The sequence below is a fragment of the Rhinopithecus roxellana genome, chromosome 2, assembly GCF_007565055.1.
Source record: "Rhinopithecus roxellana isolate Shanxi Qingling chromosome 2, ASM756505v1, whole genome shotgun sequence".
Taxonomy (NCBI): Eukaryota; Metazoa; Chordata; class Mammalia; order Primates; family Cercopithecidae; genus Rhinopithecus; species Rhinopithecus roxellana.
In genome coordinates, this window is record NC_044550.1 from 173,604,806 (window position 1) to 173,748,984 (window position 144,179).

Here is a 144,179-nt window from a genome sequence, read left to right on the forward strand (position 1 = left end):
TTCTGTACTGGTTACATTGCTGTAACTCTTATTTCATTACCATTTACATATTCTCTTTGCCATCAGCAAGCACCTCAATAGGTTGTAGTTATTTATCTGGTAAGGGTCACCTCACCTTTATTTTTGAGGGATCTAGGCCATTAGTAGTCCTGCCCGAATTGAGTTGTTGTAGTATTATACTGAATTCAATCACAGGGCATGGCAATAATAAAGGATGCCTTAAGGATCTTCTATATTTCAGACATATTCTTCCTTATTTCCATTGTAGAGTACCAGGTCAATTTCTCTTTGGTAGTCAGGATCAATTATCCCAGCCAGCACTGTAATTTCCTTCTCTTCCTGTTGATCCAAAGGCACGAAGAGCCCAAAGTCACCGGGTGACAGTTTTAACTTCCTCATCAGTGGAATTTTTTTTGTGTCTCCTGCTAGAAGCATCCCTCTCTTTGGAACTAAGACTTACAAACAAGCAGAGCATAAGGTCATGGGAGCAGGAAGCAAGAATGTGCTAATGGGTCATCAGTCATAATAGTAAATAGAACCACTTGCGTTTCCACCACTTGAATTGTGGACTCATGAATTCTGGCTATGGAAGAAAGAGTACCATGTTTTGGATACCGATTCAAAGTATATGTAGACACCTGGAGAACTTTGCCATAGCTCTGCAAGGTACTGTCTCATAGCTGACACTGTAACTGAGTCTTCAAAAGGTCATTCTACTGTTCTGTCAAACTGGCAGCATCAGGATGGTTGGGGACATGATAAGGCCCATGAATTCCATGATCGTGGTCTCATTGCCACACTTTGTTTACTATGAAGTGATTTTCTTGGTGAGAGGCAGTGCTATGTAGAATGCTATGGCAGGGCATAAGGCATTCGGTAAGTTTATAGATGGTAGGTAGTGTTGGCAGAAACATTGTGTGCAGAAAAGGCAAATCAATATCCAGAGTAAGTAACTATTCCAGTAAGAACATAGCACTACCCCCATTCCATGATGGAAACAGTCCAATGTAATCATCCTGCCACCAGGTAGCTGGCTGATCACCCTGAGGAATGGTGCCATATTGAGAACTCAGTGTTGGTCTTTGCTGCTGGCACATTGGGCACTCAGCAGTGGCTATAAGTAGGTCAGCCTTGGAGAGGAAAGTTCGTGTTTCTGAGCCAATGCATAATCTACATCCCTGCTACAATGTCCACTTTGCTCATGAATACATTGGGCAATAAAAGTGGCTGGAAAAAAGAGGCTGACTGGTATCCACAGAACATGCCATCCTATCCACGTGATTATTAAAGTCCTCCTCTCCTGACATCTCTCTTTGGTTAGCATTAACATGGCACACAAATATCTTCATGATTTTCGCCCATTCAGAGATATTTATCCACATGCCTAATCCTCAAACTTCCTTGAACCAATTTTCCAATCACATTTCTTCCAAGTCCTTGACCATCCAGAGAAACCATTGACCACAGTCCATAAATTGGTATATATTTGCATGTATGGCTGTTTCTCCTTCCAAGCAAAGTGAACAACTAGATGCACTACTCTAGGTTTTGCCACCTGAGAGGATTTTCCTTCACCATTATCCTTCAGATATGTGCTAGAAAAAGGCTGTAGTGCTACAGCTGTCCACTGTATGTTGCCTGTATATTACGTGCAACCATCTATAAACCAGACCCAAGTTTATCAACTGACAGTGGAGTACTCCACATGAGGTCATAGGTGCAGGTTGTAGGAGACGTAGTAATATAATATAGTGGGGACCATGGGCATTTGGGGCACCTCTTCATGTAACTTGTGCATTTAGGGACCTCTTGGGCCTGATCACATATATACCACTTCTTGGTTTGATGATGGAATACTGCTGTGTACAGCCAACTTTATGGCTTGGTAGGACAGGTAACAGCCAGTTCATAAGGAGCAGCTCAGTTTGCAGAGGAACTTGGTGGGCAATGGTTAGGCTTTTAGCTCAGTAGCAGGCCAAAAACAGTTTCTCAAAAGGAAAGCAGTTATCTGCGGAGAGTGGCAGGGCTTTGGTATGAAATTCTGAGTATGCACTATGATTATCCTTTATGGTCCTGTCAAAGATTTTAAATAGAATCCCTATCTGTTATCGACACTTTAAACACCATTCAATCTGCTGAACCATATGACCCCAGTGGCAGAGCACCTATATGGCAGCCTAGACCTGTTGCAAAGCCTTCTCTTGTTAGCAGCTTTTTGTGTCATTCTGTTACTAGGCTGGGGTAGCAAACCAGAATAAGGAATGTATTGCCTCCTAAATCCAAAGAAACTCATTAAGCAGAGATTCTGAATTTAATGTTGTAGCTCAGGGATAGAGAAAGGGCTGTATCATTTTGGTTGGTTGGTTGGCTGGAACGTGGATCAAAAGGTGGCCCACAGTAATTTAACTTGAAATGCTAGAACTGCTTTCCTGTACCGCAGAAGAAGAGATTCCAAGACTTAGGGAGACTGGAATGTTAGATTGTATGTGTCATTTAAGATCTGCTCACTTACCCTGGGATGACCCAGAGGACACATCTTTCCTCCTAACTGTAAGAAACAAATTTATGAGGGGCGCCCCAACATCCTTGAAGAGCTTTGTGATCGCTTTTCTTTGTCTGCTGGAAAATACAGTGGGAACTGCTACCACTGGATAAGGAAACTTAAATGTAATGGGAGTAATTGAATCCTGGGGTGGCAGGGGCTGGCCAAGTGGCAGCACTCAGTCGCCCAAGATAAGATGGGTGTGGTTACCATGATGGAAAGCAGAGTCAAAGCGACAATCAGAATGTTGGATATAGGCAGTCTCATGGCATTGGCTAGTTGATGATAGAGTTCCTACAAGTTAAATGAATGGGAATGCTACTAATTCTTACTTGATCTATGTAAGTCAAAGAGTTCTAGATCAAGTGAACGACATTCTAACTCCAAATCATGGCCTTTTACCAGATGGCTGCGTTTTAGGGAAAAGGAAATAATCAGACCCTTTGGGGACTATTAGACCTTGATTCTAAACTGCTATTAATTCCAGAAGATACAAGCATGTCACTGTGGCTGACTAGTGAGAGTAGGGCTGCTGGAAGTCATAGGATTAATGGGTCCAGTGGGTCCCCAAATCTATCCTGTAGTTTTTTACCCAGTTCCAGAATGTATAATTAGAATAGGCATACTCAGCAACTAGCAAAATTCCCAAATTTGAGTAAGATACTCTTTTTAGTTAAAAGAACAAGACAGTTGTTTTTCTATCTAAAATGCAATATACGGTATTTTTTAAAGTTTTCAATTCTCAATTTTTAAATTAAATGTCCTAGAAGTTGTTTATATCACTTTTTGAAAGAAGAAACGTTATTTGCAATTTATCAATATTCTTGTCAGATTGACGTTTTATCATTTTAAATTTCATCTAATTAATGAAGGAGACCTCCAGAATTTTAATTGTGATACAGTGTAAAAGACATTTTATGGAGAAATAATTAAATAATTCTCTTTAAAATTATTTAATGGCACAGATTGACTGTCTTCACTGATAATTGTATATAGATTTGTTGATTCTCAATTTCTTAGGTATTTCCTGTCTTTTTGTTGGGTCTCAATTTTATCATTGCCATTTTGCAGTTCTGTAATTAGTTTTGCTGGTATTTTTCTTCAACTGAATAGTTAAATGTGATTTAAACTTTATGTGATTAAGTCTAATGGATTGCATTTCCTGCTGCCTTCATTTGATTGGCAGCATAAGAAAATGGAAGCAAACAGAGTTGATGTAAGATTTCAAACAATCATTTCATGTCCTGAAAAATCTTAAATATCCAAAATCTTCTTACATTCTCATTTCTGAGCAATAGTTCTGTCAAGAACTTAAAACTCACATCTAACTGTATTCATATTCTTTTAAAACCCAGTTAATCAGCAGCATAATTTATACTTATGCCTGGACAAAGCCTTATATGATTATTACTTTAAAGATAACTCTTTACTCACAATTAACCAGTGCATATAATGAATGTAGGGTTTTCTTGTTGTTGTTATCAGAACACACCTGGATACCTTACTAGCTCTAGTTTTGCAACATTACCACAAGTAACTAATTTTCTTCATACGAAGAAGGAGTCTCGCTTGAGGATCCATCTTTTAAGACTGAAATTCTGTGTCTCACATGTTCACACAATCAGGCATTCAGGGCTATAGCAGACAGAATATGTGGGTTTAGATGGAGCATTCTTAATGAAATGTGCAACATTCTTTGCAGCAGATTTGTTTGACTGTCAAAACCTCAATTACAGCAAGCCAGAACAGAATTTCCAAAAACTGGGGTGTATAAATTGAAATCTCTGCTGCCCAAGAAATATCAGTTGTCTAGTATTATGCTTGCATTTACATGGGAGATTGCCAGGATCATGCTGCAGTTTGCCTTGTAAAGGTAGAGCTCCCACTACTCTGATAAAAAACATAAAAATATTTGAAATGGCAGCTTTTACCTGAATTTCCTTTTTCATGGTTATACAATTTTATGTCACGTTTCTAAAGGGTAACCAAAAAAGTAGGCCTGACAGCTTGCACCAAGTGCAACCAGAGAGAAAAATCTTTGAACCTAGACTGTGCATTGAGTGCCATCTGAAACAGACCAGAATTTAGAAGACATGTGGAGTACCTTTAAATTGACTTTGACTCCATGCTGTCTCTTAGGCTGCTGATGAATCATGATTGGCCTCGATTTGGCCCTGATTGGAAAATTTATTGCACAGGTATCTATCAACATGGATACAGTTGTGTACTCTGCTGAACTCTCTTTTTCTTCTAGGAAACATTTCCTTCAGCAATTGAAGTGAACCTTTTTTGTCCAGACAAATTATCATTAACATCTTTTGAACCTCCAAAAGTAGTGGTGTGTTGTATTGTCTTACTCTTTTGGGAATTGGATGAGAGGAAGAGAAGAAAATGAAAAGTGTGAATTTTACTGTTTTTCTGCCCCATGCCCCATTCCTGCAGAGAAGAGAGCATGGACATTAAAATTAGCAGATGTTATGGAATGATAAGTAAAAAGCCTGGAGTTCTGGTGTCAAACAGTCTCAATTTGAACTGCCGCTCAGCCACTTATGATTTGTGTGATTTGGCAAGCTCCTTAACAACTCCAAAATTTTGTTTTCTCATCTTTTTTTTTTTTTGAGACGGAATTTAGATCTTATCACCCAGGTTGGAGTACAATGGCGGGATCTTGGCTCACTGCAACTTCCATCTCTGGGGTTCAAGTGATTCTCCTGCCTCAGCCTCTAGAGTAGCTGGGATTACAGGTGTGCGCCACCATACCCAGCTAATTTTTGTATTATTAGTAGAGACAGGGTTTTACCATGTTCACCAGACTGGTCTTGAACTCCTATTTTCAAGCAATACACCCGCCTCGGTCTCCCAAAGTGCTAGGATTAGATGCGTGAGCCACCGCTCCTGGCCTGTTTTCTCATCTTTTAAGTGAGTAAAATGTTAGGACTTCTTTTGAAGAGTTATGAGAAAGATTTAATGAGCCAATCCAGGTAAGCTGCTTAGCACAGTGCTCATCATGTCATAAACCCATGTGAGCAGTTATTTTTGCTGCTTGAATCCTAGTTCTAGCAATTATTAGCTGGTCGTATTACCTGAAGTATTTACTAAAGTATTTACCTAAAGTATTTACTCTCTTAAACTTGGTTCCTCGTCTTTAAAATTAAGATAATGATACCTGATCTGGAGAACTATTTTGAGAATTAAAACGGATATAAAGTGCCAAGTGTTTGACATTTAGGAGCTGATCAGTACAGTCGACCCTCCGTATTCAAGGGTTCCACAGAGCCTAGAGGTCTGGAGCATCCCAGGATTTTGGTATCCCGAGGAGGTTCCGGAACCAATTTCCTGTGAATACAGAGAGCCAGCTGAAAACACTAGTTTACTCCCCTCTTTGCTGCTGCTTGAGTAACAAAAAATAGCAAAACAACAGGCAACAACTATTATTAAATGTTTCCTAGTGTCCGTCACGATATATCCTAAAGACTGCCATCCACTGTTGTGTTTTTTAGTAAAGTGACACCACGAATCAATGGCGTGGATTCACAAATCTATTGAATTGCCCAGTTGCTATCGCTTTGTGCTAAGTAATTTGTTGTAGCTTCTGCTTTGGACTCATGTAGAATGGTTTCTGTTATATTATTTCTTATTTGCCTTTGTGAAGAAATCAGTTGTTTTCTCTTTGCTCTCTAGCTTCTGTTAGAAAAAGTAAGATGTAATACTTGACTGAGGTTATATGCCTTTTGGGAGTTTCTTAGGTGAACTTTCTACCTCTACACAGGGAATTATTTAGTAGACCTTGGAGAGTTTCAGAGAGAATGTCAATATTACGCTTCACTGTCTGCCACACAGCAGGAAAAAATGCGGTCCCCACACCAGGTGTCTAAGTACAATGTACAATGCAAAGGTTTCATTTTTTAGTGCTGCCTGGGTCTTGGCAGCTTTTCACATAGGAAAACTATTAAAAACTTACAGATAAGTCATTTCTTTCAAGATTTTCAAGTAATAGTTTTAGGAAAACATTACTTTTCCATTTCTTAGCAATAGTTCTGTCAAGGACTTTGAATTCAAGTTCAAATTTATATCAGTTTTTTTCAAAAAACCCAATTAACCAACAGCATTATGTGTTAAAAGAAGCACATCCTGATGATGGACTTATTTGTAGTCTCCATCCTTCTCTAGAACTCTGGGCTGCCTGTAAGGATGGAAAACAATGGATTGATTTGATGTATCTGGGCACTTAAAATAGAACTTTAATCAGAATGTCGAGAATTGCCATTAGAAAGGATGCTGTCATTTATTTGCTCATTTTCCAAGAGTGGAAAATCTACTGCAGTAATCTGAGTAAGTTTCAATGAAGTATGGAGAGGTACTGGATTTCATAACCTCCTTGTTGGGTCGAGGTACCAATTTGCCAGAACAATTTATTTTAAGATAACTTTATATTTGTGTTACATTGTTTTGACAAAAGAAGATAGAATTTTGGGTGACTAATTTTCCCAGTCTTGGCTCTCTTCATTTTTTAAATCTGGAGAAGCAAAATAAAGTGAATAGAATTTTGTAACCTGGATTATTAAGGTGTATGCTGAAGATTTTTTTTTTAATACAGTGTATCACTTGCTATTCTTATAAATTTGCTTCAAAATGGAGATTATTAATTGACTATAAAATGTGAGTTCTTTAAAAGGAAATATGATTAGTGGTTATAATATTCTGTTCAGAGTTGGTAAACCAGGTCTTTACCATTTTGTAAATTTAGCAAAATAGTTTAATCCGTCTGAGGTCCTGTAGGTTTTTCTTATAAATGAGATAATTTAAATAGATGGCTTATATGTCTCCTTAGATTCCAAATTTCTAAAAATATTTTTGTCTGTTTGAATGTATAACTTTATATCACTTAAAGATTTTAAACATGAATGAATAATGTGTCATAGCTTTGCAAATTGTGTTTTTATCTCTGCATCCTTTCTTTATCATGTTCATTGTGGCCTTGAGGTAGTCACTCACCTTCCCTAGGTTTGCACAGTCTAAATGTGAAAAGGAGAAATTTGCACAATATGATCTCTGAAGATCCTTCTAGTTCTAAGGTTTTCTGTTTCTAGTGTATCTTTATATTATATGAAATATAAAGTGTAAGTTTCTCAGTGTAGTAGAAGATACATGAAAGTTTAAAAAAGTCATGCCATCTACTCTAGAGAAAGTTTTTGACTTCTGTTGAATGAGATTTAGGGGTTTTAGGAAACCACTTAAATTAGGCATAAAATGGTAACTTCTATTGTCAAAGGTCAAGTGCAGTAATTCTTAAAATGTGATCATTAATGAGGTGTGGACCTCTGAGATTCTTTTAGCTGGTTCAACAAATGAATCTATTTTTGTAGTAACACTGAGATGATAGTTCTCTTTTCGTTTTCTTTTGCTAATAAATGCACAGTGAGCTTTTCTAGAAGCTCTATGACTATCATAGCAGACTAAATCCAGAAGCAGATATGAGAATGCAAGTATTTTCTAATAAGCCAAATATTAAAGGTATTTGCAAAAATGTAAAGCAATGCCAATCTTCACAATATTTTTTTATGTGGGAAAATTTACACATTTTTTCAAAAATGATATTTATGTTAACATGTACTAACTTTGTATCTTAAAATAAATAAATATGTTAATACTTTCTCAGTTTAAATTCCAATAAGGTAAATAGCGAGATAAAACCCACTTTAACAAAAGTTCTTAGGAATCTTTGATAATTTTTAAAAGTATCAGTAGGTCCGAAGACTAAAATGTTTGAGAAATGCTGACCTAGTGCATCAATAAAGTAGGATAACCTGTAGTATTAAATAGAGCCTGCCTTGTTGTTAACTTTCCACACAGAGATTTATTTCTCTCTCTTCTAATTGTCTAAGTGGATGTTCAGGTTAGCCATCTTCAATGCATGACTTTCACATTTGCCCTAGAAGATACTAACCTCCCAGCACCCTAGAAAAAGGAAACCAGTGCCAAGGAGCAAAAGTGGGGCATTTTTATTAGCGTGGCCCAGAAATCTCTTTCATTACATTCACTAACATCCCATGAACTAGAACTGGGTTTTATGGCCAAATCCAATGGAATTGAAAACTGGGAAATACAGCCCAACTATGTCCGAAAAGAAACAAAAGTAAAAATTGGGGAATTACCTAGCAGTCTCCACTATACCTCACTTTTAATGTAGGTTTGCTGTCTACTAGCTAGGTAAACATAGATGCCTTACATAGCTATTAACGTTTAGTTACCTTCTATGTAAATGGGTGCAATAAACTTCTAACTTTAGAATATTTTTGTGAGGGAGCTTGTACAAAAGTCCCTGAAGAGCATATAGGTATAAATTTGTCAAATAATTATGAAAAAGATTTTTTAAAAGGTCTGCGACCCAAAGAGTGTTAAATCAGTCTGCTGGAAGAATGTACCATTTAGAAATGGATATAAGACTTGTCATAAATATAACCTCAATATAAGATTATTTGTGTGTTATGTGCAATTACGCAAACTCTTTTGGGGCATCCAGAGGATGGAATAGTTTTTAATGCTTTCATGGAAGCATTTGAGTTGGAAAGTCTTGAAGAGTGTTCTCAAAATATTTAACCGATATTACTTTGTGCTGGACCTCAATCTCCTGCTCTGGATACCCTTCCTGTGGCACCTATATGAGTCTCATGTAATGGTGAATGTTCTTATCTGCTTCCCTCATAAGTTTGTAGCTCATATTAATTCGATTGGAATAGGGTTCCTACGTGGTTCTACTTTGTATGACTTGACTTAACATGAAATGTGACCCATTATAAGCCCTGGGACAGATATTTATTGAAAGGATTCTATTTACTTTCTTTTTTTTTTTTTTTTTTTTTTTTTTTTTTTTTTTTTTTTTGAGACGGAGTCTCGCTCTGTCGCCCGGGCTGGAGTGCAGTGGCGGGTTCTCAGCTCACTGCAACCTCCGCCTCCCGGGTTTACGCCATTCTCCTGCCTCAGCCTCCGAGTAGCTGGGACTACAGGCGCCCGCCACCTCGCCTGGCTAGTTTTTTTTTTTTTTTTGTATTTTTTAGGAGAGACGGGGTTTCACCGTGTTAGCCAGGATGGTCTCGATCTCCTGACCTCGTGATCCGCCCGTCTCGGCCTCCCAAAGTGCTGGGATTACAGGCTTGAGCCACCGCGCCCGGCCGAAAGGATTCTATTTACTTTCAATAAGAACAATTGCATGAAAGGCAAAGAGAAAGTTATTATAAAGATGGAAGTTGACCGGGAACAATGGCCCACGCCTGTAATCCCAGCAATTCGTGAGGCCAAGGCAAATCACTTGGGGTCAGGAGTTCGAGAACAGCCTGGCCAACATGGTGAAACCTGCAAAACAAAAAACAAATAAAAAATACAAAAATTAGGGCCGGGCGCGGTGGCTCAAGCCTGTAATCCCAGCACTTTGGGAGGCCGAGACGGACGGATCACGAGGTCAAGAGATCGAGACCATCCTGGCTAACACGGTGAAACCCCGACTCTACTAAAAAATACAAAAACCTAGCCGGGCGAGGTGTTGGGCGCCTGTAGTCCCAGCTACTCGGGAGGCTGAGGCAGGAGAATGGTGTAAACCAGGGAGGCGGAGCTTGCAGTGAGCTGAGATCCGGCCACTGCACTCCAGCCCCGGCGACAGAGCCAGACTCCATCTCAAAAAAAAAAAAAAAAAAAAAAAAAAAAAATACAAAAGTTAGCAAGGCATGGTGGCTCACACATGTAATCCCAGGTACTCAGGAGACTGAGGCAGGAGGATCCCTTGAACCCAGGAGGCAGAGGTTGCAGTGAGCTGAGATTACACCATTGACTCCAGCCCCTGGGCAACAAGAGAGAAATTCCGTTTCTGATAAAAGACCATTTGTGAAGTCAAAAGGGTGGAGTGGTAGAAAACTAAAGTGTAACAATAATGCTGAACATCAAAAAGCATGGAATCTATTATGTTAGAAGATCATCACTGTGAAAGTTGACATAAGCAACCAAAGATATAAAAAAGGGAAAAAAGGTAAAATTGTCCATGTCCTCAAAAAATTAAAAGTTGAGGGAGTTTCCTTGTGATAGGATAAAGATGTAGAAAGGCTGATAAAAGATGGGATAATTCTTAGTGGATGGGAACTTAGAGCAAGGGTGATGGAATAGTGGATTGAATGTGGCACCCAAATATTTGTTGAATGGATAGATGTTGGGTAGATGTGTAAATGATGGAACACCGAATCTCATTTTATTTCATAACCCTCAAGGAAAATGGTGTCAGAGGAAAATCAATTTTCCCTTAAGATGAACAGACTGGTAGAATGAAGACTCAAGAGTTAGAAACTTTGGAGGGGCTTATTCTAAATAAAGCATAGATGCCATTGAGCACAATTGGTCCAGAATATGGGCACATAAAGATAGAATTGAATTGAGGAAAGGCAGGCCCCACCCAGATTGAGGAGGTGTTTTGAGAGGACATAGCAGAGGGTTTTATACCATGGAGTTGCAGAAACTGTTAGAGATGCTCATATTAAGAGGATAGAAATACATTTTTTGTAGTGTTTATAGCATTAACTCCATCCACCTCCCGAATTGGAATATAGGTATAATGTCTAAATTTATATCTTCATTGCTAAGTTACTATTGATTTACCTCATATCTAAGGAGAAAATAATTTCTTTGCAAATTACCCATCCAATAGGTCATCTTTGGCTAATGTTGACATAACTACTCTACCATTTTTAGTAAAATTTTACTATTTGAATAAATGGAAAACTAGAAAATGTCAAGTCAAATAAAAGCATGGCTTATATTACTGTCTTTTTTCTCTTAAGTACATTTATTCAAACCACATATACTTATTGAGTATTTATTATGAAGCATATTTTATAGTAGGTTTTGGAGATAGGAAGATAAATATCACAAAATTCATGCCTTCAAGAATCTCATGTGTTGATAGGAGAAATAAACATGTAACAAATTAATATATAACGTGATGTGAGCAACAAGAGAAGAAATAATAAGATACAGAGGTAGTACATTTAATTTACCTTGCTGAATATAGTGAGGTAAGCATCACAGAGTAACACTCTGTAGAAAGTAGCCAGGTGAACTAGAGAGCGATGCCATTTCGGAAGGTGCAAGGGACGTGTGGAAAGACATGGGAATCGGAAGTCTCATATTGTGTTCGAGACACAACATGGAATTTGTTATTTCTGAAAAGTGGGTGTGAGGAGAGTAGCAAAAGATGTTACTCAATACAGTAGGCAAAAAACAGAAACATCTTTCGTGCTATGCCAAGGAGATTGGGCTCTTTCTTGCAGGTGTCTAGAGGCTAGTAAGGAAACAACTATTCATTGGATGAAAAGGGCATCACTGAAGGATTTTAAACAGGGAAGTTTCATGGCCATATCTGTTAGTGTGTTTGTTTCCAATCATCATGTCTGCAGCGAAGAGAAGTTTGAGAAAAGCACTAAGAAATTGATGGCAATAAGGCTAACATGTGATGCCTGGAAACTAAACCAACAGGGTCCAGGGAAAGAGAAAAAGCAGAATAAGTAATCAATATAATTTATGAAGACTTAGATAATATGAACATGAGTATGGTGATGATAGAGAAGAAAATTAGATTTTGAATTTTTTTTTTTTTTTTTTTTTTTTTTTTTTTTTTTTTAAGACAGAATATCCCTCTGTTGCCAGGCTGGAGTTCAGTGGTATGATCTCAGCTCACTGCAACCTCCACCTTCCAGGTTCAAGCGATACTCCTGTCTAAGCCTCCAGAGTAGCTAGGACGAGAGGCATGTGCCACCACGCCCAGCTAATTTTTGTATTTTTAGTAGAGATGGGGTTTCACCATGTTGGGCCAGGGTGGTCTTGATCTCTTGACCTTGTGATCCACCTGCCTTGGCCTTCCAAGTGCTGGGATTACAGGCGTGAGCCACCACCTGTAATATTCTGGGAGGCCAAAGCGAAAGGATCACTTGAGCCCAGGAGTTTGAGAACAGCCTGGGCAACATAGCTAGACCTCATCTCTACAAAAATTAAAAAAAAAAAAAAAAAGTTAGCCAGTTGTGGTGGTGCATGTCTGTGGTCTCAGCTACTTTAGAGGATTAGGTGGGAGGATCGCTTGAGACCAGGAGGTTGAGGCTACAGTGAGCCATGATTGCACCATTGCACTCCAGCCTGGATGATAGAGCAAGACCCTGTCTCAGAAGAAAAAAGAAAAGAAAAGAAAGGAAATATGTTTTTCTGACGTCAAGACATTACTAATTTTCATGTAGAAATTGGCCAAGAATAGAGCATACACCATGCTGAACTAAACAGGTATGCTGTTCTCTTGGTTTTCCAGTCAAAAAGAATCCAAATTCCCTATAGGTATCAAGTTGTTTCTGAATTTGAAGAATATTTTTTAAAAATTAGCTTCATGCTGGTGACATCATGCAGGTTTATATCTATTTACATGCAGTTCTAATATCTCATAAAGGGACACTGTAGCATTTTTCACACATTATGACATGATAGCAAATCCTTCAGCTACTGTTCTTTATTTAGGCTAAAAACACTAGCAGTGAATTGGACTCTAGCAGGGCATCAAATAAGGACATTTCACATGAAAGCACCTACAGCTGACAGCCTTCTGGTTGCTTTGAGAGTAGTTAGTATTATTGCTTCCTTAAAGAGCCATGAAACTAGGCAAGCTAATTCCCCCAGATAATTTTCTTGTACATTAGCTTCAGTGATGCAGTACAATCAGTTACATCTGATAAAGCTGATCATTGACTTATTATTCTTTTGGGGTGCTTAAACTCTCAAGTCTCATTGTGATAACTATTGACACAATACGTCTTCCTTTAAAATAGATTCTCTATTTCAGGACCAACCTTTTCTTTTGCACTGCTTTACAAACCTACCCTCCTGCTAAGTCCCAACCATCTGTCAGCCTACCTCTCGTGGCTTGCTAAGTTTTCTGACCTGTGACCCACACAACACCTTGGAGGGATGTGAAGAAAATGAAATTGTATTACCTCAGGTTAATGAGAACTCTACCTTTAAATGTATATACTTCTGTACTTCAATTTTCCACAAAACCACATATTCATGAAATTCTTATATAATTAAAAAGCTAATGTGCCATTTTAAATAAGATAATTTATGGGAAAGGTGCTATAAACTTGCAAGTGCTAATCAAATGTAAGTGGGTATAATTATTATGGTATTAAGTTCAATGGTGATTGGTTAAATATAGCAAAATTTCTGTTTACCTAAATATGTTTCACTTGTGTGACTCATTATTATTGGTGGGGAGATACTTGTTTTTTTTTTTTTTTCTAGTGCCATTAAAAGTCTAAAAGCATAGGATCACACTGAATAATAGCTATACACACACACACACACACACACACACACACATATATATATGGTTAGCATTAAAAAGGACATAAAATGTCAGAACTTTTCAAAGTGACATTTCTCTAAATGAAATGAAATGTTTTCGATGGGAATTTAAGTCAAGGATCTGCAGAGACCATCTTGCTCTCAGCCACTTTACTGTACTGCCACTAGTATTGAGTGCCTGGGATCATCACAGCTCATTTTTAATTTGTATATCAAGCATGTATCAAGTACCAGCATGTGCTAGGACTTATGCACCTTGAGGATAACAGCCAGGCCTTGCTTCTGAAGAGCCAGTTGTTTCGCACAAGAGATATAGCCAGGCAAAATGAAGGTTGCAACTCGGCAGGATTGAGGTATGCAAGGGGTATTGGGTAATCACAGAGAAGGAACACACCTACTCTAAGCTCATTAAATCATGTTTAATAGTCAGAATTTAGAATTTTGGAGGATGTAAAGAAGCAGGCTGAAAGGAAGTGAAATATCCATTGGGGAAATATCTTTTTCTAAAAAAGCACAAAAGAACCATGAATTCTATAATGAATTTGAAATGAAGTAAAGTAAGCAATACTTACAGAGGAATCCAGGCTCATGTAACTTATAACAAACCAATATATAGCATTATTATGTAAAATATATCTATTTTGGGTGGAAAAGCTCAGCCCAGGTCTGTTAGACAAGCATTACTGCATACATATTACCTCCCTTTGGATCTTTAAAAGTTGAGTAAATTCCATTCTTTGCATAATTTGGAAATCTTTTCCTCCCAAGAATCATTTACACTCAACTTTCATAATATAACCGCACCGTTCCTACATCATTCTCATGTTCTGAAAAAGTTTTATTAATGACCAACACATATTAGACTCAGTGACAATCCAAGCAAGCAAATTATCTGGTGCTTACAAGCTCAGGGGCAAAATTAAATCAGCTTTGGAGTGAAAAGATCAACATCCAGAAGGCCTTAAGTAAATTTCAGAAACCACAATTCTTTTTATATTACATTTTGGCAAGTTCTTTATGGAAAATTTCTCGAGAATCATTTTATTTTTCCCAGATAAAATCTTTTCTTCTTTTCCCCTTAGATTAATATTAAGGTAAAATACAGAAATAATTTCAAAAATTAAAAATAGTTGAGTGTAAATCAGGCAAATATCAGAAAATAATCAACAGCTGACATGTTAAGCAACAGTTATGTATTTAGCACTGCACTGATTATGTTTAAAGATGAATGAAAAATAAGTGAGGATTAACAGTTTTGTGTGTGTGTGAGCACGCATGTGCATGTGCATGGGAAAGACAGATTGGGGAAAAATGGAGTGGGAATGAAAGGAAAACTCAACCATAATTGAGTTGAGAGCTCAACCAGACCATAGCTTATAAACAAACTAAACCATAGTTTATAACCAAGAGCTAAACTGCCTAGTGTAGAATGCAGTGTAGAAATCTGAAAAGGTCTAGATTAATATGTGTGTGCCAAAGTAACTGGAAAAGTTTATTTAACATGGTGGAGATTTTGGAGTCTACACACAAATTTTGCAAAAGAATTTGTAATTTAGGCTAAACTTTTCAACAGTTCAATAGCAAAAGTTTTCTGAAGTCAAAAAGAAAATCTGAATTCAGCATTCAGTTATCAAACAACATTTAAGAGGCAATAGGGAAAGGGACTAAAAGTGACTAGGCCAGGGCTTTATATACCTAAATCCATTCTTAGTGGGATTTTAAAATAAACATAGATTGTAAGCAAGACAGTTGCACTACAGTGACTGGAACCTGAAAGAGTGTAGCCTGGGGAAAAGTAACATGGAACTCAGTTTTGGAAATGCACAGCAAAATAGGCAAGGTACAGCCAATCATGTGGAGAAACGATCTGTAGTTCAATGGGAAGAAAGAACCCGTATGATTCCCCTTATTTACATACTAGTTCCTTTAGGGATTGGACATCCTGGGGACTCAAGAAATTTGGGCAAAGAAGGATTATCTACACAGCTTGCTACCACCATTGGTGAAGGATTTGAGTGAGATTGGGTAGTTGCCACTGCCCCAAAGTGCTTAGTATTACTATCTTAGTCTGCTCGGGCTGCTGTAACAAAACACCATGGCCTGAATAGCTTAAACAACAGAAGTTTATTTTTCATAGTTCTAGAGTCTGAGAAGTCCAAGATCAATGTGCCAGCAAGGTAGGTTTCATTCTGAAGCCTCTTCTCTTGTCTTCTAGGTGGCTGCCATCTGGCTGTGTGCTCATATGACCTCTTCTTTGTGCACACTTAGGGGGTGGAAAAAAAAATCAAGCTCTCTGGTATCTGTTTGTATAAATGCACTAATCCCATCATGAGAACCTGACCTTCATGGCCTCATTTAACCTTAATTACTTCCCAAAGTCTTCATCTTCACATACCATCACATTGAGGATTAGGGCTTCAAACTGACTTTTGGAGGAACACAAACATTCATTCTGTAACAACTTCCTCCCTTAAGTGTTCATTCCTAGGAAGGAACTTTTCAAAGTAAGCCCCTGCTAGGATTGCCAAGTAAAATTCAGGACACTCAGTTTCATGTGAATATCAGTTAAATAGCAAGTAATGTTTTATTATAAATATGCCTCATGCAACATTTGTAACATACTAAAGAAGTATTGGCTGTTTATCTGAAATTAAAATTCAACTAGGAAGCTTGTATTTTTGTTTACTTGATCTAGCAAGCCTAGCCTCTCATTTGTGGGTCAAAGGCTTTTGCTGTCTAAACCAACCAAATATTCATTCCAAACCAAGAGAGACTAAGATGAATTGGCCCAGACAGCTATGAACACTCCAGCTTTATAAATTGGTATTTGAACAGTGTAATGATTTGCTGTGTCACACAGTCAGCAATTTTTCAGTTACAGGTATTGACTATTGCCATTATTTCCTCTAGCATTTAGTCATTGGAAAGCTTGAGAGCTTTGCTTTAAGTACACTTAACTGAAAGGCATGTCAAAATTACTTCTCTCTTATATAGAGTGACTTAAAATAAGGACAGACCTGGCTTTTGTCCAGGCCCTACTACTCTGACAAAGTCACTGATAGAGAATTCTGCACCTGGGGTAGCTCGCCAGCTTTCTGCAGTTTTCTGTGAGAAGGCTCTGAGTTAGGGAAAGAGTATTTGTAATCAGAGAACTGGGATTTAAATTCGACTTCCACTGATGTCCCTGACATGGACTTGACAGAATTACGAACCTCACCAAGCTTCAGTTTCCTCTACTCCCCAATCAGGATAACAACATACCCACTGCCCTCAATTTTACAAATGGGATAATTATAAATTGTAATATAAATAGTAATTATAGACATTCTCATATAACCTACCGTGTGCTAAGATCAGCAGATTTATTAACATATTTAACATTCAGCACACCCTATGGAGGTAAATACAATTGATATCTGTATTTTATAGATTCAAAGATAGAGGTAAATAATAAGTAGTATTGCAGGGATTGTTTAATGTATATTATTTTTTATCATCATCATCATTTTAGTGCTCAGCAAAGGAGAACCAACAAAGTCATGATCATTTATTTAAAAATGATTTAAATATTCAGTTTGTCCCTGAAAACCACTGTTGGTTTGCTGTGCTTCATAATTTGGAACCTCAAATCATTTAGGTTAAAAAAAAAAATACATGGAGCCATATCTAATATGAACATAGCTTAATTGCCACATTCTGTCAGTTACTTTGTCACAAAATTAGGTAACTTTGGAGCTAGCAGAAGGAGAACTCTAATCTCAGTACATTCAAGAATTTATGAGGGCATTGACCTGTTAGAGTCATTCAAAACCTGTAAGAGCATAAGTGGGGTAGAAGCTAAGTGAAATTCGACTTTATTGTTTCTCTTCACTTGTTGAAATATATTGCCTGTTTTCAGATTTTATACTTTACCTTTTTTATTTGACAAAGCTATTTATTATTGTCTGAGACTCCAGTAAAAAGATGAATATTATTTCTAAAGATTTTGGCACTGATATTTTAAGAGTCAAATTTTCTATCTACTAAAATATGAAATATGATAACTTTTTAGTCAGGCCAGATCTACTTTCAACTGACAACATTTAGCAAAATCCTATGTCAAATCATATATGGATAAATACATCAATATGAATCATATAATCATCCCATCCCAGGTTAAGAATCAGTGTTAAAGGTCATCTATTCCACACTCACTTATTTTTTTGAGTTGCAGTGACATTTTCACTTAGTGTATAAATATGTGACTGGTAATACAGTATTTTATTTCTTTAACTTAGAATCTGTAAATGGAAAAAAAATGATAGTTACACTTCTGGAATATATGCTATGAAAATGCATTATTAAAAAAGAACTTCTCTATTTCCACAAAAGCCCTATGAGCTAGTTATTACTCTTCTTATATATATTATGAAGCTGACTTCGAAGTTTAAGTCACTTGCCCAAATTCACTGTTGGTAAGTATTGCAGGCAGAATTTGAAGTTTCTTAGGTCTGTCTGATCTGAAGTCCTGTTCACTATTCATTGTAGTACATTGCCTCTTGGGGAGGGAAGGGAAGAAAGGGCTAATTGCTGCCTGGAGTGAGGGATCCAGGATACATGTTATTTCTGCACAGATTCTTGTGCATATATACAGTATATATATCACCATCACCCACCCTACTTTCACTGGGATGGAGCAGAAAGGAAGGTTATTATTCAAATTCCGCTCTTTCTCAATAAATACGTTGACTTGTTCTGAGCTGCTCCAACAAGAAAGAACTGTTGGTAACTACTAAGTTGGTATTTCTGGTGGTCTGAAAACTGTAGCTTCCTAAGGTTCTCTATAACTAATTGAAAAGAACTTTGAGAGTAGTAGGTGGCAGAAAGTAGTAAGTGGCAGAACTCCCAGGTAATGCTTATACAAAACTAAAAGCTAAAGTTTGAGAACCAACATAAGCTAAAAAAAAAAAAAAAAAAAGAAAAAAAAAAAAAAAGAAAAAAAAAAAAAAAAAAAACACCGTGAATGAGAGCGAGAGAGAGAAATTTTATTAGAGAAACCATTTCATTCAATATTTGTTGAGTTCTTACTGTTGGTAAAATACTGAGCTCTGCTTTGTAGGATAAAAACATGAATGCCAAGATGAATAAGGTGTTTTCCTGTCCTTAAAGGTGTAATCTCCTTTCATATAAAGCATATCTTATGTTTAGTAATTTTTCTAGCAAGTAGCATGATACCAATCACTAGCTGGTAAATTCATAATTGTTTAGTAATAAGATTTGACTCAGTGTGTGATACAATTCACCATCTATAAAGTGCTCAGAAATTACAGATCTGTTTTCCTACTACTAAAATGAAGACCCACACTGTCAAATTTAGAATGTTTATGATACTATGATTTCAAATTAAGCCGATGGAAAAAACTAATTGGAAATCATAGTACTGCACTGAACACAAGGACATTTGCTGCTAGTATTGTAGTTGGCTAAGCTCAGACATCTTTAATCTCATTTAAATGATGTCATAAGCTCTATCACATTGAATGTTAAATACTTATACAAAAATATAAATGACTGAATATTTTCACCTATTGTATTTGAAAGCTTCCCCAATTATTAAGTTCTGAGTGATGGCAGAAGAAATAAAAAAACAAGTCATATTCAGAAATTGATTTGATTTTGTGAAGTATGAACTGCCCTGACAATTCAGGTGTTACTTAGAAAGTTTCTGGTTGTAAAATTCAGGTCCCTCCTTCCTCCTTCCTTGAAAGAAATCATTTTCAAACTGCTTCTTAAAGTTGATGCCTCTTATTCAGGATTTTGCCGATTATTTTAAAATTATAAATATAGAGAATTATGTAGTTTTATAAACAGTTTTAATTAAATTTTAACTATTAAAATATGCCTTCCTTTATACGCAGAAGTCATGCTCCAGTGATACAAATAAACATGTTAAATTAACAGATATTATGAAGACATGTCTTGATTTTGTAAAAAGCTCTGCATAATGACTCAAAGGCATAATGCTTGCAAACAGCTGGAAAGCAAGGTTGTCTTGCCCTTTCTGTAATACTCTGGGGAATAAGAGATTTTGCAATGAAAGAAGAACACATATATTTAATAAATTTGTTTTTTAATTGGTGTGGAATTGCAGGATAGGCAGGCAAAAGGTTGAGAAACACATGGAAAAACTGATTATACCTATCAGCCAATTATGACCTCAATTAACACACTCATAAGGGCCCATTTTTTTCTTATCCCAGAGATCAAATGAGGAACACCTTGAGTAAAGTCATTAAAAGACTTTAGCAAGCAGTTTTTAATTATACATCATTTGTACATCTGTGAATAATTACCTGGTAGTTGCCACCTGGTGACCGTGATTGACAGAAAAGTACCAATGATTCCAGGCTAAAGATACATCTTTGATACGAGTAAAGGATACAATAACTTCACAGCATGAAGACAGTGACAGACAGCAAGGAGCTCTCCAACACTCACAGTTGAAAGGCAAAGTTCCCTGGCCTCCTAGTCTTCGAGGTGCCACTTGCCAATGGTAGCTCTGAAGTAGGGTGAGGATCCCTTTAGGTTCTTCTTCCTGTCTTTCACTGTTCTTACAGGGAGCTTATGCCTGCTTTGGTCATTCTTTTTCTTTGTGCTTCTTCAATAGATAAAGGCACTGGCTCCAACCTCAGAATGTTCCTGAGTATTAACAATGGGGAATCAAATATCAGTTTTTTAAATATAATGTACCTCTAGCAGACCAGCTTCAGACCTTGGTGCCCAAATGTGTTGGATTCTCAGAAAACTAGCTTAAGCCTCATTGTCTATTGTGAAAACCTCCTTTTGTCCTTTAGTCTATTAACAAAAAAAGAAGTGGCCGAACGTGGTGGCTCGTGCCTCTAATTCCAGCACTTTGGGAGGCTAAGGTGGGAGGATTACTTGAGCCCAGGAGTTCAAGAACAGCTGGGGAGCATGGTGATACCCTGTTTCTAAAAAAATTTCATCAGATGTGGTTGTGCACAGCTGTGGTCACAACTACTCAGGAGGCCGAGGCAGGACGATCCATCGCTTGAGCCTAGGAGGTTGAGGTTGCAGTGAGGCATGTTCACACCACATCACTCTAGCCTGGGTGACAGAGCAAGACCCTATCTCAGGAAAAAATAAGTAATAAGATGGCAAAATTATGACACATTTTTCTATGAACAGCACGCTCCAGGGTCGGAGGCAGCTGCATATTCAACTGGAGAGCTCTAGATAGCATTGTTTATTTAGGTGTGGCAGACTGAATCCCCTGGACCTGTGAATATATACTATTTGACTAGAATGATGCTTTGCCTTTTTAAATTAAATTTGAGTATCTTTGGTGGTAGCATTACTACGATTTGCAGCAATTCTCAAATCTCCCTATTTATTACTTTTTCCTTGGCTCACTTCATATCCATTGTAGGCAGTTGTCTGTGTTCTGGTTTAATGCTGTGAGTCTTAGTAAGAGTTTCTGTACGGAGCTTGAGAGAGCTGCATAAGAAGAAAAAAGTAGGAAGGTTGTTAGTTAAACCACTGGAGTCAACAGTGGTTTAAACAACAATCAGCAACCAGGCCCAGAGCTGGGGAAGCATCAGGAAGGTATGGAGTGGATTGGAGGTAGAGGTCAGAAGCCCGTGCTGAAAGACAGGGCATCAAAAGCAAAACTCGGGACTGGATGATTGAGCACGTGACCTTGGCTAAGTACATGGACAACAGCTGTAAAAACTAGAGCAAGAAAAGTAGGGGATTCTCTTTATATCCCCTCCTGAGTTGTAGAATGTGTAATAAGATAGTTTGGGCTTAGTTGGGACACTTAGCTAGGGCTGATTCTTCAGGCAAATCTTTGCAACTGTTTTTCATCAATGCTATTTTTTCTTTTTCATTTTCTATTTTTCTTTCTATTCAGTTAACAGGATTTGGGGACAGTTTTAGATAGAAGCATAAAACTCTAATAATATTTCTCTATGCCTACTGTATTTTTTTACTTATTTTATTTTTATTTTGAGACGGGCATCTTGCTCTATTACCCAGGCAGGAGTGATCTTGGGTCACTGCAACCTCTGCCTCCCAGTCTCAAGAGATCCTCCCATCTCAGCCTCCTGAGTAGCTGGGACTCCAGGCATGTACCATCATGCCCAGCTAATTTTTGCATTTTTTGTAGAGAGAGGGTTTTGCCACATGGCCCAAGCTGGTCTCACACTCCTGGACTCAAGTGATCTGCCCACCTTGGCCTTTCAAAGTGTTGAGATTATAGGTGTGAACCACCACGCCTGGTGACGATTCTTTCTTTACTTATGATTTCTACTCTTTTGATCTTCACTCTCCTTAACATTTTAAAGAAAAATCACTTTCCAGTTCCTAGTGCTGACTCCATTCATGGATTTCCAGAATTAATTATTAATGTGCTCAGTCATGCTGCCCCTTGGGCCCAAAATTTCTGGTGTATACTATCTACCCTTACTTCTTCCATAAAACATTGAGTGCAATGGTCTTTATATCACTTTATTTCATGAAGTAGGTATTGCTATGCCCATTTTACAGGAGACAAGATGGAATCTCACAGAACTGAAATAATAATCCCAAGGTAACACCCCTTCTAATTTGAAGTTTCATCCTCTGGCTGCAATTGTGATCTATTAAAGCACTTATTATTTTTAATATCTGAGTTCTTGCCTTCTGCATCTTCCATTAGACCATGAAACACTTAAAGACAGCAGCTAGGACTTACCCATTTTAGTATCCTTCATACCAGCTAAAGTACTGGTTCATAGCAGGTGCTTAGTTACTGAATAGATGATGAATGAAAAATTTATTAGTAAATTTATGGATTTGGTGAATACAATCAATAAAGGGAGGCTCACCTTGGGATCTATGCCTTATTTGGCTTATTTCAGGAACAGGTTACCTGGGGTTGTTACTTTTCTTCCATTCTCCAAAGGTGCTAATGATTTGAACAAATCCAGACAGAAGTAATGAGCAAAGCTGCAATTAGAATTTGGACTGTCTGATTGCATGTCTTCTGAAGTATGCATACAGATAACAACGAAGATATGATCAAAGCTTATGTAAATAATAAATAGTCATATTTCTTACTCTTGCTTTAACTCAGTGGTACCACCATGTTTAATATTTGCTTAATCAAGCACTAAGTTTTTTAAAAGCCACTTCTACACTCAAATATTTTAGTTGACAATCATTAGCAATTTCTCAAGATTTTTAAAATGTGGAGCGCATTTAGTTTTCTATTTTAATTTCTGACTTTGGAAATGAATAAGCATTAAATGTTGGACACACAGCATGTGAAAATAGTTGTGAACGAGGACTTAAGAAGAGAAGTCAGAGGCCTATGGACTGACTTCTATCTTTTATCTTAATTATCCAATCACTCCACAAACATGTATTGAGTCTCATTTATGGGGTGAGCAGTGCGTAGTTAGTATAGTTGGTGTTTACACATAGATAAAGGAAATGAGGTCCTGGGATCATCAAGTAACTCACTATTTGGTAGAGGAAACAAACAAGTGAACATAAGAGATAATATAGAAAATATATAAATATGGCCTGGTGCAGTGGCTCATGCCTGTAATCCCAGCACTTTGGGAGGCCGAGGCGGGCGGATCACGAGATCAGGAGATCGAGACCATCCTGGCTAACATGGTGAAACCCCATCTTTACTAAAAATACAAAAAAAAAAAAAAAGTATCTGGGCATGGTGGCAGGCGCCTGTAGTCCCAGCTACTACAGGGGGTGAGGCAGGAGAATGGCGTGAACCTAGGAGGCGGAGCCTGCAGTGAGCAGAAATCATGCCACTACACTCCAGCCTGGGCGACAGAGTGAGACTCTGTCAAAAACAAAAACAAAACCAAAAAACGAAAACCAAAAAACGACAGAGCGAGACTCTGTCAAAAAAAAAAAGGAAAAAAAAAAAAAGGAAGGAAGGAGGGAGGGAGGGAGGGAAGGAAGGAAGGAAGGAAGAAGGAAGGAAGGAAATATATAAATACAAATATAAAAAGAGAGAGAGGCCAGAAAAAGAAGGAGAAAGAGAGAATGCAAAAACCAAGAGCAAAGAATAATCTACTCTCCAACTAGTGAGGTAGCTCTTGATGTGCAAAGTCACTTGATTACTTTCTCATTTTGTTTACCTGCTAGATCAATGGTTCCTAAATTTTCATTATTTTGGGTACCACCTTCCTATTTTTTTGACATACCTAAGTACCAATTTTATATACTTGATTTCTTTAAATGGACTTTAAATCAATTGACTTATTTTTTAAAGGGAGTATTGTCCCAAACAGTAGTATCTATGAAATCACAGGCTTGAAGAGCTGTGTCTTTCTTTTTGCTACCATTATACTGAATTTAGTTAAAATATCTACCCAAACTAGGAGGATTAAAAATTACCTTTGAGTATTTAGAGTACCACAGCAAACTGAATCGATGCCCATGTAAAACAAATGTATTCCTATTAAAGTCTGTTTTTGAATAGTGTGTTACTACCTTCAGCATCATATGTACCATCAGTAGTATACAACCTATTACAATTTGGAAAATTCTGGACAGCATGTTGCTTCTAAAGTCCTTTCTGTCACTTGTATGTTAGCTTCTGTAAAAGTTTTTGTTTTTTTAAAATAATTTTCTCAATACCTGTCAGGTAATTCAAACTCACAGAGGCCTGAAAGAACAAGTAACCTTTTTGAGTCCCTGTAGGATTTTGCTAATTTCAAAGACAGAGTTTAAAACAAATGGTCAGAAGTTAAAGCGAGATTTCCTCTTCTTGCGTGGGGGTGTTTGAAACAGCCCAGATCCATAAAAAGGAAGAGATCAGTTTCTGAACATGTTTATTTAGACAATAGAGGGTGGAATAAAACATTCTCTAATCCTAACTTCACAGAAGCTTTTCTCTTGATTGAAAACTGGTGCTTGTCATAAATATAAATATTGGATTAAGGAGGAATGGGAAACATTAAAGTAAAAAGCAGGAAAATCATTGTGAGCACTGGAGCAGAATAATTATTCTGTAATTTGTTTATGACTCATTTATGATTTATTACTTAAAATTACCAAAAGGCATTATGGTAGCATGTGGTTTAGGAATAAAGCTATAGCACATTAGGGAAATTAAAGGAAAGCATGTGTCTTCTAATTAAAAATGCAGCAATGATTGACATATTTATAATCACATGTTGGTGTTTTTCCTCTTTGACATAATGTTTAAATTCATTTTGATTGCCATATTCTTTTCTGAAACAATGACCCACTTCTCTGTGATTCTCATAGCAGAGGGGCTACAGGAGGACAGTGTGCTTTGTAAAACTTTGTTTAATATTGAATTTTACTTTCTTACTATTTATTGATATTTACATTTTAAAAATCACTCTGTTTTGTAATGTAAAACCATGGTAAAAGGAGGCACAATACACAACCTTTTAATTTTTTATCAAATGACAGTTTTAGTAAAAATACTTATAAACTCGAAGGTAACTATCAAGGCGGCTACATTTGCCTTACTAATGTGTGTATTCACTTAAATGTACTTAACTCTAGTAAGGGACCTCCCACATCGCCCTTGGCCAAAGAATATTTTTAAGAACTTGTGTCACTTTGTACCTTCATGGATTCATTTAAATAAATATTTCGGGGAACTATCATGGAGTGAATTTTGTTCTCTAAAAAGATATGTTGAAGTCCTGACAGTACTTCAAGATGTAATCTTATTTATAAATGAGATCATTAATTAATTAGCTAATTCATTAATTAGATGTAACATGTATTAAGATGAGGCCATACTGAAGCAGGGTGGGCTGTTAATTTCATATGACTGGTGTCCTTACAAGAAGAGAAGAAGAAATGCAGAGACAGGCAGGAGGGACACTATGTAACTGTGGAGAGCCAGAGATCTGAGTGATGCAACTGCAAGCCCAGAAAAATCTAGAACTGCCAGCAAACCACAGAAACTAGGAAGAGGCAAGGAAGGAGTCTCTCCACAGGTTTCAGAGAAAGGTTGGCCCTGCTGACACCTTGATTTTAGACATCTAACCTCTAACATGAGGAAACAGTAAATCTCTGTTTGTGTTGACTTGTTACGACAGCCCCAGGACACTAGTAGAGACACAGGGATGTGTTCAGGGCCTGTTGTAGACACTTGCAACACAGGGGTAAACAATTCAGACAAAGACTTCTGCACCAGTGGTGCCGACATTCTCAAGAGGGAAGAGCAATCTGGAGATGTGTTAGATGGTAATAAAATGTATCAGTCATGCACAGAAGAGGTGAGTGAGAGGGGAAGGATTGAAGGGTGCAATCATGAAAGATGTGGTTGGATAAAGGTAAGATTTGAGCCAAAATTTGAAGAAGTTAATGGTATCAGACTTGGAAAAACATCAGAGGAAGAACACCTCAGGGAATAGGAGACCCTAAGTGCAAAGCCTGAAGGCTGGAGCATGATGAAGATGCAAGAGGAAGGGCAGAAGGAGCTGAGACAAGGGCAGTGACTGGGGAGCCAGAGCTTGTAGGGCCTTGTGTGATTTTTTGCTCAAAGAAATAGGGAACCATTGGAGGCCAAAGCAGAGGCATGACATGATCTGACCTACTTTGAAAAGAATCACATTTGTTTCTGTGTTCAGAATAGACTGTAAAGGGCAAGGATAGAAACCAGAGGACAAATTCACAGGCTATTTTCACAATTCAGGCAAGAGACAAGGATTGTTCAGAGCAAAGTGGTGGCCATGGAGAGATTGCAGAATGGTTGCATTATAGAAGGAGCCTCAAGATAGAATCAAGAAGATTTCCTGGAAAATTGGATGTGGGATGTGAGAGAACAAGAGGAGTGAAGAATGATTCCTAGACTTTTGTCCTCTGAAAGAATAAAGCAGCAGTCATCTAAAATATGGAAGCAGATTAAGGAATGGGGCAGGAATAGCTTCCATTTTAGAGATGTACTTTATTTTTCTTATCAATTCTCTATTTTCAAGTTTTGTCTATTTCATTGTTTGGTATCTAGAATATTTCTTACTTTTATATGACTTTTTTTTTTTTTTTTTTTTTTTGAGACGGAGTTTTGCCCTGTTGCCCAGGCTGGAGTGCAGTGGTGCTATCTCTGCTCACTGCAAACTCCACCTCCCAGGTTCACGCCATTCTCCTGCCTCAACCTCTGGAGTAGCTGGGACTACAGGTGCCCACCACCACGCCCGGCTAGTTTTTTTTTTGTATTTTTTAGTAGAGACAGGGTTTCACCATATTGGCCAGCATGGTCTTGATCTCCTGACCTTGTGATCTGCCCACCTCAGCCTCCCAAAGTGCTGAGATTACAGGCGTGAGCCACCGCGCCCGGCCCTATATGATGTATGTTTTTAAAGTTATTTCTAGTTTCTTTTACTCTGATCATTAATTCTTTTCTTTTCCTTTGATTTATTTTTATTGTATCACTGAAAGATTTTCCTGATTTTTCTACCTCCACTCCTTTCCCTCCTTCTTTCATCCTTTCTTTCTATTATACTACTCTTAACTTCCTAGTTTTTAACCAGGAAAGCCTATCCCATAGATGCCAACCACACTCAGAAAGAGACAGTCTAATCCTCTATTTCCAGAAATAGGTTGCTCTCCTTCAGAGCAGATGACTCATGTGAGAGTTGCAGGATGGCCTCAGAGGGTGCCACATGTGCAGTAAAACCAATGGCTGTGTGCCTTTAAGATCACTCCATGGAACTGGCTCCAGAGTTTGCTTCTGGATAATGAAGACTCCTTTCCCAGAATATGCCCATAGGCGTCCTACAATGGATTACTGACTTGTCAGCTTTTTTGGTGGGTTTTAAAATGCATGTCTGTAAGAGATTTAGATGATATATACTTAGATTTAGATTATACATATATGAGCCATAAATATATAAATTTATTTATATCAACTTAAATTATGTATATAGCTTAAATGTGTATATTTAAGCTATAATGTATAATTTTAATTTAATGTAATTTTAATGTATAATTTTATATGTAATGTATATTTGATTTAATATACATTAAATGCAAGCTATATTATAGATTAATTTAAGCTATATATATTATATATATGTGTGTGTATATATAGCTCAATATTTAAGGGTTTATTTTCCCTTTATCTTTCCAGCTGGGAGGAGGGAAATAGTCTAGTGAAGGTAGGGGTGCATTCATTTTCTCCTAGCTTTGGAACTGCTATTAAGCTGTTGAGCTTGTTTGACCAGAAAATTCTTTCTGGCCTGGTTTTACACCCTGGAAGTTTCTACAGCATATGCCTAAATACTTGTATCTCTCATGTCAAGAGGCATGTTGTCTGCATGAATAAAATTCACTCTCTAATAATCTTTTCAGTTTGGATTCATTCTACTCAGCTAAACACTGAATTGATTTTTCTGACCAGCAGAATTTATTTTTTATTTTTTATTTTTTTGAGATAGAGTCTCACTCTCTCACCCAGGCTGGAGTGCAGTGGTGAGATCTCAGCTCACTGCAACCTCCATCTCCTGAGTTTAAGTTTTTGCCTCAGCCTCTTGCATAGCTGGTATTACAGGTGCATGCTACCACACCTGGCTAATTTTTGTTTGTTTGTTTGTTTGTTTGTTTGTTTGTATTTTTAGTAGAGACACTGTTTCACCATTTGGCCAGGCTGCTTGAATACCTGACCTCAGGTGATCTGCCCACTTCGACCTCCCACAGTGCTGGGCTTACAGGCATGAGCCACTGCACTTGCCTGGCCACCAGAATAAATGAAAGCATTGATGGGCCCTACCTGGATCCATTGAGGAACAGAAGAATTGTTTCCCTGTAAAATATTTTTCTAGAGACACATGTAAATAAATGCATGGAACATTTCTTACCACGTACACTTATGAGAACATGCAGGTCATATTTAAGGGTACTTACCTGGACAACATGAAGGGGTTTTGAGATTATTTTAGGGTTAGTGTATATTCATGTCTTAGTTATCTATTACCACATAATAAATTACCTCAAAATGTAGTGGCTTAAAACAACAATAAGCATTTAGTATCTCACAGCTCTTCTGTGGATCAGGGATTCAGGAACTTAATTGTGTTCTTCTGGCCAGGAGTCTCTCATGAGGTTGCCACGTAAAGGCTTTAGAGAGTCTGCATTCATGATCAAAGTAGCTCATTTATATGGCCAGTTGGTGCTGGCTGTCGACAGGAGGTCTTAGCTTCTCTCCATGTGAACTGCTCCATAAGGCTGCTTGAATGTCGTCATGCATAGTGGCCCACAAAGACTGGACCAAGAGAACAAACAAGGCAGAAGCTAAAATTTCTTTGATAACCCAGCCTCTGATGACACATGCTGCCATTTCTACAATGTCCTGTTGGTTGACACATATCAGCCCTATTGAATGTGGTAGTAGGCTGTCCAAGGGCATGGGTGTAGGAGGCCCGCTCATGTTGGGGGCATGACTGCAACAGTATACCATAATGAATACACTGGATTGTGGAAGAAATATCAGTTACTCCCTCATTTTCCAACTTGGTGGAGTGGCTGCTAATCCAACAGGTACTCAAGATTAGACTGATGCAACCAGGGTCTCAGAATATTAACAGGGTCTTTTTCTCTCTACATACCTTTGAACAGCCTATTTATGCATTCTTTCCCTGATGTCTATTAAAACTAAGAATGATATTACCTCTATTAAAAGGAAGATTTTTCTGATATCCCCAAGTCAGGTTACAACTCCTCTGTTTCTGCATAATACTCTTTACATAGTGCTTCTTATAACTTGCACTTAACACATTGCATTGTGATTACTTTGCCCTCTATCAAGCTGCCCGCTGTGCTTGAAGCCATTGGCTTGGATTAAAAGTGACAGTATTATTGAAGATTTTGCTGAATTAATCAGCCTTGATTTTGCATGTCCATTTCTGCCCCATCTGTTTAATGAATAATTGATCTGTCAAACAGAATACTAGCTTTTTATTAAATAGCCATATCATATTAGATGCCAAGATAGAGTATGCCAATGCGGCTTAATTGTTTTCATCAAATGCATTGTCTCTTTAATTAAATTAAGTATCCACTCCAGACAACTGAAAAAGCCAGACATCTTTAAAATTCCGTGATTCAATGACTTGAGGGTTCAACCCCAACCAGTGCAATTTCTTTTGAGATTGAGTCTTGCTATATTGCCCAGACTAGTTTCAAACTTCTGGGCTCAAGTGATTCCCCAGCCTCAGCCTCCTGAGTAGCTGGGACTACAGGCATCTACCACCGAGTGTGATGTTATTAACATCCCAGTTTTCTATACAAAAACTTTGTTTCTTTTTCACTTTGATGGCATACTATGGAATGCAACCCAGCTCCATTTGTTCAGTGCACATAATATTTCAACGATGCTGTATTCTAACAACCAATTTCAGCCTAAAATGAAATAAAACAGAAAAACCTCCTTTTTCTAAAAAATAATCAATCTTGTTTTCTACTACAACATAAATAAAATGAAAGTGGAACATTCAATTGTAACTCTGACTTGACAGGCGTATATCCTACACTTTGAGGCATTGTTATTAAAAAGGCAATAATAATGTCTTCACTTTAATGGATTATTGGCTGTTCTAAAGTCTGTCTCATAACTAAGAAAAAGTTAAATCATTGAGAAAAGGGAAACCATGCCGTTTCTCTAAGTTCATCTTACTGAGAATGCAAACAGTGATCCTAATCTTTATCTTAACATGTAATGCTTGGAGGCATTGGATTCTTCCATGGTTGATCTTGTACCCTTCTGTCTCTCTAACTATACCTCCAGGTTTGAGTTGGTCCAACAAAAGCCTAATGACATTGAAGAATGTTATCCCCCACCCCTCCAAAAAATGTATGGCACGTCTGTATGGCTGTTCATGGGATTACAGAATGAAGAGCGAAAGCACCTCTCGCCATGATAAAAGGGAAAAAACAAACAAGCAAACAAAAAAAAAAACCCCTTAAACCAGGTGAAGAGATAGAGTTGATATTGGTGGCTATATATTTGTCTTCATCAATGTTAACAAACCAGGGTGTGACAATGTTAATTCCTTAATTGCTCACTGATATGATTTGGCTGTGTCCCCACCCAAATCTCGTCTTAAATTGTAATCTCCGTAATCCCCATGTATCTAAGGAGAGACTTGGTGGGAGGTGATTGGATCATGGAGGTGGCTTCCCCCATGCTGTTCTTGAGAGAGTGAGTGAGTTCTTATAAGATCTGATGGTTTTACAAGGGGCTCTTCTCCTTTCACTCTTCTTCTCTCTCTCACCTGCTGTCATCTAATATGCACACATATGTTTATTGCGGCACTGTTCACAATAGCAAAGTCTCGGAATCAATGATAGACTGGATAAAGAAAATGTGTCACATATACACCATGGAATACTATACAGTCATAAAAAAGGATGAGTTCATGTCCTTTGTAGGGACATGGAAGAAGTGGGAAACCATCATTCTCAGCAAACTAACACAAGAACAGAAAACCAAACACCACATGTTCTCACTTATAAGTGGGAGCTGAACAATGAGAACACATGGACTCAGGGAGGAGAACATCACACACCGGGGCCTATCGGGGGTGGGGGACTAGGGGAGGGATAGCATTAGGAGAAATATCTAATGTAGATGATGAGTTGATGGGTGCAGCAAATCCCCATGGCACATGTATACCTGTGTAACAAATCTGCACGTTCTGCACATGTACTCCAGAGCTTAAAGTATAATTAAAAAAAAAAAAAAAGATGTGCCTCTTTCCCTTTCACCATGTTTGTAAGTTTCCTGAGACCTCACCAGCAATGCAGAACTGTGAGTCAATTAAACTTCTTCCTTTTATAAATTATCCAGTCTCGGGTTTTTCTTTGTAGCGGTATGAAAATGTATGAATATACTCATTTACACAAATGACTTCATATTCTTACTGGTGGTTTTATGTATTCTGATATATATATTTAATTTCTTAGAGCTAAAAATCCCTAATGTGAATTTTGATTGTTTTTCCTCTGTGTTATGGGCTGAATTGTGTCGTCCTCCCCCATAAAAAGAAAGGTTATTATATGTTCCAGTACCTCAAATGCAACCATATTTGTATAATGGGACTTACAGAGTTAAACTGAATTGAAGGCATTAGTGTGGACCCTCAGCCAGTATCACTGCTCTCCTCATAAGAAGATAAAATTTGGATACAGACATGGAAATAAGGAAAACAATGTGAAGACAAAGGGAGAAGACTGGCTATCTTCAAGCCAAGGAGAAAGGTCTGGAATAGATCATTCCTCATAGTCTGCAGAAGTAACCTATCCCACTGACACCTTGATCTTGGACTTCTAGCCTCCAGAACTATGTGACAATAAATTTCTGCTGGTTTGTTCCCTCAGTCTGTAGTGTTTTGTTATAGTAGCCATAGTAAGCTTATAAATTGCCCTAAAGGTGTGACCTGTTATAACCTGCCACTGAAAAGTAGTTCATAGTCAAAATGGTTTTATAATCTAAAGACAGCAGGAGAAGTATCCGTAAGATAGCAGGAGAAGTATCTCCTAAATATAACAGTTTCTGCCTGTTTCCAGAATATCAGAGTAGGTATGACAAGAATATTCCTGGTGTGGCATGAGGAATAGTAGAAATGAGATAATATTTCAATTCAGATAGTATTCGATCTTCAGCAGCATCAAGACATTCACCTAATAAAATCTATCTTACAAAGATTTGTGAGTATTATATGTGATAACCACAAGAATACCTAGATTAACACAGTATTAGCACATCGTAGGGTGCTCACTAAATGTTCGTGTTCTCCCATCAGTTTGTAATCAAGTAGAACTCACAGATTATTTTTCTGCTGTTCTTTTACCTCACCTCACTAGTCTGTGTCCCTAATTCAAGGAAGAAACCTTCATCTCTTTTCTCTATTTTCCATGAGGATATCTTCTTAAGAAATATCATCTTCACTGTGATTACTTATTGCTCTAATTTTTAAAGATCCCCTTCAAATCTAGTCCTAGCAATTTTTTCTATCTTCAGAGGCGTCTGAATTAATGAGTATGCCCTGTAGTCAGCAATTCAGATCTTTGATTAAAAATAGACATACAGGGCCGGGCGCGGTGGCTCAAGCCTGTAATCCCAGCACTTTGGGAGGCCGAGACGGGCGGATCACGAGGTCAGGAGATCGAGACCATCCTGGCTAACATGGTGAAACCCCGTCTCTACTAAAAAAAAAATACAAAAAACTAGCCGGGCGAGGTGGTGGGCGCCTGTAGTCCCAGCTCCTCCGGAGGCTGAGGCAGGAGAATGGCGTAAACCCGGGAGGCGGAGTTTGCAGTGAGCTGAGATCCGGCCACTGCACTCCAGTCCGGGCGACAGAGCGAGACTCCACCTCAAAAAAAAAAAAAAAAAAAAAAAAAAATAGACATACAGGCTGTCCTTGTTTTGCACAGAGCCATATTAACTGTAACTCATGCGAAGTGAGGAATGAATTCGTTTAGCATAATGCTGGTACTGTGCAAAGCATGAACTACCTGTAAGATTTAAAGAGATGTCCTTCAATTTGTTTTCCTATATTGTGGTTGACCAATACATAATATCAGTATGCCTTATTCAAACACACATACATACAATACATACACAGAAACACACCCATACTTTTATTCAAAATGTATTTTTCTTATTATTCACAAGCATACACTTGCTTTTCTATTTACTTGAAATGATTTCTCCTATCCATTCCTGTGCCTCCTATTAAACTCCCTGCATACTTCAAAGTTCAAATTGAACATAATCTCTTGGAGGTCTTTTACTAAATTCTCCCAGGAAAGTCAGTTTATCGCTCATCAGTTCTCCTAGTACTTTCAGTATCTCTTAACATGGATGAAATGGATCACCTTTGGCTGGTCAGTGATGAGGCTCCATTTTGGCTGTGAGGAAGCACCACCTACCTCCAGTCTGTGTGCTCCGGGTGACTTGTTTTCAATTGCTGCATTCTTGGAGTACATTTGGGCCATTACGCACTGTTCAAGGATGCTAAAAGAGATGCCCAGCCATAAGCCTTGATTTTCTTTGAGAACTGGGGAGTCTGTGGGAGAAAATTAGAAGCAAAAATTTCAGACATATGTAGACCTAATGACCCTGATGGGCTGGAGTACAAGAGGCAGTGCTTGACTGACTCATGTTCTGCAATGATGCCTATACCTTAATCTCTAGATTCTGTGAGTATTGTATGTTATATTACATGGCAAAAACGACCTGGCAGATGTGATGAAGGCTATGGACCTCAATATGGGGAGATGAACCTGGTGGCCCCAATGTAATCACATGAATTCTTAAAAGCAGAAGAGAAACACAGAAGAGTCAGATAAGTGTGATGTGAGAAGGACTCAGCAACCATTGATGCCTTTGAAAATGGAGGAAGGAGACACAAGCCAAGGAATGCAGGTAGTTTCTAGAATCTGAGAATGGTCCTTAGCTGACATCAAAGAAATGTGGATCTCAATTGCACAGCACAAGGAACAAAGCTCAGCCAGCAGCCTGAATGAGCAAGATCAAAGACATTCCTCTAGAGCTTTCAGAAAGTAAGGCAGCCCTGCAGACACATGTATATCAGGTTTGTGAGATCATAAACAGAGACGTGGCAGTGACCACTGGACTTCTGGTCTATAGAAAATGTGAGACAATAAATTTGTGTTTCTTTAAGCTTCTAAGGTTGTAGTAATTAGTAATGGAAGAATACAGAGGGAATAGAAAGGGAATATAGAGTAGAAAGGGAAATGTCTGTAATAAGGACCATCATGAAAAAAACAAAACAATAAAGCTTTTAAGAGAAAAGCACCATGAGTAAAAGTCTTGCAGAGCAGGACAAGCCTTAGCATCCGGGCCTGAATTAGAACCTGGAAGATATCCCAAGAACCTTGAATGTCTGTATACATATGTCACCTGCAGCATCTCAGCTCCCCAGTTCTCAGGAGACTATTTATCTTGTGAAGAAGATGATTGTGGAACAATGGAAATCGCTGTGTTCCTAGGGAGTCCACCAGCTGTGCTATGTGACTATGTTCCGAAAAATCTAGGGTAAGCTTAGGTTTTTCTGTGACCTTGTAAGAAAAGGAGGCAGATGCAAGTTGGAGAGACCAGCAGTAACGTGGACAGTGGCTTGCATGGCATCTTAGGCCTACTTAATGCTAGACTTCAAAGAAGCAGGACTAAGAAAACTGGCAGAGCTGCAGATAAACATTATGCTTATATGTGAGAAGCTCTCCCCATGCAAGGATTCCCGGAGTCCCAGAGTGAATGAATGGCTGGGGAGATCCTGGGATCAAAGTAGGTGCTTTCTAATAGTGTCCACCTGATTTGATCCTGGAATCTCCTGAGCTATTCATTCACTTTGGGAATTTGGAGTGTAGATATGTTAGGAAGCACTTGTAAGTGTCTATTCTTGATAACTGCAGTCAAATTCTCCTAAGTCTGAAGCTTGTAGGCATTCATCATATATTTAATAATTTTATCTTCTATCTTGGTAAAGTAGGTGACATTGGAATTGTTCATTTTAATTGAGTACTTGTGCAGTTCTAAGCACATTTCATAAATTAACACATTATTCCTTAGAAGAACCTTCTGAGATAGGCATTATTCACTGTGGTTTACAATTGAGGAAATTGAGGCATGGAGAGACTCTATCATTAGCCCACAGTTGCATAGTTAGTATGTGGTGGCATTGGGATTGAATCTAGACAATATGGCTCCAGACACCATATTTCTCACAGCTGTATTGATAGACAGAATGAAAGCACCCCAAGGTGGCCACATCTTAATTCATGGACCCTACTAATATATTTTGCTACATGGCAAAGAAAAATAAAGTTGTTAATTTTTGACATTAAGATAGGCAGATTTTCCTGGGTTATATGTGGGGAACCCACGAAATCACAAGGGTCCTAAGGAGTGGAGGAGTGAGTCAGAGGGAAGATTGGAGTAATACGATATGAGAACTCAATTCACCATTGATGGCTTTCAACATGGAAGGCATGCACAAGCCAGAGAATGCAGGCAGCATCAAAAACAAGTCAGGAGTTTGTGACCAGCCTGGCCAACATGGTGAAACCCCATCTCTACTAAAAATACAAAAATTAGCCAGATTTAGTTATGCACACCTGTTATCCCAGCTACTTGGGAGGCTGAGGCAGGAGAATCGATTGAACCCAGGAGGCAGAGGTTGAAGTTGAGCCAAGGTTGTGCCATTGCATTCCAGCCTGAGCAATAGAGCAAGACTCCGTCTCAAAAAAAAAAAAAAAAAAAAAGGCACAGAAACTAACTCTTCCCTAGAGCATTGGGAAAGCAGCACAGGCCTGCTGACATCTTGATTTCAGTCCAGTGAGACACACATCAGACTTCTGACCTCTAGAACTAGAAGGTAATACATTTGCAATTTTGGAAGCCACTAAGTTTGTGGTAATTTAGTACAGCAGCAATAGAAAACTAATGACTGCTGACTACTGTTCGGATTCTCAGAAAGATAACTCTCTTCCTCTCCATCCATCCTCAATGATATGTTAAAAGGATCCTGTTTGCCACACATATTGAGTCTCAATGTTATTTCTGCCATTGCCAGAAATATCCTTTCTCTGAGTTCCCATATCTGGATGGCCACCACCCCAAGCTGCCCTCCAAATAATGTAATTCTCTCTCTGGCTATCCAGGCATGGGTTCAACTCCCCAGTAAGACTGTTCAGAGTACTGAATTTAATGCTTAAGGCGTTTCTCATTCTTTCTACATATTTTTCCTGTCCAAAGAGAAAACAACAGAAGGAAGGAAACCTATCAGCCACAATTTCTAAGACAACAGAGGATTTTTTTTTCTCTGTCTGGGAGAAGACTCCCTCAACTTCTATCTAACTCAGAGTCACAAACTCCTCCTCCCACCCCATTTTTTTGATGGTGGTCAGGGAATGGTTAACTGTCTTTGTTTGCATGTGAAAACCAATTTAGTTTTAGTCAATAAAATAACCATTGTAGGCCAGTCACGGTGGCTCACGCCTGTAATCCCAGCACTTTGGGAGGCCGAGGTGGGTGACCACCTGAGGTTAGGAGTTTGAGACCAGTCTGGACAACATGATGAAACCCCATCTCTATTAAAAATACAAAAATTAGCCAGGTGTGGTGGCAGGCACCTATAGTACCATCTACTCTGGAGGCTGAGACAGGAGAATCACTTGAACCTGGGAGGCAAATGTTGCAGTGAGCTGAGATCACACCACTGCACTCCAGCCTGGGTGACAGAGCAAGACTCCGTCTCAAAAAAAAAAAAAAAAAAAAAAAAAAAGTTTTAAAAAGGAATATTAAAAATAGAATGTTTTGGATTGGGCATATTGGTCTCACCCTAGAAGCTTTATGGCAGAGCAAGGCACAAGAATGAAGCATCCAGTGATCCTCAATAAGGACTCACTTTAAAAAGTACTTGCCTTGCCTCATTGACTTTGAGGAGGAGCCTATAGCCTCCAAGGAAAGTTTATTTACCTTTGAGCCATAGTGTTCGTTAGCCTTTTCCAATCTGCCAAGAGTGAAAATGAGGATCTCAGGAGTCTGCTATTTCTGACAGCGTCTACAGCAAACCAGATGGCATTGTCCCTTGCAATGGCTAGTGTTTATGTTTATGTCATCCTTGGTCTCTTAGCTTCTGAGCTGTAGGTCAATAGTTTTACTCATTTCAACGTGGACTACACTTGCATTTTAGTGACCAGCCCAGCAAGAATCCCACCAAAGAAGGCTTGCCATTCTACTCCCAGAAACACCCCAGCGTCCTTTAAAGTTCAGAAAATGCCAAAGGAACAACACTTTCACTAGACTAACTGTCCCTTTACACTGAAAATGTCCTAATACATTTGGAAACCTAAAGCGAAGTAATCTGACCTCTTGGAGGCTTTTGAAATAATTGGTCAAAGTGAGAAAGATGTTCCACTCAGCTACTTTACTTTTCTAGTTTGTCTTCCAATATCTTTGTCCCACAGTGACTTTCAGAAGAATTGCTTGAATTTGTCTAAATTTAGTGTACTAAAAAAAGGATATCAAATCTCATCCTAACTTCTTCAGACAAATAGCATCCAATTTATATTTTTCAGAGGTAGTCCATGTAAAAGTTGGCCTTATCTTAAATATAGCTGATCTATGAAACTCTGTATGGAAATAAAAGATTAACGAAGGTTATTTTTCACTCTTAAACAAAAATTTCCAATAGCAAATAATCCTGCAATTTGCCAAGGTCCCATTTATACCTGCCATTTGAGGAGCAAAAGATATTGTGCTAAACAAGATAGAGGTGGTGTTACTTTATATCACTGTATTACAATGTTTAATATGTCTTTCATACTGAAATCACAGAACCCTAAGTAAAAGTTCTGGTTCCTAAAATTATTAGCTGAGCAAACATGATCAGGTTACTTAAATTCCTTTACCCCATTTTCTAGAGTTTCTTTATCTATAAGTAGATAGCAAGAGCAACTACCAAATAGGATGATTTATGTACAGCAAAAAGTAGGCATCATCTGGTTCTCTTAGGTTTCTAAATAATTTATTGGTCTTTAAGCAAAGGACTCCACATCTGCATTGCAACAATACATACTACCATTTCATTAATGCTAATTATGTGTAGTAACAGAAGGTATATTATTCAAAAATTAATATATTTTACTTCATTTTGAGGTAATTCTCTAACTTAATCAAACTTTTCTATTCACTAAATAATTTTTATAAAAGTAAAACCTAAAATTTATAATCGATGAATGAAAAAAAATCTTAGATTTCCCATTACTGAGCAGAAGTCTACTAAAATTTCAACTTAAAATCACAAGTCTTTCAGTTACTTGATTATATTATATTTTGATTAAAATATATTTTAAACTACAATACAAGACTATCACTCTACTAGATTAAATTTGTTTAAGCCTCTCAGAAACATAAATTGCCTAAATGTACAAATCCTTAGACATGAGAATCCAGTTCTATAATTTCAAATATTATAGTTTTGATTTTGTTAAATGTTTTTGTTTGTGATTTTTCATCTGGGATTGAAAGACACATTGCTAGTCAGACAGGTCATTAGCATTAATTTAACTGGGGTTATTTTTATCATTGCTACTTACTTTTAATTTTCTTAAGATTGGAAGATTCATGGCCACTCAGGCAATTGCCTTTCCAAATAACAGAAGCTGGACCCAGTGATTTTAGCTTAGCCGGCAAGGTACCTGGAGCTGCAGATACTGTGGGCTTCAAAATTTTCAAAAGTAATTGGCCTCTTACTTTATGAAATGTAATATCTTATCTGCTTTCATTTCTCAACCAGCTAAAACATTTGACTGGATTTTGCACTTTTTTCTTTGCATTTGAAGTCTTACATCCTTTCTCTATTTCCTTGCTTTCCTCCCTTCTTTCCTTTCTTTCTTCTTTCTCCTCTTCCTCCTCTTTTTCTTTCCCACACAGTCTTGCAAATACTCAAAAAGTCTGAATAAATTTTAACGATCTCTATGATCTCTCATGGCTGTATGTGACTTGCAGATACAACTTCACTTCAAGGTCATTTTACAGACACAGCAGAGGATTCAAAACACAAAATTTAGAAAACTAGAGCAACTGCAAAGTTAGTAAATAAATGCTTAAATAGGCTTATTCATCCATGTAATGAAAGAGTGATAAAAGATGTTTTAAAGCTCGTTGGCAAATCAGCAGAGGAGAGAAATAATCATGAGTCTTATAAGTATTGTTAAAAGTTGTTTTTCCCCCCTAAAGAAATACATTGGATAAAACTGCCAAAAAGGCATAATCAAAACTGAATAGATATGTAGATGCAAGCAAATACTTAAGAATTATAGGAATGTATATAAACATTGACATTATATCTTATTCATTAATGTTTCATAAAATTTTAAGTAGCAAAATTCAAATTCAATGATTAGTTTCCCAGAATCTTTATTTCTTTAATTAAGAAGAGACTTAAAGTACCCCCCTTGAACTAAGCATTATATTTGAATTGCTTCGTACTTCTCCTTCTTTATTCTGAACCCATCAATTTAGGTAAGTACAGTTACATGCATACGTAAATAAAAAAGATGAGTACCCACAGCTACAGTTGCAGCTACAATTGTTGCATCAGCAGTGACCAAATATATTTAAAATATATTCTGAGCAATATAATGAGGATTAATTATGTGTAATTTATTTGAATCATTGTACTTGAGGATTATTCATACTTTACGTGTGTGTATCTTCCTATACATATGAAAATCAACACACACACATATAATGAGAGACTTGAGTTCAGCTTATTTATTAGTCTTAAGGCTACATCACTATGATCATCACTATTCTCACATCTTATCTATACTCTGGCATGGGCAGCAGCAGATTTATTTGTTCTTTCAGGATACATTTATTGAGTATCTACTGCCCCTGGAGAACCATGTTATATGCAGAGGATCCTGAGTTGAATAAGATTCAGCCTTTACTCCAAGAAGGTCTAATTTGGGAGAAGGGCATGAAAGCAAATAATTATGACGCAGTTTGATGCTGTAATGGGACATGGAGCAAGGCAAACCTAGATGTGATCAATGCTGTTTGGGGTGAAAGAGGACTTCCCAGCAGAAGAGTTATTTGAACTAAGTGTTGAAGAATATTCTAGAGCCTAGCAAGTAGTCAGTGCCCAAGGTTGAAGAAGCCTATTTGAAGCAGAAGGAACAACATAAGCAAAGCCATTGAGACATTCAGCAAATGCTTATTGAACTAGTGTTCTGTGACAGGAAATGGTGTGCTTACAATTGAGTGGGGGAGGGGCATGACTATATTAGTAAACTAATTAATTCAGGTGATTTTGCTAAGTGAGAGATGGCATGAAGAAAATAATGCACAGTAAAGTAACAAAGAAATATGGGGAGGACACTCAGCGTTTGATAGTGTGGTCAAGGAGAGCTTCTCCGAGGAGGTGACAATTGAGTCCTGAATAAGGAGTAAGAACCAGCCATGCATAAGCATGGAGGAAAAGGTACAGAAAGGTTCTGAGAGCAAAGTTCCTAAAGCAGAAATGAGCTTGACTCATGTGAGGATCAGGAAGGTCAGTTTGGTTGGAGTGATTTGAAACAGTGGTAGGCCGGGCGCGGTGGCTCAAGCCTGTAATCCCAGCACTTTGGGAGGCCGAGGCGGGCGGATCACAAGGTCAGGAGGTCGAGACCATCCTGGCTAACACAGTGAAACCCCGTCTCCACTTAAAAAAATACAAAAAATTAGCCGGGCGAGATGGCGGCGCCTGTAGTCCCAGCTACTCGGGAGGCTGAGGCAGGAGAATGGCGTGGACCCGGGAGGCGGAGCTTGCAGTGAGCTGAGATCCGGCCACTGCACTCCAGCCTGGGCGACAGAGCGAGACTCCGTCTCAAAAAAAAAAAAAAAAAAAAAAAAAAAAAAAAGAAAGAGTGGGAGCATGGAAGGAGAAGGAGAGGAGGGACAGAGGGTAGGCAGGAATCAGATCATAAAAGACCTTATAGACTAATGGATGGAATGTGAACATCCATCCAGTGCAGCAGGAAGCCACTGGAGAGCCAAATAGAGGACTGACATGATCTTATTATTTTATCTAAATTAACTTAGGGGATTGGGTGGAGGACATGTTTAGGGGATGAGAAAGGGGAAAGGCGAGTCTCTTACAGAGGTGCAGACAAAACATGATGGTGATTTAAGTTGCAGTGGTTGAGGCCAGAAGCAGAACAGCGCATTTGGAACACTGTAAGTACTTATTATAGCTGGATATATATATATGTGTATATATATATAATTTTGATTGTATACATGGAATGAGATGGAGATGGAGATTAGTTGGGATAAATTGGCAGTCTCCAGGTTATAAATGCATTTTTTAATTGCATGGTTGTTGAAATTGATTCTTTTGGCAATGTGAAAACATTGAAGTGTTTTAAGGAGAAAAGAAAAGCAATGGCATAATCAGGTTTGGTTTTATGACAGTTTGGACCGCAGCAATGTGAAGAAGGAATTGAGAGGAGGGAGATTAGAGCTAGGAAGCCCAGATGGAACCCTAGGACACTGGTGCCTGTGAGAACGGTTGGGGGATTAAATGAAGGGATGTGTGGTAAGCATAAAGGGATCTAGGATGGCATCCAGTTTTTGTTGTTGCTGTTTGCTTAACATTAGTGACTGGATTAGTGATGGCACCCATTAGTAAGATTTTTTTAAATGCCAAAAGGGGATCAGGTTTGTTTGTGAAATTGGATTTGGGATCTTTGTGGAATTTGCAAGGGGAGATGTCTATTAGCCAGTAGCTGAGCAAGGAGAGATGAGTCTAGGCTAGAAATCCAGTTTTATAGATGTAGCAAGGAGCTCATACTCATACACAAGTATTCTTGATGGAAATGAAATGCAGCATGGGTATTGGAGGATGTCTATCCAAGTGTCAAGTCAGAGGAATAGCTCACAACCATGGAGAAATCAAAAGTGTTATAAACACATGCAGAGCATGAGTGTTCACCAGTACTAGGTCAAGATTCTAGGCACGGCTGGAAAATAAGAAGAGCTTTAAGAGAAGTTGATTATTGGATACAAGTATACACAGTTAGATAGGAGAAATGATAACTGGTATTCAACTGATCAGTAGGATGACTATAGTTTATGCTAATCTATTGTACATTTCAAAATAGCTAGAAGAGAATAATTTGAATATTTCTCAAATAAAAAAGATATTTAAGGTGATGAATAACCCAATTACACCAATTTATACATTATATGACTGTATCAAATCACATGTACCCCCAAAATATGTACATCTATTATGCATCAATTAAAACATTAAAACTTTAGTTCTATACAGATTTAAAATCTTAATAATGTCAGCAATTAAGAAAGTATGGGCAGCTTTGTTCCAAATTTAAATTGTTTTGGATCAGGGATCATCTAGGTACAAAATACAAGAGACTGTTACAAGTTGATATTAAGTGAACATTTTGGCTCAGCGTGAAAGCTTTTGTATTGTTTACCTGCTTTAGGGAGGAAGCCATACCTCAGCATCACCAAGCCTGGCCCTTTCAGTGGACTGAGTGGGAGGACTTGGTTAGCAGAGGGAGTAAGGAAATGAAGAAAGAGGCAGTTTGAAACAGTTTTATTTACATCAGTATTTCTTAAGATGTGATCTGAGGACCACCTGCAACAGAATCACTAAGGATTTTTGTTGAAAATGATATTTATTACTGAATCCTACCCAGGTCTACTGAATCAAAATCCCTGAGAATGGGGCTGTGCCTCTATTGTCATCAAGTCATATATTTAGTACTCCCTACAACTTCCTTTGGGACTGCCCCCAGTGTTTATAGGTTATCTCCAAATCCTGGCTTCTTAAACCCAATTCTGCTGGCATCCAGAGCAATTCACCTTTGGTAGGTAAACAAAGTTAATACAGAATACAGCAGTCAGCTTGGCCAGAGAGAGTCTGCTCAGAACAATTATTGAGCTCACACCTAAAATACAGATCTGAACTAGTAAAAGCCAACCCTTCGAATTCACTTTGTAGTAGAAGCAGCAAAGGGACAGCACTGCCACTTGGATTACTTACTGTGGTAGTATTTTGCTCTCAAGCTTACCCCTAATTTTATAATTTTATGTTTGCATATAAAAAAGTCAATACATTTATGGTACTTAACACAGTCTGTGGCACCTATTAAGTACGTAATACCTGGTAGTTGTTATCATTTTTTTCATTCTTATTTTTGTTACCATTTGCATTTTGGGAGGAAAGTTGTAAAACTGGAAATTAATTTATTTAAGGAAATTCTGAAATTATAGTAGCATAAAAATAATAAATCATAATTATTATAATAGAAACTTCATTTTAAAAAGACTCTTGGTTATTGATTCCCTTTCTAAGACAGGGAAGTAATCGACATCAAAAGGTTATTCAGACTGAAAAATAATTTTCAGAAATGTGTTAATGTTCAAAATGTATTCTTTGTTTTAATATGTGAAACGGGAGGAGGATTCAAAGCAGAACATAGGAGGCAGGAGAACATTTCCTGAAGGATCCCTGTTTCCACACAGGAGCTAAGTGAACAGAGGAGGAATAGTGTTGCAAGGATGCTCAAATCAAGATCTGAAGAATGTTGACAGCGAAACAATAATCCAGCTATAGGACTACAACGATGATACAGTTAATCAAATGCATCAACTTCATAAAGGATTTTTGTTGAAAATGATATTTATTACTGAATCTGACCCAGGTCTACTGAATCAAAATCCCTGAGAATGGTGCTGTGCCTCTATTGTCATCAATTCATATATTTAGTACTCCCTACAACTTCCTTTGGGCCTGCCACCAATGTTTATAGGTACATATGAACATATGGACAACTTCATATGTTCTGAGATGTCTGTTCCCTGAAGATAAGTCTAATAATATAATCCTAACCTGATGTGTCTTCCCGGAATCATAATGTGGCTCTGTTTAATGGGAAATCAACTAGAAGGATATTTGCATTTGGAATTGGAAACTGTGGAAAGACATGGAGATAAACTGAAAATTCATACATTGGATGACTTGGGAGACCCCACTGGTGCATGAATGCAAAAGAACCAGGGTGCTGATGTGTAGATGTTGCAAATATTTACTTTTCTTAGTTAATCATTTTTAGGTAAAAAATCTCAGAGCTTTTTGGGGGGGAAGCACTGTCTAAATAAAGCAGATACAAGAAAACAGTGAAAGAGTGTCTTTAGAATTAGAGAGACTCTGTGAGGGATTAATGAATTGACTTTCTCACCATCATACCCTCCTCATCAATCATAGGAGTTGATAAACCCCAGGCCAAATCCAGTCTGCTGCCTGCCTGGTTTTGTAAATAAAGTTTTATTGGCACACAGCCACTCTAATTTTTTACATATCTCCTACAGCTAGTTTTGTACTACAACTGCAGAGTTGAGTATTGCATCAGAGACTGCATGACTTGCAAAGCCTAAAATATGTACTATCTGATGCTTTACAAAGTTTTCTGACCCTGATCATGCATACAGCCTGGCATAAACTAAGAGTTCAATAATTCTTCAGTGAACTTAAATTGTATGTTCTCTACACACCCTGGGCAAGCTGATTAACTTTTGAGACTCAGTTATCCTCAGTGCTAAAATGGGCATAAAATCAATCTGACAAAATTGTTGCATGTAGCAAGTTCTTGGAACACTGTTTATGCATAAAACACAATATTACATTCTTCCTTGTTCTCTCCTTTCATTTAATGGTAACAGGTGCTGCTTTAATCCAGAATAGTCAATGGCATGCTCACTAGTGATTTTACAGCTTTCTGTATTTTCAGACATACCAAAATAATTTACCCTCCCAATTGAATCAACAGTTCATAATTATTCATTACTCTCTTAAGATGAATTTTTTTGTTTTGTCTTCTGTTACATTTTTCTTTCTCTCCTTTATAGCTAGATACACGTTTTCCTATAAATCAAACAAGTCCTCTTTTTATTTTTATATTTACCACTGAGGAACTAATTCATTTCATTTCTCTGGAAAAACACAATATCCTAAAAACCTGCATTGTCTGGATGCTTTGCTGTTAAAGCAGTAAAAACAGCATGGTAGTATATTTTGAGAAAATGTCCTCAATCCTGTAATTTTGGGTCATCCCCAATCTACCAACTCGTTTTGAATGAATACAGTAGACCTAGGCTCCAAGGGAGGTGTAGATAATGAAAGGACCAATCAAAGAAAACACTTTTCTTTTATAGCTTGGGAAAGCCAATGAACTGAAGGAAAAGTGGCTTTGATGGCAGAATTTGGTGATGTGCCCTTCCCCTCATCTTTCTGAGACAAGCCTGGCTTTCATCCTATGCTAATTTTGAAACAGGAAGGCACTTGTATCTAGAACATTGTGTGAAGACATTCATGGGTGTATTAGTCCGTTTTCACACTGCTGATAAAGACATACCCGAGACTGGGTAATTTATAAAGAAAAAGAGGTTTAACAGACTCATAGTTGCACCACGTGGCTGGGAAGGCCTCATGATTATGGTCGAAGGTGAAAAGCATGTCTTACATGGCAGCAGACAAGAAAGAAAAGAGACTAAGTGAAAGTGGTTTCCCCTTATAAAACCATCAGATCTTCTGAGACTTATTCACTACCACAGAAACAGGATGGGGGAAACCACTCCCATGATGCAATTATCTCCCACCAGGTCCCTCCCACAACATGTGGGAATTATGGGAGCTACAATTCAAGATGAGATTTGAGTGGGGACACAGCCAAACCATACCAATGAACAATATTTTATCAAAGGTATTGTAGGTGGGACGGCTTCACATTCACCACCATCACCCCCATGATGTTTCACTTGACAAAACCCCTTGAAACACTTATTTTCTCCTCAGTCTCCACAGGCTTCAGATAGATAACCCATCCTCCACTGGTTCTCCATCTCGTGAGAGGGTGGTTTGCACTTCCAAATCTTCTGCCTGCAATGCAATTCCTCTCCATTCCTTCTTTACAAATATCTTGGTCCTTTCCCAGCTTTTAGCTCCACACCTGGTACCTGCAGTGGCTGTTTAATATGATCTTAAGTAGGGTTTTACTGAGGGGGAAGATGCGGTTTGTACTAAGCAAACAAAAGATCTTCCCCTGCTCTGGCCCCATCATTCTAACAAGAGTAATTCAGGGTTATAAATAGCATCAATAACAAAAGCTTCTTTCTTCTTATTCCCTGGCTCAAAGCCAGGTGGAGGCAAGCTTTGTTTTTGTTCTTTTTTTGTTTTTATTTTTTCCTCCTGGGAAGGTAGATGGAGATAGGGAGGGGGGATTTCAAAACAATGCACACACAATTTGATTTGACTATGACTTTAGCAGCATTCCAAGAAAGACAATATCTTTATTCCAGGTTATGAAGGTCAACTTCTAAAAGCAACAGCAGAAATAAAAATGCAGTTTTAACAGTTGTTGCCATTTACAGAGTCAATAGACTTCTTGTAACACATATATAAATGTGTGTAGTCATATGTTACAAGCTTTAATAAAAATTGCTTTTGAAGCCCAGTTATGGTTTACTGAAATATTTGCCCATTAGAATTCATCCAAATAGTTGAAAATTTTTATTATAAATGGCAAAATATAAATATTAATTGAATTAGTATAATTATAAGCCAATTTACCTTATGACAAAAGTAGCCTTAATGTCTATTTGGAATTCTATGCGATACAGACCATTGTGTTAAACAAGAAACAGAGAATGAAAGCTGAAAAATTAGGAGAGCTGGGCCATGATACAAGGCGTCGGTTGTGCTAAGGATGAACTAACTGTTTACTAATACAAATTTGGGGATTTATTGAAGTAACAATCCTCAACACCTTCTCTGCGCTTCAACACAAGTTGCTCTGGAAAGCAGGAGATTTCAAGTGGCTCCTGAAGCCGCTCTGTTTCATTTCTCACATGCCCCTGGGGATTCTCATTTATCCACCACCTAGGATAGGATTGAGGCTGAACAGAGAAGTCAGCACATGGTAGGTTCCCAGTAAATATTTTTTCAGGGACTAGATGATACTATTTAGGTTGGTGCAAAAGTAATTGCGGTTCTGTAATGACAAGTGATGATGAGCTTTTTTTCATATGTTTATTGGTTGAATAAACCACAGTGAGATACCATATTATGCCAGTTAGAAGGGTAATCATTAAAAAGTCAGGAAACAACAGATGCCAGAGAAGATGTGGAGAAATAGGAACACTTTTACACTGTCAGTGGGAGTGTAAATTAGTTTAAGCATTGTGGACGACAGTGTGGCATTCCACAAGGATCTGGAACCAGAAATGCTATTTGACCCAGCAATCCCATTACTGGGTATATACCCAAAGAATTATAAATCATTCTACTATAAAGACACACATGTTTACTGTAGTACTGTTCACAATAGCAAAGACTTGGAATCAACCCAAATGCCCATCAATGATGGACTGGATAAAGAAAATGTGGCACATACACACCATGGAATACTATGCAGCCATAAAAAAGAATGAGTTCATGTACTATGCAGGGACATGGATGAAGCTGTAAATCATTATTCTCAGCAAACTATTACAGGAACAGAAAACCAAACACCTCATGTTCTCATGAACTCCTAAGTGGGAGTTGAACAGTGAGAACACATGGACACAGAGAGGGGAACATCATACACCGGGGCCTGTCAGAGAGTTGGGGGCAAGGTTAGGGAAAGCAATAGGACAAATACCTAATGTATGTGGGACTTAAAACCTAGATGACAGGTTGATGGGTGCAGCAAACCACCATGGCACATGTATACCTATGTAACAAACCTGCACGTTCTGCACATGTATCCCAGAACTTAAAGGATAAAAAGTATAATCAATTTTTTAAAAAAAGCAACTGCACTTTTTGCCATTACTTTTCATGACCAAAACCACAGTTACTTTTGCACCAACATAATATTCCAAATGGAATATGTCAAATGTTAATTCTAAATATTAATATTCCAAATTGAAGGAAACCTTGAGACAGTATACTTCCATTGTGCAATTGCGCATTTGTTTAGTTTTCTAATTACATTGTCGTTAAGGTAATAAACCCTGGAGCCAGATGGCCTGGGTTTAATTCCCAGTTCCAACATGTTTAATTATATATTTGTAGGCAAGTTGGTTACCTGCTTGTGCCTCAATTTACTCATCTGTAAAATGGAAATAATGGTAGTACCTACTTCATTGGATTGTTGTGAGGATGACGTGAAGTGATACGTATTATATACTTAAAATAATTTTGGGCCGATAGTTAGATCTACATAAATGTTATTATTTCCTGTGTTTTCCATCCCATGTTATAAATGTATTAGTCTGATTAGGATTAACCATGCTGAGTCCCTAAATTAACCTTGAGTTTTCAGTTCCTTCAAGCAGCAAAGGTCTACTCCTCATACGTGGCTCACGTCTTGTGTTGGATAGTGGGGAGCTGAATTCTGCGTGATTAACAGTCAATCTATGCTGAGGGTGTCTCCCCCATTTCGGAAAAACACAATCCAGATATATGTGGCTTCTTGAGTCTCTAGGCAAGTGTTTGCTGGAAAGTCTTGCACCAGCAATTACATACTGTAGCCTGGAAATGACAAGCTTTACTTCCACTCAGAGCTTGGTGGTCAGTGTCAGTCACATGGCCCCACCTAGGTGTAAAAGGAGTGTGAGGAGAACTGATGAGTATTCAGTGAGCAGATCAGTCAGCGTCATTGCTCTGATGAGCCAACTCCCATATGTTAATTGTGTTTAACTCTGTTTCTGATCTTTTACGACCCATATCTTATTCATCTTTATTCCCCTCCCCCCACCAGTGTCTAAATAAATGTTTCTCAAAGAAAGAAGGAAGGAAGAAGAAATGTAGGAAGGAAGGAGGCTTGCCTTATCTTTGGAAACTCAACAATTGAGGTAGATATATGCAACAGCCAGAAAACTGAAACAAAACAAAACAACCACAATAAAAGAACCTTGGACATTACAAAAGAATTAGCTACTTTAAAAAATGGGTTTACCTTACCGGAACAGAAAACTCAGAGAGTGAATATTGTTAACCAACATTTGATATACTCGACTCAGTAATAAATCTGTCACATAAACTAATATGCATCTATGAACAGAAGAAGGGAGCAGTGATTTTTTTTTTTTTATGTAATAGAAGCTAAAAGTTCCTCTTCTGAATATTCATTCTTCCCAGTGTTAAGTGTTATTACTCTTTCAATTCTTCTTGAGCCTCACTTAAGACTCTTTTGTTCCATAAATAGATAACCCTTCAAAACCTAAAACCAGTTCATACCAAAAGCCTGAATTAGACATTATTTTTATGCTGTCCTTCTTACTTTTAAAGGAGAAAGTAAATAGAGAGTTAGAGATAGGACGAATTAACTAGGAGTCGAAATGCTGGCCCAGTGTCAATCTTAGATACATTACCCAGTTATCCATCTCCTTACTCAAAAACAAAAATCTATTCAAAGTTACAACCTAATGAAAACAGTTATTTGGAATCTAGAATTCCTAATACTACTTTAATTTCCCTCCACTTATTGATTTGTAAGCTTTTAAAAAAAAATGATACAAAGTTGGTGGAACTCCTGTGATTCAAGAGGCACAATGGAGAGAGGATAGAGAAAGAAAAGGAAATTAAAACTTTTAAACCCTACTCTGCATGGACATGACATATGCAGGGAATTCAGTGTATTGGTAAAAGCAAAGCTTCTAAACCTAGATTGTCTGGGCTCATATTCCAACGTTCATGCTTATTGGCCATATTACTTTATGAAACGTGCTTAATCACTTTCTGCATTCCTTTATTTAGCTCTAAAATAATGGGAACAGCAGTAACTACCTCACAAGGTTAAGTGAAGATTAAATTAGTTATTGTACATGAAGTGCTTATTTTAGTGTCTGGCACATAGTATGTGCTCAATAAATATTGCTTATGGTTACTGGATGTTTAACTATGTAGTTTGTACAGATTTATGTCATTTTATATCCGAATGTGAAGGTTAGGCATTTTGCTCAGGGTCACAGAGGTAAGGGAAAAGCTGGCAGAATTAAAACTCAGCTAACTTCAAGTCTTGGGTTTTTGTGGTGTACCAGGGACCTTGGTGCTAAGGAGAAGGCCAAGAAGGAAGTCAGGAAAAGTGTATAGTACTGGTTTCTGGGACCGGCATATATGTTTTTTTCTTAATAGACTATATTTTAGAGGAGTTTTAGGTTCAAAAAAATTGAGAAAAAGGAATAGAGAGTTCCCGTATATCCCTTAACCACCCCCCCCCCCCCACACACACACACACACCTCTACCACTGTCAACTTCACACTCCACAGTGGTATATTTGTTAAAAACGATGACTCTGCATTGACAAATAATTATCGCCTAGTCCATAGTTTACATTAGGTTTCACTCTTGGCGTCATACATCCTGTGCATTATAACAGAGGTGTAATGATACCATTGTAGTATCATACAGAATCTTTTCACTGCCCTAAAAATCCTGTGTGCTCTGCCTATTCTTCTCTTGTGCCCTTGTGACCCATTGCAACCGCTGATCTTTTTTCCTGTCTTTATCATTTTTGCCTTTTCCAGAATGTCATATAGTTGGAATCATAGAATCTGTGGCCTTCTCAGCTTGGCTTTCCCCACTTAGTGTACACATTTAAGGTTTCTCCTTATGAAGCCATGTCTTTTCACCACTTGATAGCTTATTTGTTTTTCATGCTGAAAATAGTCCATTGTGTAGCCATACCTCAGTTTAATTATTCATTCACCAACAGAAACATATGTTGGTTGCTTTTAAGTTTTGGCAATTATAAATAAAACTGCTATAAACATCCATGTGCAAGGTCTTGGTGGACATAAGTTTTCAAATTGTTAGAATGTATGTTAAGAGTATTTTTAATTGTATAAAAAACCTGCCAGTCTTCCAAAGCGACTCTTATTTTGCATTCCCACTAGCAGTGAATGAGTTCCTGCTGCTCCACATCTTTACCAGCATTTGGTGTTTTTGGTGTTTTGGATTTTGGTCATTTTTGGTTTTAATTTGTACTTCCTTAATGACACATATTGTTGAACAACTGTCCATATGCTTCTTTGCTCTTCATTGTCTTTTAACTTCTACCTGTAAGCCTTTGTGGAGACTATATTTTGCAGGACAGTACGCATTTCTTTTTTGCCTTCCTAGAATTACGTGTTCTTTTGTGACAAGTATTCTGACAATTTCTGGACATCACAATTTTCTTTGAAAGAACCATCTGTTCTCAACTCTTAGACTCTGAGTTTCAGATGGAGTGGATTCTATCCTTTTTCTTATTTCAGGGGTGAGCAAAGAACAATCTTTTAATCAGAGTAATTACTTCAGAAATAAGTACTTGACTTTTGGAGCCAATGATACCCAAGGAAACATTCACTGATGTTGTCAGGACTTTCTTTCCTACTGAATTTGAACCTGGGAGAACATAAGGTCAGAGTTACTTCAGTCAACTTGTCACCAAGAGGCTGGAGGAAAAGTATTTGTAACACATTTACTCCAGACATTGCATTCTGATATCTTTATTGAGGAGTTTATGCTACTTAGATTCTCAGAACTGCCTTAATTCCTATCTTTAGTTTAAAAACCTGGCCTTCCTATCAAGTCACTGTACTTTTCAAAATCCACACAATTAATCATTTTTCTGTTTAAGGCAGCCAGTCCATTTCTATGATATGCAACTAAAGATGTTATTTGATAAAGCCATGTGAAGTATCACATTTCAAGTTATCTCAATTTTAGAAGACAACTACTCTCTTACAAGAAGTCATACCATTGCCTTATTTATAAATAGAAAATATTCAGTGTGAATCTCTTGACCAGAAAAAGTGAACTTCAATTTCTACTTTCCATTTAGCCTTTGATTTTATTCCAGTTGCCTCACTGGTGAGGTAGTCTTAAACATGATAAACACTGAAGGAGATGGCTAATGAGTGTTTCATTAGTCAAATTCTAGACTCCAGCAAGCATCCCTGTTAATGTCATCGCCCTTGAGATTGGTTGTGGAAAAAAAAAATGCCATTAGTTTGAAACTTTATTAACGTGAACTTCTGCAGAAGACATGCAGTCTGTGCAGTTTCCTCTAGGATGTTCTCTTGGCCGGGAGGCAACCAGCTTGGCTGGGCATGGAGGAGACAGCTCTCATTTCATTAGGTATTTATGCAATGGTTATCGTGATGGCAGCCAACTCATTACAGAACAGGCCATATCCAATTATTCTGAGTCAATGAGACTCCAACGACAAGGTAGTCCATGGGGAAATTGAGAGTAGAAAAGGACTATAGATGAGAGCATTTATTGTTCCTCTGATGAAGAAGGATGCCAAGAAGAAGCTTTCCATTTTCCCTAAAACGCAACCTGTACCCCTCCTAAATTCCCCCATGGCTCCGTATTTCCTGTCCATTTGACTTGAAGGAAGGAGAAGAGTGATCTCCTTCTTCTTTAAGTGCCAAGTAAATAGGAAGCTCTGTAGGAAATGAAATATTGACATAGTGATCATAGCAATACTGTATAAAATGATTTTGCTTATATGTCCATTTCCATTACGGCTACCTTTCAGTCAAAGAGAATCTTACGAATTTTCTACATGTTTTATGTCTAAGCTATTTGTGAATAGTGATTAATTTGGAATGTTAAAGACATATAGTATTTAACTCCTCCAACTGGCCTTTTTATAAAATTTCATATATAAGGTTAGTGATACTCAGCATTAAAATTGGTTTGTAACCAAGACATTGGTATTATTTTAAAAGTTCCCTAAGGCAAGATAGGGACATCCAACATAGAGTACCACTATAGCCTTTCTAGCTATAGTACTAGCCCAGATTTTTACATATTTACCATTAGTTTTACCAGTTGATTTTCATAGTTATCAGGCTGATAATTATATTATGGGAAACTTCTATTTGTTAAGTCTAAATGTTATTAGTAGCAAAATTATCTTAATTGAACAGCGGCATTGGTGTGAGTGTATTTGTGTGTGTGTATATATGTATGTGTGTGTACATATATATTTTACTACATATATATATATATATATATATATATATATATATATATATTAGTAGTAAACATTTTCTGGAGGAGAACTTGCTTCATAAGTCAGAGGTAGGTGAACAAACACCAATTTGGAAATGGAAAAATAATGAAGATCTGGATATGAATATAATTCCAGCAAGAAATCAGAAAACTATAAATGTTTACTATTTATGGGGAACTGTTGGGTAGATCAAATTGCAAATTTAAAAACTTAGTTTAAAAAGCACAAAGTGTAGCACAGGGAAAAATGCACTGAAGAACGTATTCGTGTATTTCACTGTATTACCGAAAGCAGTCGCTTGTTATAAATATTGTCTTCCCCTAGAGACATTTAGACACGTGAATTTGTTCCAGATATGGTGTGAGCCTAAATGTCTCTAAGGGAGCATAGTATTCTAAGGTTCTAATGTGCACTACAACCTCTAAGTAAGATAAAATAAACCAGGTGTAATCACAGGCCAATGACCTTAGATATTTTCAATATCAGATCATCAAATATAGGGATTTCCTTCATAACATTCCTGAGAAGTGGCCAACTGACAGCCAAATGGAAAATAAAATAACAAATTCCAAATATAAGATCTTGCCTGGACATCACAAAACCCAGCCATGTGGGACAAACAAGGAATTCTGACTCTATACATGGCTTTGAGCAACAAACCTACAGGATTTCCTGCACTAAAGTGAAAACCATAATGTGATGCCCTTAACTCTAAGAAGCCACCAAGCACTGACCCTTCCTGATATACACTGTTTCTTTGCCAATATCAGTTAGACTTATGTATATAGTAAATGCCCTCTAATATTTGCATAGTTATGATTTCTATAATTATACATTATCTTTTGTGAATGTGGTTCCAATTTCTAATTAAAATGCTAAGCATGAATACACATACCAAAGCATCATTTTGTACACCATAAAAATATAGTTTTTATTTGTCAATTAAAAAATAAATAGGTCAGGCACAGTGGCTCGTGCCTGTAATCTCAGCCCTTTGGGAGCTGAGGCAGGCAGATCATCTGAGGTCAGGAGTTTGAGACCCACCTGACCAACATGGTGAAACCCCATCTCCACTAAGAATACAAAAATTAGCCGGGCATGATGGTGGGCGCCTGTAATCCCAGAAACTCTGGAGGCTGAGGCAGGAGAATTGCTTGAATCTGGAGGGCAGAGGTTGCAGGAAGCTGAGGTCACGCCACTGCACTCCAGCTTGGGCAACAGAGCAAGACTTCATCTCAAAGATAGATAGATAGATAGATAGATAGATAGATAGATAGATAGATAGATAGATAGATAGATAAAAAATTTAAAAGAGGAAGTAGGAAAGACAAAAATAAATACTAGCACAATTACAAGTGCAATGGTATTCCTGTTCTGGCTTCTCTCCTTTCCTCTTTTCTAAATAATTGCTGCCAATAATTGCAATTGACTTGCCTTTTAATTCTGTGTATGTTTTGTTCTTATGTGCAGAATTTTTAAATTTTTATGCAGATGCTTCCATAAACTTTTGTCTCTTATAATTTTTAAATTATCTTTTTGTCTGAGCAGCATTTTTCTTTCTGAGATCAAATTAAGCGTTCAACCATATTTTATTCTGTTCTGATTGATTAATTGATTGATTGATGATTGATTATGTTTTACTCTCTTTTCCCTCCTTCTACCTTCATTCTTCCTCCCCATTATAATTTCTAATGCTGGTTTCTATTTACCGAAGACTCACTATGAGCCAAGCATTGCCCTGAGAATTTTACATCTTATATCAGCTACCTACCAATTCTGCATATTATTATTGTTGTCATAAAAGTTAAGAATTGCTCAAAACTGTGATGAAATTAAGCACAGGTGTTTTTTTTCCAGCCCAAAACCTTTGATCACGACTATTATGCTATTCTCCCTCATTTGTCGTTGGTTGCTTTTGTTGTTGTTCATTAAAAGATTTTGTACTTTTGGCCAATAGCGCATTTCAAAAATATTGAATTAATTCTACATCTCTAAACTCTATAATAATATCCTAACACATGGTGTAACTCAGGATGCCATGAGTTGGAACACATAGATCTGAGAGCACAGCTTTGTTCACAGAACACAGTAACTGTCTTTCTTTCTTTCTTTACATTGTTGCTGTTGAGGAGTTAGTTTAGATTACAAGGAATCTGGTGTTGTATCATTCAAGGTAACCTGTGTTTTTTTTCCCTTTCAGCTTGTTCACAAGTCTCATTTCCTAGCTTCATTTCCTACATACATGCAGGCCCCAAGGTATACTAAGTAAGCAAATTATGTTGGCTGGTAGGTATTCAGAAGTAATTTTGAACACAAATGATTCTTATTTTAGCTTGAACACACAAACGCAAAGATTCTTCAGCTGAGAACAGCCTGAGTAATGGCTCACTCAGTAACAGACAATTCTTGCACTGTTTGTCTCAAATGTTGACATGGTATTAATGCTGCTATGGAACTAGATTTTTCAAAATCTCTGTGACTGAGAATTGGACAAATTGTCCTGTTTCAGGTCTTGGCATAGGTGCACTTAAGGGCATGCATCTGTCTTGATGTGTCAAGAAAATGTCCTCTTAAATAAGGTGTGGGAATTCTCACCAGCTGGCTCTGGTAGGTTGTGGGGCAATGGGGAGGGTGGGAGAGATGCCTTGGCATGGAAATTGGTGCAAAATCTGCAGTGCTAATAGATAACAGCTGGAGAAGGTAATGAGTCATTTTATGAGGACGAGGTTAGCCGTGTTTGTGCCAGGTCCGGGGACCACAGTGGCAAGTGTGGTACAGATGGCAACCTCGGAATCCGAGAATTCTAATTAAGGATGAGAAAGGAACAGGACACTGACAGGCTGTCAGCAGAAGAGCACAGCACTCCGACCACAAAACCACTCGGAGGCTCCCACTCTGTCTTTGCTCTTTCCGAGATAATACATGGATCACATTTTTAATTCTTGCAATTTTAGGGTAAAGTTAACCAGCAATGGGCATTCATCCCAGAAGTGGCAGCATAAGTTAAGAATTTTATTCTTGATTTTTACAGTCCAATGTGTGTACACAAATACTCTGCTCCTTGCCCTAGTATCTATGGAGTAGCAGGATATTTTTACACACACACACACACACACACACACACACGTTATTTAAATTGCAGAATGAATATATGCAATGCAGCATTTTAGAGGGAGTCCAAGGAGTTGGAAAACCACTGGACGTCATAGATCAGAACTCTTGGCAGACTATAATATGGCAATTTCAATAAACTCATAAGTTTTTCCTTCCCGTTCATCTCGTTTTAGTGGATGCCATGAGAACCTCATACTCTTTGAAATGAAACTAAGGGGCACTCTAATCATAGATTGTTGTTTCTTCCTTTCTTGCTTCAAACACCAAAAAAATTCTTTCTTGTGTTAGTCAGCTCTTTCAGTGACTTTCCTGTATGACACCTTAGCTCTTGTTGAATCTCTATACAGAAATAAAAATTATTAATTAGGCCTGCATATTTGTCTTGCTAGAATTCTACTTTCACCTCTTTCAAAGAAGTGGAAGATTGAATATGCAGCTTTCTTATAAGCACATGACCTACAATGAGCTTGAATTCAATCATGGGGTTGGATTCAGGAGTTCTTAGAATATAAACAACTATGAACAAAATTATTGAGAGCTCCATTCTCAAGAAGACAAAGTACCTGTTTAAATTATTTGTGCAAAATAGTGATGATCAACCTTAGCAAAATTATCCAGGTCTTTTAAAACTCCAACCAATCAATCATAATTTCCATTTTGTCTAAGAAAACATGTGAGAATAAAATGATGAATTAAAAGGTAAGTTAATACTTTCTATGATAGAATACTTAAAATAACCAAATGAGATATCTTATATATGTGTTTTATTCTCTTGCATTGTTATAGAGAAAAAAATGAGATGTCCACGATCCATAGTTACCAAGATGGAAACTTGTGTCAAAGAACAAATGCTCTTCTCTTCTCCAACAATAGTCACATTCTGAGGATTTCACGAATAACAGATGTTATCTCTTTGTCAATGTTTCCCTTCCTTTTTCTTGGCATAATTGCCATAGTGATAATTTCAATGCTTCTCTCCTTGTCAATGACTTCTAGGTCAGATCCCAAATTTTGTCATCCAGAATTCAGCCTGAATTCTGTTACTCCTGTATATTTTCCCATGACTATCCCTCTATTACTTTGGTCTCAGTAAGTCTGAATTCACTCACAGACAACTTCCAATGTGGCACCATAGGACTCTATTTGTGCTGGCTTTCAATGGTGCCTCCATTCGCCAAGTCACTCAATTAGAACAATTTATTCGTTCTGTTAATTCCTTTTCTTCATATATTGGATGTTATCAGAGTTAAAAGGTGTCTTTGAGAATATTTTAGTCCAGTCTGCTACAAATTCAGGAACCTCTTTCAGAATGTTTCTGATAGATGTTAAAATAATTTGCTTTAACTGCACACTTGCAAGTGTTAAAAGATAAAGGTTTTTAAAGGTAAAATCAAGACTCTCATACAAATATAGAACAAATGCACATCTCAAAAAGTTTATTTAACTCCAGAATTACTGAAGGCACCAGTAAGATATTATAATTGGTTCAAAGTGACACTCAAAGAACCACACATTATAAACAAATCTAGAATGCTAAAAAGAATTTACAAGGACATCCAAAAGGAGTTATAGAGCAATAATCATTTAGACACCACAAATTTGCACTTCAATGGATAAAAAGGATTTGCATTATTTTCAGTTTTTACAATTTACATAGTTACAAAATATCTCAAAGACCATAAAAGCTTGAGATCCCCAAAAGGCTGCATCGGACAGGATAGCCAGTGGTTTTTGTTTTGTTTTGTTTTTGTTTCCTTTTGGTCTATTTCAAAATATTTCACAATTTTTCTTTACAGAGGTAGAAGTAAAATTTTTGTGAATAGGCCATTTTCTTTTTTGACCTTATACTGGCAAAAGCTTTTCCTAATACAGAAGTAAAATGTTCATTCATATAACGTTCCTCTTTGTTTTTCATGACACCTGTTGGGGCAGCTCAAATGATTTTAGATTCTCTGAGTAATCCTTCAATAAATGCAGGCACCATTTGTCCCATTTGTCCTTCCTTTTTCTTTGTTAAATCTTGTCAATTTTTTAAGCTTTTCTTTATATAAGACATTTTTCATTCATCTAAATATCTGAATTAGTCTCCTCCTCTTGACAAGCTCTAGTGTTCTTGTGTGTTTTACCCATTTCTAAGTATTAATACATAGACATAGTGGTTCTGCACTGAGAAATATTCAGCGGATTAGTGGGATACTTACCTGCTTTGACTGGCCGTTGTTTCTATTATGTAGCTTAAAATTATAAGACCTAATTTTAAGAGAGAGTGAGGACCAGTTTTGTCCTTAAGCATAGCCTTCCTATTGCACTGGTCCAAACATGTTGTCTAGTTCTCTTCTCTACAAAACAATAAACTAATAACATCCACTGTGCATTGAAGATAGTAATAACCCACTGGGATTATATGTTAGTTAAACTTAGGAGATATGACACACCATACAATTAAAGGTTATTTTTAATATATGTATATCTATGTCACACAACTTGAGTATATGCTGAAATAAAAATCCCTAAACCTTTTATTTTTTTCTCCTTCCTTCCTTCATTCATTCTTTCTTTGCTTTCTTCTTTCCTCCTTTCTTTATATGAGATTCCTGACAGCAGGCCAGTTTCATGGATATACAACCTGTCTGGTTGCAAAGGGCCCCATACTTAGAAGGGCCCCACCCTTATTTTAGCCTCTGGTATCACTGTCTTGAGATTATTCATACTCTTTAAACAAGGGGCCCCGCAAATTAATTTTCCTGGACCCAGCACATTATGTAGCTGTTCTTGCTTGACAAATAAGGTCTATGCCATCCTATTCACAAACAATTGATTCCTTGATAACTATTCCTTTCCTCCCTTCCCACACCTACTGAAAACACTTTAGAACAGGTTTCATCCCTTTCCGACTAGAATGAGTGAGACACCAGCTGCCTAGCTATTCACCTAGCTATTCACTCCTCCTCTAGTTTTTTTGGCTTACAGGACCCAGTTAATCCTTTAATATACCTTTTTCATAGTATCAGTTTTATACTAAAACATCAAGACAATACAAGCTCTAAATTTTGCTTGAAATGCTAATAGTAATCTTTTCCTACCCTCTGATTTGCCTTCCTTAATTCTAGTTGCTCCTTCCAACTTTCATTTATTTACATAGCATCATCACTAAACCAAACCATGAATATATTATAAAACATCTTACTTTTCTAGCATCTTATGAAATTCAATTCACTAGTCTAATTCTTCAACTATTAAACAAATATTAACAAACAAGTGCCTAGTGGTAAGAACTATGCAATTAATGGCAGCAATGCAATGGAGAAAAAAACAAACCTGGTCCCTATCCTCTGCAATTTACAGCTTAGAAGGAGGGACAGATTTTTAATAAGTTATTACTCACTTGTGAAGAGTGTCATGAAGGAATAAAATTGGGGACTCTAAGAGAGAATTAAAGGAAGCATAATTTGCCTTCTGTCCTTTGGCTGTTTAAATCTCATACATAGTTTGAAATACAGAGAAGCAGCTGCTTCTTAAATGTAGCTTCTTGTTTCTTATCTACCTCGCTTACAGTATTTAGTCTGCTTATCCAATTCGACCCTTTTGCATTAATATTTTATCTCTTGCTTCTCCAGTTAGAGTGTGGTCTAGACTATGCCTCATATGCCTTTTTTGTCCTTTAAGACTCAGCTTAGCTATTACCTTCTCTAGAATGTTTACATATATATGTATATATACAGATATATGTGTGTGTATATATGTATATATACACCTCCATCTTTGTGCCCCTACAGCACTGAGTCCAGGATATTCTAACTGATCACTTAGCCTATTTTATAGTAATCTGGTTTCTTTTTTTCATCTCTCACTATTGCATTATCTCTTGCTATTGCATCATTTCCATTTCCATATGATTGGACTTTCTTTTATCTCTATTCCCAGTGCTCACCATGGCACCAAGCTCAGAGTGGGAGATACTCATCTGCTTCTGAATGGATGAAAAGATGATTAGTTCCACCAGGCCTGCTGTGTCTCTGAATTTAAATATTGAGGAATATTCCAAGTGATGGTTGCAGAATTCTTATGTCACAGTGATTTATTGCTAATTACAAATACTATGATATAGAAACAAAAATAGGAACATTTACACAATCAGAAAATGAAAAACCCATTCTTGGCTAGTTATCTGACAATATTCTCTAGAGACAGGGTAGATTTCAATTGCAATTAGTGTATAATGTATTGTTATTGTTCCTTTCATTACCAGCTAATTGCTTTTAGAGTACCTCTGCTGTGGTCTGGGATGCCTTTAGTTGGGTTTGGGATCGCAGCTCCCTGTAAGTAAAGATATAGACAGTAGAAGTATCCTGCATATGATATCTGAAATATACGTAATTCATTTCCTGATGTAGGGCATGGGACACTTAGGATTACGATCCTGACGTATCTGGAATGGCCTTACAAACCATCAGAGGAAGAGGCAAACCTCACATACCTAATTAGCTTCAAAATCTTTCCATTTTCTCCTTTGGTTTAAGGTTGCTATCTTGAGGGGAGGAGGGAAGATCAGTGATATGTTATTGGGATTTAAACATTTGTTCAGACTTTCCTCACCATAACAACCTTTGATTTGGTAATCACCTAGCACCCATAGCCAGGTTTTCTCAAAGTTAAATGGATGAACAGTAGGTCACTATGATTTCATTGGCAGAATCTGACCACTATCTACAAAGATTTATTTTATGTTATATCTTAAAAGAAAAATAATGTTGGTAGTTATTTTGTTTTAATGCGGAAATAACTCTTATCCAAGATATGATGTATGTCTTTAAATATTTAAGGGCTGTTGCATGGAATAGTTATTTGAATTTTACAATTTAACTTCAAAGGGGATAAGTAAAATCAATAGATGGAAGCAACAGGAAGCTTGATTTTAAGACAATACCAAAGAAAGAAAACATTTTATTAGTCAGACATACAAAAATGTAATGTGACTGATTCACAAAGTATTTAGTTCTTCATACATGGAGGTGCTCAAATAAACATTGGTTATGTAAGCATTTCACAGGGCTATATGTATTCATATGCATCTCTTTGGGCAAGATGTGTGTTAACTGTTTGCTAAGATTTCTTCCCACTCTGACAATATTTCTATAGCCTTTCTCCAACTAGTGAAGGCTGAAGAACCAGTTTCTCATACTATGAACATGGCAAACACAGTGGTTCTCTTGGTCATTCCTATGCTAGTTCACCCATGACCTGGTCCAACATCAGAATGGAGTTGTCCTACTGCAGGTCAGCTGCAGTGAGTTAGAAAATTGTCTGGCGTAGAATAAACACTGAATACATGTTAGCCATTATTACTGTTGTGGTTTTTGTTGTTGTTGTTGTTGTTGTTGTTGTTGTTGTTGTTGTCGTTGTTGTTGTTTGCAGGGAAGAGCACATTTCCCAAGCTCTAACTCTTCATTTACTTAGCTGGATCTGCCAACACAACTGAGGATAAGACTGTCTTTCTATCCTCAAAATTGACACCTGAATGCAGAAATTAAATGGAATGATGTAAAGAAAGAGTGATTGGTTATATTAAAATGAAAAGTGCACTTTGTGGTTTATGTGGTGTTTTTATATCCCTTACCTCATTTGTGATTTTTCCAGTAGCTTCATGAGATAGGTCAGGAATTATCATTCTGTCTCTGACATGAGAAAACTGATAGCTGGAGTGGTTGTGTGGCATCCACAACGTTACTTATACCCAATAGTGCAGGATTTTAAGCCCATCTGCCCTTAGATGATAAATCCAGGGCTTGTTCTAAAATCTAACCATCTACATAGCATATACACAAGCAACAATGGTGTGTCTCTCTGGTTGGTGTAGATGTCTTAATTCCTCAAAGTCGATGCAAAGCGCAGTCCTTGATGGGTAACAAGTTCAACCTTCTTGAGAACAAAGATAGCTTTGTTGATAAGTGAATACCATTTCACTCCTGGCTAGTGAGAATAAGACTACAGCTTTTGCTTTTTGTTATAAATAATGGTCCTAATCATACCTTGTGGGAACTACTACTTTAAAATAATGAGGCTGAGACTTGATACCTTATTCCAATTAAAAAATAGCCTGAGTTCAGAATAGCACATACATAAGTGATGATTACATTTTTTCCTTTCCCTTATTATGGAAGAATCCAGGGGTTATTTTAGTATCAGGAGAACCATATTTTTATAAATGGACTTGGAAGCTAAACATACTCTCTCTTCAGTTATCAACAGATTTTGACAAGTGACTAATGTATCAGGCTCCGTCCTATCAGTTTTGTTTGCTCTTTTCTCTTATTCTTTGTCAATAATTTTCAATAAATTGATTAGTATCAAAGAGAAGATCTTAAATCTTAAAACTTTTCTTTTTGGAATCTGTTTATTCAGTTCCTGTCACACCTTCCTTTGATTTTAAAAAAAATCTCCCCTTAACAGTTCTGGGATCTCACTGCTGCTCCCACACGCCTAACACCCATCCCCTCCACATTCACCCAAAGGGAGATACTGGGGGAGGCAAGAGTGTGGAATGTCTTTGCATTTTGATGCTGGAAATCTGACGTCATCTCTTTTATTCATAAGTTTAGTCAACACATATATTCTGAGCACCTACAATGAGCCAGACACTGGATGCGTAGAGATAAATTAAATCTACAATCCCTCTTCTCATGGAACATATAATTTAAAAATGAATACACACTTAAATAAGTGTATAATTAAATGTATAATTAACAATTGGAAATGTGCTATAAATGAAAACTACAGGATGATACTAGAATAGGTCAAGTTTTTAATTTTGCCTTTTTTGTCCCATCATTTATGTAATGGAGTTATTAACTCATGCTGGTTCTTAACTCATTGCTGAGAAAACTAAATAACACGGCATGGGTGAGTGCTTAGCATAGTGTCACACATATGCATTATCCTTAAACAGTGTCATTATTGTTCATAAAAATCAGTTTCTCTTCTTCATCAAAGGATAGAGACTCTCTTTTTAGGCAAGTATTAATTTTATCAAAGAGTGTTCATTGGTAGTTGTTCAACTTAATTATAATCATGATCCATTGTAGTCTTTCAAACTGATAAACATCATACATATATCTTAATTATGCTTCTCTGTTCCATTATCTCAAAGTTTTTTTTTTCCCTCCAACACCCTCATTTCATGAAAATAATAATCAATAAATTAAGCTTCTTGGAAGTTCCTCTCATCTCTAATTTCTGCCATAATGGATTTTATACACTAAGACTTTTATCACATATTCAAGCATAATTGTTTTTGCGGGCAATGCTTCTTGTAATATATGTGTATTGATGAGCTGTCAGGCATATTTTTCACTTGTCCTGACAATCTATCAGTTTGGCATTTAAAGAGCAGAGAGGATGCTTCAAATCTGCCAAGATCAATGACTCTCATTCTCATGACACAGTGAAATATATGGCAATTCCTTTCCTTTGTTTTCACTTCATTTCAGTTGTGTAACTGGTATTTATTTTGTTTTATAAAAGTCATTTAAGTCTTGATGATAAACTTTTACAGCAAAATTTGATTTATAAGTAATTGGATTGAGATAAGAATGTCCTGATTATTCTATTCATTCAGTGAAGCATAGTAAGTAGGATCTGGGGATCCGAAGCCAGAGTTTCTGGACCAGGCGAATCAGTACCGACTTGGGATGTGGGCGTGCCGCATAAGCTGTCTGAATGTCAGTATCCTCATGCAGAGGATGGAGATGAGACCAACACCCACCTCATAGCACTGTCATGAGAAATGTCAGTTACATGCTGAATGCTTACCCCAGAACCAGGGTCACTGAACATTCAATACTTACTAATGATTACTGTTATGTATTCCAAAAATGTTTATGAAACAACTATATTTGCCAAATCCTGTGCTAAGTGTAAGTATTCACTATGTTAAGCTTTTTGTTCAACTGCTATTTTTACCTTGGGCCACTTGCCTTCTCCACCTCAGTTTTTTTTTTTTTTTTTTCCTACAAAAATGAAATAAAATAAAACTCAGCCATTCATAAGAAATGGTCAGGCTTGCTTGGAGAGGGTTATGTATACTGCTCCTCTACAAAGCTCAAACCTTTTCAAGAAGTTATCTCATCTTCCTTCAAATTTGTACTTGTCTCCCTCTCATCAATCTTTCTTTGGGGGTATTCCTTCCAAGTTTTTATTCCAGCACTAAGGTGTAGTGGAAAGAAATCAAGCTTCGAAGGCTGACAGACATAGGGTTGAATTTAGAATTTTCCCTCACTGATGGTGTGGTCTTGAGCCACATGGCTCTGGGTCTGAGCCTTGCTCTCTCTAAAGGGGAAATAATGCCAGCTAATTCGTTATTTTGAGGATTAGTAAAAATTGTAGGTGCTCAATAAATGTGTTTTTAAATTAACTTGGTCAATTTGCTATCTATACTGTCTAAATTGTCACCTCATTATATTCTGGTTTATCAGTTTCCTAAAATCTTAATGTGTGTGTGTATTAGATTTGGCTTTAAGTTTTTGAAGAATGATTCTGTTATGGTATGCAAATTCTTTATGACAAATAATTTTGGTAAATTTGTGCTATAATTTAGGTAGAGAAATGAGTTGCCCTTTATGAATTAAAAAATTAAAACCTGATTGCATCCTTCAAAATTAATTTTGTTTTCAAAAGGGAAACAAAACTTTTAGGTCTGAGATTTATGCTTAAAAATTTGTGCAACCTAGGAAGAAAAAGACACTCATTTAACTTTATTCTCACTGAAGTATAAGTGATAATGGGAGAAGGAAAATTAAAATGAGGGTAATGATTTTTCCAACAGCTCATGTAAAGGCAGGTCACTTCAAAGGTTTGCTTGTAGCTAACCATGGGCTATACAGATTGCTGAGCAGTAAATCCTTGTTTACTTGTAATATAAATCTTATGTTATTATCATTCAATTTAAGTTCATTGAGTGCCTGCTATCTGCCAGGCATTGTAGAGACTCATGAGGATGAGTTAGGCATGTTTTATATTCATAAATAACACATGCAAGAAAAGAACAGAAATTTTACCACACAAAAATAATCTTATAATAAAATATTTACATGATGTTCTAACTCAGTAAACTAGTTTTGACTATCACTATGTGTAAGAAACTTCTGTGTGTCACTGAAGCATAATCTTGATTTTTCTTGAGTTTATCATGTAAAATCATCTACCCATTTGATTTCTTTCTTATATCTTCCCTGCTTGGAACTTGGAAGAAATGAGTGAAATAAAACATTTTTATAATGGGTTTTGTTCAATATTTCAACCATGGAAATTTACCCTTTAAACATTGGAATTGCATTAAAATATTATAGTTTTAAATGCTGATGTTAAAACATTTTCCCTACTAGCACTTATTTTGTGAAAGGCAGAGTATATAATCCTGGTATTTTACTATTTAGCTAGTTCCTAGTACTTCTTTATGACTATTCTCAACCTTAATGGCTACCATTTATTGAGCACTTATTGTATGTCAGATCCTGGAGTAACTGTTTCATATATATATTGTTTTATTTAAGCATCACTTCTACCTTATAAAGTAGATATTTTAATCTTAATTTTGCCCATGAGGATCCTGAAGCACAGCAAGCCTAAATAACTTCCCAAATTCACAAAGCTAGAAAATAGTTGAGTTGGCTTTGAACTCAGATATTTAACTTTAGAGTTATCAGATGCTAAAATCCTTGGCTGTCAACTCTGTATACAGTATTGAAATGCACTTACAAATTGTTCATAATGCTTAATTTGTAAAATCCGTTTTTTAAGATGATGGATATGCATTAAAATTCACTTTTGGTTTTACTGAGGGCAGTTTTTCTTCAAAGGAGAATATCTTCAAAGGGGAAACTGAAACATTATAAGCATGGACATAAGTCTGATTTTGCATTTGAGTGCTCTCTTACCACTTAGAATTAGGGCAGTTGCGGATTTTTAGTTAAAGGCCCGATTTATGAGCATTGCTAGTGTGAGAAAGGCAATGAGAATCTTTGAAACTAAAAATGCTATGATCTAGGATGGGTGCACACATTAGTTTTAACATATTTAATCCTCTTTCTTCTCATTCTTCCCAAAAGACTACTTCATGCTTGAGTGACTAGCTAAATGTAAAATGGGGACTTCCCAGTTATCTCAGGAGGGTTGCATTTTCATCCCAGATGTCCTGTTTGCATGCATTGTATCCAGTGTTCCTAGTTATTTATAAGTTGGATGCATGGATTTGTGTTGGAAATGTCTTTATTTGAAAAGACGTTTGCATAGATAAACATTTTAACTCAATAAATGGAAAAAATATTATTCTAATATGTACACAAAAATCTCAGATCACAGAAATTTTTAAACTTGTATTTTTGATCCTATTTTTCATGCATAATACATTCAGTAATGATTATATTCACTTTTTCTGAGGATAAAATAAGAAGGGCAATGATGGGGTATTATTAGCATTTAAAGTCTATAGTATATTTACTTCTATTATTGAATCAGAAAATTAGGTTAAAAAAATTACCAACTCATAAAATCAGAGTCCTATTGTACTCCACTTTCCATCATACTAAACCACTTACCTCACCTCAAAAGCAAAAGAAAGGCAAAATGCGTTCCACTTTCCATTCATTAGGTCTTGAACATTGAGTGACCAGGGTCAGTGTCTAGATGAGTAGCAGAGTATTAATGTTTGGACATCATCCTGCCCAATGCTTGTCAGATGACTTTGAGTATTACCTAGTAAGTAAGAACATATTTTTTACATTACAGTCCAGCACACACACATACATACTAATTGTAATAAATGGTTTCAAAAATAAGTTTTACCTTTACTATGTGTCATATTCTCTGACAATATCTCATTCTATTCTATTCTATTCTATTCTATTCTATTCTATTCTATTCTACTCTACTCTACTCTACTCTACTCTACTCTACTCTACTCCACTCTACTCTACTCTATTCTGTTCTTCTATGCCCTATGTAGTCTATTCTATCCTTCTATGACCTATGCAGTCATGACATTTTATTCTTTCTTCTTTTAAGTTTGGTCCCAACTCATTAAATTGGGTTCATGACCCATTAGTGGATAATGACCTGGAGTTTGAAAAACATTCTGTATAAATAGTGGGTATTTGTAAGAGGTTAATAATTAAGACAATGACAGGATCACATAAGTTTGACCAAATGTTTAGGATGAACAGACAGAAGGAGGCAGTTCTCCAAGTGAGAAATGATAAGGGACTGAACCAAGCTGTGATAATACGAATAATAATGCTAGTCAAAATGTACTGAACAATGTCTTTGAGAATGCATTATGCAAAACTTCATTTTGGGTATATTCTATCATTTAAGCCCTTTAATAACTATGCAGATATAATAGGTAGAAGCAGAGGCTTTGAAAATACTTTTCCCAATTCTACAGAGACTTGAGACTGGCGAAGTCTGAATTCGAACCCAAAATTGCATGACTGTAGCCCAAACTCTCATCCATTACCTTCCTATCTTCTTTACCTCCCCTAAAATATTGTGGTTTTTATTATACAAGTATCAATACATTTTGTATGGATCTGTAACTTGCATCCAAACAACATGTCTATAGTCTTTTCCAGATGTTTCAGACGAGGCCATGGAATTTTCCTAGGAAGAAAGACATTTTAAAAGTAGAACTGTGAATTTCTCAAGTTGTCAATTCCCTTGAAAATAACAGACCTCCTGCTGGTCTGTTTTTATGCTGTTCCTCTACCAAGGTGCTTGTTTTCATTTTATTTGGAAATATAATGATGTTTCACCTAAACCTTTCAGAAATAGATACTATTTCCTTTGCAAGGCTATACTTAATGTCATTGTGTGGGGTGACAGAGTGAAATGCAGAAGATAAAATAAATTGAACATGCACTACAGTTTATAAGTTTAGCTCAAGTTGAGTGTCAGCTCTTGTGGATAAGCTCTCAGCACACTCATTGAATTGGCTCATTTGTTCTCTGAATGGGCTGACATATCCTTACAAAAGGAGAAAAGCTAGCAGCCTGCCTTTTCTCTTCCATTCTTCGTTGCAATGCTCAGGAAAGGAAATCCAATTTCTGTATACCATGTTTTTAATGGCTCCCCTTCAGGTACTTGTTGACTAAACGCCTAGATGATTTTTCTAGAGGAGAGGGAAGTAAGCTTGGGAGTTTACCATCTTTGATGTAATGGTGTGCTTTAAATGTGTGCATGGTATGCATGGCAAATGTAAAAATATTTGAGAAAATGCTGAGAATGATCATTTTAAACATTTGTTTACTTTGTATGAAAATTTTTGGATTATCACATAAAGGAGAGTGTTTTCTCCATGCTGCGCTTGGGCAAATATAGTTTTGATGCAACACTATTCAGTAGTATGCTTTGCTAGCTGATATTAAGCAATCCCATCAAGGGATTCTTCATTCCGTAAAATACAATTTTCTTTTAAATATCTCGAGCAAAACTTTCTTACACAAAGAAGGCTGGTTTTAAAACAAGACATACCCAGAACTAAATGTAGTTTCTGTCACCTATTAACATTGTAACCTTGTGTTTAAACTTTCCCAGATGAGGTGTCTTTATGTGGAACATAGGTCAATAATACTCAAACGTGATAGTGTTGGTATCAAGGGAGATACATAAGAACTAAAAGAGTCTCTGGCTCAAGGTCATAGCTCAGTAAAGATTCATTCCTTATTCTTTCCACACATGAGAACTCATACATTGAGAACCCCAATACTGTTTAAGTATTCTAGATAAAATTCACAGATATTGCTCGTAAAATTCACTGGTATATAGACATTACCCCTTAACTACACAGGTAAATATGTTTTACTACAACATATATTTGGGCACCTATATTACAACTGGAAGTGATATATTTAGTTGTAGTTAAGGTCCATTGATAGTTCTTGTTGTAATTTTCAATGAATTTCTCTACTTACCTAAGCATTCTGTCAAAAACTAAGTTTATTGGAAAACATCCAAATGAGCTAAAAAACTACTTTTCAAAAGGAATTTTTACTGTTATATATTCTTGTTCTGCTACATGAGGCAGGATAGAGGGAAAGATTAAACTAAATAAAGATTTTATCTCTATGCTAAAAGGCAATTTATGGAGAATAAAACCTAGAATGACATTGTATTCAACTGTACTGAATTATCCATTGACTCGGAGAATACAGAGAGTGTCAATAGAGTTTATTCTCAGTAGAGTACAAGGGTTTTCAGCAACAAAAAGCAACGTGTTTGAGGGTAGTTGATCCCAATGGGTAAATGCCTCCAGAATTCTGAGTGTAGAGTTATGATGAAAAACAATCCATGGGAGGATAAACAAATGCATGATTGGATATATAGAATTTAATTGAAACAGAAATTAATAGATTGCATAGCAAACAGTTTACAAATAACATATAAATAAGATTAAATCATTTTTTAATGTGGCACAAGGGAATCTGATTAGAAGGAAGACATGCAAAGGATATAAATAATATTCTTAATATATACTTCTGGGATGAAAGAAATTTAATAAATCGACTTTTCCCCACAGTAGTTTTATTTCTTTTGGATGAACTCGTAGGCACATCTTGTACTTGCGTTCTATTCAAACAGTACTGTGGCTTTAAGTGTGTTTTCCTGCATTATCAGAAAATGCAAAATACTGTGCTCTGGCTTAGTGCTGGTGTGACCTTGGTTTACGTTATACCTATGGGAACTGTCACACAGGAGAGCAGTGGGTTTTTATGCTTCTTGGTTTTCACCCCATAAAAGATACTTTATATGAAGCCGTCTTAAATCAGTTGATCTCTTAGAATCTCTAATGTCAGGCTCTTTAAGTAGGAGACACAAAACAAACCACTAAAAAAATGTAGGCTTCTATGAGCAGAAGCAAATATTGAGTAGTAGCCTTTATTTATTGACTCAGTCTGTCATTCTACTGATATTTGTTAAGCACCTGCAGCATGCAAAACAGCTGGTCTCTAAAGTCTGTGTGCAAGACAAATGTATTTTAAGAAGGTGTAGTATCACAGACAAGGATTGCCCCTGAGTTAGTCCAGTGTGGGATGTATGACCTTCATGCTCAGGAAAGGTCACTGTTTCTTTAACTGAGTACAAGATGAAGTCATGTGCTTGCCCTTAGTTGCCAAAAGGTAGAAGAAACACATGTGATTAAATACTAGCATTATACTTGAACTGGAAGAAACTCACACTCCATGAGGTCCCAGGGGTTGCGATGGCACGGAGGAGCAGATTTGCTTTATCCTAATGAGCAGTCTTGGTCATTCATCCACTGAGTAGAAGGGTGGATGCCATATTTAAATTATTTAAAATGTCTTACTTAGTCTCTCTTACTTTCTGTCTCTCCTGCTCGCTCTCCCTTTTTCTTCTTCTCCTTTGTTAATGCCCATGCTTTATCATAAATGTCTGGACACAAGCAAATATTCACCTGAGCATGTAAAAACTGGGCTTTAGAAGCAGACAGACCTTAGGTAGAATTCAGGAGAGATTCATGTTTAGCTAGCATGAACTCTTTTTTTTTTTTTTTTTTTTTTTTTTTTTTTTCTTTTGAGGCAGAGTCTCACTCTGTCACCCAGGCTGGATTGCAGTGGTACAATCTCAGCTCACTGCAACCTCGGCCTCCCGGGTTCAAGCAATTCTCTGCCTCAGCCTCCCAATTAGCTGGGATTACAGGTGCCCGCTACCACGCCCGGCTAATTTTTGTATCTTTAGTAGAGACCGGGTTTCACCATCTTTGCAAGGCTGGTCTTGAATGCCTGACCTCGTGATCCACCCACCTCATTCTCCCAAAGTGCTGGGATTACAGGCGTGAACCACCGCGCCTGACCTGAACTCTTAATAATCTACACATTAGCCAGAGTGAACAAATAGTTTAGTTTTTCTTGCTTCTAAAATGTAGATAACAATGTTAAACTTGTGAGTTTTCTAAAACAATTCTCAAGAATATATGTAAGTATAGTAAAGTGGCTGGCATTAAATGAACACTAGTAAATGATGGAGAACAGGATGTGGCACATGATGACAGAAACAGAGACAAGCAAAAGAGAAAATACCAAATGATGACACCAGGACTGAAAGGTATCTTCTGGACAGAATTTCCAAATAGAGGAAGGAGCTAACTAGGTAGTCAAGGCAAGGAATGCCAGCTGCAGCCGAGGAAGCAGTGTGTGCAACGGCACAGAGGCACCAAAGAATATACTGCATTTATGGAATTGTAGTTTTGTTCATTTGTTTGTTTTTGAGATGGAGTTTTGCTCTTATTCTTCCGGCTGGAATGCAATGGTGCGATCTCGGCTCACTGCAACCTCCGCATCCCGGGTTCAAGCAATTCTCCTGCCTCAGCCTCCCAAGTAGCTGGGGTTACAGGTGCCTGCCACAATGCCTGCCTAATTTTTTGTATTTTTAGTAGAGACAGAGTTTTGCCATATTGGCCAGGCTGGTCTTGAACACCTGACCTCAGGTGGTCTGCCCACCTCAGCCTCCAAAAGTGCTGGAATTACAGGGGTGAGCCACAGCACCCAGCTGGAATTGCAGTTCTAAAAGTAATAGAGGGCAGAAGAATTGTGCAAGGCCAGATCATGAGGGGTCTTGCAATCTGGAACGTCTTTAGAAATTGGCACAGAGGTATTCCTATTGCTGTCCAGTTAGAGTCAAGGGTTTTTCAGACAGGGGAAACTTCTTAGGCTGAAGTCACAGTGTAGCATCCAGAATAGCATATTCAAGCCCAAGTAAATTTCTCTTAGCTAAATAGATTTGGTACTGTTTAATACTACGTATGACTGGATGATAAGTTGGTATTCATTTATGGGGTGGTATTTATTAAACCAAAAAAAAAAAAAAGAAATGTAAAACCACACAGGGTATGCACCTATTTAATTTTTTTATGAAGTTAATCATAAAACTAAAGTCTTAGAAAAAAAGGTATGCTCAATAAATAATAAATTCTATTACTATTATAAGTGTCATTATATGTTAATGGAGCAATCACAAAGTAAAAATAAAATAGAATAGTATTTTAATTAACCTAATTAAGTCTACAGTGGTTAAAACCTTAAGAGTTTCAGTTGAATATATTCTTCGAAGAAATTAGCATGTTAACATAAGATAATTATTATCGTAGCACTTCAAATGTTATGAGTTCAGGCTCCTGGCTAACACGGTGAAACCCCGTCTCTACTAAAAATACAAAAAACTAGCCGGGCGCGGTGGCGGGCGCCTGTAGTCCCAGCTACTCAGAGGCTGAGGCGGGAGAATGGCGGGAACCCGGGAGGCGGAGCTTGCAGTGAGCCGAGATCCCGCCACTGCACTCCAGCCCGGGCGACACAGCGAGACTCCGTCTCAAAAAAAAAAAAAAGAAAGAAAAAAGAAAAAAAGTTATTATGAATATTAAAGAAAGTAATAAATCAATAAAATGAATAATTTAAATTATTTTGAAGTCTTCTAAACATTTAGCAATTTGGATAAATGAGTAATTGGGGACTTATACGTCACATCCAAAATATGTTTTCATAAACAAGTTTGGACAGCATATCAAATAATTCTGAGTGCACTCAGCAATTTTAGGACATCGATTTTTAGTCAGTATGCAAGCTAGGTCTAATGTTTCTACTTTGGTATCCAAAATTTTCAAAGAAAATTTAGATTTTTTTCCAGTAACAGGATATTTAAATGTGTTTTTCTGCATTAGCAGAAAATGCAAAATACTGTGCTCTGGCTTAGTGCTGGTGTGACCTTGGCTTATGGTATACCTACGGGAACTGTCACACAGCAGAGCAGTGGGTTTTTATGCTTCTTGGTTTTCACCCCATAAAAGATGCTTTTTGTGAAGCAGTCTTAAATCAGTTGATTTCTTAGAATCTCCAATGTCAGGCTTTTTAAGTTGGAGACAAGAAACAAACCACTAAAAAATTTAGGCTTCTATGGGCGGAAACCGATGTTGAGTAGTAGCATTTACTTATTGTCTCAGTCTGTCATTCTACCCATATTTGCTAAGCCTCGCAATAGGCCAACTCCTGTGAGCAACAAACTAAAAAAAATTTCAGTTGTTTAACCAAATAGTTTATTTTCTGGCTCCTCTGTGAGCCCTAAGAAGTATACGCAAATGAATGGCTCTCCTCCAAGTGGTGATTTAGGGGCCCAAGCTCCTTCCATCTGATGGCTCTATCATCTTTAATATGGGATTTTCAAGACTATTCTAAGGGTTGTCTGCATTGGCAGATCATATGCAGATTTGTATGTGCCTGTTGGAAGCTGGCATTTAATTATAATTTTCTTTTGAAATAATTTGTGATACTTTTCATACTATCAAAGCAGCATCTAATAATTAACTATTGAAATAAATTTGGATTGTTATAAACTATCACACTAAGATTGCACTATAAAATGTGATTTCAATATTTGAGAATGAGTCTCAGTATAGTATAATAAATTCAGAGATGGTTTGAATGTAGACCCTTGTGAAGATGACAAATTATGCAGATAGTAGAAAACTTGTGTTTACTAAGAAGTTAGCTACAGAAAGAAAAAGAAGAGGAGGAGGAGAAAAGAGGAAGATGAGGAGGAGAAATGAAAAGATAAGGAGAAGGAGAAAAATAGAAAGTATCAGCAGCAAGGTATTAGACATTATTCTCATTCAATAGCTCAATTGTTCCTTAGGTATAAGAAATAATAGGCAGAAACATTTTCCTTCTTATGTTCCTGAAAATCCAACCCCTACTGTAAGAACTATCAAACTCAATTCAAAATCAAAGTGATTTGCCCTAAACTTTCCTATCTCAAAACCTCCAAATCATCTTGGACTCTTGATTCAAGTGTTCTGTCTCTAGCCTCTCGTGTACTTACTTCTACTTGTTTCGAGTGACTCTTAGTTTAAGCTCCATGGCTACCCAGCTGTCACCTGTGTGACTGACCTCCCTGCAGTCAGTTTGAGGGTAACATCACCTCCTCTCCCACAGAGGCTGGAGTCAGCAGAAATGTTGACGAGTTATGCAGTATTGTACAAAGGATCAGTGAGGTTATTCTAGAAAATATGTTGACAAACTTTTAAAAACAGTCATATATAATGACATACACATTACATAATTCCATTAGTTCATGAATATTTTTACTAAATGCAAAGCTATATAATGAGTGAGAGTGAATTGGTATACAATAGATTTGGTGAAAGTTGTCAGATTAATAATAGTACAGATAATTCTCAGATTCTCAGAAATGGTAAAAATTAAAGACAGAAATACTGGGAATGTTGAAATAAGGCAAACTTGAGAATAAGAGTAGTAGAGAGGCTAGGTGTAAGACAAGTTGTTGTAAAGATTCTTTCTGATTTCACTCCAAAATCTAGTTTTAGCTTCAGTTAGTCTTGGTTCCTATTATCTGGCTCTTCCAGTATATATTCTGCCTTACACTCTCAATTTGAGGGTTCACTGTTGACTACTAAAGACCATCGTCTCCTTGAAATCTGGATCCTTCTTTAATTTTTCACCTTCTGCAAGGATTATAGAATTTTCTTTTATTTATAGCCCTGTTTAAATAAAAGGCTACCAAACATCTCCTATAAGTATATAAGGACTCCATTTCTTCAAAAGAGGGGAATCTTTTTCTTTTCAAATAGCTTGGAAACATTGATAAAACCTGCCACATATTAAAGTCACAAAAACTTCAATAAATTATTTAAATATATAAATATGGAACACTCTCTTTGATCTCTATCCATGAAACCTGAAAATTAAAAACAAAACTGAAAAATAAAAGGCCAGTTTCACCTGGAGATTTAAAAAACTTTCTCAAAGGCCCATAGGTCAAAATGGAAATGAAAATGAAATTATAAATTTCAGGTACATGATAAACTTACAGAAAACAACTATTAATTTTTATTAATCTAAGACACCAACATTTGTAAGATGCATGGTTCTCCTGTGTTCATTAAGAAGAAAATTTCTGCCCATAAACCATGACTCAACTCTGTTACAGTCCTTAGAATTTTTCTCCTACTGTGACACTAAGTGCATTAGTAATGCAGCCTTACTTGGGAGAGTGCTCCACTGTTACCTCTAGAATTTTCTTCCAAGCCATTGACACCCATTTTGAAAGTTTTAATGGTAGATCTTCTTGGAAAATGCTCATAGAATATTTTAGATCAACAAAATAAAGGTATTTGAAACAGTAACTAAGCTCTTCAGCATCCATCATGTGCATAACTCAACTGAAATGATGCCAACAGGAACAATGTCCCAGTCGATCCAGTTTCCAACATTAGTTATCAGCTATGTCGGGACTGTAACCTGACTGATAATCATTGGGAATTGATCAAAATGGAGCTTAGTCGACTAACATGCATATCATTCACCCCTAGACGAAGGTATATCTTAATTCTAAAATATGTCATAAGTTGAAATGACCTAAAAAAGTTGTGTTTCAGAATAGATAAAATATAAATTTAGGTACTAGAGAACACAGCTAAGGTATTGCTCAGAGGAAAATTACTGGCCTTATATAGATGAATTAATAAAATGGGAAAATTTAAGTGAATTAAGCAACTAGGTTCAAACTGCTAGAAAAGAAATAAATAAATCCCAAGGAAAGGAGAACAGATTTAATAAGGGTAAAACTATAAATCAATGATTTAGAAATCTGAGAAACAATAGAACATAAATACAAGAAAAATAAAGAAATATCTAAGGTGCTTAAGGGAGAAAAATGGGGAGCATGAAAACAGAAAGTTAGGGAGAAACAGCCACTGATAAAAGAGAAACTCAGTTTCCTTCAGTGATAAAGTGGGGATAATAAATTCATGCTAATTCATGTAGTTTTAGTGGATTAGAGTTCATACATTTAAAGCTTCCAGTAATGTGCCTGACATATTGGAGATACTCACTAAGGTCAACTATGAGTGTCACTACCTCTTCCATTATTGCTGCTTCTACTAATGCTACTACTGCTAACACTATGACCATTCCTACTGTTCACTGCTAAACAGTGGTGATAATAGTAACATGCCTGGGATGCTTCTGAATAGTTGAGATGGACACTAATACCTAAGACAAGGTAAGTTTGCTGAAAAGATGAAGACCAAACTGAATCTTGCAGTACAACTAGGAGATAGGGAAATATCATAAGAGAACAGAATCCACAAGGCAAGAAAAGAAGGATGAGACCGGGTGCAGTGGCTAACATCTGTAATCCCAGCACTTTGGGAACCAGAGGCAGGTGGATCACCTGAGGTCAGGAGTTAAAGAGCAGCCTGACCAACATGGAGAAACCCTGTCTTCACTAAAAATAGAAAAATTAGCTGGGTGTGGTGGCACATGCCTGTAATCCCAGCTACTTGGGGGAGCTGAGGCACAACAATCACTTGAAATCAGGAGGCAGAGGTTGCAGTGAGCTGAGGTCATGCCACAGCACTCCAGCCTGGGTGACAAAGCAAGTCTCAAAAAGCTGAGAGATCTGTGTGGATCCATGCATTTTTCAGCAATGTTGCTATATAAAATGTGCGTGGAATGGTGTTTAGAAGGAAGATGATGAGAAACTAAGTGAATGCACGAATTAGGATGCATATATTAATACAGTAAGGTCCCTTTTGACCCCATTGGGAGTTTTGTGGTTTTTATTGGCTTATCTACATGGTATCCTATATGAAAGCTTAAAAGGACACATCTTGGGTTTGTGTTTTTAATTGATTTTACCCTAGAGTTTGAACATATTACAAGAAGAATACTGGAGGCCATCATAAACTCTTCAGGCTGAACAAACTAAGTTTCCTTGATGCAAAATAACAAAAATAAGCAGCACATTTTGTTAAAATATGAGATTCAAAACTGGTCTTATCACATCATACAGCCAAAACACATACTGGCCTGAATATTTGACAAGTAGCAGTCTCTTTTAGAAATAGATGTACTTCTGTGTACAGATACGTACTTATATATGATCTGGCTATTTCGAATGGAGTCTCCAGCAATCGGGATGTGAAGTAGAACATTTGGTTATGGTAATTACTAAGGCAGTTCTAAGTTTAAATTCTATTTCTGCATCTTATTTGCTAGGTCTATAATGTCTATATCTAAAATATCTATACTTTCGGAAAGTTACTTTACATCTCTAAGAATCTGTTTGTTCAATGCAATAGCGCTCCATACGTATCCTATGAGTTTGATTTGATAATGGGGTATTAATGTAAGCAAAATACTCAGCAAAGTGCTTGATACATGTTATTAACATTGTTATGATCACTTACTTTTTTCTCATTTTGCATTTGTGTGGACACTCCCCATTAAATCGTAAACATTTATCAGAGTTGCAAACTCTGGATTATCTGTTAGTGCTATAACATCTCATGACCCCTGGGTGCCTTCCTCCTCTGAGCAATAAGTGTCTCTTCTGCAAGCCAGATGAGTTTTCATTTAACCTGCCTGCTCATCTTCACCCTCCTCCTCCTGCTTTCTGCAGTGAAACTGATAGATGTGGGCTTCTGCTGATCAGCTCGGTTAACACTTGCATAATACCTTGGCAAGAAAATACTAGTGCACCTGCTGCTTATTTATGGGGAGGTTTTGTCTACTGCATTTATGTGTGTAAGATAAAGAGCCAAACGTTTAAGACTTAGGAAACAGAGCAACTCCAGCCTACAGATTTGCATTTCTGAGTTTAACTATCCTTTCTTATAAACAGCTAGGATCAGGTCTGCATGGATGTGCAGACACATCAGTATTTTGCACATATGCTATAACAGCTGGGACTGCTCTCACCCAGATGCGCCCTCTGTGAACCTCTTTGTGTCCACTCCTGGCAGCCTCTTCTGCTTGTGGAATTTATGTTACCATAATTCTCATCACCATTGCTCAGCCTGTCATCTCAGAGGACTGTGACAAACCTAAAGAAGTGAGAAGGAGGAGAAGTAATACTCAGAGGGGATTATAAACAAACTGAACTAAGAGAGATGGCTCAAGCTGCCGGGTGGTACTTGAGTCTCGAGGTGACCTTGTGTATGACAATATTTTGAAAGGAGGTGTGAGTCTAGATGTCCTTTTTTCAAACCTAGAAGCATGTAATGCTTAAGAGAAGGAAATCTGGGGTCAGATTTGAGTTTGAATTCAGGTTCAACCACTTAGAACCAATATGACTTTGACCAAAAAATGTATTCTCTTTGATCTTCATTTACTTCCCATATAAAACAGGGAAAATAACAGCTGCTGTATAGTGTTGTTTGGAGGGTTCAATGTGATATAGGAAAGTTCTCAATTTCTGCTATATATTGAGTACTGGATAAACCATATAGTTATGATAATGATGACAATGATAGTGATGAAAATGATAAAATAATAACTTTGACTATTAGGAAAGGTGAATCTATTCTATAAGCCCTCTGAATGAATGTTCCTAATCCACTGACATGCTTCAGACTCATTTTCAAAAGCCACTGATATTAAACATGATTTATTGAGTTATATGTCCTTCTCCCATGTGGATGCCACAAGTTATCCAGAATGCAGTTCTAGGCTCCTGTCCTCCCTTTTTAGACTTATTTTCTACTTCTTCCTATATTACATGCTTGATGCTCAGGTTAAATAGTCTACAGCTATTGCTTATTTTGTTCACGTTAACATTTCTATCATCTAGACCCATTTCTGACCTACATCAGGGAATCACCATTATTGACCAACCTGTTCTTCTCCATTCCACACTCTTTGCTGATGCTCAGGGCCTTCAAGAGACTGGAAGTACCTCCTTTTCACCCTGTTTCTTTACATTAAAACCTCTACATCTCTGCCTCTTTTACCTGTTGGTTATTAGTTCTGAGTCCTACCCCTACCTACCATGTACTCTTTTCTGAGAAGTTAGGATTAAGGTTCCAAAATTTACATTTTCCAGATTCCCATTTTCAGCCATCTCTGGGTAGATTTTGCCAGTAGGAAATGTGAACAGGAGGTGGAAGTTGGAAGAAGGATAATTTTCTCACTTCCAGGTTGGGTCTCCTTCTCCATTTGAGGCAGACAATTATGGCTTGAGTATCCAGCTTCCTTGACACTTCTAGACCTGATATCACTTCACCTGGGTGGGAGGAGTACCACATAGCCCACCCCCATTCTCCCAACACACAACAGAGCCCCTCTGAGATGTCTGAAAAAACAGCCAGACCCCCTCAGTGGTCTAGGATGTGTGAAACAATGGCTTTTTTTTCCCCTAAGAGGTCCAAGCACCAACTGCGGGGAGCTTCTTCTCCTTTCAGATTCTTTCATTCTTCCTTTTTTCTCCCTGGCTAGCCTGAAGAATGGCAGCAACCTCCTAAAGCTGTTGAGTTCTGGGTTACATCAACATCCTTAGAAGCTTCAGTCTTTAATCACTCAAGTAACCAATGCTCAGTATTAAATGGACTTTGTCTGAAACACCAGACTCTGATTAATAGAACATCCTTCAAATTTCTTCTCAAATGCCACCTCCTTTTTCTGATCCCACCAGGTATTCTTTTTCTCTTTTATCCTCTCATAGTGCTTATTTTTATATCATTTTTGAATTTTACCTCCTTTGCTATGTGCAGAAGCCCTTTCTCAGTTTTTCTAAAATGTATCCCAAGAATGTCATGAATCCTCAAATTCACAATATTCTACTATCAAATTACTAAACTTCTGTACTTTCTTTATAATTATTTCACTAACACTCATGATAAGCAGTTTTTGAACAGGGCTGTTTCCTCCTCAAGAAGCAAAGTTTTTCTCTTGTTTTCTTTCAAGTTGTTTTGTTGAAATATTCAACAAAATCTGGACTTACTTGTTAATCAAGTTTTTTTTAGAATACCAGTCTCCTAGTGCATGGGACTTAAAAATGTCTCGGCAAACTTACAGACTCCATTAAAGCTTGTCTTAGTTTTTAGAGCTGCCAAAGCAAAGTATCACCAACTGTGTGGGTGGCTTAAACAATAGGAATATATTGTCTCACAGGTTTGGAGGTTCAAAGTCTGAGATCAAGGCGTCGGCAGGGTTGATTCTGTCTGAATGTGGTGAGAGTGAATCTTCCCCATGCCTCTTCCCTAGTATCTGGTGGTTTATTGAACATTTTTGACATTCCTTGCCATGAAGAAGCATTACCCAGAGTTTTTCCTTCATCTTCACTGTATTAGTCAGCGTTCTCTAAAGGGACACAACTAATAGGATAGATGAATATATGAAGAGAATTTTATTAGGAGAATTGACTCACACAGTCACAAGGTGAAGTCCTACAAAAGGCTGTCTGCAAGCTGAGGAGCCAGGAAGCCAGTCCGAATCCTAACACCTCAAAAGTAGGGAAGCAGATAATGCAGCCTTTAGTCCCGAGAGTCACTGGTAAAGCACTGGGGTAAGTCCAAGAGTCCAACAGCTGAAGAACGTAGAGTCTGATGTTTGAAGGCAGGAAGCCTCCAGCACTGGAGAAAGATGGTGGCCGGAAGACTCAGCAAGTCTGCTCTTTCCATGCCTGCTTTTATGCTGGCAGCTGATTAGATGGTGCCCACCCGGTTTGAGGGTGAGTCTGCATCTCCCAGCCCACTGACTCAAATGTGAATCTCCTCTGGCAACACCCTTACAGACACACACAGGAACAATACTTTGCATCCTTCAATCCAATCAAGTTGACACTCGGTATCAACCATCAGGTTCACACAGCCTTGTCCCTGTATATATGTCTATGTCCAAATATTTCCTTTTCATAAGGACATCAGTCAGATTAGTTTAGGGGCCCACTTTACTCCACTATCACCTCATCTTAACTAGAAATTGCATTTGCAATGACCTTATTTTCAAATAAGGTGACATTTTGAGGTGGTAGGGGTTAGAAACTCAGCACATGAATTTGGGGTCAACCAAGACTGTCCCTTATTAAGTTCACACAAGTCTATCATATTATAATACAATTTGAATTCTATTTCTCCTCCCCCTCAAAACCTAGTTTCGAAAAGAGGGCAATATCGTTGCACACTCATGACTCTCTCCCTCAGGGCAAGTTATCATGGGGAATATTTGTTGAATTAAAAACTGCATAGCAGCACTGACTATGGCTATAAATGTATGCTATTTATTATCAAGTATTTTTCTGGCTCCCCTTTTGTATTGTAAACTGTTTGGGACTAAGAGTCACGTATTTCTACCCCACTGGTACCTAGAAAAATATCAAGCTTGAGTTGAGGTATGAGGTACCACTCACGTTACTTGACAGAGAACTGATTCCTCAAGATACTCAATATGGTCCTGACTACAAAGTAACTTCCATCCTCACCCAATTTCAGTTTATATTAGACTTTTTGGGGGGAATGGAAAAGTATTGTTTTTAAAGTTATATTCCCTATTCTGTGGTATTTCAGATAGTTTATGTATTTTAGTTATCTTTGCTTTCCCTACCTCTAAGCATAATACTGGCTATATGACATATTAATTAGGTTGCATTGTACACATCAGAAAATCCAAATAATATTAGCTGATACAAATTAGTGTTAAATTTTTATTATGTATACTAAGGTTTTTTTGTTTTATTTTGTTTTATTCTACTAAGATTGGTGCTTATGTCTATTTACGAGGTCTGGCCTTTACAAATTCATCCAAGAAGCAAGAAAGAGGGGTGGCAGGGAGGATAATGGCCCCCTTACACATCAGTCTAGACCCCTATAAAGAAATCCCCAGGTATCTCAGCCAGTGGTTTCCATTCATATCTCATTAGCCACCCCTAGCTTCATGAGAGAAGGAAAAAACACATACGTATGTATATATATATGTGTATATATACACAAATGTACATATACCTATATAATAATAGATCTACACATATATATGCATTAAATTGGGTACCTTGCTAATCTTAATAAAATTGTGGTTTTGTTCTTAAAGTAGAAGCAAGAATATATACTGGGCAGCGAATTAACTATCTCTGTCATGGTGATTATAGGAGACAATTAATAAATGCTGGTTGTTCATAATTGAAGTTTGTTAATTTGACTTTTTAAAATATAATAGGAAATAACAGTTTTCTGTATCGATAGTTATTGTGATATTAATGAGGTTGTTGGTGAGCCTGGTAGTTCTTTTCTGATTTACACAAATCTGGCATTACACAATATAGAGATATTTTGATGTGTTATCTTTTGCAGTTTGGCTTTATGTCCTGTATGTTTGCGAGGCTGCATTTGTGGGTTTCTTGATGTTGCAGTCACATATGACTGTTCCCCAGTAACTGATATCTGTTTCAATAGGAAACCTTTGACCTCTCATCAGAAGTGAATCTCTTAATCCACCTAAAATGGAAGCTCTAAATCTTCTTACTCCCAAATGTCTCTAAGTATTGTCTCTTCCTTTCTATCTCCACTGCCTTGTATAAGTGTATTAGTCTGTTCTCACATTGCTGTGAAGAACTAGCTGATATTGGGTAATTTATAAAGAAAAAAAGTTTAATTGGTCCACAGTTCCATAAGCTGTACAGGAAGCAGGGCTGGGGAGGCCTCAGGAAACTTGCAATCACGGTGGACGTTGAATGGGGAAGCAGACATGTCTTACACGGGTGGAGTGGGAGGAAGAGAGTGAAGTGGGAGGTGCTATAAACTTTTAAACAACCAGATCTCCTGAGAACTCACTCACCACACAAGAACAGCAAGGGGGAATACCACTGCCATGATCTAATCACCTTCCAATAGGCCCCTCCTCCAACACTGAGAATTACAATTTGACATGAGATTTGGATAGGGATCCAAATCCAAACCATATCAATAGGTCTATTCACCTGTTGTCTAGAGACTGTGACACTGGTGTCCTGACTGGCCTCCTTGCCACCCGTCTCGTCCCAGACCAACTCATTCTTTACAGCATTGCCAACATTAAACTAAAAATACTTTTGGCTCCGCCCTGTGTCTTGATTGTGGAATCAGAGGGATCTCACAATCCAGATCTCAGTGACACTAACTGTGTTTCTTTACCTGTTCCTATATGTGACTGTTGCTCCAACAATTCCTGTCTCTCATTAGTTTCCCTACAGTTCTTTGTTTGCACATGCTTTCCTGCTTATCAGATACTATTCTTTCTACTTAGAGCATCCTTCTTTTTTTGTGCTATCTGGCAGATAAATTCTACTTGGATATCCAGAGCTGCTTAAAGCATCACTTCTCTTTAAAGCTTTCTTTGATTTGCTCCAGCAGAATCAGTCACCAGTTTTCCCCATGTTCTAATACCATTTTATATTTCAGTAATCTCTTTAGAGCTCTCTCTACTCCTCATTCTACTATGAGCTTTTCAAAAATAAGAGCTTTAAATTTCTCAACTTTTTATATACTTTCTCCTCTCCTGCACCCAACACCGTGCCAGATACAGAGTATTCTGTAAATGATTATTGAATAGCTATAAATCTGTAATAAATGTCACTGCCAATCAGTTGCTTTAGGTGAATGTTATAGGAGATGGTACAATGTGGATGTAAAACATGAATATCCATATGACACAAATAGTTGCCATTTCAGTGTACCTATATGCCAGGTTTGAGGCTAAATAGTTCACATATTTATATTTATGAAAGTTTGAAACTACCCTACAGTATTTGCCATGGACTGAATTGTGTCTCAAAATTTTTATGTTGAAACCTTAACCACCAATGTGATCATTTTTACAGGTGGGGCTTCTTGGAGGTAATTATATTTAGGTGAAATCATGAAGTTGGGGCTGCCATGATGAGACTAACACTCTTAAAAGTAAAGGAAGGGGGACCAGAGATCACTTTTTCTCTACCATGTGAAGATATAGTAAGAAGGCGACCATCTGCAAGCCAGGAAGAGGGCCCTCATGCAGAATGGCATTAGCCAGCTCCTTGATCTTAGACTGCTCAGCCTCTGAAAATGTAAGAAACCAGTGTCTGCTGTTTGATCCAATCCGTCTATGGTGTTTTGTTATGGTAGCCCAAGCTGATTAACATAGGATTTTTATCTCCATTATATGCGACTTGCCTTTGGTCATACCACTAGTAAGGGAAAGCTATGGTTTGCATATTAGTCCCCAACCCAAACCTCATGTTGAAATTTGATCCTCACTGTTAGAGATGTGGCCTAATTGGGGGAGGTGTTTGACTCAAGGGGGTTAGATCCCTCCTGAAAGTCTTGGTGTTGTCCTTGTGGTAATGAGGGAGTTCTCCCTCTACTAGTTCCCATAAGAGCTGTTTGTTAAAACAGAACCTGGCATCTCCACTCTGTCTCTTGCTTCCTCTCTCACTGTGTCACCTCTGCACGCACTAGCTCCTTTTCCCCTTCCACCATAAGCGGAAGCATCCTGAAGCCCTCGCCATAAGCAGATGCTGGTGCTGTGCTTCTTGTACAGCCTGTGGGAGGGTGAGCCAAATAAACTTCTCTTTATAAATTACCCAGTCTCAGATGTCCCTTCATAGTAACACTAAACAGACTAAGACACAGAATTACAAATTTTCTCTACATTTATCTGAATTATAGCATATGCTCTTAAGAAACACGCTCTAGTGGCTTGCTTTTAAAATCATGGGCATATGTGAGAATGAGCAGAAGATTGAATGTGAAGAACAAATGGAAGGTCCCCCACTTATGATCCTGGGGCATGTGCAAAGGAAGTCACATGTTAGTCCTCCTCCAATGTGTGAGTTCTTTTCCACCTAAGTTAAATATTTAGTCCACTGAGGAGTGGGTGTTGGAGGGCTGGATAGGTGCACATGAGAGCTCATTTCTGAATCCTAATTCCTCATTAAATCCATGAAAGAAGGACAACTCTGTTCAACTTCCTACTTCCCATTTAAGAGCAAGCACCTCATCTTTGCACTTAATGTGTAATTGCAAGAATAAGACATCAATGGAAAAATGTTTTAAGTTACAGAAATAAAAAGAACCATAATCTACTTTATAAGAGAATAATAGAGCAGGATATAGGGGAGAGCCATGGTTTTGGAGTCAAGTAATTGTTGTTGTAATTTCAATTTTCTAATCTATCAGTGGATATAATAGCAATAATGCTCATATCATAACACTGATATAATAAATAAAAACAATGTCTTAGATACATTAATTGCTTGGTAGAAAGGTATATGATTATTCTAGATCTTCTACTCCTTTTTCTCCTTTTAAACAATTTAGGTGATCCTTTTAGTTAACTAAAGTGAAATGGATTATATCATGGACTCAAAACAGGCAATAGATAACCCTTAACCTTCAAATCCATGACCTCCTCCCCTACTTAATACATGTTTTCTCATCTGAGATTCAGATCCTAGTATTTCCCAAGACCCAGTTCAAATAGCGTCACTTCTACTTTCCCTCCTAGTGCTCTCTCTCAGTCAAAATTATCTTTCCCTGTCTGAATTCTCTTAGCATTTGAACTAAACCTTTCTTATAGGATTTAACGTATTTTATGTATCTCTTCTTCTGTCATATTTGAGTCCTTTTTCTAAATTATCTACATATTGAGTAGTAGCTCATTAAATATTAGATTGGTAAGTGATAAGCAGAGCACTCATTTATTAATTTAGCATTTTGGAATTTTCATTGCCTATCATATCTGTTATCCCATTTGGTTTTCATATAAATTGCGGAAAGATATGTAAAGCAAGTAATGCAGTTCCCAATTTGAATATAGTAACACACAGAAAGATTAAGCAATGTTAAACAATGTGTCAATATTCACACAGCAAAGGAGTTACAGACCTTATATAAAAATTTGACTTTTCAGATTCTTCTTCCAATGCATGTTCTATCATCATGTTTTTGGAGAAATGCTTCAAACACACAAAGTTTAATACATTAAGTTGAAGGAAACCATTTGTGTTTGAATCGTTTTTCAACATATCCATTCCTTCTGCCAATATATACAAATATGCTTGTGGGAAATACCTATCTTTAAAAAAAATCTAGTCGTTATTAGCATTGCAAAATTATGGCCCTATGGAAACTGATCCTTTGGTTATTATAACATCTTTATTATTTGAATCAAACATATTTAAAACATCAGACCAACCAACAAAGAAGTAATGTTTTTAAAATACTGTAAAACCTAACTGACATTAATGAGAAATTACAATTTTAAATGCATTACCCTTGTAAGATAAATCAAAGGCAGCAGTAATTAAGATAATTGCAAAAGATATTTTGGGTTCTGTGTATTTGCATGAGCGTTGAGAGGTAGAATATAAATGTGAAGGTATTTTTGTTCACTTTGGTATCTTAAGCCTGAAATAATTTTTAGATCACAACACTTTTTCATACTTAGTTTAAAATCTGAAATTTGATAATTCAGTTTTAAATCCCTGTATGTGGACAAATTCTCCAATTTTGCACCATAAAATACTTATTAAACAGAGGTTTGTTTTTGTTGTTGGCCTTCTAGAAAATATGCAGTTTACTGCAATTTTTTAAAAAAGTTTTTGTTTTGGTTAAGAAAAGTTTTATCATTTCTATTTAATATGCAATAAACATGTGTTCTTTATTTGGTTCTGATATGGTTCTGATAATAAAAGTCATCAGGTTATCACGAAATTCCCAAATATTACATGTCATTTTGTTGGAGGCATTTAAGCATGAATGTTTACTGGGAAAAAACAATTAGCGTAGTTAAAAGTGATTCCCACAAGCTATCCAAAAAGAGGTGAAGGGGCCATTTAGATGTAATGTGCTCATATGTGCATTCTTGGTAATGACTCTTTAATATCAGTGGTGAATGGCACATCCACCTCGGTAAATTAAATGTTAATGATAGTCACTTAAACTCTAAGCATTCATTCTGACTCCTTTAGAATTGCTTGTATGTTTTAATAAGTATTTTGGTAGTCTTATGTATCCCAGGGTTCAGCAATTTTTTTAAAAAAAATTAAACCTTTGGTTCATTTGTTTTGCATTCAAAAATGACTCTTAAAGTTGTTTTCATGGTGAATGAGCTAGTTACTAGAATGTCTAAAAAGGGAAGAAGAAGGCAAATGGAGAGAGAGAAAGGAAGAGAAAGATTTTGCTACTTGTAGATCCACAGTAGATGACCAGAGGATTTTTCTCAAAATTGGATACTTTCAGGAAAAGTCTCAGAATTCTATACCTTGACCAAACTATAATCACATCCTAATTGTCCGTCCTGATTGCTGCAGTGTTTTCATTAACCAGATCTGGGTCATATGTTTACCTTTTGAGCCAGGGCACAGGGTCCTTCTCATAAATAATGTAGAAGGCAGTGCGATTTTCCAAGAAGCAAGGATAGGTTCTGTTATCCAAAAAATAAGTGACTTATGAAAGATTAAAGGATGTAATGTATATGAAACACTTACTGCCATCCCTAGCAACTAGTAAATCCTCAATTACCATGCACCTATCATTCTTTTCTTAGTAATGATGTGTCATGCGCGTCCATGTGAAGAGACCACCAAACAGGCTTTGTGTGAGCAATAAAGCTTTTTAATCACCTGGGTGCAGGCAGGCTGAGTCCAAAAAGAGAGTCAGCGAAGGGAGATAAGGGTGGGGCCGTTTTATAGGATTCGGGTAGGTAAAGGAAAATTACGGTCAAAGGGGGGTTGCTTTCTGGCAGGCAGGAGTGGGGGTTACAAAGTGCTCAGTGGGGAGTTTTTGAGCCAGGATGAGCCAGGAAAAGGAATTTCACAAGGTAATGTCATCACTTAAGGCAAGGAGGGCCATTTTCCCTTCTTTTGTGGTGGAATGTCATCAGTTAAGGCGGGGCAGGGTATTTTCACTTCTTTTGTGATTCTTCAGTTACTTCAGGCCATCTGGGCATATACGTGCAAGTCACAGGGGATGCGATGGCTTGACTTGGGCTCAGAGGCCTGACAGTAAGTAATTTAATTGCCTTAACATTGACTTTTTAAAACTTTTTTGTCTGATTTTTTTTAGTGGAAGACAGTACGCATAAAATCTGTCCACTCCCCAAAATGAGGAAAACCAGCAGAACTGTTGCTGTCCACCGTCATTTAAATGGGCAAAAGTAAAAAGACAAGTCCTATGAGTTGTTTCTGAAATTATTGTTGAGAGAAATAATTAAAAATTTCTGAGCTAGCATTTAATCTTTGACCTTATCAAATGACCAAACAGAGTTTTCTGTCTCAGTGCTATCTAAGGAAATTGTAGTTTTATCCCTTCTATTTTTAGTCTTTAATGGGTTCTCCCTTAAACTCCCTCTTTCTTTTCTTTCTATCAGGGAATGATATTGAAACAGAAACAAACTTTTTAATAGATTTTATTGTTCCCATTGGAAAATGGCTGGCAAAAAGATATTTCATTCTTCTTTATATACCAACTAATACCCCCAAAAGGTTCTGAGGACATTGAAGTTCCCCTAATGGGAAAGGTTATTTTCTTTATAATCTGTATTTCCTCAACTTGCTCCAGTGCATGTAACTAATAAGTGTGCAATCCAGACTCCAGCTGTGGCAAAGCAGAACACTCCTTGTAATGAGCTCTATTATTTTTCCCCATGCAATTTAATAGCCCAGTAACTTTAATACCAAAAAATGTTTTTGAGACAAGTCCAAATGTGGTTCTAATTGTATTGTTTTCTTTTGGCAGCATCGATTTCTTTCCTTTCAATTCTGCAGTACAATCTACTTGCTATCAACAAATACAAGTCCTCATTGTTCATTTGTGGAGGCATCAATCTGAACATCCTAAAACAGCACACATTATTGTACTTGTTGGCTGAACCCTCCTAGAGGGTTACAGAAATTAAAGTTTGCTATCTTATTTGAATAATCATGAAATATGCCCAACTTTATTAACCTCTCGAAAGGATGGGAATCAAGTCAATCAGCAAAATAAATAAATCTCAAATGGTTTCATTGCTGATGCATTAAATAATATAATGTTAGGTGGTACTTTATCATTTTTATATCTTAGTATTTCAACTGTGTTCCATGAGTGAGAGCTATATTTGCTGAGTTTTCCAGGTAAAATAAAACCTTTGCTCAAGTCACAAAAAAAGTTGTTTAACATAAGTAAAATCTACTTGCTGCAGAAATAACTAAGGTTATTTGATGGTAAGTGCTAAGGTTATTTGGCTTAGATAATTTCAAGTCTGTAGTTTTGTAAAATGAGCTGTATTTGTGAATATTTAATTTTGTGAACTTTGATCTATAGTAGGCACTTACATGTTTATGGATATACTTTAAATTTTAATAAGGCTCAATCGCAAAAACAGCTATGGTCCATTTGCTGCAAAAGCCTTTAATCAGAGTTATGGTAAACATGTAGATCCAATAACCTGAAAATCAGATGCAGAGTTCATTTTACAATTGGAATGGCTCTATGGGACATGATCTTAAGGTCAGGAACATTTTGCATCAGGATACAAAAAGTGAAACCAAGTTCAATTTAGGTGCTGGTAAAGTATCCTTTGAAGCCCAATTGCATTTACATTATTTGCTTATTTTTAGAATATATATGAATTAGTTCTCCAGGGGGGAGAAAAACAAATGGCTATATGCAGAAAGGGAATGAAATATTATCAAAGATGTATCATCTGATTACAAAGGAGAAAATCAAAGTAAAATGAAATAGATCAAGCAAGGGCATAAATCAAGCAAGAGGAAATAATTTCATGAGAAATGAATAAATTAAAAGTTATCCACAGTGTAATTCAACTGCTGAACTAACTTCTTTCTGCGAACTTAGATATTATTTGTGTGGGAGAATGGGAGAAAGAGTAGAGGTAGTAAGAGATGTGGATGGCAAGCCCTGAGTTTTAGTTCCATTTCTGCCCCTAAAATGTCATGGAACCATCGACTCATAATACATTTTTTCAAATTCTTGGTTTTCTCATTCGTAAAATATGGTTGATACTTTCTCTGCATACTCTAGAAAGGTATGTATGGTTGACATTGATCCTTTTCTTCCTTCAAGACCCCAAGAGTTACCACCTTTTCTCTGAAGTGGCTTTCCTGGCAGAGTCATGGTCTTCTGTTCTTCCATCAGCAACCTGTTGAGCCCTCCATTATAGAACAAAATTCACCATGTGTGTCCTTCTGTATACTCTGAACTCCTTAAGGGACAGATGCCATCAATTATTCCTTGAATGGGTCTGAGTATGAATACATACATGGTGAATGCATATATGGTGAATGCTTATACTTTCATTTGCTAGTGCCTACCACAGAGCTTACAAATGGGGGGTCTACAACATATCATCAAATGAATAAAAGCACTTTGAAACTGTTTCCACTTTGTGACTCAGTGTCCTCATTCAAATTGTAAGACTTGGATTAAATGAACCTCAAGTTCCATTCTAGCCTGATAAAGAGGTGATGATTATTATTATAATTATTTTCCCCATTTATTTGCTGATGATTATGTGGTACTTACTGGTCTACGGCCTGGTGTTCATTCCATTTGGTCATAAACAGACTTATTCAGGTGGCTGTTAATATCCCACTTTTACAGTTGAAAAAACTGAGGCTTAGAAAATTTGATTGTCTTTTTCAAAACAATGGTTAAGTTTATATGTAAATTAAGGTTCTCCTGATTCCAAAGCCTATGTTCTTATTCACTAGGTTAAAAGGCACAAAGACCTTTATGCATTATGGGTTCAATTTAATTTTTTTGACTTGAAATACACTTTACAGCATGATGAAGCTCTGGTAAGTCACACTATCAGAAAATAAACTGCCAACCAGTAGAAGAACTGCTAATACCATTCACAAACTACTTGGCTCTTTTTGATCAATAAAGTCTTAACATTACAACATCCAGCAAGCAAAATCTACATCATCTTTGCTTCACATTTCAATTAGTCTGTTGTAATGGCATGGCTTTAAACAGGCAAGAAATAGTTATTTTTCTTTAATCACCACTTTGATCGTTGTAACTAGATGCTCCTGATAGCTTTAGCCTTTGGACATGGATTTTTTTTTCTTGTTAGTGTCACCTAATATGACAGAACTCTTTAATGAGACTAGCAATGTATAATTTCAATTTCTTATGGCAAATTTAAATCCTGAAAATCACAGACTTAATCCCATTTATTTTGCTTTATATTTATATGTGTGTGTGTGTGTGTGTGTGTGTATATATGTATATATATATATTTTTTTTTTGAGACATAATCTCACTCTGCCACCCAGGCTGAAGTGCAGGGGTGTGAGCTCAGCTCGCTGCAACCTCGGCCTCCCTGGTTCAAGCAATTGTCCTGCCTCAGCCTCCTGAGTAGCTGGGATTACAGGCGCACACCACCACACCCGGCTAATTTTTGTATTTTTGTTAGAGACAGGGTTTCACCATGTTGGCCAGGCTGGTCTCGAATTCCTGGCCTCAAGTGATCCACCTGCCTTGGCCTCCCAAAGTGCTGGGATTACAGGCATGAGCCACTGTGCCAGGCCCTGAATCACATTTAAGGTAACAGGCATAATACTTGCAAACGTCTTAAATTCATACTAAAGCTGATCTGTAACACAGCCCTTGGATGCAGTGTCCTCTCTGGTGTCTGGGAAGTTTCTGGCTACCAACACTGCTGACCGCAGCACACCTCTCAGCTAACTTTTAAAAATCAAAAAGCACCATCACCACTTTCGCTCACAGTAAATTGTATTCAGACTCTCAGCCAGAAACCTCAGCATTAACTCCAATTTCCCTTCCCATCACCCTTCATTCATATATCCCATGTGCATTTTTTCATCACTGGGACAAGTCTACCTGACTACCTGTGGTAGAAGAATCCCCACATCTTCCTTCGTAAGTTGTTTTTCTATAGTTACAAAGACCAGGAAGGAAATGGAAATCCCAGTGGCCTACATGTGTCAATTTAAATCATTTGGGAAACATTTGACTTTGGATCTAAAATTGGAAAATTGAAGGAAATGCCTAGGATAGTCTGCCGTCTTCAAAGGGCACCTTCACAGAAGTACCAGGCAGTACCATGGGCCAGAGAGTAGATGAATAGGACCCAAGTGGTGTATTTGAATTCACTTGGGACCAGTTTCCTACTATCCATTCCATAACCCCATGATGCATTGCTCTCTCCAGCTTTCTAATTTGAAGATACAAAACATTGATTATCAGGGATCTTAGAAAAGGACAATGTTTTCATAAGATCACCACCAAAATATTACAGAAGTCATGAGGCTCATCTATAAACAGGACCAATATTTTTTACATAGCCATGTCAAAGACTAAGTAGATATGATGGCAATTTTCAGTTTTCTATTTTTTTTCAATACTGTATTTTACTCTTCTAATCTTTCTGGACATTTAAATAATGAGTGTGAAATAATGTGATTCTGGTAATATCCATGGTGGAAAATAGTCAAAGTAATTACATTATTTTTGTCACCGCATAATCTACTAGTGATGAATATTAACTGTAGGAAAGTCCATCTCCACAGAGCACTAAACTTTCTGTTGCAAAGTATTCCTAGAAATTATTTAGGAGGAAAATGATAAAAACAGTCACACGATGACACACATTTAGTAAGTGCTCCACAGTCTACCCACTACTGGAAGATATGCAATGCACATATTTATATTAAAGGTGGTAGTGATGAGTCCTGCAGTAAAGTAATATTAAACATATTACTTTAGCAGAAGTAGCTAAATGCTTAGCTCAGCATTTTCTTTAACAACATTTTAATATAGTTTTAAGTAATGTCTACTGATGCATTTTTGTTTTTCATTTTTTTTGTTTTTGTTTTTGTTTTTGTTTTGATGGAGTCTTGCCCTGTTGCCCAGGCTGGAGTGCAGTGGCATGATCTCAGCTCACTGCAGCCTCCACCTCCGGGGTTCAAGTGATTCTCCTGCTTCAGCCTCCTGAGTAGCTGAGATTACAGGCACCTGCCCTACATCTGGCTAATTTTAGTATTCTTATTAGAGATGGGGTTTTGCCATGTTGGCCAGGCTGGTCGCGAACTGCTTACCTCAGGTGATCCACCCACCTCGGCCTCCCAAAGTGCTGGGATTTCAGGCGTGAACCACAGTGCTTGGCCTCTGATGTATTTTTGAAGTAGTATTCCATAGAAGACTCTTAGCAATGAACTGTCCTATAGAGTTATTTCAAGATAACTGGAAGTTTGAAGAAGCAATAATGGCCAATCACTTCTGCAATCATCTGGTTAAAAGAAAAAGTCCCATCTCATCCTCAAGAAGGCTAATCACTCTCATAAGTTTGGTTTGCAATTCCTTTGTAATCTGAGAAGACAGAAGCATTGACTTTGTGGTTCATCTTTGAAATGTAATCAACTGTGGGAATGGGGGCAAGTCATTTAACTCCTCTAGAATGGATTGTCCTCATTTCTAAATTGGATGTAGTGATAACTGAATCATGTACCTGATATATTTGTTGATAAAACACATCATACAATGAAAGAACCATATTTAAAAATTGTCATCAATTATCATCAGTATTGTAATTATCCCTAAACTACTCTTCCAACTTGAAAGCCAATAATCTATGAATAGTCCATAGTATTCTCAAAATCCACTTTTACTCAATTACAAAATACACACGTTTCTCACCCCTTTTGTCCAAAGTCCGTTAGCTTTACAAATTTATCAAGCAAAACTCATTTTTGTCTATAGGATACTCAGGCATAGAAAGCAGAAGATACTCTATCCTTTGCAATATTTAGGATCTAAAATCATTCCAAGGTTAACTGAGCATGCATTTTTTACAGCACACAGCTGTGTCTACAGACACACCTGGCACAGCATGCTTCCAGCCTCTGATGGACCAGCAAACTGGACCTGAATCTGGAGTTGAGATATGAACTCTGACAACCATGTAGAATGACTGGGGACATGAGTCACAGGGATCCTAATTTTGCCTAGATCCTAATTTTGCCTAATTTTGCCTCAGTTTAGATGCTCTAGATAATAATATATTTAATATGTATTTGAAGAAAAGTATTTTTCAAGCATGACAAAGAAATCTACCTGAACTGGCTTTTATCTCCACCAATATTTGAGCCTATATTTTGTTGAAAATGATTCAGGTATCTTTTTTTTTTTTATTTCATATCCAAAGATGCATCCAACTTTATTCCGTATTCCTATTGCCAGGAAGATCATGCTTTAACGCAGCTTCGCATGCTTAACTTTGACGTTTAATTAGGCAAAGTTCAAACAAGAACATTTGATAAATCAAGAAAATCAATATTTCCAAAAACCTCATTGCCCTGGAAGTACCACTGAAGACCACAGCTGTTGGGTCCATTCATGCTGGAGTAATTGAAGGGAGCAAAGCAGACTCTTTTCACTGCATTTTATTTTTGTGGTATGGTTCACAGATTTTATTGGTTTTCAGAACTCATGTGCATGACAAATACAGCATGGTTCAATGAACTCAGTACATCACAGTTATGGAAGAAAGCAGCCCTCTGCATTGACGATTTGGCTCCTCCATTGCACTGACTTGGAGGGTGACCTCAGACAGGTTAATGCAGCTTGCCCTGCCTCTGTGATCCCAGATTTAACACAGAGGAAAGCACCTACCACTATTTGGCTTCTTGAGGCATTTGCAAGCAATGGAGAACAGGCTAATAACTGTGTACACTTCTAGTGAACTGTTAAAAAATGTTTAGATGGTCATTGTGTCTTGATGCTAATGTAATGCCCTTCTATAGGCTATTCATTAAATAACAGAAGAAAAAAAGTCTATGTTTATTTAAATAGTGGGATGGAGAATAGGTAAACCCAGGCAAAATCAAATTGAATAGGACCAAGATTCACTCATTCATTTAAGAAACATTTATTCAGCACCTAGTGTGCAGTGTGCTAGTTTCTGGGAATATGAAGATTAATAAGATTTACATGTGATCATAAAGAACTGTACAGTCAGAAAAGGAGGAAGGCTTGTAAACAGATGGTAATGATGTGAGAAAGTAGGCACCTAGGGCAATAAGCACCTTGGAGCATGGAGGAAGGATGAATGACCTTATCTGGGGAGGTGACACAAACCAGGGACAAGCCACAGCAGAGCGAGGGGGCACACTGGGGAAGGGCATGCAGGCAGAAGGAATCGTTTCTGCAAATTCATGACATGTTCAGTGAAGCACAAGATGATGACATGGGAGGACAAACTGAATTTAGTTCTAATATTGGCAAAGAATTGCTCTTGGTGTTTTGTCTGATTGTCAGAGCAATTATTCGAGGATATTATAATGGCACTTAAATCTTTAGGTCCACGTCTGGAGTTTGGTTTAAAATAGAATGTCTGCCTTAAAAATTGAATATGACTCTGCCGTTCTTAGCCCAGTCTTGGCTCCCCATCAAACTTAGAATAAAATGCAAAATCCTCTTGTGACAAGCACAGCCCCCTGCTCTCTTTCCCTGCTGCTGGCCTGCTCGCTTGCTGTGCCACCAGCCACTCTGATTTTTCTTGGCTTTCCTGGCTCAGCTGTCTGCATTTGCTGCTCCTTCTGCCTCTAACACATGTCCCCCATATTGCATGTCTCACTCTCTCAGTCACGTCTTAGCTCAGATGTCACCTCTTCAGGAGGCCTTTACTGACTGCTGTCTGCAGAGAGCATCCTTCACTCATCCTTATCCCCTTATATGGCTTCATTTTTTTCTTTAGAGCATTTATCACTGCTTGGCATTACATAATAATGTATATCCATTTACATGCTCAACTTCTAACTCCCCGTAGTGGTTTGAATTGTGCCCCCTCCCCACCAAAAGATATGTCTATCTCTTCAGCCTGAGAAAACCTATGATGTGATTTGAAAAAATGAACTTTTTAGGTATAATTAAGGTAAGGATCTCAGGACAAAATCATTTTGGGGTAAGTCCTAAATCCAGTGACCAGTGTCTTCATTAAAGAAGGAAAAGGTGGGGAACAGACACTCTCTTGCTTTATGCTAACAATGGGGATAATAATAACAATAACTAATACTTACGCACAAAGAAATTTGCTTTCATTTTGTCCTTTAACTATCCTAACAACCATATAAGATGATGAATTATCATGACCTCATTTACAATGCACTAAATTAAAACTCAGAAAGATCTTGGTGACATCTCACGTGATCACATGTGAAATGCCTCATCAAGGTGCCTCACCAAGAAGAATGGAGAATCTCAGGTAGGACAAGTGCATTTTAAAAGGCTTCCAGACAAATGCATCTTAAAAGGCTTCCAAACTGGTGGGCCCATCTCAGTCTCCATGCTCCTTATTTGACTATGCCTCTAGCATTGGCATTAGTAGTAGAAAAAATAAGTGGAACTCCATCGGGGGTGTAAGACATGCAAGTATTACAGCAGGTATTTTTATACATATTATTGCATTTAATTCTCTCAACGTCTCTGGCAGGCTGCTGTCATTGATTTCAATTTACAGAATGGAGATTAACACAAACCTAGTGAGAGAGGTGAATGACAATTGGAAGTTTGCTATGGTTCACTTGAACGTTTCTGATCTTTCTGCAATAAACAACTCTCAGACTACACTGATCTGTGCTCACAACGTGTTATTCCAACTCTTCTATGCCCCACTTCAAGCTTTCAGATGTTATTTTCTAGGCTTTTACAACTAGGCTGCATTGACTGCCCTTCTCATCTGTGCTTTCTTCACCCTTTTAAGAGAGACTCCCCTCTCAACCCCCATTGGCCAGCACCTAATGCTTGTTTCCCCAGGAGTCTGAGTGTTTTGCTTTCTTTTCTGGACAGCTGAGGAGGATGTGAAGTAGGAGGTTCTAAAACAAACCTTTGGAATTTCCATGGCTCTTTTACACCCTACTTTAACTCAGCAGAAATTATATTTTACTTTTCTGTTTTGCTTTCTTGTCTTCTTTATTTCCTGATGCTCCTTCTTCTTAGCTTTGTGAACCCCAGGAGGTCTGGGAATACTGCTCTACAGCAAGATAAGTTACTCTCAAGAAAGGTCAGTCTGCCAACAGAAGCCTAAAAAACTAAGTATTAAAAAAATATGCTTTGCTGTGGCAAGTACAGATAGCAATCTGTTCTCTACATCCTCCTCAACCTCTATCCCACTTTATAAATAAAAGTATTCTCAGTTGCGGACATTTTCAAACTTCATGGGTATATCTAATCAAGATACAGGCAATAAATAGTCCATTGTAGGGATTTATTATGCTTTGTAATAAGGGGAAGAAATAGCAAAGTGCTCTCTGCACTCTTTGTTTATTTTGTCTTGGGATGATTACTTTTTAGGGGCTTAAAATAGTTTTTGTAAGGCAAGATTGGTAAACTGTCTCAATCCACTAAGTTAATTTCAAAGGAAAAAGACTAATATCTGTCCTTATTATCATTGTTTGCAAAACATTTATGACTTGCATTTCTGTTATATCCAGTAGCATCTTTACTGAGTAAATAAATTAATCAACAGTTTCATTTCAAGATCTTGTGTCTGCAGGTCGAACTGAAGGAGTTATCACTCAATAGTAAGATTAGTGCATTTTTTTTTTCAAATGAATGTAACCTAAGGAAGCAAATATTGAATTAACCTTTTCTAATTACAGTATTCATTAATAAAACTTTACTACACTAATTCCATTACCTAATTGCTGTTGAAAATAAGATCTATATATTGTACCACATAGTTTTTTTTTTTTTTTTTTTTTTTTTTTTTTTTAAAGCTCTCCCCTGTCTTTTCAATCTTCACAATAACCTAGATATAACTGGACAGGTTGAATGATGTCTACATAGGCAGAAACAGAGGCTCACTGAGGAAAAACTTGCTTGGAGTATTTGAGTATTTTACTGTATCTGAAGTAAACATCTCTTCCCTGGTATCCTTTCTCATAATAATCCAATATTTCTTTTATTCTTCTATTTTGCACTGCCACCTCTCTTCTAATATGCATTGGCATTTAGTGTAGTGGGGTTAGGGGAACAAAATTTCTAAGGGAGGAAAAGGAACTAAGGTCTAAAGATCTAGTGGATACTAGGCAAGCTTAGATATTTCACATGTGCTATTTAACCCTCATGAAAAATTCTAGTGTGCCCTCTCCAAGAGAGAATAAATTGAGAACTCTAAAATCTCCACGTTTAACAGGTTTTGGCAGAGTTGCATTCTTTCCATTGGAAGGAGAATAATTAATTTTTTATCAGGCTGTCAAGGATGTTTAGTCCTTTGGTAACAGTTCACAGCACTAATTCACATTGGACTGTCACATTTCTATGAACTGTAGCAACTTCAAAGATCATTTAATAATTCATCAGGGGAAGTTTCTAGTAGTGTAGTGGCAAGAAGATATGAGACTGGCTCTAGATTTGGCACAGGTAGAAATTACAATTATTCAGTGTGGTAAAATTTATCATTGTAAACTGAAAGAACCAAAGAATTCCAATTAGATGTCTTGTTAGCTTTATTATTTGTATCATTGTATTCCTCTTGAATAATCTAAATGGGTTTATATGTTTTCCAAATATAATCATGCCCTTATAAGAAAGTTTTTAGCATTTAAAATAAAGAAGTAAAAATGTATTAATTTTCTGTTTTGTATATTAACTAATGTTTTTACATGCAGCAATTTATTCACATATATGTACGTCTGTCTCCATCTTTCTCTCTTATATATACACATACAATAAAAACTGTGGCTCATGTTTGCATAATTTTTGTTTCTGGTTCTTTAAATCTTCAAGAATGTAATTGGATTACAAACTATCAGAATATGCCATGAGTGACCATAAGTGACCCTCTAAAGCGTTTTAAAGTATGATAATACGTCTGAGTATGAAAGGGGAGAGAGGAGGTACTCTCTGAAATTAGGCATGGCACTGTGTCATGCTGGCTTTGGCAGATTCAAAAGACTAAGAACTGTGGGGTTTTTTTTTTGAAATTTTAAAATGTATGTATATGGTATGCTCACACAAAATTTCTTCCTTCAAGATTCATAATCAATAAACACAGGAAGTAGCTGTCCTGAAATCTTCTATTCCCCAGAAGTAACCTACCATAGAGGAAGCAATATACAGCTTTATTTTTCCTTTGGAATGTATGAGTACAAGTCTTGGATTGTAGCTATGCATAGGGGGTTAAATGGGCAAGAATCAGGGACAGATGATGCTATCAGGCTTTAAGGAATTGTATGACATGAGGAGGAACTCTAACAGAAAGCTGATTTTAGCAGCAGCTGAAATGACCCATTGCAAGAAGAGAGAGACTAGAGACAGATAAAGTGCTAAACAGAAATTTTCAGTGAGGCTATGGACTGGAATTTAGCATATTCTCAGGCACTCTAATCTAATTTGGTGTGACCATGAGGACTTAGGTGAAAAAGAACTCACTCCTTCCCATGCTCATTATTAATTTAGTTTACCCTCTTTGACTGATCAAGTTTTCAAGCACAGAATTGCTTCCAATGTTCATAGTCACAGTCATCTGATCAGCAGTTAATCCTTTTCTCCTGATCAGCAGTTAATCCTTTTCTCCCATTGGCTATTAGAGGAGGGAGAATTTATGGGCATTCTCCAGCCATGTCTGTGATTGGTCATGACCTTGAAGACCTTGCAATGAGATCCATGGAGAAATTCGAAAGACTGTTTTGTAAGCAACCTTCTCTTCCTTGCAGAATTTTCTCATAGCAGACAGATCTAAGGGGGATATATGCACTAAAACAGCACAAATTTAAATCAGTGAAGATGGATGGCTGCCATCATGCCATTATGCTGTAGCTGGACCTTATCTGTCATGTGGTCAGCTTGCCTTTATTGGAATAAATCTAGCCAAATAGATTTGCCTGCATTTTAGAGACTTACAGATTGTTAGTAGTGGAAGGAACCTCTGAAGTCATCTAGCTCAACTCACAGATTTAACGTGTGAGCAGAGGGTTCTATAGGATATACTACCCATGTATCCAGTCTCTCTGGAATCCAGTTGTCCCAAAGTTAATCTCATTTAGGACTTTATCCTTCTAGGCCCCGCTGCCCTTTTTTCAAATCCAGGCTCTCTTTACTGTCTGAACAAGTCACTTCTCTATGACTCAACCTCATCATTAGTGACATAGAAGTAGTGTATTGGCCCATTTTGGATTGTTATAAAGGAATTGCTGAGGCTGGGTAATTTACTTAAAAAATTAAAAACGTTTAGTTGGGTCACAGTTCTGCAGGCTGTGTAGGAGACATGGTACCAGCATCTGCTTGGCTTCTAGTGAGGCCTAAGGAAGCTTTTATTTAAAGAAAAGGGGCAGCAGGCATGTCATATGATGAGAGAGGGAGCAAGAGAAATGTCGGGCTCTTTTAAACAACCAGATGTCACAGTAAGTGATACAGTGAGAATTCACTCATTACTCTGGGGAGGACATTGAGCCATTCATGAAGGATCCACCCCATGACCAAAACCCCTCCCACCAGCCCCCACCATCACCATGGGGGATCATATTTCAACATGAGATTTGGAGGGGACAGATATCTACATTATATCAGGTAGTTATGGTATATAGGTCATTTGACTTTTGTGAGAATTAAAATGAGCTACTATGTATCTGGCAAGTAGTAAACATCATATAATTGTGGCTATCTTATGTGCTTGTGATTAGCATCTATTATTGGAAGAAAGAATGTACTGCATGATATTTCTAGAGATCATTGGTTCTCAACTAGGAATGTTTTTGCCCCCAGGGGACATTTGGCCGTGTCTCCAGACATTTTTGATAGTCCCAACTCCAGACGGGGGGACTTCCTCTAGCATCTAGTAGCTGGAGGCCAGAGATTCTTCTAAGCATCTTATCATGAGTATGTCATTCCCCACAGTGAAGAATTACCCAGCCCCAAATGCCAGTAGTGTGATGGTTGAGAAACCCTGCTCTGAATGGAAAAGATGATAATTTGAATCTTAAGTGTGAATTTAAATTTTTTAAGGATGCTTAAATGATAATTTATAAGTGAGAGAGGGTTTCCTAATTTCAACCACATGCATATAAGCTATCCCTCCATTGTAAAGCATATATGTAATATTTATACATTCATACCACTTTCCCCATTCTGCCCAAGTAATTGGCTCTTGTGAGCTAAGCAATTTTAAACAATCCATTTTTTTTTGTATATGAGAGGGTATACATTATTAGCACTTTATGTAATGAGTATTCAATTGGATTATGTAGTTTGCTTCTTTTTTTAGACTTCAGAGTGAATAGAACAAGAAATCTTATGATCAGCAGTCATTATAGACTTATTTACAGATACATTTTATGTGCAATAGTGACATGTTATTACAGCCATTGAAATAGAAGACTTTGTGGACCACTTTCCCAACCATTTACATTGATTTCAGTAGTGCATTGGAAGTGTTCATCCCATCCCAGTGGTCCTCTTTTTCTTTTGATGTTTTATTGATGCAAAGAGACAGTTGTGACCTTCATATAATCTACAAGGATTTTTCTTTTTATTTAACAACAACAACAAAAAAATCACAAAATTAAATGTATTGCAAGTTGAATATCCCTAATCTGAAAACTCAAGATCTGAAATGCTGCAAAATATAAATATTTTTGAATAAGTGAAGACCTGCCATTGTTTATTGCTGGTGTTTTTAAACAGATAAGTATTGCGGTGACACCGTTGTGCTGCTTGGTTACCTCGAACACATTATATTTTCACTGCATTAACAATATGCCATATATTTTGCTGTTAAGTACTTATGTGTGAATAAATGTAAGAAAATGAGTGCTTATTCATAGCATATAAATTCAGAGTCAGGAATGATGATGATGCCAAACAACCATGGATTGTCCACATGGATGGTTGAGATCGGGACACCTTTGCTTTCTGATGGTTCAGTGTACACAAACTTTGTTTCAGGCGTAAAATTATTAAAATATTTTATAAAATCACCTTCACGCTATACGTATAAGGTGTATATGAAACATAAACGAATTTTAGGTTTAGGCTTGCAACTCATCCCCAAGCTATAAAATAGCTTGTATCTGTAAATGCATACGCAAATATTCCAAAATCCAAAAAAATCTGAAATATAAAACACTTGTGGTCTCAAGCATTTCAGATAACAGGCATTCAGCTTTATGTATCTGAGATTGTTTAGAAATCATAACCTTCCCCAAAAGCAGTTTTGTGCATATGCTTAAGTTTATAGGGTAATATGATCCCTTTAAAATTCTGAATAACCAAGAGACTACAGGGACTGTTGCCCAAAGAGGAGAAATAATGCTTCCAGCTACAGTTGTTACATTTCACTGTGAGCAATATTATCATATAAGAACCTCTTTTAATGAAAATATTAACACAAAACTCTGCCAAAGGAGCTATTTTTAAAATGTGCATGTGTCATATATATAGGTATAATCTATAAATGTACAGACATAAATATGTATATAGTTAGTTTATTTAAGTTTAAACATAATTTTGTATCTCAAGAATTTTTTCATTCTTTTTTTGTTGTTGTTGTATTAGTCAGCTATGGCTGCATCAATGCTGTGTAACAAACTATCTCAAAACACAGTGGGCTTGCAATTGCAAGTATTTATCTTCAGATTCACAGGTCTGTATGTGACTTGGTTCTGCTGATCTAGACTGGTTCTGCTGGGAGACTCAGTTGAACAACAGATTTTGGCATTTCTGCTCCACATTTATTTGTCCTAGTGCCCAGTCTCAGGGGCATGGTTTGATCACAGTGGATCACCACAGCACAAGAGACAAGCCAAACCCAGCAACATCAATGGGATGAGGAAATATATTTTTCCATGGTAGAAAAGAAGAGAGATTGGAGTAGATATTTGCTAAATAACATTTCCTATTATCATACCTTCTGTTTATTTCAGATAAGAATACATTTTCTCTTTCTTCTGGAGTTTTTAGTTCTGCCCCTTGCCACCTCCAGAATGGAGACCAGTTACCAGAAACGCCAACCCAAATCTACAGAGCCCCATTCAGCTTGATGTTCTATGGCACACATCTATGTTTTCCCACATTATAATGATATGTTAATGTATGCATGGATATGGTTAACTTGTTAGAGACAATAATGTAATTATAGACTCAGACATTCCACAACATAAACAACTTATCATGGAAGGAAGATGTAAGAATGGCTCAAACATTCAGATTTAATATGAGTATAATTATGAAATAATATGCCAATTAGGAAATGCAAATGCCTTTTAAGAAAAAGAAACATTTTAGAATATGTTACGTCTTCTTCTAGAAAGCATACATTAGTGAATCAGAGAGGAAAAAGAATATACACTCTGGATTCGTGACAAGTTAGTTTCTGTTTCTCTCTCTTCTGTTCTATGGAATCACATCTATCTGTCTTGTTCTCTTGCTATCTCTGATTTATTTTCTCTGCTTTATATGAACTAGGGCTCAAACCCCCTGTGGAGAGTCAACTTTTTGCTTTTCCTTAGTTTAGACTACCCAATCAATATAAATCTTGCAATCCTAATAGAAAGTCTGTGGTAGGCAGAATTCTAAGAGTGGCCCCCATAACCCCTCACCCTTGCAAAATAAGTGTGGGTAGAACCTAAGAATATGGTGAAATGTCATTGCTGTGATTATAGGTCTAATGATTAACCTTCAAATAGCAACATTATGTGAGTGGGTCTAATCTAATCTTGTGATTAAATCTAGTCCTATGATTCCTTTATTATCTGAAAAGAGATCCTGATCAAAACCCCAATAGAGGGTTCTTAGATCTCACATAAGAAAGAATTCAAGGCAAATCCATAAAGTAAAGTGAAAGCAAGTGTTGGTGGGAGTGTAAATGAGTTCAACCATTGTGGAAGACAGTGTGACAATTCCTCAAGGATCTAGAACTAGAAATGCCATTTGACCAAGCAATCCCATTACTGGGTATACCTTAGAGATTATAAGTCATTCTACCATAAAGACACATGCACACGTATGTTTATTGTGGCACTATTCACAATAGCAAAGACTTGGAACCAACCCAAATGTCCATCAATGATAGACTGAATAAAGAAAATGTGGCACATATACACCATGGAATGCTATGCAGCCATAAAAAAGGATGAGTTCATGTCCTTTGCAGGGACATGGGTGAAGTTGGAAATCATCATTCTCAGCAAACTAACACAGGAACAGAAAACCAAACACCGCATGTTTTCACTTATAAATGGGAGTTGAACAATGAGATCACTTGGACACAGGGAGGGGCACATCACACACTGGGGCCTGTCAGGGGTTGGGGGCTAGGGGAGGGAGAGCATTAGGACAAATATCTAATGTAGGTGACGGGTTGATGGGTGCAGCAAACCACCATGGCACATGTATACCCATGTAACGAAACTGCACGTTCTGCACATGTACCCCAGAACTTAAAGTATAATAATAAAAAAAGAAAGTAAAGGAATAAAAGAATGGCTACTCATGGGCAGAGCAGCCCCAAGGGCTGCTGATTGCCCTTTTTTATAGTTCTTGATTACACGTTATCCAAGGGGTGGATTATTAATGAGTTTTCCAGGAAAGGGGTGGTTAATTCCCAGAACTGAGTGTTTCTCCCCTTTTTAGACCATAGAGGGTAACTTCCTGACATTGTCATGACATTTGAAAATTGTCATGGGAGTGTCTTTTAACATGCTAATGCATTATAATTCACGTATAATGAGCAGTGAGGACGATCAGAGGTCACTCTCCTTGCCATCTTGGTTTTAGTAGGTTTTGATCTATATCTTGTGCTCTCCCCCTATTTCATCCTGTGACTTAGAATGTCTAACCTCCTGGGAATGCAACCCAGCAGGTCTCAGCCTTATTTTACCCAGCCCCTGTTCAAGATGGAGTTGCTCTTGTTCAAACGCCTCCGACACCTTGAAAGTATAAAGCTTTCCCCAACCAGTGACAGAAGAACAGGCCAGAAAGATTTGAAGCAAGTTTATTAAGAAAGTAAAGGAATAGAAGAATGGCTACTCCATGGGCAGCCCCAATGGCTACTGGTTGCCTGTTTTTATGGTTCTTGATTACACATTAAACAAGAGGTGAATTATTCATGAGTTTTCCAGGAAAGGGGTGGGCAAGTCCCAGAACTAAGGGTTTTGCAAAGGACTTGATGCACTTGAAGGTTTGGAGATGGAGGGTCTGTATGAGAAGGAATGCAGGGCAGCCTCTGGCTGCAGAGAGCAGCACCCGGTTTGACAGCAAGCAATGCAGTTGTGACCTCAGACCTACAATGGCAAGGAATTGGCTTCTGCTAACAACCAGAATGAGCATGAAAGTGGATTCGTCCTTGCAACTTTCAGATAAGAGCCCACCCAGCTATACTTGGATGTCAGCCTGTGAGATTCTCAGCAGAGAACCCAGTCAAGTGTGTCCAGATGTCCAACCTACAGAACTGTGAGATAATAAATAGATATTTATTTTAAACTCCTCAATTTTTGGTAATTTGTTATGTGGAGCTATAAAGTAAATACGGTGTCTTAAATTTTTTATGTATGTGTTTGTGTGTGTGTATGTGAGAGAGAGAGAGAGAGAGAGAGAGAGAGAGAGAGAGAGAGAGAGAGAGAATTTCTCATAGGCTGACTCTAGGTCAGTGTTACTCCATTTTTCAAACCTATGTCAACCTGAAATAATCGGAAGGATCAGAATCCAGTTTTGAAGAGTTTATTCAAGCAAAAAGCTGGGAAAGACCATCCGGAAAATATGGACTCCAGAGAAATGGGATCAGTACTCAGATATTAAAAGTTAAGGTCTTGCTTATAGAGGCAGAAAACAAATAAATTTAATAGTATTCAAGGCTAGGAGTCACAACAATTTAATAAATTATGGTTCGTTTTCTTATCCATACCGGTTTATTTTATTTCCTTTCCAATTTAAGAGTATATTTAACATTCCGTCTTAGACAATGTGAGAGTGATGAAGTATGTATGAGAAAAGAAAGATGGAATGATATATAATGATTATATAATGATACATAATGAAAATGAACACTTAAAAGGAAAGAGGTCTTCTTCCCTGGCACCCTTTAGTCATTTGCAACATTTTACAAAACAATGTAGGTAAGGAAAAGGCTAATCTGTAATCAGAGAAACAAAGGTTACACCTGCTGACTTTACAACTGTCTGCTTATGAGATTTAGTTCACATTTCCTTTAGGCTCAAAATACTTTAAAGTTCCAGCAGCTTCAATTGTGAATTACTTATTTTCACAGGTGACACATTAGCTGCAACAAAGCAAACAACATAAAGGGTATTAGGTCCCTGTTTTTGAACTGACTTTGAAGTTTACTTACATTATTTAATACTTCTATTGTAGAGCAGATTTAGGTTTTATGGGATCCAGAGATTACAGTTTTAGGACTCTCTTATGGAAAAAAATGCGTCCTTAAAATATAAAACTAAGTGTAGAAGTGAACAGTTAGGATTTGAAGTTATCAATTTTGAAATTACAATTTTTAGAAAACTGACAAATGATATACATATGAAAAAATTAAAAGACTAACGTTCTAAAGTAAAATAACTGCCTTATGGATCTGTGTGATATTTTTCCTGGTTCTTGCTTGCATAATGTTGAATGATTTTGCACTGCTTTTAGTAGAGAGGATAGAAAAATAATTCAGGCTTATAACAGAGTTGATAAACATTTATTTTTTATTGTAAATAGGAAAGTTTCATTTTACTCCATAATTCATTATTTATAATATTATATAAATTTTTAGGATTGTTGTCAAATTTGGGAATGTCTATTGATTTCCTTCAGTAATGTAATTTGTAATATTTCGTGATATTTTAAGCTTTGTTGTACATTAATTTTAAATCATCATTGAATTGACAGTATTCATTAAACAGTATACTTCTGATAGTCTCATTTTGGTGGTGTATTGCATTTTTATGTTATTTTAACCAACGTTAGTAATTTATTTCATTTCAACATGAAATTAGTTTTTTATGTAATTATTTGATTTGTTATTTATTACTCTACATTACTTAGATTCTCTATTCTGAATCCAAGAGCTTCTTCATTACTTCTCGTAAAAATTTCTCTCTCTTGTACTAATGATTGTTTGTTCTGGTGTGAAACTTTCTTCTTCATGCAACATAATTTGTAAGTTGACAATTTCACTTTTTATTTTGATCACTTTTGTTTTACATTGTATTATTACTTTAATCTAAATTCTACCACACTTCTTTAATAACTTGTTTTATAAATGTCAATAAAAGTAATTTCATAATATCCTAATCAAGAGCTTTATATTCTTTGCTATTTTATTGAAATGTTTTACAACATGTTTACAAATTGTAATTAAAATGATATATTTGAGCTTTCTCAAGCTTTTGAATAAATATTTTGCAAGCTCGTTTTTATTTGAGTTATTTTTTCAAGTCTTTAAAAATATATTTTTCAAGTCTTAAAATATTTTTGACTCCAAGTTACTAGGCTTAACTGACTTTGAAATGAGCAGTCCATCCACTATCCATATTCTCCCTGAGTTGGGGATTTCCAGTGATACTCATTTCACTTTTGGGTCACCTTTGAATTATGCTGCCAGATGAGTTGGCACATTGGGTGGCAGACACATTTGTGGAAGCCATTCCTACCCTAGGACAGTCGTCCATAACCTGATTGTATGTAAAAAGCTATGGACCTATAAAAAACCCTATACTTTCTCTTACTTAGCTGCATTCTAAAAATGCCCACAGTTGCCCTCAAGTCTAAAAGATAAGAAAGAAAGTGTGCCATAGAAAACTTGTAGCAGAAACGAAGCAGTGTTAACTAATTATAGTTAAACTATCTTACTTTCTAAATATTATAAAATTAGGCGGGGCTTGGTGGCTCATGCCTGTAATCCTAGCATTTTTGGAGGCTGAGGTTGGAGGATTGCTTGAGCCCAGGAGTTCAAGAGCGGCCTGAGCAACATAAAGAGACTCCATCTCTACAAAAAAATTTTAAAAGTAGCCGAGCATGGTGGCCGGTGCCTGTGTTCCTAGCTCCTCAGGAGGCTTATACAGGAGGATCACTTGAGCCCAGGAAGTCAAAGCTACAGTGAGCCGTGATTATGCCGCTGCACTCCAGTGTGGGTGACAGAGTAAGACTCTGTCTTAGAAAAGAAAAGAGAAGAGAAGAGAAGAGAAGAGAAGAGAAGAGAAGAGAAGAGAAGAGAAGAGAAGAGAAGAGAAGAGAAGAGAAGAGAAAGAAGAGAAGAGAAGAGAAGAGAAGAGAAGAGAAGAGAAGAGAAGAGAAGAGAAGAGAAGAGAAAAGAGAAGGAAAGGAAAGGAAAGGAAAGGAAAGGAAAGGAAAGGAAAGGAAAGGAAAGGAAAGGAAAGGAAAGGAAAGGAAAGGAAAGGAAAGGAAAGGAAAGGAAAGGAAAGGAAAGGAAAGGAAAGGAAAGGAAAGGAAAAGAAAAGAAATAAATGAGAAACTTATATGACTGTATGACTTGAACATTTTGCTAGAACTTATTGGGTAGGATGCTGGACTGTGCAATGGAGGGACCTGAAGCCTAAGCTTCATTAACTCCACTATGAATCTGACTCTGCAGGTGGTGCAGCGTTCCTTAAAGGTTACCTTTGACATTGTTTTATACAGTGAACTCTCCACTCACTCCTAAAGCCTGACTGCCTGGCTCAAGTTCAAGACTAGAATAAACATTCCCTCAGGGAAAGGAAAAGGGTTAGAGTAGGTTTATCCACATAGGAACATCAATAAATTGGGATAAGGCTAAAGCACTACTAATCAAAGAACAAGTTGAGAATTTTATCAGACTGCAGTACCAACTCAGGTTGATATTGATAGCAAAGTGGATGAGAAATATCTTAGGATCTCTATAATTTTTTCACCTTTTTTTTTTTTTTGAGATGGAGTCTCACTCACTCTGTTGCCCAGGCTGGAGTACAATGGTGCAATCTCGGCTAACTGCAACCTCTGCCTCCTGGGTTCAAGTGATTCTCCCACCTCAGCCTCCCAAGTAGCTGGGATTACAGGCATGCGCCACCATGCCTGGCTAATTTTTGTACTTTTAGTAGAGATGACACTTCACCATGTTGGACAGACTGGTCTCAAATCCCTGACTTCAGGTGATCCACTCACCTTGGCCTCCCAAAGTGCTAGGATTACAGGCGTGAGCCACCGTGGCCGGCCTCATCTCTTGACTTACGGTCATGAGTGATGCTTTAAAACACTCTAAATAATAGATCATGTGGCCTCAAAAGAAGGACTGAAAAAACCTCTGAACACCTACAGCAGAGCCTCCCAACACTGGCCACTGAGCATTCCTGTCCTGTGAAGTGATAATATGTATTCTTTGTAAGTTAGATCCATAGTCAAAAACGTTTGGTAAATAATGGATCAAACAAGATTAAACTAGTTTTTCTTTCTACAGGAGTTACCTTGATCCTTTCATAAGCTACTAGAATTTGTACATGTTTAAGAGTCAGACAAAATACAGTGAATCATCATTATTTGGGGTATTTATAGTTTATAAAATCATCTTGAACACTGAATTGGTGAATCCTGAGGCACTGCTTTTGGGGGAAATGCAAGGTAAGGTTCAATTTTTATGAGCCTCTCTCTTGTACATATTCACCTGATTTGGGCCTTCATGCTGAAGTACCCATGCTCACAATTTTAGCTGTGGCTCACTGTTAGAAAACTGTTGCTGAAATGTTATCTATGGTCATGTAATGTTGTCTATTTTTGTTATTAAAGGTTGTCAGGTGACAGTGCGACCATACACTATAAATTGTAGAACTTCTTCTCTTAAGTATTTGGCAATATGACTGTTTTGTAAAAGCAAAAAGCAGACTCCTCCCAAGATAACATGTGCTCTAGGATTTGTACAGAAATATATTTGCTGAGGTCACATGGTTTAGTGGAAAGAACCATTGAGATTTTCAAATCTGAAGGCCTAATTAAGTTTAAGACCCAGTATTAATATTGGTTATAATAATGCATGACTACAGACAAGCTAATAAAACTTTGTTCACTTCTATTTGAGCTTGTGTAAATAAGCACAAAAGAATTCTCTCTTTTCTTTTTTTTTTTTTTTCTTTTTTTTGTCTGTCTGTTTATTTGTTTTTGAGATGGAGTCTATCTCTGTTGCCCAAGCTGGAGTGCCATGGCACAATCTCAGCTCACTGCAACCGCCACCTCCCAGTTTAAGTGATTCTCTTGCTTCAGCCTCCTGAGTAGCTGGGATTTCAGGTGCCCACCACCATGCCCAGCTAATTTGTGTATTTTTAGTAGAAACAGGGTTTCACTGTGTTGGCCAGGCTGGTCTCATAGTCCTGACCTGGGGATCCGCCCACCTGGGCCTCCCAAAGTGCTGGGATTACAAGCGTGAACCACCGTGCCCGGCCTTACGAAAGAATTCTTACACAGCATATAAAATGGTATCTGACACTGAGTTTGAAGTGGAAGGAGAGCTCACTAAATGTCAGCTCAATCTGGACGTGACTATTTCAGTGATCCTTCCATTTTCGGTAAGATTTGATACAAATCTATAAACAAAGTCATTGGGCACTATGAATAATTTTTAAATTTTCTTAATTTATAATACCAAATAAACCAATGTTAAGAATGTAAAGAATCCCTGAAACTTACAACTGCACTCATCAATTTTGTTTCCATCCCACCCTCCCTTTCTCCCTTCCTTCTTTGGTACTTTCTATTGGTTATTTTAATTTAGGAATTCTCACTCTTATAAAAGGAGGTCCTGGAGTTTACAAGGAGAAGATACTTTAGCTGAGGTGATGGAAAGGGTGGAACTAGAAAATTTCAGAGGCCTTATTGCATTTGTGGCAGTACAAATGGTGCTTTTATGCACTGGAGGGATTTGGAGAGTGTATTAGTCCATTTTCACACTGTTATAAAGAATTGTCTGAGACTGGATAATTTATAAATAAAAGAGGTTTAATTGACTCACAGTTCCACATGGCTGGAGAGGCCTCAGGAAACTTACAATCATGGCAGAAGGAGAAGCAAGTATTTGCTTCACAAGGCGGCAGGAGAGAGTGAAAGCAAAGGGGAAACTGCCACTTTTAAACCATCAGATCTTGTGAGAAGTCACTCACCATCAGGAGAACAGCGTGGGGGATCCACACCTATGATCCAGTCACCTCCCACCAGGTCTCTCCCTTGACACACGGGGATTACAATTTGCGATGAGATTTGGGTGGGGACACAGAGCCAAACCACATCAGACAGCTGTTTGTTTTACAATGTATGTAACAGTTTTGTGATAACAGTTTTATGTTTTCAGTCATGCCACATTCATATAGAGAACATACCGGCATTATAGAGCCTTGAGTGAGATTTCACATAGCTCAGATGCTGAAACACAACTCTTAATAAAACCACTGGGTAATATGTGCTCCACGTGAAGGGTGTCTTTCTACTTCGTGCCATTTTATTATATTACAATAGAAACACAAGTATGGGGCGAAAAATATTGGGGGGAAAAGGAAATACTGGGAACCCCATGATATATGCATTAACTTGTAAGCCAAGGAATAATGAGGAAGAAGAGGATGAGAACTAATTGTCTGTGGCTCTTTAGAAGAGAAGCAATACACTGGAGCTAAAATGAAGTGGAACACTTTTTTGCTTTCCTCCTCTACGTCTATAGACACTGATATGTGTCCCAGATACCAGGTATACCTCTCCATTGTTCCATATTCTCAGTGCTGAGCATGGCACCTTGCATGTAGTACATGGATATTTATGGATGGTATATTAGTTTCCTAGGGTGGCCATAACAAAGTATCACAAACTGTGTGGCTTAAAACAATAGAAATTTACTGTCTGACAGTTCTGGGGAGTAGAAATCTAAGATCAAGGTGTTGGTGGGACATACTACTTCTAAACACACTGTAGAAGGCTCCTTTCTTGTCTCTTCTAACTTCTGGTGGTTGGTGGCAATCTTTAGCATTCTTAGGCTTATAAATGCATCGCTCCGATCTCTGCCTCCATCTGTTCATGCTTTTCTTTTCATTATCTGATCTCCATATCCAAATTTCCCTCGTCTTTTTTTTTTTTTTTTTTTTTTCTTATTTTGAGATGGAATCTCACTCTGTTACCCAGACTGGAATACAGTGGTGCAATCTTGGCTCACTGCAACCTCTGACTCCCTAGTTCAAGCTATTCTCCTGCCTCAGCCTCCTCAGATGCTGAGATTACAGGCATGTGCCACCAAGCCCAGCTAATTCTTGTACTTTTAGGAGAGATGGGGTTTCACCATATTGGCCAGGATGGTCTCAATCTCCTGACCTTGTGATCCGCCCACCTCAGCCTCCCAAAGTTCTGGGATTACAGGCGTGAGCTACTGCGCCAGGTCAATTTCCCTCTTCTTGTAAGGATGATAAGGACACAAGTCAAATTGGATTCAGGGCCCTCTCTAACACAGTATGACTTAATCTTGACTTGATTATATTTGCAAAGACTCTATTTCCAAATAAGGTTATATTCACAAATTCCAAGTAGACATGAAATTTTAAGGGACGCTATTCAACCCAGTACAAATGGTGATATTTTTTGTATTTTTTCTTGGTTTTTGTTTTCTGCAATGTGCCAAGGGCTACACTACATACACAGAAAAGTAGAGAGGTTTCTGTACTTTCAGATATAAGGATTTAAAAGTATCCTAGTGCTGATGTGGTAGCCTGAACTTTAATGGATAAAAGGTACTGAATGGCATGCAGTGATGGGGTGTGGCAACATCACCCATCACCACTATCCATAAGCTGCAGTTTTGCATCACATTAAAAGCCACCCTCAACAGTATGCTTGTACTGTGTACAGAATTTAAGTTTGAAAATGACCGGAAAGTTTTGAGTTACTTCTGCATTTGCCGGAACCTTGATCTACTGCAGAGTTTGAGAAATCAAAGATTACCAGGTATATCTGTGCCTATTCAGCCCCCATGAGTGGTGCAGTGTAGATCCTGACTCTTCATTGAATGAATATAACGTGTGGCCACAAAGAAATGAGATGATTGTGTGGCTTTATAGAAATTTCCTCTTATTATTTTATGGCCTCCGTGGGATTTCATAGTTGTTTTCTTCCAGTGGTAAATGTTTGAGGGGTAGAAATTGTTTGGCCTGTTTTGGAAACAGCAGAGTGTTATAGAATAAAACATAGATTTTGACTTTGAGTGACACAGGGCTCGAGATCCAATGCTGAGATTTATTAACTTTGGGTAAATAATTATCCAGTGTTCATTTTGTTTGCTTTCTTTTTTAATATAGAGATAATAAGAACCTCTTCTTCTCAAAATGTTCCTTTCTTTTTTTTTTGAGACAGAGTCTCACTCTGTTACCCAGGCTGGAGTGCAGTGTTGTGATCTTGGCTCACTGCAACCCTCGTCTCCTGAGTTCAAGCGATTCTCGTTTCTCAGCCTTCTCAGTAGCTGAGATTACAAACATGCGCCACCATACCCGGCTATATTTTTAGTAGAGGCAGGGTTTTGCAATATCGGCCAGACTGGTCCCGAAGTCCTGGCCTCAAGTGATCTGTCCACCTTGGGCTCCCAAAGTGCTGAGATTACAGGCATGAGCCACCGTGCCCTGCCATGTTAACCATATTAAATGAGGTAATATATGTACCTACAGTAGGTGCATAGGAAATATTCCTTTCGTTCATATTTTGGTCACTTGTCGTTTGTTTCGCTGAAACTTAAAATACGAAGTAAAACAAACACACAAAATACTAAGAAAGCAGAATTAGTAAATGCAACTATGCAACACTGAAGAAGAATTTTCCTGCAGAATCAGAATTTATACAGCATATTAACTTGCAATATTGCCTGGCTTGCAAAATCTCAAATATGTAGCCTCAGCAGGGCACCAGCTGGGCCCGTAGATGTTGACATTGATGTTCTGTTGACCTGGCTTTCTCTTGTTGACCTTCTGGAATTAAATAAGACATTTCTGACCCAATAAAGCCTCCCCAGCTGAACCTTCCTTTTTCTCATGTTGCCTGGTTTCTGTGAGAGCTTGTTTGGGTGAGAGTCTCCAGGAATCATTGTCAGGCAGGCAATGGAGAGCCCATGACATCATCATTGGTCACTGTCTCAGTGATTGTAAAGGGAGATAGAGGATGAGGTTTACCAAGGGAGATTACTTGGAGACTCTGAGGTTGCTGTTTCAAAATTTTGATTTTCAGGAATGGAGTAGGGTCCAGGAATGGACATTTTAAAAGCCCTTTAGGAATTGCTCTTCGAGATAATCCACATGCCTATCTTTGATAAACCTTAGGATGGAAATAAACATAATATGTAGTTAGAGCAATGAGGAACCCTGAGATTAGGATACATTCCAAAACTAAGGAACAACATAAACTATGGAGCACATTTCATTTCTCCAATTCATATAGAAGTATGTTTTTAAAATGTGGGATTAAGGCAACCAGCAGGCTTCTCAGTCTCTACTGAAATAAAATAGATGTCTCAGAAAAATAGTCGAGTCTAAAATGCTGCAAATAAAATGACGGTAACTGTGCTGCTTTTGTCATTGCTAGCTGAAATCATGGTACTTTACAGATGGGAGTGTTTGGCAAAAAAATATAGAAATATGTAATTCATAAGAAATATCAATAGAGTTTAGCACCTTAGAGAGAACTCTAATTTGAGATGGTAGACCTTGAGTCTTGCCAGGAAGTATCCTCAGCCAGCAAAACACACCTTTCTAGTTTTCATGCTTCATTGAAAACATACCTCGAAAATATCTTATTTTACTCTCACCAAGTCCTCAAAACTAAAGTCTCCTGAATAGACTTTTCTATACACTGGAAGAACACTGTGGCCAATTCTAGTTTTAGAGCTAAGAGTATTAAAATTATAATGTATTCTATTTCTCAAGTTGAGATATGTTGTAAATAACTAAATTAGATTTTGACTCTTTAAATCTGTTTATTGAATGGAACTTGGTCTGCCTGAGAGCTCCTTACATGTTAAGCCTAATTTTATTCATCTTTATAGCAGCAGCTGCTTCTTACTTACAGACTAAGTAGTGTAGTAAGTAGTTAATACGTTTGAGCAGAATGGAGTAGAGTGAAGTGGAATGGAATGGAATGGAATACAGTGGAGCGAATGGAAAAAATGGAATGAGATGGAATGGAAAAGGATGGAATTGAGTGGAGAGGAATGGTATAGCAATGAATGCCTAAGAGTTTGACCTTGAACAATTCGGGATGAATTGACAGCATCATGTTTCAGAGTCCTACGATGTGAACCTGACTCTGATCAGGGGCACTTCACCAAAATTCTGCGCCTCATGGAGGTCCTATCTGAAACTGCAGCACCATCCCCTGCAGACACTGGGCTATTTCTGAGGTTTCAGATGGGCTCATTGTTCTCCTGGGCTGTGCTCTGCCAGGGAGTGTGCTCTGGGAAGTTGTGTCCTGCAGGCAGTCATTCAGCAGCCTCTCAGGAACATAGTACTTCATGAAGCACTGCAGGGCTGAAAATGGAAAGGGCACTTATGGCTACAATTGTCACCATTCTATACCTGTGTCACATTATGCCTTAGAAAGGCACCATAATGTAGTTGTCAGGAATTGGACTTATCAGATAATTTGGTTTTCAATATGGGTGCTATCACTACAGCTATGAACTCAAGCAAGTTCTTAAAATTCACTTTACCTTTATTTCCTCACCTGCAAAATGGGAATAGCAGTACATGCATCAAAATCTCATTAAAATTAGATGAAAATAAAATCCATAAAAGCTTTTATCATATTCCCTGTTCATGATAAATACCATATGAATGCTAGTAATTTATTTAAAGAACAAGATATTACTGATAATGCTCTTTTAGGGCACTACAGTGTTTGTAAAGACAACATCGATCTCCCAGCGTGTTCCACAAGCAATATATTTGTCTTCACAGAAATAATTAGAGCTAACATTTGATATATGTGTACTGTGTACACATTAGTATGCTGTGTTTTATGTGCATTTAGTCACCAAATTATCACAGGTTTTATACAGTCGGTCCTATTGCAATTTTATAAACAAGGAAATTGAGGCACAGAGGTGGTAAATAACTTACCAAGAATCATATATTTAGTGTGTGACAGAGTTGTAATTCAAATACAGTAGTCTAGCCAAAGGTCATACAGTTAGTATTACTCTACACTACTGTTACCATCATTTAAGGAGCTTTAGGCTTTTTCAGTTTCTGTAAAGCTTTCTACAGGAACCATCTATCCTGTATCCAATGTGTCTGCTTCTATGGCTTTCCAAAGCTCAATGTCTATTCACAGCACTTGATTTACTATGAATCTTTTTGCTTTCTTGTAACTTCCTAACATGATTTGCAAGAATTGGTCCAGATTCATTTCTTTTACATCGTCTAGCCTCAATTTCTTAGTAAATGGGTTTTATAGTATTCGCTGAGAAGGGATAAGTAAAATACCTAGCTAACACAATACCTGAAATAAATGAGGTACTTATTAGAAGTTTTTTTTTTTCTGTTTTTCCTTGTTAAACATCCATACATAACCCACAAATAAATTTCTGTTAGTTTAAAATCAACATGGCTATTTTCCAGAAAGATATTCTTGATCATGATAGCTTCTTGTGGCTTATTTAATTTGTGTTGGAAATAACAGTTGGAAATGGTCTAAAATGGGATAGAACAATTCATCCAGTCTTAATGCTACACAAGCTATTGGTTCTGTACCACATTTTGGTGTCATCTATATTTGACTCTAACAACCTTGAGATGAAATTTAGAAAAGGAATAAAAGCTATTTTTATAAATCTTAGATGATATAATATGGTAGATTCCTGTAATTTAAAACAAATGCCAAGGTTAGGTAGAATGCATCTCCTCCAGAGGTCCATATAATTTAGAATATGTTTCAGTTAGTCAGCAGGCTTAATATTGCTGCCTGCCCATCAGCCACTGGGAAAATGATAAAAACCTAAAGGCAAGTGGCTACACTAGCTTGTCAGCAAGTTCATACATACAGATTGATTTTAACCTTCTCTGATTTAGAGATACTTCAGACGAAAAAAGCTTATATTAATTATTGAAATAAAATTTCTGTGGGGAAAGTACTGACTTGTGAGAGCAGAATGCTGTTGTGTGTAGTATTACAGTTCATATTTCTCAGATTTCCCTCCGCCTGTGTGCTTCCCACTGTGGTCTTTCAGCCTGCACAACAATGGAGAGAAACTTTTCCTGTGCATTTTGAAATAACTTGGTGTTTTTATTAAAGTAATATTTTGTTGTAATAAAAACGTATCTACTATTAAGTATGTTTGTGAACATCACTACAAAATAAGATGATTGCACAGAACTGTTTCTAAAATGTAATTGCATGAAAACACTCCTAATATTTTAGGCTTCATAACAAAGAAATATGGTTTTATCATTGGTCTTATGTAATCATTATTAACCTCAGAAGAACTCCACATATTTTTGCAGTGAAGAAAACCTAATTTTTAAAATGTAAATTTGCATCTATCTCATTATATCTCTGCATTTATATATACATATTCCTTTTCTCTATCACAGCAACTGGCGAATCCCCATCTCTACTAAAAAATACAAAAATTAGCCAGGCATGGTGGCCAGCACCTGTAATCCCAGGTGTGTTTTCATGCAAAACTTTGTTTTGCAGGTAAGTGTGCCAAGACTCAAAGTATACGACACATTAGAAATGATTTTCTGAAAATATTCAGAAAATATGTATCATGTACCAAACACTCTGAGAGTTGCTGAAAATAGCAAGGCACCCTCAATTTCCTACCCACCTCATTCCTAACTTTCATATAATTATGTTCTACATCAAGGCTTGAAAGCATAAGATTTTCTTATAGTTTGACTTGTACATTATATTATTGCTGACAATTAACTACTTCATGTATTTAACACCTAAAATAGAATAAAATAATATATTTAAAATACTAGGATAAAAAAATAATAATCTTACCTCCAGAAAATAACTTTTTACCTTTTTCAACCCCATTGTCATCATTATTACTTCAGATTCAAGACTCTTGCCCTTTCCTGACATTATAATAAATAACAAGTTAAAGAAACTGCAGCTTTAGGCCAGGTGCGGTGACTCACGCCTGTAATCCCAGCACTTTGGGAGGCCCAGGTGGGTGGGTCATTTGAGGTCAGACCAGCCTGGCCAACATGGCGAAACCCCATCTCTACTAAAAAATACAAAAATTAGCCAGGCATGGTGGCCAGCACCTGTAATCCCAGCTACTCAGGAGGTTGAGGCAGGAGAATCGTTTAAACCCAGGAGGTAGAGGTTTCAGTGAGCCATGATTGTGCCACTGCACTCCAGCCTGGGCAACAGAGAGAGACTGTCAAGAAAGAAAGAAAGAAAAGGAAGGAAGGAAGGAGAGAAGGAAGGAAGGAAAGAAGGAAGGAAGGAGGGAGAGAGAGAGAGGAGAGAAAGAGGAAGAGGAAGAGAAAGAGAAAGAGAAAAACAGAAAGGAAGGAAGGCACTGCAGCTTTCAAAACTACTTCCCAATTTCCTTTCTCACCCCTCTAATTCTAGATGAGGCAAGATAAGCAGGTTGGTTTTCACTTGGAAGCCTACAATTGCAAGCTGAAAGAGCAGGTTAGTGCTCCTGACTCCCTCAAAACCAAATACCAGGCTTTTCCTTCTACAAGTAGTCACGGTTGTTATTGGGAGAGAAATGTTTTGACTGGAGCCCTCAACTTAGCTTTATTATTATTATTATTATTATTATTATTATACTTTAAGTTCTAGGGTACATGTGCATAACATGCAGGTTTGTTACATATGTATACTTGTGCCATGTTGGTGTGCTGCACCCATCAACTCGTCAGCACCCATCAATTCATCATTTATATCATGTATAACTCCCCAATGCAATCCCTCCCCCCTCCCCCCTCCCCATGATAGGCCCCGGTGTGTGATGTTCCCCTTCCCAAGTCCAAGTGATCTCATTGTTCAGTTCCCACCTATGAGTGAGAACATGCGGTGTTTGGTTTTCTGTTCTTGTGATAGTATGCTAAGAATGATGTTTTCCAGCTGCATCCATGTCCCTACAAAGGACGCAAACTCATCGTTTTTTATGGCTGCATAGTATTCCATGGTGTATATGTGCCACATTTTCTTAATCCAGTCTGTCACAGATGGACATTTGGGTTGATTCCAAGTCTTTGCTATTGTGAATAGGGCCGCAATAAACATACGTGTGCATGTGTCTTTATAGCAGCATGATTTATAATCCTTTGGGTATATACCCAGTAGTGGGATGGCTGGGTCATATGGTACATCTAGTTCTAGATCCTTGAGGAATTGCCATACTGTTTTCCATAATGGTTGAACTAGTTTACAATCCCACCAACAGTGTAAAAGTGTTCCTATTTCTCCACATCCTCTCCAGCACCTGTTGTTTCCTGACTTTTTAATGATTGCCATTCTAACTGGTGTGAGATGGTATCTCATTGTGGTTTTGATTTGCATTTCTCTGATGGCGAGTGATGATGAGCATTTTTTCATGTGTCTGTTGGCTGTATGAATGTCTTCTTTTGAGAAATGTCTGTTCATATCCTTTGCCCACTTTTTGATGGGGTTGTTTGTTTTTTTCTTGTAAATTTGTTTGAGTTCTTGTACCTGACTTCAAACTATACTACAAGGCTACAGTAACCAAAACAGCATGGTACTGGTACCAAAACAGAGATATAGACCAATGGAACAGAACAGAGTCCTCAGAAATAATACCACACAGCTACAGCCATCTGATCTTTGACAAACCTGAGAGAAACAAGAAATGGGGAAAGTATTCCCTATTTAATAAATGGTGCTGGGAAAATTGGCTAGCCATAAGTAGAAAGCTGAAACTGGATCCTTTCCTTACTCCTTATACGAAAATTAATTCAAGATGGATTAGAGACTTAAATGTTAGACCTAATACCATAAAAACCCTAGAAGAAAACCTAGGTAGTACCATTCAGGACATAGGCATGGGCAAGGACTTCATGTCTAAAACACCTAAAGCCAAAAGACACCTAAAGACAACTACTCACCAAACTGAATTGTAAATAAAATGTTTTAAAGAATAATACAGTCATGTTTGTGACATTTATTTACTCTCAATTTCAGGTTTGTGTAGGGCTCAAGACTGTAGCTACAGCTGTATAACCTAGGAGACAAAAGTACTAGGAGACAAAAGTACATTTTGTATTTGACAGCAGATTTTTTTCCACCAAAAACTATAAGGAGAAGCACATTGGCTTCAGAATATTCATTGCAATATCTTAGTGATTCATACAAATTGAGGTTAAGAAACTTGCCCTTTCCCTATAAGACTGTCTGAAAAGTTAGCATGGTCATGACACCTTATACTGCAGTTTGGAAGATTAGATGAGCTCAACTGTAGACTGTATACAGTGCACTACAAAGTGCCTGATGCCTAATAAGTGATCAATATGTGCTAGCTGTTGTTTACCACATAGGGGAATGATGACAGAGTGAAAAGTCTTCAGAGTTCCTTGCGAATTGTGTTTCAGCTCATTAGATTGATCAAATGTTCAGTCCTCTTCATTCACTGAACATGATCAAAGCTTAAGTTTTCAAGACATGCCACGATGTATTTAATATTAAGAAAGGCCAGATAGCCTCTCATTCACAAAGCAATAGTACACTTGTATTTTTTTTCATAACACCTGAGATCATGCAAGAGAGACCATAATGTTGATGATAATGCCTCTCTTGACATTCTCTCTTGAGAGATTTCATGGTCTCTTCCCAACTCTTTCTGCTTATATCCTGAAATGGAATCCAAGGATTTACTACCATGCAGGGTGTCTTAAAAAGTGTGACAAGCATAGAAGGAGGTCTGAGAATATTTTATTACAACAAACCCTCTTTGAAGAAAAAGAAGATTTTAAAAAACTAAGATTGTTTCTATACAATTTTATAGCACATTCCATTAGTTTCAGCTCCAGCTCATCCTATTATCTCAAAACTGAATTATCTCAGCTGTGGTGTGAACTTTTCCAGTTCCTGAACTTACCTTAACCTGAGGAAGTGAGCTTCACCCACTGTCTGGAACTTGTACATATCCTTGGGCTTGATGTGCCATCACCAAGTGAGCTGTGAACACAGGTGATCTTAACGTATTAGGTACCGTTTCTCCTCCTCTGCAGTTACACAGTTTGTATTATCATTTCCCTTCTCATTCTGTCTTGATTCTGAGCTGAACTTAATCCATGTATCTATAGTAGGGGTCAGCAAACAATGACTATGGGCCAAATCCATGCTGCTACCCATTATGGTAACTGCTGAATTAATCTTTATTCAATTCCAGTCTCCTTAGTCTTCATCCTTCTAATCCAAAAAGAGCTGCTGCTCTGTATCTTCCTTCATGCTCTGGGCAGGAGGAAAGAACAGAAGCAATATGGAGGAAGCGGCAAAACCTGTAAAAGGACAGCACAACTTTTGCAGAAATCCGAGGCAGGCTTTTCATTGGCCGAAAGCCATGCCACATGACCACTTGTAAGGGTGCAAGAACTTGCAGCTTAGCTGGAGTGTTTGCCACGCCCCCCAAAATTGAGTTAGTTTCTTTCTTTCTGTATTTAGGTGTGTATGCTCTTTATTGAGGATTATTTATTTCTTTCTTTCTTTCTTTCTTGCTTTCTTTATTATTTCTTCTTCTTTCTTTCTTTTCTTTCTCTTTATTTCTGTTTTTCCTTTCTTCTTCTTGCTTTTTTCTCTTTCTTTTCCTTTCCTTCTACTTCACTTCCTTCTTCCTTCCTTCATTCCTTCCTTTCTTCTTTCTCTTTCTTTTCTTTTTCTTTCTTCTTTCTTTCTCTCTTTCTTTCTTTCCTTTCTTTCTTTCTTTCTTTCTTTCTTTCTTTCTTTCTTTCTTCTTTCTCTCTCTCTCTTCTTTCTTTCCTTTCTCTCTCTCTCTCTCCTTCCTTTTTTTCTTCCCTCCTTCCTTCCTTTCTTCTGACAGAGTCTTACTCTGTCGCCCAGACTGGAGTGCAGTGTCGCACGTTCTCGGCTCACTGCAACCTCCACCTCCCAGGTTTAAGCAAGTCTCCTGCCTCAGCCTACTACAGGCACCCGCCACCACGCCCAGCTAATTTTTGTATTTTTACGGCGTTTCACTACATTGGCCAGGCTGGTCTCAAAATCCTGACCTCGTGATCCACCCGCATCGGCCTCCCAAAGTGCTGGGATTACAGGCGTCAGCCACCATGCCCGGCCAAGTTTCTGTTTCTATGGAGGAAAGCAAACGTGAACTGTCACTGGTCACGCATTGTACAATCGTTCCAAAAACAACAACAGCAATAACTCAAACCTCAGATTGTTTTATTTGAGCCACAGGTGAGTCTCTAAATGAAGACCTAGTTTAAAATACTGCAAAGCTGAGTGTTTAAAAAAGCATCGATCTGGAATCAGTGAGAGCAACAACCTGTAATAGCTGGAGGCAGCAGAGAGTGACATTCAATTAAGTACTTTCATTAATCATTTATAAAATTAATCCTTAGAACTCGATGATAATGTATGAAAATGAAGTGCTGATTAGGACTGACCCCGTGGCAGTTCCTTCAGGAAGTAAGGAATAAATAAAATTTTTCATTTAGGCAATGTTCCAGCTCCTATTGAAATTGCTTGTACCTAGGAGGATTCCTTACGGCAACAGCAAACACAAATAGAAGCAGGTGATGACCAGACCCTGTGGTACAGTAGCTAAGAGATGCAACAACCATACCTCACTAATTTTGACTAATTAGAAAGAAATTCAGATTGAATTTGCAAAGTCTGATTATACAATATGTAATGTGATTGTCCTGCTTTTCCTTTTTGTGATTATACAAATCAGTTTTTAAATCTGACATAGTTGAGTTTTTCAAGGCATTGTAAATGGCTTCTGTTCTATCCATTGAATTTTACCTCTGCAACAGATACAATGTAAGAGTCATTTAACAATTTTTGAACACCTATTATGTGCCAAATACTGTGGTAGGCTCTTTACATCCATCATTTATTTCACATTTGTACTAATCCTTAGATAGGCTTTAGTCCAATTTTACTGGTTAAAAAGTAGGGCAACCCTACTAGAAATGCAGGACCAGAATTTGAACCAAGTTCTTCCTGCGGCCCAAGTCCATGCCCCTTCCATTACGTTGCACCATCTTCCATGAGTGTAAAAGTAATATAGGCCAAGGATTCCATGTCTCAATGTAGTAGGAATTGTTGATTCTTTCATCTTCTTCTTATTGCTTGTTTTAAAAATATACTAGCCAAGGTAAGGCAATGAGTAGAATAATATCGGAATAACTGAGGGGCTCCCTTAGGAAGTCCTATTCATTTTTGTATTTATGTTTAGTATAATCAACAACCCAACAAAATATGTTCATTATTATCTTGGACAGTATATGTTCACTTACTACTATTACTTTACTTAGATGGAAACTGCAGCCTAGGCATTATCTGAATGCCATCACCCTTGTAATGGTGGCATCCTAATTAATGAGGTTTAAAATGTTATAAGCTAAATTCTTTCCTCTTAAGTGTGCAGATGTATATAGGAAGAGCTTAAAGCATTATCATCAGCCTAAGGGTAGGGTTAGACCTGTTCCCTGAAAACACTATTAAAAAGTACCCTTTTGTGATTTGTTGTGGATTATATCTGATAAGGAAAAAGCATTTCCTCAAATTGCTCAGGTATTTCATTAAAACTCATCTGCTACTGGACAGTGAGTTGTTTCAATGGGTGGAAGCATGGACAACCTGGAGTGCTATGTACATCCTTTAATAGTATTTCCTTAAAAATTGTTAAACTTTGTTTGTGGAAAATCTATGGAGTTTAACTTAGTCTCTGTAAATATGGCCTCCATTGTGCTAGAATATGAGCCCCTAGATCTCACAGAATTCTTTTTCATACTTGTGTTCCTTGTAGTGCAATACCTAGAATAATAGGTGATACATGATTATTAAGATGAATTAAAGTTATATGCTTTATATATGTAAGTCAATCTATATATATATGAATAGATTGATATACGTATCAATCAATCAAGGAAAGGTGCATAACTTCAATTTTGTTACATATGGATGAGAATATTATTAAGAATATTATCAAGACATACTCAAGACTGCATAATTTATAAAGAAAAGAGGTTTAATGGACTCACAGTTCCACATGGCCGGAGAGACCTCATAATCATGGTAGAAGATAAAGGAAGAGCAAACGGATGTCTTACATGGCGGCAGGCAAGAGGGAGTATGTGCAGAGGAACTCCTCTTTATTAAACCATCAGATACCATGAGACTTATTCACTATCACAAGATCAGCCCTAGAAAAACCTACCTGCATGATTCAGTTACCTCCCACAGGGTCCATTCCATGACATGTAGGGATTATTACAATTCAAGGTGTGATCTGGGTGGGGACGCAGAGCCAAAACATATCAGGTGCTTATTCATATATTTGTCTATATATCCATCCTTTCATATGTTCATATGCCATCTGCATATTCATTCATCAAAGAAAACTTCCAGTTAAAAAAATTTGGATAATGTTTTTGATTTAGTAATAAGAAAATTGCTTTATTTTTCTTTGTTGTAATGTAATTTATAAGCTTAATAAAATTTAATTTTCAAAACAAGATAAACTCTTACCTGATTACTAATGGTTATAAAAATTAGATAGGAAATAATTACTGCTGATTTCCTAAAATATGTCACAATAACTTGAAGATTGAGTTTCTATTAATCATTTCAGTTGTATATAAAGCGTGTATCACTTAAGAAGCAAAGAATAATAATCTATAATTTCTTCCTACACCTCTAAATCCCCAATTTAAAACAACTACAGGAATAGGAGCTGCTTTTTGCAACAATAATTTTGACCCCAGTGATAACATGAACACTGCTGTATTCTTATCCTGTAAATAAAAAAACAAATGTCATTACAGGTTCTGGGAAATGAGCTTCCACTATACCAATGAGTAAATTATCTAGGATACCACTTATTTTGTGAGGCATCTTTCTTTTTTTTATATTTTTATGGGGGTTGGGAAAGTGGCTGAGTATTTTTCCTGAAATTAAAATATAACCCTCTCTACTCCTCTTCACATTTGAGTTCGTAAGTAATGAGAACATCCTTATTTTACTTTTCAGTACCCAACAGTAAAGTCAATGTGTGTTTATGGAATACCTACAAATTGTCCAACTAATACTAAGCATTTAAAGAATACAGAGATGAAATTAGGACTATTGCCTCCTAGAATTTTTCCATATTGTTGGAAAGACAAACTATGCAGAGTAAATGAAATATAATGATCTAAGTATTTTCCCATATACTGCTGTGATTTACATGTGGTTATAAAATCTAGCATAGAAGTCTCTTTTTGAGATATTTTTGGGTTAAATTGCTCATTCTTTTAATAAGTGGTTCTTTATTGATATACACTTTGCTGGTTATTATTTGTCAAATAAAGCATGGAAATTCCCCAAGTTAGGAGAAGGAGAAGATGACTTTCTGATAGCTTCAAGCTGGGCTGCTACTGGCTCTATTGGAAAACAGTTTTCCAGAGGGCAGTAGCACATAACTAACATAGCAAAGGGACTTATTTGCACAATAGTATATGTTGAATTTGTGGTTGTTCAAGTAAATTAAGAAAGAAGTCATTCATGGATTCAACAAATATTTATTGACTTCCTGTTATGTGCAAGGCACTATTCATGATGCAAAAAAAAAAAAAAAAAAAAAAAAAAGAAATCACTGGTCAAGCCAACAGACAGCACTGTTTGCTTTCATGGCCCTTACAATGTGATAATGGAGATAGATAGAAAATATTTCAAAAAATAAGTGATAGGAAGAAAAAGATTAGATGGTATGGAAGGGAATAACAGGAGACTGACTTAGAAGGTTTCCCTGGAGAATTGGTATTTAAAATGAAACCTAAAGAATCAATAAGTGTTAAGTAAGTGAAGAGTAAAAAGGCAAAATATTAGCAGGTGTAAAAGCCAAAAATGAAAAAAGGACTTGATATATTCACAGAATTGAAAGATGCCTAAGAAAAAAATAGTCATAGTGGCTATTGCATAAGTCAGAAAGCAGCTCAGTGAGACAACACTTCAGGAAAAATCAGATGCAAGAGCTTACAGTCACATAAACATTTTGGGGAATGTCTAGGGGACACACAATAAATAGCACCTCATTGTTATCTGATTCTGGACAAACATGGGGAAATGTTAGGAAAAACATGGAAGGCAAAACATCTGCTTGGTGTGAGAGCCAAATGGGCTCACACCCTAACCCCAAGAATGATAGACACTGTTAGCCCATCCATAAGAAGGGCTGGAGCAAAGAAAGGCTACCACAGTGAGGCAGGTGAAAAGAGTGAGCAGAGAAGAGCATGCCAGCTTATTCTTCCCACGCTACCACCCAGATATGTCTCTCCATTCTCTCAAGAGTGGAGAAAATAAAGGAGCAGGAGAGGCTCAGACTTATAGCAAACCTGAGCCCCCTCACAGGATGGAAAAAATGTTGGCAAAGAATCATGGCAGAAATATTATGCAGTTTGGATATTCTAAATTAATGTTAATGTTTTAAGGAAGAATACATTATCCAATATATATCATTAAAAGAGGACTTCAAAGCCTCCATGTAAAGGTGTTAAAAAGCAAAAAAGCCCAGGCACAGTGGCTCACACCTGTAATCTTAGCACTTTGGGAAGCTGAGGTAAGAGGATCGCTTGAGTCCAGGAGTTTGAGACCAACCTGGACAACATTGCAAGACCTTGTCTCAAAATATTAATAAAAAATTACCCAGGTATGGTGGCACACACCTGTAGTCCCATATGCTCATGAGGCTGAGGCAGGAGAATCACTTGTGGTCGAGAGTTTGAGGTGACAGTGGGCTATGATTGTACTATTGCACTCCAACCTGGGTGATAGAGACTGATCCTGTCTAAAAGAAAAGAAAAGAAAGAGGAAGAAAAAAGGGAGGGAGGGAGGAGGGGAGGGGAAGGAAGGGAGGGAGGGAGGGGAAGGAAGGAAGGAAGGAAGGAAGGAAGGAAGGAAGGAAGGAAGGAAGGAAGGAAGGAAGGAAGGAAGGAAGGAAGGAAGGAAGGAAAGGAAAGGAAGGAAGGAGGAAGGGAAAAGAAAAAGATGAGTGAATATTATTGAGGACTAAGTCATTTCAAATTACCTAAATTGATGCATATTTACATTTAACCTGGCTCCAGAGAATATTATTTATGACTAAATCATATCAAGTCACTGTTGTTAGTGCATGCTCATACTAAATATAGCATTTGACAGTGGTAAGCACACACACACACACACACACACACACCCTATAGAATTAATCACCTCATCTAGCACAGAGGCATTGACACATAAAAAATAAAGACCATAGGTGTCTTAGTTCATTCAGGATTCTTTAACAAAATACCATAAGCTTACCTTATAAATAACAGAAAATTACTTCTCAGTTTCTAGAGGCTGGGAAGTTGAAGATCAAAGTGGACTTGATGTCCAATGAGGACCAATCTTCTTGCTGTAACCTAACATGGTGGAAGGGTCTAGCTAGCTCTCTGCAGTTAGTGAATAGTGTCCCCCATTTTTTATAAGGGCACTAATCCCCTTCTGGGGGTTCTGTCTTCATTATCTAGCCACCTCCTAAAGACCCCATCTCCTGACACCATCAGCTTGAATGTTAGTATTCAACACATGAATTTTCAGGGACACAAATATTTCTACCATAGCAACAGGAATAAAAATAAGCAAATACGTATTTTTTTTTACTATGTGCTAAGCAATGTTCTAAGTACTTTACAAATATCAACTTATTTAATCCACTTAATCTAATGAAATACATATTATGATTTTTTTCATCCTCACTTTACAGATAAGGCTTTTAACATTAGAGGAATGGAGAATTTTGCCTATGGTTGGACAGGTAGTAACTAGTAGAGGTAGGATTTATCCCCAGGGCTCATGATTTTAGCCACTTTGCTACAGATGGATGAGGTAAGGTTAGGAGCATTTGACGAGCAGTTTGCATTTTTTGTCTTTTTTTTTTTTTTTTCTTTTACTACTTTGGGTAGAAAGGATTAGTCATAAAGAATATACTGTAAGCTGGGTGTGGTGGCGTGCACCTGTGGTCATAGCTACTTAGGAGGCTGGAAGATCACTTGAGCCCAGGAGTTAGAGGCTTCAGTGAGCTGTGAGTGCACCAGCCTGGTGACAGGGCAATACTCTGTCTCTAGAAAGAAAAAAAAGTTGAGGCTGCAGAATATACGGTGGCAGGTGAAAATGTATTTTGCTCTATGCATATTTGCCTAAAACATTTTGTACAATAATATTATTAATTTAGAAAGCTCTCATAAAGACGTTAAAAAATGTGGTGCCTGCAATTTTTTTTTTTCCTGGAGTCTCTGAAGTGTTAAATGAATCTCCTCAGTCAATTGGCATGGGGGATGATTATGTGTAGACTGAAGTAAAATATCCTAACACATATTAAAATAGTCTTGTATTTTGCAATCACCTGTCAACTTATTTGCCTCTATTAATGTAACGGCCACTATAACAGACACAGGTTGAAGTAATTAGTGTTTAAATTGTCTCTCAAAACTACTGTATTTCCCCATCACTCTCTAGAGGAGGTAGGTTTGATGGTACAATGCCATGAAAGACAGCTGCTTCTAAGAACTATTAAATGGAGGTTTTTTTTTTTTTTGTTTTGTTTTTTATTACAATGCTCTCCATGGATGAGGATGCTTTTGTACAATTCACACACGCTTTCCAGATTGTTCTGGAACATCTGAGAAAGACATATCATTGAAACAACTTTCATCCATTTCATGGGTAGAAATTACTCTGGCTGCTATGAAGAGAAAGGTAAGAGATGATTAAGAATGATATTGAAGAGAGCACTTAGGAAGGCATTTCAGTAGTCCAGATTGGAGGAGATGGTTCTTTTGGTGAAGATAATGAATAGTCAAGATATATTTTTGAGATAGCCACTCTGAGACTTGCAACTGGGCAATGCAAGAAAGGAATAATTAGATGATAGCCCTACAACCAGATTTTTGACATGATGATGTTATTCCTGAGTTAGAGAAGTTAGGGGCGTAGAGGCATGGCAAGTAGTCCTAGGGAACAGGATGAATTCAGTTTTAGATATGTTAATTTATTTTATTATTTATTTATTTATTTATTTTGAGACAGAGTCTTGATCTGTTGCCCAGGCTGGAGTGCAGTGGCCTGATTTCCACTCACTGCAAGCTCTGCCTCCCGGGTTCACGCCATTCTCCTGCCTCAGCTTCCCGAGTGGCTGGGACTACAGGTGCCCACCACCATGCTCGGCTAATTTTTTTTGTATTTTTAGTAGAGACGGGATTTCACCGTGTTAGCCAGGGTGGTCTCGATCTCCTGACCTCGTGATCCGCCTGCCTCAGCCTCTCAAAGTGCTGGGATTACAGGCTCGAGTCACCGCCCCAGCTAGATATGTTATTTTTGATATTCTTGTGAAGTCTCCAAGTAGAGAGCTGAAAGAAAAAGAGTAAGAACTGACACTTGATAGAACATGCGATGTGTTACGTCTGTTCATGAAGTTTATGTCATGAATTCATTGAATCCTAACAACCATATGTGGGAATTAAAGGGACTAACTATTCTGTTAGCCCCATTTTTCACGTGAAGGCAGTTGAATACACAATAAAATGATATCGTTTATATTAAATTACATGGAACAATTCTTAGTGCGTGGTATTAATATTGAGAAAAGTGTATCTGTTATGTTTCTCGCTTAGAATATTCACTGAAAATATTCCGGATGTCACTGGATGCCCCTGTTGGATGCTGCCCTGTGGAAGGAGTACTGTGTTTCAAAGCTGGGTGTAGTTGTAGATGGTAATTAAAGGCACAAAAGAGATAAAGCTCTGAAGGACAAATGAATTGAAGAAGATGCAGTGGTTATGACAAAAGTACTGGATGCCCAATTCTATGCTTCAACAAGTTCACAATTCTACTTCTCAAAATGATAATAGAGGGCAATTTAATTAAAAGATAATGGAATAAATTAAGAATGCTCCGGTATCTTTATATGCCTCAAGAGCATACATTTTCACCGCATAAAAGTCAACCCAGGAATACTTCTTACCCCAATTGAAGTAGTCGATAAATATCACACATTTTGGATAAAGTGTATTGACACAAGAATGGTAGAAATGTTTGCCTAAATTATCTTCTCAGGTGGGCAGACAGCATTTTTCATTTAAAAATAAGCTATCCAAGTTAAAGGTGAAAGGAGAAATAGATTGTCTTGCAAAATTTCTTCTGTGGGCTCCTTCATAACACATTGTTTACTCAGGGCTACACGCTGTACTGAAACATCAAGACAAGTTCTGAGTTCACTTCTTAATAGATAGCCCGACAGAAAATAATGCTTCCGTGAATTTTAACTAGGACTTGTCAAAGCAGAGACATTATTCACTTGAGTATGATATAGCTCTTAGGAATGAGGTCACCTGGGTTCAAATCCCAGCTGCACTAATTCCTAGCTGTGTGACTGTCTTAGTCAATTCCAGCTACTATAACAAAATACTGTAGACCCGGTGGCTTAAACGACAAACATTTATTTTTCTGGAGGCTGGAAAACTGAGATTAGAGTGCCAGTATGGTTGGTTCTGGTGAGGGGCCTTGTGATGGTTAATACTGAGTGTCAACTTGATTGGATTGAAGGATGCAAAGTATTGTTCCCGGGTGTGTCTGTGTGTGAGGGTGTTGCCAAAGGAGATGAACATTTGAGTCAGTGGGCTGGGAAAGGCAAACCCACTCTTAATCTGGGTGGGCACCATCTAATCAGCTGCCAGCATGGCTATATATAAAGCAGGCAGAGAAATATGAAGGCTCAACTGGCCTAGCCTGCCGGCCTGCGTCTGTCTCCCATGCTGGATACTTCCTGCCCTCGAACATCAGACTCCAGGTTCTTCAGTTTTGGGACTCGGATTGGCTCTCCTTGCTCCTCAGCTTGCAGACGGCCTATTGTGGGACCCTGTGATCAGCTGAGTTAATACTTAATTAACTCCTCTTTATATGTATATATATATATACACACACACACACACACACACATATGCATGTATGTATATATACACACATGTGTGTATATATATATATCTCCTATTATTATATATGTGTGTGTGTATATATATCCTATTATTTCTGTCCCTCTAGAGAACCCTGACTAATACAGAGCTCTTCTCGACTATAGATGGCTGATTTCTCAAGGTATCCTCACACGGGTGAAAGAGCAATCAAGTTCCCTCAGACCTCTTTTATAAGGGCATTAATCACATTCACGAGGGCTTCACCCTTATGTCTGAATCACCTCCTAAAGGCCCCACCTCCTAAGACCATCACACTGAGGGTTAGGATTTCAACATGTGAATATGGGGGAGACATGAATGATCAGTCCATAACCGTGACCCTGGGAAAGTTACTCAAGCCCCGTTTTCTTCGGTTTGCTCGGTGAGTTAAATGGAAATAATAATGGTATTTCTTTATAGAATTGTTGGGAGGATTCGCTAAATTAATTAAAGTGCTTAAAACAGGGCATGGTCCATAAGAGACACTCAAGTCTTAGCTGTTATTTAACCTGAACATGATTTTGACTAGGGCTCAAACTCTCTCCTCTTGGACTCCAGGCTATGCAGGGGGTTATCAAGGAGCTGTTTCAGTGTCCCTGAAAATATCCTGGCAGTTCGACCACATCCTATGTGGTCTACATTTAGAAATCACTGGTCTGCTCAGAGTACAGAGATGACTTACAGGGGATTCAATTTCATAATTTCAAATACAATCTTAGTAGAACTCCATTCCTGATACAGATGAAAAACGACTGTTTCTCCACCACATTGTAGGGATATTTTCATCCACTGTAGTAACGGCTTACCTCTGCAGATCCTACCTCTGCAGGTCCTTTCTGTGTCCTCAGGCCTCCCTGAGTGGTTGAGAGCTGAATGGGGCTGAGAGCTTCGGGTTTTCATGGACTGATTCCTTTGCTCACCTTCACCCACTGCATCTCCCACCAGCAGGTTGCCATTCAACCTATATGTGTTTCCTTGATGATTAGGGGGTTGGGGTCTCCTCTGCTGTAGAGAAAATGCAAGTGGTTTATACTAGGTGTCCTAGAACTGACTGCTGAAGAAAGAAAAGAAGAATAAAGGGAAGAAAACAATTTCCTGTAACTAACTCCCCAGGGTGATGCTGGATTTGAGGCATAAGTGCTCACTGTGTCTGTCTATGGGCTTACCAGGCCAATATATTGATCCCATGGATAGCCAGTGAATGTTTGGTGGAGTAGAAGGTGTGTGTGCTACCCTTGATCTTATTCCAAATTCAGGGATGGGGCACTGTGAAAAATGTGGGAGGGTGGAATAGGAGCAGGATTTGGAATCTCAAAGACTCGGGATGGGAAATCTCATGTTCAATTCTTACTAGCAGTATGACCTTGAGGCAAGCCCCTGTCTTCTCAAGGCTTTTGTTGTCCTGTGTGTGAGATGGGAAGAATAATACCACCATAGGTTTTTGTGTGGAATAAATAGGATAACATCTACATAGCAAACCCCACAGTAAATGGTAGAAGTTATTAGAAGTCTGCTAGTTTAGGTCTTCTACGATGTATCAGAGAAAGCTGTGCATGCAGAGAGGGTAATTACCAAGCACAGGTGCACTAGTAGTGGCATTGTACTCCCATGATTGAGTGTTTTTTTAACCTTTTGTTAAGGGAGATTTGAATTTATGTGCACAGCAGTTCTTCAACAAGTACTTGATGAATGTCAGTCAATATGTCAGCAACAGGGTTGCTATTACAGAAATAAGTAAGGCAGAATCTTAACCCTGAAAGAGTGTAGGCATGTAATAGCTCATACTAGGCAAGATAAAAAAAATCTATGATTAACAGAAACATGCCAATTTATTGAAATACCTCGATTCATTGGAGCATAAACACAAGATGGTTTTATTTCTTTTACAAACTGTCTCCAATTTTACTGTGTACCTCCCCTGCTTCTTTGCCTCCATTCACATATTTGGAATCTTCTAGAACTTTCTGATTAATTTTAGATATTAAAGTTAGGACATTGAAATTCTCAATCACATTTTGGGTTCACAACTCTGTACTTCCTTTCCTGTTTCATTTATGCTTGAGCTCCTCTGGTATGTGAGGCAGAGTGAGGAGGGAGAAGAATACTTCTTACCTGTATTTATGGTTATTTACAGGAAGGGGGTCCCGGATCCCATTCTGACGTGGTTGTTTCTGAGTATGTTGTGCTTATTATTTTCCTGGGAGTGTATATTCAGCTTCACTGTGGCCCTGCCTTCATGGAGGATGTACAACCCCTTTATCTATGTTAGACTTTTCAGCTGTTTGTAAAGCCTTAGAATTCCCTTTTTTCTTCACAAAAAGCCATGAGGATCTTCTCTGACATCCCCTGAGTGTTTCATGGACTTGGGATAAGCTGTACCCATTTTTCCCAGGCACGCTATGTCACATTCTCTGCACACATGGGCTGCTCTACCAACCCTCCACCAGTCTTTGGTATTCTCCAGACTGCAATCAGGAACCAGTCTCTAATATTGTGTATGTTTCTAAACTCTTCCCAGGCACAGCTTCATGTTCCTAAACACTTCCCAGGTAGAATTTCATGTTCCTAAACTTCCTTTTCCTAGGCACAACTTCACGTTCCTAAACTCTTTGTAGACACAGCTTCATGTTCCTAAACCCTTCCCAGACACAACTCCATGTTCCTAAACTTCATGTTGCTAAAATCTTTTCAGATACAACTTAATGTTCCTAAACTTCCTCTTCCCAGACATAACTTCATGTTCCAAAACTCTCCCCAGACACAACTCCACAGGGTTCTGCACAGATTTTCTGGCTCGTGCTAAGGGAGACCTGAGTGTTCTTCAGCTCAGCAGCCTACAGGAGAAGAAACTGATGCAAGCCCTTCCTTTTTATAAGTACCCCAAATATTGATTAGTGACTCTGACAGATGTCAATAACCAATTTAGTTTGGGGAGTTTGGGAGAGAAAAAGAACATCCACCAACCTGGTCTCTCCTGTACTTCTCCCCAAGTCCTTTCATCAGTTTTCAGTGGGGGAAAGGAAAAGAGTGGTTGCTGTGGTGGGGCTTATTCTGGCCTTTGATATGCACATGTGACAGTTTCTGACCTCGATTTTAGATGACTCAATAGAGCTGGGTTACTTTGTACATTAACTGAACTTTGGGCTATATGAAGAGACCTTCTGTATATTATACAGGAGACACAAGTATTATTCGTGAGACAACAAAGGGGGAAATGACAACTTTTTCTGAAAATATTTAGGAAGACACTACAATTCCTCCCTTACCTACTCCCTTGCTTCTCATAGCACTTTGCTCAAGGTTGGAGCTCAATGTAGATTTTCTTGCTAGATGTTTTTCATTCATCAACAAGTTTTTTGATTTGTTTATTCTGTCACTGAACAATAATAAATTGAGCTACTACTCCTTGCAACTGGTCTGCAAGAAGATGATAACACACCAGTGAACACAAGAGACATAAGTCATTCTCTTAGCCAATTTTGTGCTGCTATAATAGAATAACACAGACTGCGTAATGTATAATGAACAGAAATTGATTTGGCTCATGCTTCTGGAAGTTTGGGAGTCCAAGGATAAAGGGCCAACATCAAGCAAGGACCTTCTTGTAGTGTCATCCCATGGTGGAAGGGCAAACTGCAAAAGAGAGAGAGAGGGCAAGAAGGGCCAAACTCATCCTTTTCTAAGGAACCCACTTTTGGGATAATGAACCAGTCCTGTGATGATGACATTAATCTATTTATGAGACTGAAGCCTTTATGACCTAATTACCTCTTAAAGCTCCCACTTCTTAACACAAATGCACTGGGAATTAAGTTTCCAGTGCATGATCTTTGCACATTCAAACTATAGCACCCATTGAAGAAGAAGCTTACAAGTGCAATGAGTATGGCAGTACGGAAGCGGAGAGTTCTTCCAGAGCAGGAGCCCCCACCACTGAGCTCCAGCCTAGTTGAGGGGCATATGGAAATCTCTAGGGAAGTGATGGTTAAGCACCAACCTAAAGGAAGTGGAAACCAGCTAGGCAAAGAAGGGAGAAATCATTTCTAGAGAAAAGGAGGGAGATGGTGAAGCCACTGAAAGAAATTTAGGATGGCTGGAATGTCAGAACATGTTGTGTTAGGTAATACTGGGAAATAGGTAGTGGCTACATCAAATGGACTTCATAGACCATGTTTAAGATAGAAGTAAGAAAGAATGAATGGGTTAATTAATTAATTGGTAAATAAATGAAATGTCTTCTTGTAGGCACACATCTCTCTTAGAAGATGAATACATCAGGCTTAGATAATGATGCTTTCCATGGGAAGGAGTGGTCAGCCTACATTTTCCACTATTCTCTTTGTAAGAGGTGAGGGCAAATATTTGAGAATGGAGAGAGAGTCTTTCTTTCACTATTTTTTTTCTGTTGTAATTTAACAGTTGCTTCCTATTTCTATCCCTCCTTTTACTTTAAAATTTTCTGTTTTTATTTTTATCTTGTTTCTTCTGTAACCCTCCAACGACCCTGTGTTGATTGGGTTTGCTTATCCATAAATGTAATTTTAATTTCTTTTGAGGAAAGAAGAGCCATAATTATTTAGTTACTATTTTTCTCATTAGGGCTGTTTTTGTTGGCTCTGAGTTCTCTGTGGAAACATATAGTCTACTTGAAGCGGTTACATTTTATTGTGTGGGTATCAATAATACAATGATGTCTTCTCTAAAATACCTGCCCTTTTCCTCTGTGTACTGTGTTGAAAAACATTCGGCTTGTAGCAATTCGATTGCCTGGAGTTAGTGACACCACGCTTTTCTCTGCTGAACTGAACATGTTTACTCCTTGGGAAATATTACTAAAGACATCATGTTAATGTCATTTTTGAAGGCACAAATACCACTTAGAAACAATATTGGCTCATGCAAATTACCCAAATGGTTCCTTTCTAAGGTTATATCAGGGAAACTGCATTGTCTCCAAAGGGTCAGGGATCATCTCACAGTTAACATTTTTCTGTTTTTTAGAAGGTTTGACAGCCTCACGTTAGAAAGAGTGACACCACAAGGCTGATAACTTCACTTTTCTCAATGTCTTTATCATCTGCTCTAATTTACGAAGCTCTTTTGTTGAAAGGCCCTACACCTATTTTATGAAAGGAAACCTGACTACTGTTTGATCATAATTTTAACCTGTTTTCTTGCACAGGAGGTGCTATTCTAGCTTTGATCATAATTTTAACCTGTTTTCTTGCACAGGAGGTGCTATTATTGCACCTCTGTTAGGCTTATTAGTAAACCAAGCTCTCCTAAATCCTTCTCCTACCTTCAGGTCAAACAGATCCACAGACCCAGCAGAGTGGACTAAAGATGTTTTGTACCATTGTTCAAGCCAAGGATTTGGATTCTTTTCATTCCTCTTGTGGTTATCTAAACGAGATCTAACTAAAAACAATAAAGTAGCAAAGTTGAAAGAGTAGTTAATAGACAGTGATTAAGAGGAAGATGAGAAAAAAATGTATTGAGTATTTAGCACATGCCACGTGAAGGTTGAAGGATCTGCCTATGTTACACTATTCCATTCTCACAGCAAACCACTGGGGAAAATATTATTGTTGAATAAAGAAATATGCTGATGATTATTTAATACATTGAACAAAATCCTGCAGATAGTAAGAGGCAGATCTAGGATTCAAACCCATGTTTTTCTGATTTCATCATGCCAGTGATAAAGGATGCATAGTGTATTATGCTACTTTCCGGTACTTACCTGTCCAATGCCAGCTTCTCACATATCACCAACACAAGCCGTTGATACAGAAGAGTTTGTTGCCTATTGATGCTTTCTCATGAAGAGTTAATGGATTTTTCAGGAAGTTTCTTTAATGTAATGAGCTATCAAGTTATTTGCCTGAACGAGAGTCTTCTGGAATAGTAAAGCTAAGGCAAATGAAGAAAAGAGTAGTGGACTCCTATTCGTGTAGACAGTATGTTGAGAGTGGGAGGTAAGTCCAAGTCACATGAGGAGGTAGATGGATTTGTTCTCATATCACACAATGACATGGTTATTTAATTACATCTGTAATTACATCTTCGTCTCTGCTACTGGAGAAGGAACTCTTCCACAGAAGGGCTATCCTCTTAGTCACTTTTGTTACTCCATAAATGCCTAGTGTTTCTTCGCCTGGAACAGAGTGGTATCAAGTGAGTAGAGATGGAATGGTGATGGCAGCAGTGGAGAAAATGGTAACAATGTAACAATATTTATCTTCTGCTCACTCCACACAAGCCACATGCACTTCCTGGTGTGTTATCTCATCTACTCCTTGTGACACCCATAAGGGATTGCTGCTATTTTTATTTATAAAACAAGATTGTGTTCATTGTTTAATAAAGGTTTGCTGCAATTAACTGGACATTCTTTCAGTAGATTAATATCATATAAATCAGCCAATTATGTTGACCTTTATTCATTCCAAAATAAATATTAACATTTCCAATAGATTTTACCTACTAAATGCTGACAGAACTTCACCAAAGCCAGTGAGTATCTTACAGCAAACATAAGAAGCTCATTAAGCAACACTTTCTTTTGTTGAGGACTTGTGGGCACAGACGAACCTATTGCCATTTGATTCTCATGTGTATGTGTTGAGAGAATCTCTGTGGCCTGAGTCTTCCTGAACCAGACTCTGAATGACTTCCTCCCAACTGGTGGTTTTTTCCATTTCTTAAGTCTCTGCTGCCACACTGTGGAGAAGTACAAAATAAAACATCAGTTTCCTAGGTATTTTTTGTCGTGTTTTACCAAGGAGCCATTGTCATTTACAGTGCTTCAAATTTGATTAAAAAATGACTAATCTTTTGTCTGAACGTCATCTGCAAATAAAAACCTTTCAAACAAAAGATGATGTTAAGTAAAGTCATTACAAATTAAAGGATTAATAGTAGTATTTTAATAGGGTTGCTTTAATGACTACTTGGGTAATGGTCACTTTAAGAAAGGCAAACTGAAATAAATATGAGTTTTCAATTCTGATACAAAGGAGACTTCCTTCCTTCCTTCCTTCTTTCCTTCCTTCCTTCCTTCCTTCCTTCCTTCCTTCCTTCCTTCCTTCCTTCCTTCCTTCCTTCCTTCCTCCCTCTTTCCCTCCTTCTTCTTCTTCCTTTCCTCCTTCCTTCTCTTCCTCCCTCTTTCCCTACTTATTTACTTCCTTCCATCTTTCCTTTTTTTCTTTCTCTTCCTCTATTAAAATTGTATCAGCTGTCTACCAGCCTCTGTCAGCCATCATGCTAGATGGTATTATTAACACAAAATCAAATTAAGCCTTGTCTCTGAATCTCAATAGGGACACTTTCTAGTGATAAAGAAAGGTATATATAAAAAGAAAATAGAATGTAAAGCAGGGTTGAGAGACTTATGCACGAGATATCATGGGACTGTAACGGGCAGCTTTGAAAGCCACAGTTTCAATTATTTGCAGTCAGTTCAGACACATGATTTTCTGAAAGTCAGAAATCTCATTCTCCAACAACTGTGGATATCATAAGCTCCTGTTGTCCTACTTACAATGAGAGTTATTGCCCTCTTCTGTTGAAGATGATTGGAATTTCTAGGGATTAAGAAAATTACCAAACAAAGCCTTTCTCTATAATTTAATCAATGTCATTTCAAAGTTTTCTATAGAAAGATGGAGATCTTTACAACTTTCTTTGGAAATATACACTTCTTCATGCACATGTCTTTTTTCATCTACATAATGCAATATTGGTATTTATCTGTTTTCAAGCATTTCTAGAAAGCAAAACCCAAGAATGAGGACGTTCACCAGGGCTTAAAAAGAAAATGAAAATAAATAAAATCTTGCTTTAAAGAGCATACAGAATGTCATTATAATATGAAGCCTATACTATTTCTTTAGGTCATGAAAGTGATAGCTATATCCTAAAAATGATTTTTATTTATTATTTCTTTAATACACTGTTTCCTAGTATCAGCTGTCTAGAAATACCTTTATTTCAAAGGCTAACAAACTTGAGAAGAAAGGTTAAAATAATCAAGTTAGTTTAGGAGATTTAAGGAGAGAAGAGTATGAATTATACTTGCTGAATGCATGCTATATACAGGCATGTGGCAAACAATTTAGTATTATTATTTTATTTTATTTTTGAGACAGGGTCTTGCTCTGTCACCCAGCCTGGAGGCAGTGGAACGATCTCAGCTTGCTACAACCTCTGCCTCCCGAGTTCAAGCAATTCTCATGCTTCAGCCTCCCTAGTAGTTGGGACTACATGTACCCACCACCATACACATCTATTTTTTTTTTTTTTTTTTTTTTTTGTATTTTTAGTATAGATGGGGTTTCATCATGTTGGCCAGGCTGGTTTCGAACTCCTGACCTCAGGTGATCTGCCCACCTCTGCCTCCCAAAATGCTAGGTTACAGGCGTGAGCCACTGTGCCTGGCCAAACAATTTAAATCTGTTACTTTACTTAAAGTTCCAAATAAAAATGAGGGGTCAACATATTAGCTTTATTTTAGAGATGAGGAAACGGAGGCTTAGAGAGTATCATCAACTTGTTAATGGTCTAGTAACTAGTAACTAGTGAATGGCAGAATTTGGATGAAACTAGAACCCACATTGTTCCATTATGTTATCAGAACAAAAAGGTATCATTTAAATATTTATATCCAAGAAAAAAAAAAACAAAACAAAACAAAAAACACCCACTGTCTAAATCTGCCTGATTGTTTTGTTCAAGACTAATATGATGTCAACAGTATTAGTAGAATAAGTACAAGTATCTTGTTTTATGTATTTATTTTTCTTCCCCCACCCCAACTTTTATATTGATAATAAAGGTCTTGTTTTAAACCACATGAAAACTGTATTTGCTTATCTTTGAAATGCATACTTTCTTATTAAGTACATTTTAAATTAAACCTTCTTCTCGGAGGTGAAAGAAAACTGTAAGCTAATTTAAAAGTCAGGAATCCAATGAGTTTTTTATTTTTGAGTACAGGCTTTCAGAGCCAAAATTAATTAACATCATTTCAATAGGAAAATAAAGTCAAATAGTTGAATGCTGCATTTTTACGTGATATGAGACAGATTGCTGCCATTATTTGTTTTATTTTGTTTTATTTTATTTTATTATGTTATTTTATTTGAGATGCAGTTTTGCTCTTGTCCCCCAGGTTGGAGTGCAATGGCACAATCTCAGCTCACTGCTCTCCAAGTAGCTGGGATTACAGGCAGGCGCCATCACACCCAGCTAATTTTTGTATTTTTCGTAGAGACGAGGTTTCACTATGTTGGCCAGGCTGGTCTCGAACTCCTGACCTCAGGATCCACCTGCCTCGGCCTCCCAAAGTGCTAGCATTACAGGCATGAGCCACTGCTCCCGGCCAAATTGTTGCTGTTCTTAAAGACAGACAGGGGATATTTACAGTCTAGCAGCAATGGAAATAAATAATTGTACAAACACAAAGTAGAAGGTCGGGTGAGTCTAGTGTAGAAGCTTGGTTTTCACTCAAAAACAAAAGTCCAACATCTTAGGAGCTAAGGATAGGGATATGCTACGCAGGCATTAAGTCAGGAACAGCCTGAGGAGAGGCTGAGGAGGGTGGATTGTTTTGGGTAATGGTTCACTTTCTTCATCTATAATGGGGATTTTAATGGTATCAGGCTATAGCATTGTGAGGATTAAATGCAGTAACATATGTAACACTCTTGATCCAGCAAATGGCTACAGCACATAGTATCTGTTTGATAAATGTTAATCTTTGTTATCATCCCAACAGGCAATGGAATTAAGTAGAAATTGTACAAATTATGGTATTGTCATATTAAGTCTCCAGCAGGAGGTTTATATTATAAAGGATGTATGACAGTAGGGAGTAACTTAATCTTTCTAAGGTTCAATTTTCATACCTGTTAAAGAGGACTATGAATCATACCTATTGTGCAAAGCTGCTGTGGGGTCAAAGGAAAGAATGTTTGCAAAAGGCCTCTGTAAAATGTAAAGGGCCCCTTACAACCTGGTTAACATCACTATCTATTTCTATTCCTTCCAAGTTTTCATAGAAATCTCACCTTTGAATTTACTTATGAGTCAGAATTATGATATAACAATAATATTAAATATAAATATTTAGCTAATCTGAGCAAAATCTGAGTTATATTTACAAGAAACATGGGAAGAATGATTGGGTAAGTAGCTAGCAGTACCTGCCACTGTGCAATTCTTATACTTGGTGGAAGAGGGGACATTTCTGATTAAAGGTGCAGAAGCTTTGTAACATAATAAGCATAATGACATTTCCGGTAAGCTTGGAACCCTCAGTTGTTTGTGTATGTGTTTTCAGACTGAGAAGCAAAGAACGTAGTAAAGTAACTGAAGATAGAGACAATTTTGAATTGGTTAAAGGAATGGAGTTAGCAATTAGTTTTAAATAATGATTTCCTTGAAAACTATTTCTGTTGTAATTGATGAGAAAGTAAATACATGTACCTTTGAGGATTGCATCATTAAGTGAAAATGTCATATTGTTCCTCGTTAGTTTTTGCAAGCAAAATAAATGTCACCTATTGAAACCTCAAGAGCAGATGCTATGGTGTTTGGATGCTGTGTGAAGAATTGTTCACGAGTGTAACTGGTAAAGAAATTTGACTAAATAGGCCGGGCGCGGTGGCTCAAGCCTGTAATCCCAGCACTTTGGGAGGCCGAGACGGGCGGATCACGAGGTCAGGAGATCGAGACCATCCTGGCTAACACGGTGAAACTCCGTCTCTACTAAAAATACAAAAAACTAGCCGGGCGAGGTGGCGGGCGCCTGTAGTCCCAGCTACGCGGGAGGCTGAGGCAGGAGAATGGCGTGAACCCGGGAGGCGGAGCTTGCAGTGAGCTGAGATCCGGCCACTGCAATCCAGCCTGGGCGACAGAGCGAGACTCCGTCTCAACAAAAAAAAAAAAAAAAAAAAAAAAAAAAAAAAAAAAAAAAAGAAAAGAAATTTGACTAAATAAACTGTATAATTCTAAACAAGTGATTTAATCCCCCAAGCCTTCTGGGGATAAAAAGAGATTCCATAAGATGCAACTTATATGGTAAAATTAAACACTTTACAGGAATTACAGAAAGTATAAAACTTCTTGAAATTTTAAAACTTCATGGTCTTGCACATAAATTGGTCCCAGCAAACTTCAGAATAGCTGTTAGAGGAGAATTAGGATGTGTTTGCTTTTTAATGTTGCTTGTTTCTTATTATAAGATGACAATTTTATCCTGTTAGTTCACCATAACTGTCTTTGTAGAATTTGTAATCAGCATAGCCAAAGGCATACTTCACCGTAAGATTTGACTGCGTCATTTTAAGAACTTTTGCTCTAGTCAGGAGCAGTACTGTATTTGTCTCCAGCACCACCTAGTGACAAATTTAAAAAGCTGCATCTTATTGAGTTGAAATGGTATCTTTGACTTAAAAAGCCATTGCCGGGCCTGGCGCAGTGTCTCATGCCTGTAATCTTAGCACTTTGGGAGATCTAGGCGGGCAGATTGTCTGAGCTCAGGAGTTTGAGACCAGCCTGGGCAACACAGTCAAACCCTGTCTCTACTAAAATACAAAAAATTAGCTGGGCGTGGCAGCATGCCCCTCTAGTCCCAGCTACTTGGGAGGTGGAGGCAGGTGAATTGCTTGAACCCGGGAGGCAGAGGTTGCAGTGAGCTGAGATCGCACCAATGCACTCCATCCTGGGAAACAGAATGAGACTCTGTCACAAAAGAAAAAAAAAAAGCCATTTCCAGTGCCCAGACCACTGGCCATGTGCAGCCAGTGAGTGCCTAAAATGTGGCTAGTACAATGGATCTCAATAGTTTTTATATTGATTGAACGTTTAAAATAGTATTTAATAATATTAAAAGTAAAATATATTAAAATTTCTTTAAAGAAAAGATATTATTGCTGGAAGTGATTGCTCACACCTGTAATGATAGCACTTTGGGAGGCCGAGATAGGAGGATCACTTGAGGCTGGGAATTTGACAGCAACCTAGGGAACATAGTGAGACTCTATATGAAAAAAAAAAAAAAAAAAAAAAAAAGACGGGTGTGGTAGTCCACACCTGTAGTCCCATCTACTCGGGAGGCTGAGGCCGAAGGATTGTTTTATAGCCCAGGAGTTCGAGGTTGCAGTGAACTGTGATCATGCCACTGCACTCCAGCCTGGGCTACAGAGAGAGACGCTGTCTCAAAAAAAAAAAAAAAAAAAGCAATATTAAAATTTATTTCACCTGTAAGTTCATATTATTCTTAACATGACTATTAGAACATTTACGATTGTATATGCAGTTTGCATTATATTTAATGAACAATGATAACTTAGATACTTAATTACATAGTTTTACCCATGTAGCTCATTTAGTAAAAGTATAGGGGTAAAGAAGTGGATGAAAACCATCTGAATTTATTCAAAATAACATGTTGGAACATGAATGGATGTGTCAGTAATAAATATATCCTGGGTTGTTTTATATGTATACTTTTGATCATAGGTAATTAACAATCTTAGTAGATTTACTAACTATTCAAGTGCCAGTATTGAGAATCCACTAGGTGCCAGGTATTGTTTTAAGAAGTCTGCATGCATT

The 144,179-nt window shown here is 37.5% G+C and overlaps 1 long non-coding RNA gene across 1 annotated transcript; it reads right to left on the reverse strand.

Annotated features, from left to right (window-relative positions):
• Positions 1-28,791: 28,791 nt before the first annotated feature.
• LOC115895606 lies at positions 28,792-67,375 on the reverse strand. Its single transcript, XR_004055790.1, has 3 exons — positions 67,217-67,375; positions 33,848-33,984; positions 28,792-29,180 (listed from the first exon to the last, which is right to left on the reverse strand). It is a non-coding gene; the product is annotated as an uncharacterized LOC115895606 (long non-coding RNA).
• Between the last annotated feature and the right edge of the window lie 76,804 nt (positions 67,376-144,179).